The 104,944-nt window shown below is 37.7% G+C and overlaps 8 protein-coding genes across 15 annotated transcripts; 4 read left to right on the forward strand and 4 right to left on the reverse strand.

Moving 5' to 3' along the window:
* Window positions 1–9,824: 9,824 nt before the first annotated feature.
* Window positions 9,825–31,441, reverse strand: drd3 (dopamine receptor D3). Of its 2 annotated transcripts, XM_079601326.1 has the most exons (9): window positions 31,219–31,432; window positions 28,373–28,673; window positions 24,229–24,341; window positions 23,077–23,213; window positions 19,621–19,811; window positions 18,291–18,362; window positions 14,773–15,130; window positions 12,733–12,777; window positions 10,365–10,663 (listed from the first exon to the last, which is right to left on the reverse strand). In XM_079601326.1, the coding sequence occupies exons 2-9, from the start codon at window positions 28,658–28,660 to the stop codon at window positions 10,467–10,469; spliced, it is 1,401 nt and encodes a 466-aa protein (XP_079457452.1). In that variant the 5' UTR covers window positions 28,661–28,673; window positions 31,219–31,432; the 3' UTR covers window positions 10,365–10,466. The 2 variants fall into 2 exon arrangements, with proteins under 2 accessions (XP_079457453.1, XP_079457452.1); XM_079601327.1 differs by lacking the exon at window positions 12,733–12,777 and having other exon boundaries at window positions 9,825–10,663; window positions 31,219–31,441.
* A 130-nt stretch (window positions 31,442–31,571) lies between these two features.
* LOC306992445 (thiosulfate:glutathione sulfurtransferase) lies at window positions 31,572–33,597 on the reverse strand. The gene is made up of 4 exons (XM_079601330.1): window positions 33,418–33,597; window positions 32,593–32,715; window positions 32,344–32,506; window positions 31,572–32,164 (listed from the first exon to the last, which is right to left on the reverse strand). The coding sequence occupies exons 1-4, from the start codon at window positions 33,545–33,547 to the stop codon at window positions 32,110–32,112; spliced, it is 471 nt and encodes a 156-aa protein (XP_079457456.1). The 5' UTR covers window positions 33,548–33,597; the 3' UTR covers window positions 31,572–32,109.
* A 7,972-nt stretch (window positions 33,598–41,569) lies between these two features.
* Window positions 41,570–51,769, forward strand: kpna1 (karyopherin alpha 1 (importin alpha 5)). Of its 2 annotated transcripts, none has more exons than XM_079601324.1 (14): window positions 41,570–41,713; window positions 43,138–43,274; window positions 44,453–44,566; window positions 44,659–44,758; window positions 44,850–44,944; window positions 46,916–47,047; window positions 47,151–47,239; window positions 47,316–47,415; window positions 47,946–48,109; window positions 48,628–48,706; window positions 50,145–50,270; window positions 50,362–50,489; window positions 50,605–50,780; window positions 51,113–51,769. In XM_079601324.1, exons 2-14 carry the CDS (start codon window positions 43,149–43,151, stop codon window positions 51,298–51,300), a joined length of 1,617 nt encoding a protein of 538 aa, XP_079457450.1. In that variant the 5' UTR covers window positions 41,570–41,713; window positions 43,138–43,148; the 3' UTR covers window positions 51,301–51,769. The 2 variants fall into 2 exon arrangements, with proteins under 2 accessions (XP_079457450.1, XP_079457451.1); XM_079601325.1 differs by having other exon boundaries at window positions 41,617–41,712; window positions 43,141–43,274.
* Window positions 51,770–53,537: 1,768 nt separating this feature from the next.
* fam162a (family with sequence similarity 162 member A) lies at window positions 53,538–57,014 on the reverse strand. The gene is made up of 5 exons (XM_079601329.1): window positions 56,873–57,014; window positions 55,589–55,684; window positions 55,158–55,269; window positions 53,940–54,048; window positions 53,538–53,852 (listed from the first exon to the last, which is right to left on the reverse strand). The coding sequence occupies exons 1-5, from the start codon at window positions 56,922–56,924 to the stop codon at window positions 53,745–53,747; spliced, it is 477 nt and encodes a 158-aa protein (XP_079457455.1). The 5' UTR covers window positions 56,925–57,014; the 3' UTR covers window positions 53,538–53,744.
* A 70-nt stretch (window positions 57,015–57,084) lies between these two features.
* mix23 (mitochondrial matrix import factor 23) lies at window positions 57,085–59,768 on the forward strand. Its single transcript, XM_079601331.1, has 5 exons — window positions 57,085–57,482; window positions 58,329–58,454; window positions 58,607–58,753; window positions 59,350–59,409; window positions 59,493–59,768. The coding sequence occupies exons 1-5, from the start codon at window positions 57,432–57,434 to the stop codon at window positions 59,541–59,543; spliced, it is 435 nt and encodes a 144-aa protein (XP_079457457.1). The 5' UTR covers window positions 57,085–57,431; the 3' UTR covers window positions 59,544–59,768.
* Window positions 59,769–60,430: 662 nt separating this feature from the next.
* LOC306992767 (cystatin-B-like) lies at window positions 60,431–61,705 on the reverse strand. The gene is made up of 3 exons (XM_079601937.1): window positions 61,517–61,705; window positions 61,326–61,427; window positions 60,431–61,173 (listed from the first exon to the last, which is right to left on the reverse strand). The coding sequence occupies exons 1-3, from the start codon at window positions 61,586–61,588 to the stop codon at window positions 61,045–61,047; spliced, it is 303 nt and encodes a 100-aa protein (XP_079458063.1). The 5' UTR covers window positions 61,589–61,705; the 3' UTR covers window positions 60,431–61,044.
* A 245-nt stretch (window positions 61,706–61,950) lies between these two features.
* LOC306992765 (uncharacterized protein) lies at window positions 61,951–65,935 on the forward strand. Of its 2 annotated transcripts, none has more exons than XM_079601934.1 (8): window positions 61,951–62,090; window positions 63,146–63,254; window positions 63,359–63,503; window positions 63,604–63,717; window positions 64,607–64,751; window positions 64,845–64,993; window positions 65,076–65,215; window positions 65,320–65,935. In XM_079601934.1, the coding sequence occupies exons 2-8, from the start codon at window positions 63,155–63,157 to the stop codon at window positions 65,472–65,474; spliced, it is 948 nt and encodes a 315-aa protein (XP_079458060.1). In that variant the 5' UTR covers window positions 61,951–62,090; window positions 63,146–63,154; the 3' UTR covers window positions 65,475–65,935. The 2 variants fall into 2 exon arrangements, with proteins under 2 accessions (XP_079458060.1, XP_079458061.1); XM_079601935.1 differs by lacking the exon at window positions 61,951–62,090 and adding an exon at window positions 62,099–62,300.
* A 235-nt stretch (window positions 65,936–66,170) lies between these two features.
* Window positions 66,171–76,910, forward strand: LOC306993003 (uncharacterized protein). 5 transcript variants are annotated; one of them, XR_013796382.1, is made up of 19 exons: window positions 66,174–66,629; window positions 67,428–67,471; window positions 67,576–67,640; window positions 67,749–67,867; window positions 67,956–68,016; window positions 68,281–68,482; window positions 68,574–68,654; window positions 70,084–70,164; window positions 70,249–70,407; window positions 70,492–70,934; window positions 71,648–72,046; window positions 72,227–72,823; window positions 72,904–73,516; window positions 73,731–73,804; window positions 74,057–74,081; window positions 74,143–74,218; window positions 75,680–75,840; window positions 76,085–76,175; window positions 76,260–76,910. XR_013796382.1 is itself a non-coding variant. In XM_079602407.1 (18 exons), the coding sequence occupies exons 1-18, from the start codon at window positions 66,621–66,623 to the stop codon at window positions 76,352–76,354; spliced, it is 3,396 nt and encodes a 1,131-aa protein (XP_079458533.1). In that variant the 5' UTR covers window positions 66,171–66,620; the 3' UTR covers window positions 76,355–76,910. The 5 variants fall into 5 exon arrangements, 4 of the variants coding, with proteins under 4 accessions (XP_079458533.1, XP_079458534.1, XP_079458532.1 ...); XM_079602407.1 differs by having other exon boundaries at window positions 66,171–66,629; window positions 68,341–68,482; window positions 74,057–74,218; XM_079602408.1 differs by having other exon boundaries at window positions 67,409–67,471; window positions 74,057–74,218.
* The last annotated feature ends 28,034 nt before the right edge of the window (window positions 76,911–104,944 follow it).

Below are 104,944 nucleotides of genomic sequence, written 5' to 3' on the forward strand. Positions count from 1 at the left end.
CAATACTAATTAATTAATAAATGTAAAATGAATCACCTCCTTCCACTGCCCATTTGCTGAAGTACATTTATTGAATAGAAGCCCTGTTTTGTGACATATTCATGGCAATTGATTTTAAATATCCCAGGCTTGGGATATTTCAAGTCACTTGCCATGAATAGATTTCACATAGAAGAGTTCAAATGGTGAAGTTGAACACATTTCCTGTGAGACAGTGGGTAATGTTGTTACTGAAGCTTTGTGGGAAGCGCCCCACTTGTGTTTGCAAAAAAAATGGGACAGTACATCTTCTACTTTAAGTCCTCTACATTACTTTCTGCCAGTTGTGTGGCTTTTAACACCAAAGGACCAAAGGTTTAGTTAGGGAGAGGGATAGTTATTGGCTGGAGTTTGTGTGAATAGAAAAAGAGTTTGAAATAATCCCCTCATACTTTTATCTGGCAGAACAGGTGAATTTATGTTTTTCATAGGGGCTTAGACAGGAAAAGATTCACTCAAGTTTAAGAGGGTCAATAAGGGATTTAGGAACAAGCGAAAGATGAAAAACATGGTATTTGGCCGAACTAAAGCATGAAGGAAATTCTCTAGACGATGTTAGTAAATTGAAACCAGGACTGTAGACCCTGTTTTGAAATGGAATAGATTAGACATGGCATACTGCGTTAGTTTGCAGCATGCTACTGCAAGTTTTCCCATATGGATCAATAAAGTTACTTCAAAGCATTAATTCCTTTTATATTTTTAATTGCAGGGAGATGGGGATGATGCAGTGTGAAAATTAAAATAATGTAAATTATAAACAATTAATACATTTTATTGGAATGCGCAATATACTCGCAATATAAACCTGCAATTCTGATGAAAATGGCAGAATTGTGAGATATAAATATAATATATATATACGGTAACATTTTATTTTAATAGTCCACTTAGACATTCTACTAACTGTAAGTAACTTTGCAACTACATGTCAACTAACTGTCATTAGAGTATTAATAGACTGTCTGCTTAAAATCTGCTAACAATTTATTTTGTAGTTGCAAAGTTACTTAGTTAGTAGATTGTCTAAAGTGGACTATCGAGATAAAGTGGAACCAGATACTAAATTACTTGAGTCTATAATATTATAAATATATTCAAATAAATGAATGTCCCTTATCTCATTCATACCATATAAAGTAAACATTGTTTTGCAAAACCTCAAGTAAAGTGTGGCGTGTCTGTGTCAACAGTTTAATCTGCCAGTTGATGAATGTCTCCCTGGTCGTTGGAAGGCTGAACATTTTCCTCATTCATCTTAGAATGAGTGAACTTGAAGTGAGGGATGTAGGACTACAGTATGGGGTTACTTAGCAGGTCAGACTATTGGTTCTGTTTTGGAGTCGGCCTGATAGACAGACTTAAACCCTCTATTGCCTGCAGCCTGATGCTCACCTCATTACTTTAATCTTATGAGGACAGGCATGAACTGAATCTGAAATGAAATGCCGCAGGTGAATGTTTGGTTGTGAATTGAAAACATATTGGAAAAATTGTGCATTGTATGTTGTTTGACTTGTTGCATTATAGCGGTATGCCATCTTTTTGTGTGTGTTTCTGCTGCTTTCATCTTCATTCCAAAATAATTATTTGGCTGAATATAATTGAGTTGTGCACAGCGGTTCCTCACAGTGTCATTTTCATTTGTGTCAAATTAAATAAGCTGTGTTGACGTGACACTTTCTGTTAGTGTCATCATAAACAGACCTTTATGATCTCTCTTTTGAGCATTTCTTTTCTAAATGCCTGCAATATCTTCTCGCGCTCCAGTAATTTCATCCTTAGAATGCTTCACATTCTGACCTCTATATCTTTAGAATAAAGATTAATGTAAATTTCCTTTACTGGCCTGGAATTGTAAGATTCCATTACCTGGACAGAAGAGGAGAGCATCATTAACCCTCTCGAACACATCTAGAGCGACAGAGACTTATTGACTACAGGGAGCAGTGAAAATTAGAACGTGTGTGTGTGTGTGTGTGTGTGTGTGTGTGTGTGTGTGTGTGTGTGTGTGTGTGTGTGTGTGTGTGTGTGTGTGTGTGTGTGTGTGTGTGTGTGTGTGTGTGTGTGTGTGTGTGTGTGTGTGTGTGTGTGTGTGTGTGTGTGTGTGTGTGTGTGTGTGTGTGTGTGTGTGTGTGTGTGTGTGTGTGTGCGTGTGTGTGTGCGTGCGTGCGTGCGTGCGTGCGTGCGTGCGTGCGTGCGTGCGTGTGCGTGTGTGATAAACCCTAAGTTATGAGGACAAAATGTCTCTATAAAGAGGGCAATATTCAATATCCTTGTTCATGTGGGGACATTTTTGGTAAAAAATAAAATGTTTTCTGTTATGTTTAGGTTAGTATTTATAGCTGAAAATAAAAAACAATATAGACGTATCCAAAAGAAAATGTCTGGAGGGGATTTTTTTATTTATTTTTATTCTACAAGTTCAATTAATATGTTCAAAATATGAAGAAAAAAAATAAATATAATAAATGTGAAGGGAAAAGAAAGCACTAAACTTTATCTAACACACTTGGCAAAAAAAAGGTAAAGGGTTTTAATGTACATAATAATTTATTAATATTTTGTTGGTTCTCTCTTGTTTTTGTTTTTTCATCATTTCTCGACAGCCTGGCAAAGAATTATGTCCTCACAATTTGGCATGCTTCATTACGTCATCACAAATAAAACAATTAACACCAAGCACAACTAATAAAATAAAAAGTTTTCTATAGGAATATAACACATAATTGTTGTTTTATTTGTGATAACGTATAAAACGTTTAATACGTTTTATACGTTGAAAGCCTGGCTTACATCACTTTTGTCCACTACTGTACCATAGCATAAATAATATTACATTTATATATTACATAATATTACACAATATTGCATAACTCACATTTTAAAATGATATTAGTCTTATTTAATCACAATATCCCATTTTTTCGGAAAAATCATTCATTCATTCTTCATGCATCCTCAATATCACTTGCCAAACCTTTTCGTCACTCAGGAAGTGATACAATTTTTGATGAGAAAATAATTAAAATTATGAATTGGTTTTAGTTTAGTACTTGTTATTAGTGTGTCTGCCTCAATTTTAAACAATCAATCCTATCTGATAAAATAATTACATAAGGAATATCAAATTGACATAACTATATGGCTAACTTTCGCTCTTTATTTCCATCCTGTTTAATTAATTCGAGCTCCAATTAATTAAGTGCCTGAGTCTGGTGTATTTCTGAAATACCCTTTTAAGAAAATAATTCCTTAAATTAGGAATGACCCAAAATTGGGTGCATTGAAATGGCACTGGCCTATTAAAATATTGCGGATGAAGTGAGATCAGAGCTGCTGATCAGTTGATTTACTTCCAGACCCTGATTGTCTTTATCTACAGCTTCCATTAACACGCATTCAGAGAGAGAGAGAGAGAGAGAGAGAGAGAGAGAGAGAGAGAGAGGGAGGGGGGGGGTGCTTTATCACTCTCTGTTGATTTTCTTCCAGATTTCATCAATCACACCTCCATCTAAAACTCACTTTGTATTTGTACAATGCCGGTTCTCCATAAACCAGCAGGGCCCTGTGGACAACAGGGAGGATAGACTTAGATAAACTGTTACATTGTAAAAGATGGGTCCAGATTCAGTATGGTCTGTCTAAGCTTTTTTACAGTTGGCTTTGAAAGAATAGGTTGAATTTAAATTAGTTTTTTTTTTTATATTGTAATTTAAAAATGCAATATGCTGACGTGGAAATAAATGCAATTTCAATATGGATAGTATGAAGAAACTAAAACACCTTTGACCTCCTCAAATAACCTGCAACTGCTGATTCAGAGCTGTGATATATATATATACGTTTTAAATTAAACTTTTATTATAGATTGTTAGTGTGTTTAAGCTTTTGTATGGTAGATTCTCATGACTCATGTAAAATACGCTTAATAACTTCCTGTCAGAGCAATGACAGGCTCATCATGACGAGTGATGAACGTGGGAGTAATTAACACAGCATTATGAAAACTTTGAATATGATTGCATGGTAATCAATCACAAATCAGTGCATGCTCTTGTTCACTGTAAAGAATGATTGGTTGACTTGACTTAGGTGAGAAAATGAAAGTGCCTGGACCTCGTCAGAACTGCTTAAAGATGCATTTGCTTCTACATTCATATGCAAACACACGTTTCTTTCCTTTTTTCCCCCTTTGATTCTTCCATGTTCACATGGAAGACAGAGGTGACCTACATTCAGAAGGTGAGATGTATTGACAGAATGAGGGTTAGCATAGGAAATGAGGACCAAGGGTGAAGAACGTGCTACTCTATTAACAGAGCATGTATAAATATTACAACATTTTTGACAGTTTCACAGGCAAGGCATAAGCCTAGTCCCAGACTAAAATGCATGTTACAACATATCTTGAAATATGTCAGTCCTATTTATACAAGCTACTTAAATTTCCTATTTGAACGAAGGCCTAATCCTGGTTTAATCTACAGTAAACCCTGTCTGTGAAACCAAGCCTTAAAAATAAAAGGTTGAAAAGATGGTTTTGTAATATAACTCCTCCAGAAAGACTTATGTTTAAAATAAATGTTAGTCTTTTGCCATGCATGGAAAGGAAAAAAAAAAAAAAAAAAAAAACAGAACAATGTTGCTATACTTGCTACAACAGACATTGTAAATGATTCCAGAAAAATCTGGCCATACACTAGTGACTAGACTTTTAAATTACTCCGAACACAGCAAACTCATGCAGAAACATGCGCGTGTTGCTAGGAAACACATGAAGAAAAAAAACAATGTGTTATAAAATCATCTCAAAATATCAAACATGAACCATAGTCTGAATATAAAAACATCTCTGAGTCTGTCTCCAGACTCCTCCTTGCCAAAAGTTATAGTGTATTTCAGAGTTTAATGGCATGCGATCACATTGCGTAACATATACCTATTTTCCGGACTATAAGTCGCACTTTTTTTTCATAGTTTGGCTGGTCCTGCGACTTATAGTCAGGTGCGACTTATATATCAAAATTCATTCATACTGACTGAGATGAACCAAGAGAAAACATTACCGTCTACAGCTTGCGAGAGGGCGCTTGGTGAACTTGTTTGGTGTTGTGCCGAATTTCGACCCCCTGCCAAACTATTACCCCCCTCGTTGAAGTCAGTACCTGATTTCCTAATCCTAACCCCACCCCTAATCCTCCTAACCCCTCCCCCACAACTAATCCTAAACCTACCAATGCTTTGGCGGGGGTCGAAATTCGGCACAACACCTGTAACTTGTTGGACTCGCTGGCTTATGTTAATTTGGCCTATTCAGCCTCCCATTATGTTCTTTATGCTATTGTGTAGCTGAATAACTGTTAATGTGTTACGTTAACATACCAGACACCTATTCAGCCTGTTGTTCTGCTATTGTGTAATTGAATAACTTGCCTTTCCAGATTAAATGTCTGTTCTTGGTGTTGGATTTTGTGAAATAAATTTCTAAATTCCAGTGCAACTTATATGTTTTTTTTCTCTCTTCTTGGCGCATTTTTTGACTGATGCGACTTATACTACGGAGCGACTTATTGTCCGGAAAATACGGTAACTAGTTTACATAATCAATCTGTGTTGGGACTACATGAATAATCCGTCCAGACAAGGAATTACCAGTCCCCAGCATGCTTTGCAATGTTACACTGCATGGGCTAATGTTGAAATTACCGTTAATTTACCATATACTGCCACTGTACTTTTTTGCAGTGCTAAAGCCTGCTGTTTTTCTGCACTTCCTCTATAGCTGACTGATGATTTCCCTCCCATAGTCTTAGGGCATTAGTCCTGGAGTTTAATTACTTGAGCCAATTCTAACGCAGATCTATTTGCTGCGGTAGCAACGCTTAAACGGGTCTGCAAAGGAGGTTGATTGAGAACTGCAGTGCGAGGAAAAGAGCCTGTGGGGCTGTTAGTTTGCAGCTGAACTGTGTTTGACAGGATCTCATTTCATTCCCTTTTGTCAGCACAACATACATTGTCATGTACAAATGATGCTTTCTAGCTATGCCAAATAATAACCAGCGTAATGGCCAATATAAAATGCACTATGGCGACGATTTGAACATGATCATTATGCCGGTAGTAAATCCAAGGGCGTATGTTCACCAGTACCTGCAGTCGGTGTGGTTTGTCAGAGAAGACCTTGAGGCAGAGATAAATGGGCCCTTAAATTCTCCCCTCCACTCGGCTACCAATGAATCACTTTAAATGCATTGTTTTAGGAGCTTCATATGTTAGTCACGGAAGGAAAGTATAGTTCCAACTCTCTACACTTTTTATCGCACAAGATACAGGATAAAGCGGGACAGATAATGGGACGGGTGGTGTGGTCGTGAAGGTGCATCTCTCGGGTTAACAAGGGCATCAAACTGAGTTTATTTATAGGCATTCACAGTTTTCCGGGGGATTGGCAGAGATTTGCATAATTATCAGAATTCACACAACACTGCCGCTGCAGATAACGGTAACGAACGACCAGAGTCCCGTCTCCCAACTGGGCAGATTTACAGTGTAAACGCACCACGGGACACTTTATAAAGAAGCGACTCTAATGAAGCAGCACAACAAAACATGGTCTCAAAAGTAACCAGCACATATAGGATACTTGAAATGCAAGCTCATGCATGTTTAAATGTGTGTGCAAGTGTTTTAATGCGAGAGAGCCAGGATTCCAGCTGTGCTATTGTCCTCCTGTAATTGGGCGACTTATCTTAGTTCCCTCTGGTTGTCTTCTCCAGCACATCAGGCATATGCTAAATCCAATAGTCATTTAACTGCCATCCTCTGTGTGTGTCTGTTTTAATGTTAAACCAAACTACACAGTATAATGAAGACATGTATGTTGTATTGTCTTTATTTAGAGGCTGAATTCCTTTACGGGCAAAATGTCAAGTGCTTTTTTGACATGTTGTTCTTTTATTATATTTCTCATGGAGGGATAGGGATTTAAATTTTAGATACACAATTATTTCTACCTATTGGTAATCGGTCGATATCCAAGATTTTTTTAAATTTTATTTATTTATCAGTTTCAGTTGATTTGATTATTTAATTATTTAATTAATTTCTATATATTTTAAATTAAGATTACATATGTTTTTATCGAATCTTTAAAAACACTAATAAATGAATTCCACTATTAAATGTAATCTTTAGCAAATTTCAAAATAAATATAAATTTTTCAGATGGTAAATTATGATGTTTTGATGCATTTTAGTTTGATTTTAGTTTTTAGTGTTTTATTTTTAGTTTATTTAGACAGAGTTGTTTGCAATTTTAATATCAGCATTTATCAATGATGATAAGTATTGGCTTATTGTATCTGCCAGAATTGTTATATTGTTGCATCATGCACTAATTCAATTATAAATATGAAGTAAAATTTTCTTTATTATTCTACACATGCAAAAAGTTTTCTGTTAGGGTTAGGATGTGAAACTGTGAATTAGTATGGAAGCCTTTTTCCACCATATGAGAAAAAAAAGTAAATCATAATAATGATATAGAAGGTCATAATTATGACGTAAAACGTCGAAATGATTAGATACTAAATAAGAATTGGGAGATAAAGTCAAAATTAGATTTCAATTTTAAATGATCATAAAAAATCTAAATGTTGAGATAAAAAAAATCATACAAAATCAAATTTATAAGGTAAAAGTCACAGTTAGAACTTTTCATGTTGTCATTTCGACTGGTCATACTTTTGATCTCATTATTATGATTATAATTATTAATGCCACAATTATGATTTACCAAAGTTTTTTTTTTTTCTTATGTGATGGAAATTGAAAAGTTTTGGTTCCCATGCATGGGGAAAACAGCTTATAGATCATTCAATCAAGTGATGTTTTTATTTTATTTTTATAAAAATGCAGAAAGTTTTCTGTGATGGGTAGGATTAGGGTTAAGTTAGAATGTACAGTTTGTACAGTATAAAAATCTTTTTGTCTATGGAATTTATGTTATGTGTGTGTGCAACCCTGTTTTCCAGGTGAGTTTGAGTTAGCCTACTCTTTTGATTGATGGGCTGGTGGGTGGACAGAGGCGTACTGTGAAAGTTAGAAGCTTATAACATTTCACACGTCTTTCCAACAGCCCACCTTCATTTTGAGCCGTTATTGAATGTAGCTTATAGCTACTAGCTTGGAACGAATACCAGCAGGGTTCAGCCACAAAAACATGTATACGCACACTCTCTCATAAAGAAACAATTTGCAAACTGACAGGACCCCTTTGTGCGCACTATGCAGCCGGATCAGGATCTGCAGCAGCAAGTGAGTGTGTTCGACAGATACGAAGGGGTCCAGAACAGAAGGAACAAAGGAGGGCTGGATTTTGTGAGAGGAACGCCAATTTGAATTCATTAGCTGTCACTCGCTCTGACAGCAAGTTAGAGCCATGATTCTGAGTGCATGCGAATCACAACCGTTAAAGCCGGAGCTCAGGAGAGGCCTGGACTCTTGCCAGTGTTTAGTAATTAGTGAGAAGAGGCCATCACTCACATTGTTATTCTATTGAACCAGCTCTCACTAACACTCATTAGGGTACACACGCATGTGTGTCTTGAAAAGCAACAATTTTGGTAAAAAGCCACACTAGCATGACACTTTTTTTTCTCTCACTCACAATTTTTCTCCAAGTAATCATCTGGATTCCAGCTGAGCTTTCCATCAATGCTGCTTTAAAATTGAAAGTGTCTTTATTTCCTTGTCTGTTTAAAGCTTTGTCATTTAAGCTCTCACCCAATCAAATTGCTTGTTTTAACTCACTCACTCACTCACTCACTTCCTTCAAATCAACAAACTGACTTTCTGCTTACACACACACACATCTCTTTGGGTTATGTTCTTCGTATTTCTCCTTCAACCTCCTCACTCTTTTGTCTTTTCAATCCAGTATTTGTTCACATAAAGGCGCCATGCATCAATTGTAGTCCTGGCACATTTCTTTTCTTAGGCATGAATAAGACATGAGGGTAGATGAAAAATCACTTTTAAATTACTTCTATACTATGTAGGATATATAGTGCAAGATTATTTTTTTCTAGTAGTACAGGTTTTGTTGAACGACACTGGTTTCACATTATGATCTAAAAATCAAAACAAAACTGTTAAATTTGACAGTCAGTAAACATTTTTGTTGTTGTTGTTGTATGGTAAAGACGTATGAGATTTTAATAACTGCATATACAAATACACAGTTATGCATATTATAGTTACCTTATTCAACAAGGATGCATTAAATGAATCAAAAGGGACAGTAAAGACTTTAATTGTTACAAAAATAAATAAATATGCATCATGGTTTCCACATATGAAATGCATATGCAACGCAACAAAGCAATGCAACAAAATTAATAATATTTTTTTTTCTTGAGCAGGAAATCATATTAGAATAATTTCTGAAAGATCATGTGACACTGAACACTGATGCTGAAAATTCTGAACATTTTAAAATATATTAAAATAGAAACGTTATTTTAAATTACAATTATTTAATAGTTTTAGATTTTTTAATTAATTATTTAATCATAATAGTTTTTACGGTATTTTTGATCCAATAAGTGCAGCCTTAGTAAGCATAAGAGAATTTATAAAACATTATAAAAGTCTTACCGACCCCATACATATGAAACATTAGTGTAGGCTATGTGTATTTGTATCTATGTATAGTTATATTATTTTTCATCGCAAAATGGGCATAATGCTTCTGTGTATATATTTCAGATGACACCAGGGCTCATGGAGATTCAATGTAGCTTTAATTCACAGAACAAAATATTTCATCCACAGCAATCATGACCATCTCTTCTTTTTTCTCTCCTGATATGCAGTTGGATCACGACGCCGGCCGGCCTTAGAGGGGAGAAACCATTAAAAGGCACAACACAGTCTTCGATCTTTTACCTACTTCACGATCCTTTGGTCCACCTGCTTTATGTTCCCTTTGACAAATCACTAGCCTTTGTTGCCACATAAATTGTTTTCTGTTTTACAACTGAAGAGTTTCAGGCAAAACTCAACTCAGCTTAATTCAATCATGCAATCGCATGATGACCTCAGAAGTCGCCTGCATGCGAGAAGGTGTTGAGATGGAGATTAAGGTCTAGAATATATTCTAGGCTTTTTTTGTTTGAGGTGAAGCCGCAGTTGGAACTCCAGATTAGTCCATCCTCTAAAAGTGAACTAGAATTTGGATGAATGCTAATCCACCATTGCAAGTGTAATGTACTTTGTAGTGAAAGTAAAATAACCTTGAACACATTCAGATTATTCAAGGCCTTTATTCATATCCTCTGCATATGGCACTGTGCATCCAAAACTGGAATCCATAATGTCTGGAAGCTGCATTGAGCATTATAATGGGAGTAGAGCCAATGGTTTTAGCAGCTCAGGATTTTAATAAAGGCTCTGCGGAACTCAGTGTTGAACGTGGTGTAGATGACTGGATTGAGAGCGCTGTTGACGTAGCCGAGCCAAGTGAAGGCGCTGTAGACCTCAGGAGGGATATGGCAAGCTCTGCAGTGAGTGTTTAGGATGTGGGTCACAAAGAAGGGAAGCCAGCAAATAAGAAAAACCCCTGCGAGACAAAAAAGAAAAGAAAAACATTAACTTTTGCTCAGTAAGCGTATCACATTCTTCAGTGGAATACAAAAGGAGGGTGCTGGTCGATCTTTTCCATGCACCATAAGTGTCATAAATGTGTCTATCACTCTATTCCTAAGTCTTTTGAAACCAGTGCAAAGCTTTTGTGAAAAACATACAGAGCCCCTAAAGGGACATGGTGAATGGAAAATATTTGAGGAGGAGGAAACAAAAATTGTCAATGCTTTTGAGAGCTTTTCAATGCTCTCCCAAATGTTTTGCGTTCCCCAGAGAAATGTTGCATTCGCTGGTAAACCTTATGAGCTCTTGTTGAGAGCGAACGCAAAGTTTCTCGGGGAACGCAACATTTCTCAGGGAACGCAAAATTTCTTGGGGGAACGCAAGACATTTGCGAGGGAAAGCAAAAGCATTGACTTTTGGAAGAATTTTTCTTCCACCTCCATGTCCCTTTAGGGGCTCCGTAAAAACAGACCACTTTTAGGTATATTAAGAGTTCATGAAATAGGCAGTGATTCACTTTTGTTATCGTTAACTAAAACTATTAAACATCCTTTACGGTATTTAAAATAAATCTGAAATAGATTATAAATATTAGATGAAAAACTTAAAGGAAAATTTTAAATGTTGCTTTGACAATTTAAATAAATAAAATAAAATTAAAATAAATAAAATGAAGCCAAACAGACCTAAAAAAAATAATACAGAACAAAATGACTAAAACTTAAATTCAATTGAAACCTGAAAATATAAAATAAAAGCTAATTCATTTATTTAATGATAATTATAATAGTGTATATAAATAATTCTAAAATAACACTGATTAATTTGTTAATGAATTGTTCTTTTGAGTCAGATCTTTTCAATGAATCAGCACAAAAGTAGTTTGAATGGCTTTCTACGAAATTGCATATATATGCGAAAAACAGTGTGTGAAAAGAGTAGTAGCAAAAAGTACTAGATGACCTACTAATTCTGCCGAGAGAGATTCTGAAGTGTGCAAACAATGGACACTTTACTATCCCATGAGGCAACGGGAGATGATTTGTGAATGGCATGGGTAGTCATGAGAATGACAACATGGCGAATGTAGTACGTCCGTATTCATTAATACTAAACACATTTATACTATATAAACAAACCTTTTTAGTGGTCGCGAAGTACTCTACATATTCAAAAGTATTACCTCAGTGAGTATTTGATTTCAGACGCAGCCAATTATTAAGACTCAGACTGAATCAGGGTTTGAGTTCTTTTTTTGGCCGGTTTAAAAATAGCGAACAGTACAGTTTTTTATTTTATTTCACCTTTTGTGATGCACAGAAGAAATAAAGCCTTTTTGGGTGAACTACTCATAAAACCTCTAATTGTAAAGTCTTTTTACATGTAGGAATTTTTGCAAATGACAAATAGCTTTGTTAAATTGGCCACAGGCAAAATGGTCATGTGACAACCCTGACCAATTGAGGCAGCTGTGCCATTCACTCGATCTAAGACATCTGTCTCCATGAGTGTGATTTAATTTCCTCCTCAATTAAGCAGACATCTCAGATTACCATCACTGTCATTTATCACTTTACAGAACACTGACTCATGGGTCATCCCTTGACACTAATAGAGCCTAATAGGTTGTCTGGTACTTGATGTTTTATAATGTGGGAGACTGACTGTACTCTGTAGGTGTTGTATAAAGCTACTGGCATTCAGAGTCCTCACTATTCCCCAGGTGGCCCCTTGATGGCAATCTGACAAACTGTTGCACATGCCAGGCACAGACTGACCGAGCTCCATGGAGCGACTCAGCAACCCACTTTCAAAATGTCAAATGAAAAACTAAGTGAATCATTGATTGAAAAAAATAGTACGGTGGCATGTGCTCGGGTTGAGGGGGAGGGTTGGAGGAGTTGTCAGGACACCCAATATGAAAGAAAAACCATTTTGAAATAGTGAAGATAAAAAAAAAATCACGAAATCAATTTGTTGTAAGCAATCAGCAACAAGGTGAATTTCATAAATGACGTGTCCATCCCCACCACTTCCTCTCACTTCTGCTGTCTGTCTGTCTCAATGTCCAAGAAAAAGTCTCCTCATCTAGACGTGAGAGAGGGATTGATATCAGTGTTGATACTGACGTACGACAGAGGTCGAGTTAATCATTGAAATTACAAAATAAACTGCAACCAAATGTACCCCTGCTACCTTCACCTGGGATTCAATCACTGGATAAAATGTTCTTTCTATTCATCAAAGAATCCAGATTTATATATTAAGCAGCACAACTGTTTTTAACATTGACGATAATAAGAGATGTTTCTTGAGCATCAAATCAACATATTAAACTGATATCTGAAGGATCACATGACACTGAAGACTGGAGTAATGATACTGAAAATTCTAATTTGCCAACATGGGAATTAATTACATTTTTAAATATATGAAAGTATAAAACTTATTTTAAATTGTAGTAATATTTTACAATGTTACTGTTTTTACTGTATTTCTTATCAAATAAATGCAGCCTTGGTGACCATGAGACTAAAAAAAAAAACCTGTTGAAAAACCTTACTAACCCCAACATATTTAATGTTATTTAAGTGAGCTTATCATGTGTATCTTTGACCTTTAATTTTAAGTGATAATTCATTGTAATGTATTATATAATGCATATATGATCTTGCCAAGGCCACCAAGGGAAACCAGATGTGTTTAACCTTCCAAATGAGGCACACAAATGGCTTTGGGCCAAAACAAGATGTAACAAGATGAATGTAAAGTGAGACAGTTTTCAAATTCTGCATAAATTAAATGTTGCATCACTGAGTCACTGTTGTTATGATGCTCGGGGCCACAAATGGAAGTAAAAAAAAACAATGACATTTTATTATGCAAATAACTGCAAGATGGAAAACCAAACACTGTGGAGAATCCAAATATTACAGTGATGTCATCACTGTTGATTAGCAAACATTCTAACAATGTTAGCCAATGGGATTTTCAAAAGTTAATCTTAAACGTCATCTAATCAAATCTTACAAAAAAAACACAATATACAAACATTTTCTGAGAAAACAGTTTAAAAAAAAGACTCTCAAATAGTTTGAGCTGAAAAGGGTAGTGATTTGATGGATGGATGAATGGATGGATAGATAGATGATAAAGGATAGTGATATGATGGATGGATGAAAAGGATAGTGATATGATGGATAGATGGATGGATGTATAAAAAGGATATTGATATGATGGATAGATAGATGATAAAGGATAGTGATATGATGGATGGATGAAAAGGATAGTGATATGATGGATAGATGGATGGATGTATAAAAAGGATATTGATATGATGGATGGATGAATGGAAAAGGATAACGATATAATGGATGGATGGATGGATGGAAAAGGATAACGATATAATGGATGGATGGATGGAAAAGGATAACGATATAATGGATGGATGGATGGATGGAAAAGGATAACGATATAATGGATGAATGGATGGATGGATGGATGGAAAAGGATAGCGATAAAATGGATGGATGGATGGATGGAAAAGGATAGCTACATAATGGATAGAAAAGGATAGTGATATGATGGATGGAAAAGGATAACGATATAATGGATGGATGGATGGAGGGATGGATGGAAAAGGATAGCGATAAAATGGATGGATGGATGGAGGGATGGATGGAAAAGGATAGCGACATAATGGATGGATGGATAGAAAAGGATAGTGATATGATGGATGGAAAAGGATAACGATATAATGGATGGATGGATGGATGGAAAAGGATAGCGACATAATGGATGGATGGATAGAAAAGATAGTGATATGATGGATGGAAAAGGGTAGCGATAAAATGGTTGGATGGACGGAAAAGGATAGTGATATGATGGATGGATGGATGGATGGATGGATGGATGAAAAAAGATAGTGATAATAGTTGGATGGATGAATCGCTTCACTTTAAAGAAGTATGTAATTTCTGTGCCACCCTCCACAAGAGAATTGCAAAAATAACGTTTTCACATTTTTTTTCTCCCAAACCAATCTAATAATGAGTCTGGATTTGTACATGCATCACATCTCACCCAGAACGATGGCCAGCATCTGTGTGGCTTTCTTTTCCTTGGAGTGCATACTTCTACACCGGACCTGACTGGGACACACCATGACACTACCGGGCGGACGCAGTGTGGTGTGTGTTCGTCCGTTTGACAACTTCTTCACCTCACAACTCCTAACTGTCACCTGCTCCTCGTCCCCACCTTCCTCTTCCGCTTGGTTTCCATCTTGCTCAGTGCGAGCAAAGGACGCCTGGCTGATACTGCAGTAGTTGAGCGTGATCACAGGGGGCAGCAGTGAGTTTTCGGCAGGGGCGGTTTGAGGCCTCTTACGCCGCAGGCAGCTGGAGAGGAGCCGCGGACGCATCACTTGCTCCGTGCTTTCCTGAACACATAGGGAGATTAAATGTGAGCATGCAAACTTCAAGGTATGCAGAACATCTCTATTCCTGCTAGCATGTCTCTTCTATAATTAATTAGCACAAGGAGGTATGCTGTCCTCATTTCCTCGAATAGAATGATATCGTCTCAAGGACTACTGACTATTTTTGTAGCAATGCCAAGTTGTTTTCACACCGCCTTACACATTGCACTAGTTTTGGATTACTTTTAATTTTGACTTTGCAATTCCTTAAGAAAGGGCAATGAACCCCTTCAGGCTACTGACTGAACATTTGTTGTTTTTACAGCCATATCTTATTAAATTCTCTCATGTACTTTCCTATAACACAGCATTGGCATTAAATATAAAGCAGTATTGAGTAATAGCTACACTTCTTTTTTTATTAGACTTTTTAAATGTTTAAAGGGCTTTTTGAGTTTCAATCAGTGGATAGAAAGTCTTTCGGCTGATTTGTGTTATGGACAATTATATTAACTGGACTTGAAAAACATAAAAAAAATTGGTTGAAGAACAAATCTTTATCCTTAAATATCTTTGTGGCCATTTGTCTTTCTCAAAGCAACAAAACACATCAAAATATGTTTCTTAATCAGTATTTTCTCTTGTTTTCTAGTAAAAATAATAAAACCTCTGACTTGAGATATCTCTTACATTTTTCCTAATTAATTAGGTTTATTTAATTTTTCTCATACTAATGGTAAATAGTTTTACGCATAAGGCCTACATGTAACAAATGTAGTCACTTTTATGCATTTTTTTCTGAATATCTTATTAAACTTTTTCTAAAGTAAATTTATATTATTTATTATTTATTTATAAATTATATTATTCTATTATAGGGCTGTCAAGCGATTCTTAAAAAAGAAATCGAATTAATTACACAATGTGCCAATGAATTAATCATATCTTATTCATTCATCAAATTATCCCCAAAAGATAATTTAAAGTCATTGTTGGGAAAGCATCAAATAGACATTACAAAAAGTATTTTTGGAAATAAATTATTTATTTGATTTAACATAGTTTATAACTGTCATAATTATGGACTTTCAGTTTGTTTAATTAGTCATTTTGTTCACCTGTTGTCATTTAATTAGTTAATCTTAAACTTGTCCAGCTGTTCCTTTTTAGTTCCCTGTTTTTTCCTTGTGTATAAATACTTCCTGTTTGGTTCAGTTTGAGGTTGGTCATTCTATGTTAGTCGTGTTTAAGTTATCCATTTTCTTCCTGAGCATTTGAGTTTTTAGGCTACAACGGCCATGTTTTTATGGCTACAACGGCCATGTTTTTATGGCTACAACGGCCATGTTTTTATGGCTACAACGGCCATGTTTTTAGGCTACAACGGCCATGTTTTTATGGCTACAACGGCCATGTTTTTATGGCTACAACGGCCATGTTTTTATGGCTACAACGGCCATGTTTTTATGGCTACAACGGCCATGTTTTTATGGCTACAACGGCCATGTTTTTATGGCTACAACGTCCATGTTTTTATGGCTACAACGTCCATGTTTTTATGGCTACAACGGCCATGTTTTTATGGCTACAACGGCCATGTTTTTATGGCTACAACGGCCATGTTTTTAGGCTACAACGGCCATGTTTTTAGGCTACAACGGCCATGTTTTTTTGCATCTGAAATGGAATGTAGATTTATCAACCCGATCTCACAGCATATCGTATGTATTTTACGAGGTGGGTAATTCGTACGAATTCAAATGACCTCACTCGTAAGAATTTGTACGATTTTTGCTAAATCGTACATAGTTTACGAGGTGCCCAGTTCGTATGAATTCGTACGAATGACCTACCCCTGACCCCGTCCCTAAACCTATATCACTGACATCACTGAGGTTTAGACAAATCTAACGAATTCATACAAGTGAGGTGAATTCGTACAATCGTACTCACTCGTACGAATTGGTCGTGAGATAGCATAGACCAAAACTGTTTGGACTGTTAAACATTCTTTAAAATATCATCTTTTCTGTTCCACAAAAGAAAAGGCATGCAATTTGGAAACATCATAAGGGTGAGAATAAACTGAATTTTTGGACAAACTATGGTATTATTTTTCATGAAATGACTCTAAATAAGAAACTAAAACTGCCAGTAGGTGGTGATAAATGTTTAAATGAGTAGGGCTAAGTCATTGAGTCATTACTTCGATTCGTTCAAACAGATTCATTCAGGAATGAAGTAGGCTAAATGGTTCTCTTTGGGTGCTTCTCAATTCTTATTTGTGCATCCTCGTTTCCTTTCCTCTCGTCTCAGCTCCACCCCCTGTAGGATACGAGGGAAGGCTGCAAGGAAAGAAAATGAGGACGGAGGAATCGAATGAAAGCTTTTTTTATACATTGGAATACTTGATCACAGCGTTCCTCAGGAAGCCTCCTCGATCATTTCCTCCTCGCGGTGCAATTAGAGAATTGAGATGTCTTTCAAGATGGCTGAGCTCGATCGGTTTCTGGGTCATAGGATGGAGGGGCGAGGAGACGAGGAGGGATATTGAGAAGCACCCTTTATGAATGGGCCATTGAATCGTTGGTTCACCCGATTGATTCGATCAGAAAACGAATACATTCAGAAACAAAACACTGCTGTGTTGCTTGGAGACAACAGTTCTGGCAAAATTGAGCAAAATTTGATGTGTCTAAAACATAACACAATATTTTCTCTTTATTTATTGAACTATTAAAATCAATATCACATTTGCACTTGTGCTATTCGGAACAAAAGCACCCAAGCTGACAGCTGCATTAAACGCATTTCCTATGGTTCTCTACTAAAGCTTGTTACTCCCTAACTTTGAAGTGACTCTTGTGGATACAGTTTCAACAAACAGAAGTGTGACAGTGAAGGGAGTAAATCACCAGCCTGAACAACTCGGGGGCCATACGTCAGAGCCACAAATTTCCAGTTCATAGCTTACAGCCAGCAGGGATAAGTCTGTGGAGGCACGTCGACAGAAACGCACCCGCTATGCTAAAACAGGAAAGAGAATGCTGCCAGCAATCTCAAAATACCTTGTAGGATTTCTTCACAGAGTCTGTTGCTCTAAGAAGGCTCATTTCATGCAAGATTAGAGTTGACACACACATTTCTTTACACACATGCAGGCACACAATGGTATACGCACATTTATCACATTGATCCTGATGGGGGAAAGGTCTCTTTTCTCTTTGTGAGTGCCATCGTGTAAACACGTCTCCTGTGGAGAGATGTTAAAGAGTCAGCGGGTGGAAAACAAAGGCAATGCAAAAGCATGCAAAACAAATTTGGGAAGCAGCTTTATAAATGTAAAAAGACAGGAAAAGATGCCTGAAGCAAGGCAGGGAAAATGAAGTAGGGCGCTATGGGAAAAGAATCAGAAAAATCTGATTTTCACTGGATTCCAATAGTAGGCTGTGATGCTTCACTGAAGCTCATCATATGACTGGAATTGATCATCTATTTTATATATCATCCATATTTCAGTTACTGACAACAATTTTAATTAATTTTAGTTAACAATAACAACCGCGACCTCAAATCTATTTGAACATTGGTACTGTAAGTGTAAAGTTATGCCTATAAATTTCAAGAACCTTTCGTATTTTCATTTTTTTACATAACCTTGGACCCCATTAACATTTTTCATATGAAAAAAGAGAGACATTTTTCAAGTTTGCCCAGTGTTTGTCTTCCAAACAATATTATTTTATGTCCCACAGAAGAAAGAAAGCCATACACGTTTGGAACTGCTGTAGCCTATACATCAGGGTGAGTAAATTACAGAATTTTCATTTTTGAGAGAATTATTTCTTTAATAATAATAAATAAAAAAAAACTGAAAGCTGATTGTTTAATTAAAAATCTGAATTGTGCTAAATCAATCAAGTTTTATTTATAGCTCAAATACTTTGTAAGTCTATGCTCGGACGTAATTTTCTTTATTAAAATTAGATAGGACGGGGGGGAAAAGATTCTAACAGTCTTTTTAACAGGAAGAAAAATATTCAGGGCAGCCTACAAAGCCCTTTTCTCCATATCAAATTTTGCTCCAGTTAGCTGGAACTAAATCTTGCAATAAAATTCCTAGGGCGCGTAACAGAATGGCTTTGCTGAAACTTTTCCAAAGACCTGATGTGCATCTCACTTTCACATGAAGCCAATGATGCAAAGGTCCTATCCGCTGATCTGGAATGTTGTTTCACTGAATAAAACAACCCAGTAATGTTTCCTAACAAAGACAGACTGGATTCCAAGCTTCTTTGAATTTAAGTGAAATGTAATGCAGTGTTTCGATCCAAGATAGCCTGAGTTGGAGCTTAAATGCATTTCCAATCTATACTTACCACCGGTAACAGATACTTCTAGTCATTATGCACTGTTATTGGTGGATTATGTGTGTTTTAAGTAGAGTGGAGTATCCAAAACAGTTTGAGGAGATTATATGTGATGTGAAATGTGAGAAAATCTACTCTTACCGCTGATGGTGGCGCGGATGCTGGCTGAACTTTGCCACCTTGACGGAAGGTGATTCTCTTCCGTCTCCGTCTGAGAAAGATGTAGATGCGGACGTAGACCAGAAGGGTCACCACGAACGGCAAGTAAAACGACACCACGGAGGAGTAGATCACAAAATCGGGATTTGAAATCGAGCACACTGCAGGGTCATCTGCAAGAAACACACATGCAACATATCATTACTGCAAAATGCGACTGTCACGAGTATGTTCTGTTTAGTTGTTCCTGTCGTGTCTGTATGAGTTCTCGTTAGTTTCTATTACTGATTAGTTAATATTTGACCGGTTCCTGTTTAGTTCCTTCATTTATATATTCTCCCTGTTCTGGTCAGCCCTTGGTCGGTTATTGTTTGTGTGAATGTGAATGTGAATCTGTATTTCATCATAGCCTTTGTTGTGTGCTTTCTGCAGCCACCATTCTGTGACAGAATAACCGACCACTTAAAAATGAGTAAAAATAAAAAATGATGGAATCAACTGCGTCTCCTCCTCCTCCCCGACAATCAGAATATGTTGGGGTATTTTAGCTGGATGCTCCGACACGGCGGCCTCTCCCTCACAGCCTGAGAACCCAATGCAGCCACAGAGGTCGTCCCAGAACCAGAGCTGGATAACATAAGAGCCCCAGAGTCTGTGCATGCCGATCAGTCCATCTCAGAGCCAGGAGTGGACCTAAACCTTATAGATCTGTGGTCGTCTTCTTCGCCGTTCCCGTCCAGAGATAATCTTCTTTCGCCGATGTTCGCATCTGATTTCCTGGTCCCATCTCCTCCGCTGGTTACGGCCAGTCCCCTGGATCCGTCGGCACCACTGCTGTCATCTAGCTCCTCGGCTCTGCCCCAGCCGCTAGCTCCTTGCGGTTCGTCAGCTTTGCCTCGGGCTTCTCCTCCACCAGCTCGGCATGAGGCCGAGTCCCCGTCTCCACCTTGGCCTGTCAGCCCATCGGCTGCGTCCCGGCTCTGCGTTCCTCATCTCCACCATGATCCGTCTTCCCTAGGACTCCACTGGGCTCCTCATCCATCTGGATCAGCCTTGGTCAGTCGGCGCTCCGCTTCCGCCATGGACTTCCAGGTCTCTGGCTGTGCCTCGACCCTCCATCCCTTCGGGTCCACCAGGCTTCTCCTTCCCTCTGGCTTCTCCTTCCCTCTGGCTTCTCCATCCCTCTGGCTTCTCCATCGTACTCGATCGCTCCACTGGTCTGCCGAGTCACCGTCTCCGCGGGCCAGAAGCTTCACCTTGGGCTTCTGAGCCGTGGATGTTGCCCTGGTCCTTCAGCCTCTCTGCTTCGCCACCCAGCCCTGCAGCCAAAGTTTCACCCTGGCTCCTCCCACTGGCTCCTCCCACTGGTGTTTGTCTCTGACTCGCCCCTGTCCATCACCAGCTCCACGCCCACCTCCAAAGCCATCTCCCTCCTCTGTTGGACATTATAAGTTGCAAGGACGCACCTTTCCGAGGGAGGTGTAATGTCACGATTATGTTCTTTTTAGTTGTTCTTGTCATGTCTGTATGCGTTCTCGTTAATTTCTATGGTTACTGATTAGTTCATCTTCGTCCAGCTGTTCCTGTTTAGTTTCCTCATTTATTACGTGTATATATTCTTCCTGTTCTGTTCAGCCCTTGTTATTGTTTGTGTTGGATGTGAATGTTCCACCATTCCGTGATAGCGACGCAACAGTAGATACATTTTGAATTTCCATTGTATAACATTGTAATTAAGATTGATTATCGCAGATACGAAGTAATAAATAGTGTGGATGTATGCAATGATGCCAGCTGTGTCAGTATAATCAATACTCTTATCAGCAGTAATCAGCGACGTATAAAATTGTTTCTGCGGCAACATAATTAGACCCTCAAAGTCCTTCCCTCCCATCTGCAGTACATGCAGCCCAAGCAGAACCAATCGCATGCATATCTAGGAGGCTTGCGTGTGTGTGAGAGATGACATTCATTATATCTCACCGTGAAACTAATTAACTGATTACTCTAATTAAATGGATGATTAATTCCTTCGCAAACGAATTTATTGACATCTGATTGAAGCTCACTAAAAGCTAGCTATAAAATGATTCACCACTTTAGTGCTTTATTGTATTTTGAAATCATATGTTGTTGCAGTCAAGCTACCCTTTTGAAAAATAGATACACTACAAACTATTAAAGACAAGATACAAACAACTAAAAACAACATGAACTTAAAATTTGAGTAGAAGTTGGTTTGAGTTCATGGAAATGACACTACCGGTCAAAAGTTGTATGATTTTTTTAATGCATTTAAACACCTATGGCCACCAATTAAGGCAGCATTTGATACAGTGAAAAAAAAGGAATATTATGAAGTTGAAAATATATGTATATTTAAAATATAAATTGGAATGATTCTGAAGGATCATGTGACACTGAAGATTGGAGTAATGGCTACTGAAAATTCAGCTTTGGCATAAATTACATTTTAATATATGTTTAAATAGAGAACTGCTGTTTTAATTTGTGATAATGTTTCCCAATATTACTGCTTTTACTGTAATTTTGATCAAATAAATGCAGCCTTTGTGAGCATAAGTTTCTTTTTTTTTTTACTTTGAAAAAAGTTGAACTAAACCGGTCGTGTAGCTTTGAATCTAATATAGTGAACTACTAAAAGTTGTCAAAATTAACATTTTGCAGACAAAGCTTGCGCATTTCAGATGCATAGTCTCTTATTTTCTCAGATAATGGACAAAAATGCTCATGATGACTCATGCGCTAAACAGATTTTCGTCCAATCAAATGCTCACGAGTATACTAACAAGTAAATCAAGTCCATGGCTGAGGTAACTATTGGCTATTACAGAACACATCCCTTCATTATGTTGTCTTCCGTCCTTCCTTCCTGTCTCAATAGTAAATACATAAGGATAAAAGTGCATTTGTCAAGCAATACCGTATATATAGCATAAAAATTATCTACAATATTGAGGCAGCAAACTTCACTGTAAAAAAATACATGATTAATAAGTTATGACAAATGTTTATAATTTCTTTAACTCATCAATATAAGTTAAGCAATTTTTTTTACTTTTTTTATAAGTTAGGCTATACAATATTTAAAAAAAAAATAGTTGAATGTAATTTAAGTTGAAATGATTTAAACATTAATTTAAGGCAGCAACTTATAGCTGTATATAACCAAACCCATTTGCTATGAATTAGGCCTGTACAAGATTTCACAATATTGGACAAGCAATGATTTTTCACACTATTGGACACGTGCAGTGGTTCTCAACTGGTTTTGCTTCAGGAAGCAGATTGTATTGGGCAAGCTAACTATGCATGATAATATGGCAATTTGCATGAGTTTGCATTTTATTTAGCATTATTTATTTATTTCACCAATGACCCTTGAGTCACAGCCCACCATGTTGAGCTGGAGCTCACCTGTAGTGTTGAATCCAAACAGTAGAGGGCAGGAGACCGCAAAGGCGAGGACCCAAACTGTAGCAATCATGACTGAAACCCTTTTGCGGGAGCTGTGAGTGGTGTTGTATAGCACGGGCATCACCACAGCCGTATACCTTTACAGAAGGAAGAATTAATCTCAGAGAAGTCTTGGGAATACTGATCAGGAAAAGGTCACACTCACTGAAGCACGAAAGTGTGAGTTATGAGATTAAATGAAAACTTTTAAATGACCCCACAAAGTAATTTTTGAATATACATCCGTTCTGATATGAAAGAAAAGATTAAAGTCAATTTCAGATAAGCTTTCACTGCAATGCTTTTTTTCTGGATCTGCCACGAAGCGTTAAAAAGAAAATATGGGATTAAAAATTAATAAATCAGGACACCGAAAGAGAACGTGCAACATCTTTGCATCGAAGAGAGATTAATTATGCTCGACCCCTATCAGCAGGATGATATGCAATTGTATTAGCTTTTCGTGATAGTTTTTTTTATATATCTGCGCTTTTACAAGTAGAATACCAGAGGAAAGAGGGGGGAGAACCAGGCCAGTCTGAAAAGCATAATCAACCTAAATATATGCCTTTCTCTCCCCCCGGCTGAATACATTCCCCTGCACTCTGTAATATCATCTTTTTGTCTTTTCTATTGAATCGCTTTCTCACAGCCTTTCCATTTCATCCTTTTTGATCAGCCCATTACCCCCCCCCCAAACTAATTAAACTTCTTTTTGTTTTCACACCCATGCCATCCAGTCAAAATTAAAACATAGGCCCCATACCTGCTCTATCTATGAAGGTGTTAATGACAGACCTGTCACTACAGGGATTTGCTGATACCATATTAAAGTAATGAGTTTCAACTAATTTCTCCTTTCCTTAAAAAAAATGTAGAGGAGTGGTCACATTTACCATTGTTTGGCGGATTGTTGCTGGCAAAAAATTCCATTTTTTGAAAAAAAATTCAAATTTGCTTTTTTAAGAACAGAAGGGACGTTACTTTTTGTGGTAATCAACATTATGCCGCAAATGGTGTTGATTGAACTTAATTTGTACTTAACCTGGAATATTCTTTTAATAAAAAGGAACCACAAAAAAATGAAGTACACATTTATCATTATCCCCCTACCTGTCGATGCTGATGGCACACAGGTTGAGAATGCTTGCAGTGCACATCATCACATCCAGGGTTACAAAGACATTGCAATACAAGCGACTGAAGAGCCAATCTCCGCCAACCACCTGCACAGGTACAACAGGGTCATATTAAGGGACTAAATGCACACAAAAATTGAAAGGAAAAGGATATGAAATATGTCTAACTAAGCGACTTCTAGCCACACTGCCTCACTGATTCTCCAATGAAAAGTAAGGAGAGAACTCTTTTTGAGAGTCTCAGCTTTTTTATCCCAAACTCACTTTACAAATAATGAGTGCTCCACAGTCAAACAGACTCTTGGTCCATCTCTCAGAGGGCCTACGACGATAGCGCCCATCTGGGTGGCAAGGGAGATAATAAAGCTCCGGCAGAGATGAATGGGCTCCTGAATCTGACTGCTAGTATACGTGTAGAACGTCACGACAGGAAGAATCGTCTTTTCTCCCTTACTGGCACTAATCAAGAGCGGCACAATGCCTCCTACTGCAGCCATTCACAAGATGTGCTGCCAAATTTAATCGAGTAAATGCAGTCTCTGAATGAATGTTTTTAACTGTAACCACCAAACCCAGGGAAGAGTGAAGGGAATTTGATATTACACTGTGAAAATTATAGTGTAGTTGCTGTAACTGTAAAATTTTATCAGGTTGATTTAGTCATGTAAAATAATATTTTAACAAAAGGTGTAACGTTTGGCAATTTCATTTTGGGCCCAAAAAATTTACATTTTTTCATAATTTACTCACCCTCAAGTTGTTCCAAACCTGTATGATTTCTTTCTTCTGCTGAACACAAAAGAAGATATTTTAAAGAACATGGGTAACCAGACAGTTGACTTCCTAGGAAAAAAATACTATAGAAAGTCAACGGCTATCGTCAACTGTCTGGTTCCCAACATTCTTCAAAATATCTTATTTTGTGTTCAACAGAACAACTTTAAAACAACTTGAGGGTGAGTAAATGATGACAGAATTTTCATTTTTGAAATTTAATATTTAACCTTTAATTTAACATTTAATGTTCAAATATTTTAGGCTAATTAACAAAACTTTTTTACTGTGTTGATCAAATGCTTAATGAATTGTAGTTCTGAAAATAAAACTGCTAATGTTTATTAAATAATTTAACCCTTTACCAAAGCAAAGGGTAATTAATTATTGATGACTTGAGGACATACTGAATGAAGTATGACTTGACAAATATGAGAACCATTATCGTCTGCTCTCCAGTCTATAAGCTTTCAGATAATATAGATTTTTTTTCTGGTTATTTAAACAATAGATATATTGATTTAGGTCTCGTTTCTTGTGTCAATGTCAAGTTAACTGCTCTGTGTCCCTTGAGACATGGAGAAAGTGGGAATAAATTAGCAGATTTTATCCAATAATTTTTTCTGGTTTAATTATTTTACATTGTTTGGCGAATTTTCATGGACAAAATGCAGTCATTTCAACTGGAATCCCCACAATCGGGAATTTTTGGAGATTTCACAAATGTGACGGCACCATAACATGGCTTTGTCCATACAATCATATGTGTATTGCACAAAGTGATGAAAAAAGTTTTTTACAGTACTGTTTTTTAAGTACTGTTCCAGTATAGAATTTTCCATTTTCAGTGGTTCTCAATCACTACACATGTATTTTTAATGTCTGAGCTGAGTGAATGAATCTGTTCATCCTAAACAGCCCTCTGTCTCATAATGCAAAAACTTGGGAAGTCAGATTCATTCTAGTGAATCAGTGGTTCATGTAAAAGAATAGATTAAAATCATTATTAATAGATTTGAGTGCCTGAATATGTGTTTAACTCACTGTAATAGCTACCTGTTCAAGATTGACCCTGTCATTGTTCACTCGATCAAAAAACTGCTTAAATTAATTTCCACAAACAATGCCAATAAGAAATACATTCCCCAAACAATATGTCTATTTCCTTGTACATGTCATTAAGTTACCAGGCAATAAAAACACCTTATAGAATTTCCAAGGATCAACATTCTCCACTAAATGTGATCGGGCAGACCAAACCGTAAGTCGTAGAGACTTAAAAATTTTGAGATGTGGTAGTACCCACCCAATTTACAACGTCACTGAGGTTCGTCCCAAATCAGCCTGATGGTGGCGCCAGAGAGATCAAAGGTAATGGCTCATAATAACTGAATGGCCTAAACCATTCGACGCAGACTCAAATGTCTTATATCGTGAAATCAGCAACATTTTTGGGCAGGCTATTTTGGATTAGCCCGGTCGGAATCAAACCAGTGAAGAACGATTCTATGGAGTCTGATAATAATTAAAAAGTCAATAATTATTAAAAAAAAATATCAAAATGTCGATTCACATCCGCAACGGGACGCCAACACATTCAAAGTGGGTTTGGCCACTTTTACTAAAAAGGCTATACCTCTTGAACAGAATGAGATAATTTAACCAAAGGCTACAACTATGGGCTCTGTCTGTAGTCGCGTGAAAAAGGGCATTGCGACTGGCCACTTGGTGGCGCTATAAAAATAAAAAATACGAAGACGGTTATAGCTACGCAACAGTCAGTCCGATTGACTTGAAAACTGGCAAGCGGTGTCTTTGCCCAAGGTGACACGATTGTCTACGAGGACATTTGGCTAATGAAGTTCAAGCGGCCAATGAAGTTCAAGCGGCTGTTAGGCAAGGTTAAAGGATTAGTTCACTTTCAAAAAAATGTTTCCTGAGAATTTACTCACCCCCATGTCATCCAAGATATCCATGTCTTTCTTTCTTCAGTCGAAAAGAAATTAAGGTTTTTGAGGAAAACATTTCAGGATTTTTCTCCATTTAATGGACTTCAATGGCGACCAAATATTCCAATGTTCAAAGAAGGTTCATACGTCCGTCTCAATGCAGCTTTAAATGCTCGTATAAAGGTCTCATCTAGCAAAATGATTGGTTATTTTCACACACAAAAAATCAATTATATACTTTTTAACCACAAATGCCCGTCGTGTACCAACTCTGAGATGTGCCACGCATTGCGTCATCACGTTGGAAAGGTCACGCGTCACGTCATCTATCTAAGTTATTTGTCTGTGTACTCCGGTTCAAAGGGGAAGGGTGAAAAACTTCATCTCATTTTCTCCTCCAACTTCAAAATCGTCCGACATTTTTTTAAATACATTTTTTAAATTTCGTGACCTTTCCAATGTGATGACGTAATACGTGGCGCATCTCAGAGATGGTACAAGACGGGCATTTGTGGTTAAAAAGTAGGCCTATGCCTATATAGATTTGTTTTTTAGAAAATGACTGATAGTTTCGCTAGATAAGACCCTTATTTCTCGACTGGGATCGTGTAGAGACTATAAAGCTGCATTGAGACGGACATTTGAAACCTCTTTGAACATTGGGATAGATGGTTGCCATTGAAGTCCATTCTGTGTAGAAAAAGCCTGGAATGTTTTCCTCAAAAACCTTAATTTCTTTTCGACTGAAGAAAGAAAGACATGGATATCTTGGATGACATCGGGGTGAGTAAATTATCAGCAGCATTTTTTTTTTAAAGTGAACTAATCCTTTAACGAAGGCTGATCGGAGCGAAACTCACTGGGCCTGTTTGACTCACGGCCCTAGAGGTCAGGGAGAAATTCAAAAGAAATCGGCCACCGGAGGCACTATTTTTCACGTACGTAAAGGTTTGTATATCACGTGATTTTTTTGCACATGCCCACGACATTCATGGTAGAACTGAGCAACTTTGCCTAAAGGACCACTGCTGTCTATAGAATCGTTCGTTAAATATAGGAGATTATTTTTAAAAAACTACTTTCGCGATCTAGTCCTAGGTTTTTGGCGCAACCTCGATAACTGTTAAAAAAGCTTTAAAAAAATTATTTCCTAGGTAAATTGCCTGTTTTGGCTGTAAATGGTCTTTTCCATCTATGATCTTGAAGTGGTTACATGCTTGCTAAATAAAATAGACTATGCTATCTTTTTATGAATGTGCTTTAAAGGCCTTAAAGCACTTGGACCCTGAAATATAGCTCGCATCAGCCATATTTACATATAGGCTAATTGTTATTGTTAATGTCAATAACAAACAACACCCTAACGTAGGCTACAGCAGGTTCTGGTGTACTCACTTCCAAATAGACGGCCCATGGCATAACCAGTGAAGCAACCAAGAGATCAGCAACTGCCAGACTGACCACCAGGTAGTTGGTGGTGGTCTGGAGAGCCTTCTCGCGAACCACAGCAATACAAACTAGAACATTCCCAAACACAATAGCCAGGATAAGTAAGGAATAGAGCATAGCATAGTAATTTCTCTTCCCATCTTCAATGCCTGATACCAGGCTGTAGTTTCCTCCAGAAGTGAGATAATGTTCTGACTCATTCCACCGCCATTCACTGCTGCTAAACATTGCCATGAGTGTGGAAGATCTGGGGAGAGAGAACAGTTCTTCACTTTTGGGAATCAAAAACATAGACATCAATGACAACATGTATTGTAGCATCTCTAGGGTGTAGTCTTGACGCTGTTTGAAACCTTGTGTTTATATGCTGACATGCTGACATCCATGAATGTTATATTCTGCAAAGAGACTTGGTAACACTTCACTGCTTGAGATATGACAGGCTACTTGGTGACTTCACAGTGCAGCTTCTATATCTTTGAAATTTCTATTTATTGATTGCAGCAATAAAACAAACAAACAATGTTAATATATATATATATATATATATTGTGAAGGCTCATTTGGAGAGCCATATTTTATTGCCACAATACACCTGCTATATAACTGTCTCATCCAGCCCATGTTATGCAACCCTTTACATTTGGAATTCAGTAATAAATTACGGCTAATAATAAAAACATTGATTCAAGTAAAAAATAATTAGTCTGGATCAATCTTAAATCTTAAGAAGGTCAGAGAAATATAGTAAACATAAATTATTATTTATTAATCTAGAAATGTAACTAAATCTTTAACATGGATGATAAGTGATGTTCCAAAAAAACCTAAATCTAAACACACAAAAAAATCTAAAGGTTGCAATGTTGGTTCATAAAGGCACACTCATTGACCCCAAGGGACAAAACTATGGTGATCATCAGCAGAAATGCGCTGTATAATCCAGTGTGAAAGCATGCATTTAATGAGTTTGTTCTGGATCCATTTATGAGCTGCATTCCAGAGGCATATTACACAATTTACAATGTGTCTACCTGTTAAGCATCTCCAGCGAAGAACCGAAACAGAACCACCTCTGAATGCACTTTCATTGAGATTAAAGTTATCCGTCCAGTCGCTCTTCGCGCGAGCCGTTGATGCTGAGGAAGGGACTCCATCCTTAACGCGCACCGGGCGAGCACAATATGTGAAACTTATTAAACCACAGCTCCAACAATACTTCCACTCGTTGCTTTTGTGCAGCCTGCACTTAAATGGTTTCGCACAGAGCTTGATTCGCCAGGATGGTTGGTTACAGCCGAGGGACGAGCTTCATTCCATCTCCAAGAGGTATTTTACGCACGAAGCATCTGCTTTCATTAGTTCAGTTATTGATAGTAGATAACATATATTTTTTAGTAAATCCAGGTAGGTGAAAGAATAAAACAACATCTCAAAAATCCCAATTGTAAGTCATGGCATAGCTCTAACGGTATTCGCGTCCCGTTGACGATTACGAAGGATGCCGCCTACACGGTTCCCTCTCAGGCTGTGATCATAACGACTGTCTGAAAATAGCTGTTACCTGTGACAGACTCAGCAAACGGTTAACAGCACAAGAGCCACACCGAGCTCACCTGATAAAAGCACGTTAAAATTGATTTCTTACTGAGAAAATAATTGCGTAATTATATTGCGTAATTTTAGGATTTTGGAGAGACTAGTGGTCGCACTTTTTACTATTGAATATTTTCAAGGTTGGTTTATTATTGAAAGTAAATTATAGGCATTGTCTTGAGTCTTGGAAAAAAGCTATTAAATATTTTCACCGTTATTGCCCAGAGGGGAAAAAACACACTGTTCATTAAACACAATGTGCTCCAAATAGGCATTTTGTCAATGGGGTAATTTGTCATTAACCTGTAAATTATTAGGTCAGAGAAATACCTAAAAGCTATAACTAACATTATATAAATTATAGTTTATTAATCTCAAAATAAAGAAATTTGTCACAATGGAACCTGCCAATGAACCCTTAACAAAACACAAAATAATAGCCTGCATAAAAAAGCTGTGGAGAAACACAACAAATAAACAACAAAAAATAAAAAGGGTTACCTAAAATATCAAACTATTGTTTTGGTCAACGATTATTGTAATTAATTATTAATTTGTACAAATGTATAACATTTAAAACACATAACTTCATTCAAATGTGACAACTTGCCCCTACCAAATATTTCTGAAAAATACCCTTCTCCTGATAACACAGTTCAACACTTCAGTTAAAATTCTTACAGCTGACCCTTCAAAAACATATTTTAAAATCTAATTTTAAAAGGTTTTTACCTTGGTGTTTAAAACCAGCATACAAAAAACACATTTGTGAAATTGTATTTCTGACTCAAAACCTTTTATAGAATGCGTTGTGACAACTTGCCCCACTGTCATTCTCTTCACTTATTCTGATGTGATACAGGGGAGGTTTTTTAGCAAGCAAAGAGGTCAGAAAATCAGGAACAAGAGCAAAGGAGGGAAAATAAAATGAAATCGAGATTTGAAATATGAGAAAACATGAAAGCAAATAAACCCCAGGCATATTTAGGTCCCCTGTGGCAAACAAAGAAATTAGTTTTAGATTCTTTATTTTACAAACCGGCTCAGCCCATTACGGCTGGGGTGAAAGTGGCACGGCCACATTTATCATAGTCTGTTCTCATCATTCAGGGAAGAACAAGGCTCAGATAACGTGTGCCAAATCCAATACCTGGACAGCTATTGCTTACATCTGATGAACTACCAATTACGGTTACCTGTAACTCCTCAATAACAGTGCTCTATGAATTGACACTCAAATAATTCTCTCCAGGATGGATGAAGGAAGGTGTTGATTTGATTGCACTGCAGTCCAATGAAAAATGTGCCAGCCTTGATCTGTGTTCAGTCTCAGTCTGACAGCTATTTACTAAGACGCAGCCGACCACATCCAAACATCCACCAGTGAAATGAGCACCAGCACCTGTGACTGTGAAACCCTGCTTGCTGGCCATTAAACACTCCCTTATTATTTTGCCTAATTGCATTACTGCCACCAAGTGGTAACAAGCACAGAATGCAGAAGGGCAAACTAAAACCATATGATCAGTAAGCCATGGCATTTTTTTTTAAAATAGTTTTATTTATTCGAGACCCAAGTCAGTTTAATATAATTCAATTTGAAATTACTTGTACAACCAAGTTGATTATACATAAAAATTAAGGCAGCAAGTTTATAAGTTGAAACAATTGGATTTTTTTTACAGTGAGACGTATATTAAGAAATGTCCAAGGTCTTTTTAAAAATATTTGAATGAAGCAGATTTGTAAATATATATTCACACTGGTTTTTACAGTCCAATGCCTTTAAAATTCTTCTAATTCAGTCTGAAGCAGCAATTATTTAAAGTATTTTGCTCCATCACTTTTATATTCGGCTTTATTAAGTTTGATTAATAATAACAATAGATGAACCATTACAAATATATGAATGACACTAATATTAAGTAATTCAAATGCCAATCAAAATATGCTGTCAGTTTTATCAGTTTCAAATGTCAATAATTAATAATCTAGAATAATCTTCTATTTCCAGATTAATGGTCCAGATATGAATATTACAGTAATATGAAGTTAATTTGATGAAAAATGCTGCCCAGTTAGTTCTGTTACTTTTTCTCATGCTCTTCCCAATCAATGTATCCGCCTGCATAATGCCGTGCCCTGAAAAAAAGAAAAAGAAAACATGTAGTACCTCTAACAACAAGGAATATTTAATTAATTGGATCATATACGTAGGCTTATAATGAGATCAGTGTGTGTGTGTGTGTGTGTGTGTGTGTGTGTGTGTGTGTGTGTGTGTGTGTGTGTGTGCGTGCGCGCGTCTGTTTTCAGTAGCCTACTTTAAGAATCCAAGACGATGAGCAATTTCGAGAGCAGACAAACTCCTTTTCCCACTTCGGCAATGGAAAACTATGTTATCATCTTCCTTTTTGGGGGCTTTCACCTTAAACTGCACTTGAAACTGTTGTGGTGGGAGCTTCAGGGACTCCTCAAGCTGTCCCACTAAGAGATACATTCAAAATGAGAGTTAGTGTGCCCACTGAAAAAAACACACACAAAAAACACTGATTCTATCAGTAAGGACTTACATGGAATGTTGATGGAATCAGGAATCCGACCAGCCTGGAATTCATCTGGATTTCTGACGTCAAACAGCTGTACGCTGTGATTGGCCAGCATAGCTTTGAGCTGTTCGTATGTCACAACTGACACTGAAATTGTGAAAATCAAAAAGTGGTACCAATGCAAGATCATATTTAATAGTTGCTATTCTATTATTGTCAATTAATATAATGTTCAGGTCAGTGAAAATCATGTAAGATAAAAACATTTTTTTACTAGAAAAATCTTGCTAATCATGGTTGTTATACACATAAAGGCTGCTTGTTTGGCTGATGGGATACAAAAGATGAGCCAAACAATAATTTTGCTGTAATCAGCAGAAACAAAAACAAAACAATGGCTAAGTCCGTACAATTAGCCACAATTTAAAGCATGAAGAAGTCATGTTTCTTCCTTTAAATTAGACATTTTCAAAATGATTATTATAACAATACAATGACATTATAACCAAGTGAAAACAGCTATTAGCAAAAATATTCGTCATCCCAATAAATGACAATAGATAAATATGCAGGCCTACACTTTTGAGTGTATGTGTAAAGATTGAATACTTTGATTTGTTTTCCTTAAATACCATTGCTTTTTATCAAGTAGATAATTGACAATGGACCAAAGTCCAAAGTTCTTATAATAAATGACATACCTGACATTGCAGATTAAATGAAATACAGCCTTTAAAGGTTATTATATCTTCCTAAGAAATGTAGAAAGTAACAGGAAAAAAAATATCTGCAAAAATAAATCCACCTATTTATTTAGCGAGGATATAAGCGCCTCTTTTGCAGCTCTACCTGGATCAGGTTGTCCGTGACTGTGATTGACGGTTGAAGTCTTCAGTCCACATGAGATCACTCTACCATGGCAAACCGGTTTAGTGACTCCAAACAGGCACAAATGACGTAAAACCTGAAACGATAACATCTCGAACTTGGGCACAGTCACAGTGACTGGTGCTGAAAATGAAATGTTGTTCTGTCTGTATAACCTGTGTTTGGGGGTCCGGGAAGACAAGACAGATTATCCGCTGCCCTCTAGCGTTAGGATCATGTCCAGGACAGGTAAAGGACACCTGGATGATATTTTCACGGATAATGAGACTATATTAGGGTGCTTCCGTTGTGCCTGGTCGTTAAATAGCACTATGATGTGATGTATACAATACAGCGTATAAGGGTTTTATGAGATAAAACAACAACAACAACAACAACAACAGTGTTGCGCATTGCATTATCTCATTGGTTGCCATCAGTCATTATAGCTAGGCCTAAATGATTTTCTAAAATGGTTAGATAAAATATCGATATCGATAATGTAGGCTAAGTAAACGTTACATTGTAAAATTCAATAGTGTGCTTATTATTTTATAAAGGCTTTATTAATATATATTATTAAATGGTTCCTTTCATTTTAGGCTAACTTACACTTAATTTAGGCTAACGTTATCTGTAGCTAGAGGCTATAGCCTACAACAACACGGAGATTTTAGTTAAACCATTATCTTCGAATAATATCCTTGTAGTGAAAAGAGAAACATTTAACATGATAGCCCACTACAGTGCAGCGAGAAAGAGAGAGAAAAAAAAACACGAAACCTCATTAACCAGTGTGTTGCCAGACCTTCCTGGAAAAACACACGCTCAAAAACCTATAGCCGTTGAAGCAGGTCAGGATATCTGACGGATGAAATATTCTGTTACCGGTGTTTGGCTACATGGTGTTCGGCCATACCGATTACATTACTTGCCCACCGGCCCAACCGTCGTTTTGCATTTTCATAGAAATAAAATCTATTTAGTTCATTTGGACAACGGAGCAGCGCTGGAGTCACGTGACGAGAGTGAGACGCGATGACTGAGCTCAAGAGAACTTTTGCATTTCTTCATTTAATATGAGTGAGTTTGTTTTACTGTTGTGTTTTCATCAGAATAATAATAAAATAATAATGAACCACAAATTTGGGAAAAAATCCAAAGACCTTTCATTTATTTGTTACAACTCGGTTAGGCTATATAATAGCCTACATAATCAGTCTGATTCATTTCGTTAAGAAAGTTCTGTTTAATATAAGCAATTTGTCATTGTACTATTTTATTGTTGTTGTGTTTTTTCATTAAGGGAAATGTTGAAATAGCATTTGTTTTGTGCTAAAAAACTGAAAGATCTAACTTTAAAAATCAATAGATCCTGCATCATTGACATTTTGTTTTTTTGTTTTTAATATGCGGTGTAATAATCATCCGGCACATCACAACTGTATTGCTTAGACGCGTAAAATGTGGATAAATAGACTAACTAGAATGCAAGACTAGTTGCTGCTGAGAAACAAACTCTTTTAGAGCTGCTTTACAGAAGAATTGACTTGACATTTGTAATCAGTAAAACTATTGTGATAGGCTATTAATTGGTCATAATTACCAAATCCAAATCCAACTGTTATTTGTAATAAAATGCACCCAGCTAGTGGCCATGTTTATAAGCGCCTTTATAAAGACCCAGGTTTCTCGTAAAAAGTGGACATGGCAACACCGTTCGTCACACAAAACGTACTCGGTTACTAACGTAGCCTCGGTTCTCTCTAGGAGAGGGAACGAGTACTGCGTCGAAGAACGCTACGGGAAAGATATTTCTTTGTCGAGATTGAAGCCAAAAATTAATCCTTAATTTTGTAATATTGTAAAACGCTTTTCTGAAGCATACAACCTAGGCGGAGCAATACAGCTCACCCATTGGCTGCTCTGCCAGAAAAGCACAGCCTATGCGAGGCCAGGACGCTGACCAATGAGGACGCTTCGCGCCCTTCTGCGTCACCTCCCGCCCAAACAGGCGTGGCCTAGGCCTATAAATACGAGCATAGCTGTCTAACACGCCGATTTTCGTCAATGAAGCGACGCAGCGTGGACACGCACGGCATGAGACGCAGTACTCGTTCCCTCTCCTAGAGAGAACCGAGGTTACGTTAGTAACCGAGTACGTTCTCTTACGTAGAGTTCTCTCGTACTGCGTCGAAGAACGCTACGGGAACCCTATGCAAACCGCCGTGCGTGTTCTTGGATCGACACAGACACCTAAGGGCGCGCGCGCCCTGGTATACAAGCGCCTACCCCAAGAAGTATAAGGAGAGCGGCTAAAATAGCATCATCCCTTATAGTAGTGCCTCTTAAGGCATAATAGCATATATATGTAAATATAGATATATATGAGGGGTAATAGCATGCTCATGGGACACATTGTCAGTGAGTGATGCTTAAACATTGAAGTGACCTGGGCCGCAGCGCGGGGCAGGAGCACTTATACATATTAGACATTGAAGTGACCTGGGCTGCAGCGCGGGGCAGGAGCACTTGTACATATTACCATTGAAGTGACCTGGGCCGCAGTGCGGGGCAGGAACACTTATACATAGTCTTCTAGACCGAGAGCAGTTTAGCCTGCAACGCAGGAACCTCTAGGTTATAGAACCTAATAAATGTAGACGGGGAGGCCCAGCCTGCCGCCATACAGATATCTTGTAACGAGATTCCGCTATACCAAGCCCATGAGGAGGCCATGCCTCTCGTGGAATGTGCTCTGATGCCCAAAGGGCATTCCAAGCCTCTAGATGCGTAGGCTAGCGCAATGGCGTCCACTACCCATCGAGACAGACTCTGTTTCGCTGCGGCTCGTCCCTTGGAGCGCCCGCTGAACGAAACGAAGAGCTGCTCCGTCTGTCGAAAAACAGCGGAGCGGGACACGTAAGCTCTTAATGCCCTGACCGGGCAAAGGGAGCTATTTCCGTCCTCTGAGGCCGGCAGGGCCGACAGGGAGATGACCTGAGCCCTGAACGGTGTGTTGAGGGACTTAGGCACGTACCCATGCTTCGGTTTCAATACGACTATAGAGTCGTTTGGCCCGAACTCCATACAAGAAGCTCTCACTGAGAGCGCTTGCAAGTCTCCCACACGCTTCACTGAAGCGAGAGCCAAAAGAAACACGGTCTTGAGAGACAGGTGTTTCATGTCAACTGAGTGAATAGGCTCGAAAGGGGCCCCTTTCATAGCGTTCAACACTGTAGAAAGGTCCCAAACGGGGACTGAAGGAGGTCTTGGAGGGTTTAACCTCCTGGCGCCTCTCAGGAAGCGGACCACCAGGTCGTTCCTGCCTAGTGAACGGCCAAGCGTTGGATTAACGAACGCTGATATGGCAGCCACATAGACTTTGAGCGTGGATGGGGTTCTTCCCTTATCCAATAGCTCTTGCAAGAAGGAGAGAATCTCCGGTTCTCCACACTGAAGTGGTGACAGACCTTGATCTGAACACCATCCAGAGAACACCGACCATTTGGAAGCGTAGAGCCGTCTAGTAGACGGAGCCCTAGCTTGTTCGATCGTGTCTAACACTCCTCTTGGGAGGTTAGCGGGTACCCGTTTATGGCCCATACGTGTAGGGACCAAAGCTCGGGGTGAGGATGCAGAATCGAGCCCTTGGCCTGTGAGAGGAGGTCTCTCCTCACTGGTATCGGCCACGGGGCAGTACTTTTCAGTCGCATCAAAGCTGGGAACCAGGTCTGATTCGTCCAGAATGGAGCAACTAGCAGTACTGAGCATCCGCTCTCCCTGATACGCTCCAGCACTTGAGGCAGGAGTGAGACAGGAGGAAAAGCATAGAGCGGGCGGCGGGGCCAGACTCTGGCCAGCGCGTTCGTGCTCTTCGAAAAGAATTCTGGGCAATGAGCGTTTTCCTGGTTTGCAAACAGGTCTATTTCCGCTCTGCCGAACGTTTTCCACAGCAGACGCACTGTCTGTGTGTGTAGGGACCACTCTCCCGTGGGAACGTTGTTCCGTGAGAGTCTGTCCGGGCCTACGTTCAAGTGGCCTGGCACGTGCATTGCTCTTAACGAGCGCAGGTTGTGCTGGGCCCACACCAGTATGCGTTCCGCTAACCTGAATAGGTTCCGGGATCTCACGCCACCCTGGCGGTTTATGTAGGCTACTACCGACATGTTGTCCGAGCGGACCAGGACGTGGTGTCCTTTTATCCGGGGACAGAAGCGCCTCAGCGCAAAGTCCACTGCCATCATTTCCAGGCAGTTTATGTGCGGTAGTTCGGCTCGCTCTGACCACTGGCCAAAGAGCGGACTGCCGTCGAGCAGTGCTCCCCAGCCTGAGGTGGACGCGTCCGTGGACACCACCTTCAGGCTCGAGGAAGTCCCCAGGCTTACACCTGACCGGTACCAGTCTGACGCTCTCCATGGTGTCAGGGCTGAAATGCATTCCTGAGTGACCTTGAGGCGATAGCGACCGTGTAGCCATGCTCGGCGCGGTACGCGCGCTCTCAACCAGAACTGTAGTGGGCGCATGCGCAGCAGGCCCAACTGCAGCACTGTTGAGGCTGAGGCCATGAGGCCCAGCATTTTCTGAAATCTCCTGAGTGGCACTATGTGGCCGCTGAGGAAGGATTTCGCCATTTGCAGGGTATTTCGCCATTTGCAGGGTATTTCGCCTGCGCTGTGATGACAGCTGTGCTGTCATAGACAGTGAGTTCAGATCCAGTCCTAAAAAGGAGATCCTTTGACTGGGAAACAGTGAACTTTTCTCCCAATTGACTCTCAGACCTAAGCACTCGAGGTGATCGAGTATTAGTGTCTTGTGGTGAGCGAGTTCTGACGGCGATTGAGCCAGAATTAGCCAATCGTCCAAATAGTTCAGAATTCGAACGCCCCGGAGTCTCAGGGGTGCCAGCGCCGCGTCCATGCACACTGTAAATGTACGAGGTGCTAGGGATAGGCCGAATGGCAGGACTGTGTACTGATATGCCCGGCCCTCGAAGGCGAATCTCAAAAATCGCCTGTGACGTGACGCAATTTGTATGTGAAAATACGCGTCTTTCAGATCTATTGCCATAATCCAGTCTCCTCGGCGAATTTGCGCGAGGATACTTCTGGTCGTGAGCATTCTGAACTTCCGTTTTGCAAGCGTTTTGTTCAGACGCCTTAGATCTAAAATGGGTCTGAGACCCCCGTCTTTCTTCGGTACCAGGAAATATCTGCTGTACAGGCCCCCTTCGCTCTGAGCTTGAGATAAAGGCTCTATGGCCCCTTTGCTCAATAGCTTCGCTATTTCGGCTCGAAGTAGATGTGCTACTTCTGTTTTTACTGTGGTTTCGACTTTTCCCGTGAAACGGGGAGGGCGTCGATAAAACTGTAGCGAATAGCCTCTTTTTATAGTCTCTAGCACCCATTCTGAAACCCCGGGTAGTCCTTCCCATGCATCTGCACGTGTGACTAGGGGTTGAATGTAATCTGGGCTCTGGTCGCGAAATGGCGGCGACACGAGAGCAACCATGTGCTGTGACATGGACGCCGTGGCGTCTGAGGCGGGGGACATGTTTAACACAGTATGCGTCCCGCGCGCGCTCGACTCTCTGAGTTGAGAGAGAGCACGCGGGGCGAGCCCTACGGGGCTCGTTATGTTTGTGAATAAACGTGGGCGCTTGGTGGCGGGCACATTTATAACACCGGGGACACTGTGTTTGTGTACTGACTGACCGTTCGTTAGTTTCGTTTTTACAGAAACCGCGGAACGTGCAGTGTGTAGTGGTTGTGGGCACTGGACAGTGGGCACGCTCACTACACGTAAAGCACAATCGGTGTGAGCCGATTTTATGTGTGCAAACCCTGTGTTGAACGGGGCTGTGCTTGTGTGAATGAATGGGCACTGGGTGGGCATTGCAGTTACACACATTACACCATCGGCCTTGGCCGGAACACCAGAAATTAAACTCTTTTTTAGATTTATCTGGGTCGCCGTGAAAACGGCGTTTGTGTGCAGGCAAACGGGCTTTACGGCCGGTTTGTTGGCTGCTGAGTACACTGGTACAAACACGGAACTTAGGGCTGTACAAGCGGGAATCTTTGGTGGAAGTCCGGCCGCAGCGGGACCCGAACACCGTCTTTTTCCTAGCAGGGCTAGGATGGCGCCGAGGCCTCGGGCTTGATTGAGATCTTGGGCCGAGGACCACGCGGTGGCGGGCGGCGTCCGGCGGAGCGAGACCGTGGTCTCTCTCGGGCCTGTTGCTGCTGGGCCGGCGCGGCGGGCGCGGGGCGCTGCTGAGTTCGGGCAGGCGGCTGTTTAGGGCGGCCTGTTGCGGAACTGGAGCGCTTTGGCAGGAAATGTCTCATGGCCTGCGAAGTTTTCTGTACCTCGGCGAATCGGTCCGCGAAGTCCTTCACGGAGGATCCGAAGAGGCCAGCCGGTGAAATGGGGGCGTCGAGAAACGCAGAGCGCTCGGATTCCGCCATTTCAGAGAGAGTCAGCCATAAATGTCTCTCAGAAACAGTAGCTGTGGCCATAATCCTGCCGATGGCGTGTGCGGCGGACTTTGTAGCGCGAAGAGCTAGGTCTGTGGCGCTACGCAAGTCCGGAACACTGATCGCGCCCGGGCCTTCCTCGTCTAGCTTGCAGAGGAGGTTGGCCTGGTGGATTTGAAGCACCGCCATGGTGTGCAGCGCCGATGCAGCTTGTCCGGCGGCGGAATACACGCGACCGTTCAGAGCTGAAGACGTGCGGCAAGCTTTGGATGGTAGGACTCCCTTAGCCCGCCGTCCCGCAGAGGGTGGGCAAAGGTGAGTCGCTACCGCCTCCTCGACCGGAGGGAGAGCGTGGTAGCCTCTGTCTCGAGCACCGTCCACTACGGAGAATGCTGGCGAGGCAGAAGTACGTACTCTGGCTGAAAATGGCGCCTTCCATGATTTCGCTACCTCTTCGTGAAGCTCAGGAAGAAACGGTGCGTGTCTGGAGGGGGGCGCAGCGCGGTCTCCAGAGAGGAAGCGTCCATCCAGCCGGTTGAGTGCAGGTTGTTCGGGCGTCGACCAATCGAGGCCGAGGCTCGACACGGCCTGTGTGAGCAGACGCATCAGTTCCGCCTCGATGCTGATCTTCCCTCCTCTGCGCTCTCGAACAGCGGGGGAGGGGAGGTCCACAGAGCTCGCCCAACCCTCGCTCTCCGAAGCGAGAAGCGAACAGCAATCATCATCTCCCTCTGATACAGCTTGCTGGTCGTCATCCATAACGGACAAAGCGGCGTGCTGCGGCTGTTGTCCGTCGGTGAGCGACTCGAGCGAGACGTTGAGAGGAGCTAGCGGCGGCGGCGGCGAGCTCCTCGTGGAGGGAGGTTCCGGGACCCGCTGAGCACGGCGCTTTTTACGGCGCGGCGCTACAGGGGGCGGTTGAGCAGCTTCGGCGAAAGATGCAAGGCGAGTCCGCAGAGTCGCGATTGGCATCATGTCGCAGTGATGACAGCCGCCATCACCGAGAGCGATAGCTGCATGTTCCTCGCCCAAGCAGGAAACACATAACTCGTGGTGGTCCCCGTCGATGAGCGCGGCTCGGCAGGAGCCGCAGGAAAAGCGAGACATCTTTATAAAGACGCTCGTGCTCTTTTGTGAGGAAAAAGCGTGTGACGCGGTAGGCGAACACACACACAAAACACACACAAAACTGAAAGGATATATCCACGCCGGAGAAGCGCAGCAGGGAACGGCGGCTGAAGGCGGCGAAGACCAGCGGCTTCAGGTAAGGGCTCGTCCTGCTGAGGTGCTTGTATCCAAACGGCTGTGGCGGCTCGAATCAATCCAGCGATGCGTGCAGCTTCGTTGAATTTAAGAAAATCGGCGTGTTAGACAGCTATGCTCGTATTTATAGGCCTAGGCCACGCCTGTTTGGGCGGGAGGTGACGCAGAAGGGCGCGAAGCGTCCTCATTGGTCAGCGTCCTGGCCTCGCTTAGGCTGTGCTTTTCTGGCAGAGCAGCCAATGGGTGAGCTGTATTGCTCCGCCTAGGTTGTATGCTTCAGAAAAGCGTTTTACAATATTACAAAATTAAGGATTAATTTTTGGCTTCAATCTCGACAAAGAAATATCTTTCCCGTAGCGTTCTTCGACGCAGTACGAGAGAACTCTACGTAAGAGAACTGGCAACACCGAGAACTAGACATGCGCTTCAGTTCGCACACGATGTCCTCTGGCAGTGCGCATGCGCAGTATCACTATACCGGCGGAGGCTGAACGGTAGCAGCTTAAACGACGCAGGGATAAACTAGACTTTTTTGACAGGTCAGTACGCCAATGTGGATTATTTGTGTGTGAACGGTTTTATTACACCTATATTATGTTAAATTCAATAGATATAAATGTTAAAACACAAATATAAAGCAGCTGTCGGATAACCTTATTGGGTGGGTTAGCAGGGGAGCTAACAGAGGCTGCTGCGCAGATCTGGGAGGGAGAGGCGAGCCTGGCGTTAAGACGATATTACCAACAAACCTGCTCTTCAATCGATGATCACTACCATATGATGACCTAAAATTACGTTTTATTTTCTTGACTCGACCGTCTTCGCTTCATTGGCGTTATGTACGGTTGGATTGGTGTGTTTGGCGGGGTGTTTTTTGGTGTAGATGGTTGGATCAGTCGCTACCCTTCACTGCGGGCTGAAGCGCCACTGCCCATGACCAGCTCGGTCCCAATCTGGCTGTTTCCTATCTTATTTTTAGTATTTTAGGGCAAAACAACACAGGTGAATGGGGTACAAATTTGAAATAACAGATATCACCAACCTTCCCCAGTTGATTAATCATTGTACATTAAGTAAATTGCTTTGTATATCTAAATTGTCTGAAATATGTTAAATATGCTAAATATAAATATTAAACGCCGTTAAGGCAGTATCCAATTAAATTTGCATACCTTTTTAGAACAGAAATCTGAACATTGGATTAAGCCATGTTCAAATGTTTTGTTTCATAATGTTAACATGCTACACTATGGTCAGAAAAACAACCAGGAAAAATAGGAATAAAATGTTACATAAATCAGGCAAATTATATATGAAGAAACCCCTCTTTAAAAAACATTAAGAGTATAAATAGGAATACAAACTGGAAAGTATGCAGGTGCTACTTAATTGGAGATTTCTGGCTCATTTTGAGAAAATAGCCTTTAAACATGTAATTGAAATCTACAGATGCAAATAAATAAAGTGTAAATAAATAATAATAAACCCTTAACAGTGCATTTTGCCTAGTTATGGAAGCAAAATAGCCCCAAAAAGATCTGTAGCTACTTCCATTTTATCACAACTTTAAGTGATGGTGTTTGGAGCCTTTATCTTCTTGATTTTATTTGCGATAGACTTTTTCATGCGACACAGATAATATCCAGTTTGTGGCTAAACAACATTATTGACACATCCTTGTTTGCTTGTTTAACCCATCATTGAAATGTATGAAAAATATGTTACAGCTAGAATATTCTGTATTTTTACTGCTGTCAATAATTTATGCCACAAACGGTGGAAATGAATGCTTATCTGGCATTGTGATTGGTGTACTTTGTCCACAACTGAGGAAACAAGTGACATTAAATGATCTTTTGAAGAGTTCTGTCAAAATCTGTCATCTAGCTGAGATTCAGCCACTATTTTAATGAGTCTTGGTGATTCCTATTGTGCTCATCTTGCTTTGATTGTGTCTTTCCAGCAGGCAACATCATGAGTCAGGGGAAGGACAATGCACGTCTCAAAAGCTATAAAAACAAATCACTCAACACAGATGAGATGAGGAGGAGGAGGGAGGAAGAAGGCCTGCAACTTCGCAAACAAAAGAAAGATGAACAAGTAAGAGAATTGGAGATATGAGAGTGGCTTCTGTTATTCTATTTCATTCTTCTCTAGGTGTTTTGTATAAAGGTAAATATGATACTAAACATGAGAGCATGGACTGAGGGAGATTTGGGAGAGTTGAAAGAACCGTCACTTGATGTCCTGCATTCATTAAATCTTACATTCATTGAAATTGTACATGTTTTTGTCTTTTAAAAATGTAAAAAAAAATGTTTTTCAAATGTTGTTGAAGATTGTGCTGATTTAAACAAAGGTGACACAATCTAGCTGCTTAACATACATGTGATCATGTGGATTTGTCAAAGTTGCAAGAAAAACTTTGTATCATCAGCTAGAATGGGTTGAAAATTATTAAAAAAGCATACTTTGCCATCATTTTCCAGCAAATGTTTATTTTTTTATTTTTACAACATTATATACACATTTTAAAGCTGTAAGTTAAAAACATAGTCATTTTTTGTAAAGGGAAATAAAAATGTAATGATAAATATAAATATTTTTCTACTATATAAAAAAATGTTTTATATTATGTTTTACACACACACACACACACACACACACACACACACAAGCTTTCATTTCTATCCTTGTGGGGACATTCCATAGGCGTAATGGTTTTTATACTGTACAAACTGTATATTCTATCCCCTTACACTGCCCCTATCCCTAAACCCAACCATCACAGGAGACATTCTGCATTTTTACATTTTCAAAAATATATAATTTAGTATGTTTATTAACCCATTCCCCTCATGGGGACCGCTGGCTGGTCCCCACAATGGAGGTGATCTCAGGTTTTACTATCCTTGTGGGGACATTCGGTTCCCACAATGCATAATAAACCAAGCCCACACACACACACACACACACACACACAGTCATTGAAAATGTTGGTAACTGTCTGACCTGAATTACCGGTACATCTGAAAAATCCAAGAGATTGCATACTTTGATGTTTTATCATTTGTACAATGTTGCTGTGTCAGACTGGTGAGGATGTTCAAACAGTGTAATGATTTAAAAGCTCCACAATATTTACACTTGTAGCAAATATGCCTACAAATGCCTTACTTCGAGTTGTAAAAAACCTCCCCTCTCCCAAAGAAATACATATGCGGCTCATGTTGGTATTTTTATTGAGCACAGTGATCTGAGACTTTGTGTTCTTACAGCTGTTCAAGCGCAGAAATGTGGCCACAGTGGAGGAGGATGGAGCACTGGAGGATGATGGGATGTCAGACAGTGGATACCTGGAATCACAGGCCAACAATATGGACCAAATCACGGTGAGAAAGTTAAAACAATAGTTAATCATAGTCTTTACTAACTGATGAAAAACATAAATTGATTTTTCCCTCTTGTCTTTTCTTCTTTATAGGGAAATGTTATTTCTGAGGACATGATACAGATGATCTTCTCTAGCTCCCCAGAACAACAGCTCATAGGAACACAGCGCTTCAGAAAACTCTTATCTAAAGGTGAAAGACCCCAAAGACTAAACTACTAGCATTTGCATAATCATATTTATGATAAAAGGATGCTAATTCCATCTTTGTAATTCTCCATTAGAGCCTAATCCCCCTATTGATGAGGTCATTGCCACCCCCGGTGTCGTGGAGCGATTTGTTGAGTTCCTGAAAAGAAGAGAGAACTGCACGCTACAGGTGACCTTAATAAGCTGTATCTGGGTCATATTAATACTAGGGATTTGCGAGACTATTCAACTAAACAATACTGCTGCTGTTAGTCGACATTGGAAATGCTAGTTGTTTTTAGTTTACACATTTAAAAAGGCTACATTCAAATTACTGTCATGTTAATTTACCTCAGACCTTGCATGTGTTGTATGGGAGTATTTTGACTTGGAAGAAAACAGAAAAGTATTGTGTAGGTTATGTCAAACTGTATAACAATTAAGCTTGCTTATAGTCTTGTTATACGACCGTTTATAAGGGACAATACTGGTATGAAATTTTATAGGGGAAACATGAATGAAACAGATCCTATTTCAGTTTCCTAGTGAATAGAATAAAGTGGAAAAGAAGCAGTCAGTCAGGTTCACATTATTTAGTAAATGGATTTCCATTGTAATCAAAAATGATATTACAAACATAATAAATGTAGCCATTTAAAAGAAAAAAAGATTGGTAACACTTTAGTTTATGGTCCAATTCTCACTATTAACTAGTTTCTTATTAGCATGCATATTAGTAGGATATTGACTCTTTATAAGTACTTAAGCACATATTATGCCTTATTCTCCATAACCATATTATACATCCTCAATCCTACCCAATACCTACAGTATACTTAACAACTACCTTACTAACTTTTAAGAAGTAGTAATTAGGAGTTTGAGGCAAAAGTTGTAATTAATAGTGAGAATTGGACCCTAAACTAAAGTGTGACCAAAATATGTTTTTAAATAGCTTTTGTAGCAAGGGTGCTGCCATCTTGCAGTTCTACAACCAGTGACATCACAGGGTTGGTTGGCTCCATTGGATTAATGAAGATTTTTTAGTTTCGATTCTGGTCTTTGATTTTTCTGCTTAGTTGAAGAAACAGTTAACTCAGGTATTCTGTTAATAATATTGAGTTTGTAATTATTGCTTCCGCACTGCCAATTGATTGTTGAGTTTAATAAATATGTCTATATTGGCTAACGTTGATTAAAGGTAATTTTTGTTATACTGGTTGAAACTCTTCACATCCTGATCCTGAGCAATCAATAATATAAGTGGTCAAAATATTAAAGGTGCAATAGGTGATCTGGGAAATGCTAACTTTAGCCTGCTAGCATTGAAAGCATGCAATCCCACGCTCCCTGCAAATCGCTGTCCAGAGCCACGCCTCCTTCAAAACACATGAACGTGCACAGACCAGAAGCGAGACGACCAGAGACAATGTTATTGGATTACATCATGTGTCATTTACCGGTGAGAAAACTTTACAGTACAGGTATGATGTGTTGAGCTGCCATTTACAGTACCTCCTGAACCAAAACAATGAGCTTATGCTGCGTTCATGCTATGTCATAATCGTAATTACGAGATGGCAACCCGTGAAGTTCTACCTGGAGCTGTTCTTTGGAGGGCTCTGAAGGGAGGGTGGGATCTCATGCTTTCAAAGCTAACTTGCTATTGCTAGCCTCTCTGAAATTACATACCATACCTTTAACTTAACGCTGTATCATAATGCAAGACAAGCTCAGCATATGACCTATTTTTCAGCAGCATTCAGTACAGGATTTGACTGGTTGATTTTTAGATCAAGTAGCCCATTTCAAACGCATTGCTTAGTTTTACACACTGTTTTTTGACAGTCTTCTGGGGGTTTCTTAGACTAGAGTCTGGGCGACCAGTCGTTTACAACATTTCTGGATATTAGTCGTGGTGCACGTCCCTAATTAAAATGAGCTATGCGGTCTAGTGCCAGAAGAACCACTTCAGTCTTGGGCCCTAAGTCACAGCAGTGAGACAGTGAGTCATCCGGCATGAGTCTCTCCCAGCACACGCTCGCACTATTGGAATGTGTATATTTTGCAAGTCTCATAGGTATCTTTATTTAATCCTCTTTGAATGGTGCATTAGTGAATGCTTTTCTGCAGTATGGTGACAAATACTCTGTCTCTGCAGTTTGAAGCAGCGTGGGTTCTGACTAACATCGCATCAGGAACATCCCACCAGACACGTGTGGTCATCCAGGCTGGGGCAGTGCCCATTTTCATTGAGATGCTCAGCTCTGATTTCGAGGATGTACAAGAACAGGTTAGCATCTGTACACATTTGCATTGAAGGGGCACAAATAAGACCCAGTTAGGTATAATAAAATAGGACTTAATTTGATGTGATTTGTCTTTTTTCACTCCAGGCGGTGTGGGCTTTAGGCAATATCGCAGGGGACAGCACTGAGTGCAGAGATTATGTTCTGGACTGCACTATTCTACCCTCTCTAGTACAGTAAGTCACGCACGCATTCATTTAAAACAACCATACTGTTGAATGGTTGTTCTAATGATGTAGGTTCTCATTGCAGGTTATTGGCTAAACAAAATCGCCTGACTATGATGAGGAATGCCGTGTGGGCTCTGTCTAACCTGTGCAGAGGGAAAAACCCACCCCCAGATTTTGCCAAGGTAAAATCTCCTATTTCCTCACAATTAAAAACAATTCATTTCTATAGTGCTTTAAAAAATATTATATTATTTGCAGCATTATTTAATTGAGCCAAGCTCATCTTTACATTTTGATAATTTTTACCATCATCTAACATTAATTTTGAAAACACTAATAATGCACACTGTTAAAATATAGTCTAATTTTATTCTGTACATTATAATGTGGAATGTCCAGGTTCACTTGAAATATTTAAAGTGATTAACTTTAGTCTTTATCATGTGAGTGTGTCATCATGGTCATGTTTGCTTAAACTAGAACATGTTATTAATAATTATGCTTAATTAAATATCTTGATTAAGTTAATGTTGATTTTATAAAAAATTTCATTTGTTTTATTTTATAATATATTGACGTGGATTAGCATATTCAAATATAATCAATATTAACTTAATAATTGAGTAATTTATTTAAACATAATTAAGTCACATGAGTATACACGCCTTTAAACTTAAGGTGAGGTCTAAGTTGTATTTGTCTTTTGATGCAGGTGTCACCGTGTCTCAGCGTTCTGTCCTGGCTGCTCTTTGTGAATGATACTGACATTCTGGCTGATGCATGCTGGGCTCTTTCTTATTTGTCCGACGGTCCCAATGAAAAGATCCAGGCTGTTATTGACTCAGGAGTCTGTCGCAGACTAGTGGAGCTGCTGCTGTAAGACATGAAACACAGATAGGAAGAATAATAAATGGCTTAGGTCAGTGGTTCTCAGCCTTTGTGATTTAAAGGCCCTCCATTCTCGACTTGACTTTTACAGTCATTTGTGATTTACTGGATACGAATTAGAGAGATTATTTTCTTACTCAATTTCTACCGAATAATTATTTTCGAGCTGGGCATAACCAAAAATAAAAATGTATATTATGTATTTCATTAATTTTTTGAAAATTAGGCTACCTCATATACAGTATCCATGTTTTCCAAGACTATGGGGTCTTTACAGAAAAAATAAAATAAGAAATATCTTGGTTTTTGCTGATTTGAATGATGATTCATATTATTTTAATTAATTTAGATTAATTCATCTTGAGGTCCCCTGGAAGTTTGCATTAGGCCCCAGTCCCTTCTGGTTGAGAACCACTGGCTTAGGCTTTTCTAATGGGGCTTCTCTTCTTTGTATTTTTTTTGGCGATACTTGAAAACAGTTTTCTGAGGTTGTTTTCATGTTGCAGACATGCAGAATATAAGGTGGTGTCCCCTGCTCTAAGAGCCGTGGGGAACATTGTCACAGGAGATGACCTACAGACTCAGGTGAAATAATTTAGCTTTTTTCTTTCCTTTTTTATAGGTAACAAAATTACATCTCAATATTTTCCTGGATTTTGTTGATAACAATAATTAGACAATATTTTGCTGTGTTTTTTTTGTGCTGGTACCATGGCTGGTTTAGGCCTGTTGGTTTAAAAATATATATATTTCTAGGGGCAGTTTTACCTTTTATATGGGCAATTATTTCTAACTTTTTTAGGTGCATGCATCATGTGAAATTCTTACATTTAATCAATTTCAATTAGAGTTTTAAGACTAGGCTTTTACCAATCAAATCAGTATCAATAGCGCATGTGCTCCATCTAAACTTAAGCTTTTGAATATATTTACACTGCAGTTACAATTTCATAAATAATGCTATGAAATTAATTATGTTATGTCATTTATTTTGAATATTGAACTATGATATTTTTAAATGTAATATTTTAAATATGAAAATAAAATTAAGGTCATTGAGTAATTTATTCCTGATTCATTCAGGAACGAAGCAAGTGACCGCCTTTATGAATGGATCATTTAATCATTGATTCGCTCAAAAACGCTTATTCATTCAGGAGCTAAACTCCACTGTGTGTTGCTCTGAGACTCACAACAGATCCCCTGTGGCTTTGGAATTATTTACGTTGTCGCAAATTCGCAATAGAGCAAAACCACTTCTTGTTTATTGAGCTGTTGTGTAAAATCACTAGAAAGAAAAGTCTTGAGAGACTTGTTGAACTTCTTTTAACTTTACATGGCTTTCTAAACATGCGACTCTTGTGTGAGACGCGAGTGTAACAGTCAAAGATGCCCGTCTAGAGCATGTTTACCTTGAAAAGCAGTGCTGGAAAAAAATCCATTCTGTGTTGAATGGCTTGATTACAGGGTTGACGTAACCAAGGCTCTGTTTACACCTGGTATTAAGTGTTTTCATCAATCCGATCACAAGTGTATAATGCTAAATACAGATGTAAATGGGGTCCAAAATGTTTTGAACATGTCCAGTTTCCACCACGAAAATACATTCGCCCGGATTGATTTCCTAATGTAAACGATAATGTGGGGTTTGCCAGCATCTAACGCAAACCTAAAATTCGAATGCACCGTTTTTGCATTCGAATGTGGATTTTATTTTAAATTAGACTAATATTTTAGATTCAAATGAATTTGACAGCTCTAAAACAGCACGTTTGGTTGTGATATGGCTTAACTATATCAAATGGATATATAAAACAAAAACTCACACAGGGACACTGCGTTCAACTAGGCTACATCATGCAGTAAAAGCACTCTCAAGGTGTTAATGTCAGCTTCTACATCGTTAAAACAACAATTACAATATTATTGTAGCTGATACATACTGCAATCCCGGACCTCTGCTGTAATGTTGTAGCTAATACATACTTCGGATGTAACTTTTCATCTGTTTTCTTATGCACAGGTGATTCTTAACTGCTCTGCCCTGCAAAGTCTGCTTCACCTTCTGAGTAGCCCGAAAGAGTCCATTAAAAAAGAGGCATGTTGGACCATCTCCAATATCACAGCTGGGAATCGTGCACAAATACAGGTGCATGCATGTTTGAAGAGTTTAACACATAAACTTCAGTTTGAGTGTCGTTTTGTCTCACACTCTTTCTTTGGATCATTGTAACTTGTAGATGGTGATGGATGCAGATTTGCTCCCCCCGTTGATAAGTATTCTGCAAGTAGCGGAGTTCCGCACAAGAAAGGAAGCGGCGTGGGCCATCACAAACGCCACATCTGGCGGTTCTGCTGAGCAGATCAGGTGAGACCGATCACTTCTTAAGCCTGGTCTTAACGTGTCGTTTGTGATCGGATCACTTCCTGCAGCAGCAACCAAGATGGCTATATATATTATAACGTTTTGATCGTCTCCTTAGGCATCTTGTCGAACTTGGTTGCATCAAGCCTTTATGTGACCTCCTGACGCTGATGGATTCAAAGATCGTACAGGTGGCCCTAAATGGCTTGGAGAACATCCTACGACTGGGTGAGCTGGAAGCTAAACGAGGAGGAGGAATCAACCCCTACTGCGCGCTCATTGAGGAGGCGTATGGTATGTTAGCCGTCACACTTTGGATTTCCATATTTTTGTCCTTAACTGATCAAATGCCTGTAATTGGTTCTCTCGGGTCTTCAGATGCTTCATTAAATCCCAAACTTTCAACAATTAATCCTTTTTTATGTTAAGCAGTGTATTTCTTAATGTCATTAATGATGAAAACGGTATTTTAGGAGATCAGATTTTCACAAACAGTTTCATGTTTGTTTTAACTTTTTATTTTTTGCATCTCTTTGTGAAATTACTTTAAAAATAAATGACAAAAAAAAGATTTTCATAAGAAAAAGACAAACTATGATAATTTTTTTTATATTGCTTTCCATCAGGGTTGGACAAACTGGAGTTCCTACAGGGTCATGAGAACCAGGAGATCTACCAAAAGGCTTTTGACCTGATCGAACGCTACTTCAGCACAGATGATGAAGATCCGGCTCTGGCACCTGCCGTTGACCTCCAGCAGCAGCAGTTCCTTTTCCAGCAGTGTGAGGCTCCCATGGAGGGTTTCCAACTTTAACACTTCCACTCACTCCCTTATTCTCCAAGCAATCCACCCTGTAGGGTGAGAGACGCCCCACTGACCCAACAGAGCGAAGGATTTAACAAATGAACATTTCAATTAGAGTGTGATATACAAGAGCGTGTGTTGCCGGTCAACCCATTTCCCCCCTCTTGTCCTTCTTCCCTGATGTCATTGGCCCGATCCGGAACGATGGCGACATGCAGAAAACATGACCAGTAGACATTTACATATGACTTAAATAACCCACTTCCTTCATTAAACTTTCATTCAGCCCTTCAAAGCACGCGTATCCCATCAGTCCCGATTCAGGAAAACCGCATCCAGCGATGAGTTGATAGAAGCTGGAAAAGCACAGCTTGTGTGACGTGACTGCAATATTGACTTTTCATCTATTGTAAAACACTGGACTGACCATGTGACTGTGTTTGCATGTCTCCAAACCCCCCCCTCCCTCCCTCCCTCCCTCCAAAAAAAAGTGACGGCCAATGTACGCCGAAGGACATCTGCTGAAGGCAAGGCACTTTTACCTTCCCATTTGACCCAGACAACTCAACGACGGACTAAGGGGTCCGGGCTTTCTGACTGAAAATGCCAGTCAGACAGTCTTTTGCTTTTTGACACACATTGAACATTCCGACAATGACTGAACTGTACAGGCTCCGCCTCTCCTTTTAGGGTTACACATTTGCACCTTTGGAATTCTGGGAGTTGGAGTCTTCCTGCTCACTGAGACTGCTGGACAGACAAAAAGACAGGTCCTTTGCATTAAAACCATTTGATACTTCAAGGACAATTTCACATGAGCATCATCTTCATCAGCACTTTACGTTCAGAACAGACCCTTTTGTTTAGATTCGAACATCTGTAGTCAGTTTTAGTCCCTCGAAACGCTTCTCAGGATATCATGGTGAAGAGGAATGGTCCCGTATCTGCATTACGGGATTAATTTACAGTAAACACTAAGTATTTAAGAGTGCTGAGAAAACTACCCTTCAAAGCTTCCAACATATTTTAACAAGAGATGAAAGGCTTTAGCTTTCCGATGTTTGTGAGACAAACTTTAATATTGATGTTTAATCATGGTGAATGCGCACACACATTCAGACACAACATATGTGACTAGAACTATATAAGACAAAATACAGAGCAGAAAGTTGTTCAGTACTGTTTGGTTTTCTGTTTTATCTTTATGTATTTTTGTGAGGGTTAGAATCTCTTGATACCGAAGGTGCCATAATCCTCATTTTAAAAAATGGAGGTGGAAAATGACAAACAAATGGACTTTAAAGAAGACTAAAGACTTATCAACACATTTAAACTTAAAATTCAATGGGTATTAGCTGAAGATATGATTGTTTACTTTGTTATTCTTATTTCATTGTCAGATTCTTCCCAAGAGATGACCAGCTCTTTGTTCAATACTACTGTTGTATTGAGATTGTGTAACTGTTCTCTGTTACGCCATTTGCATAAATGCTGTTTCATGAAGCTCAGTGGTCAAGTGATTTTTGAAATCTGTTGCTACTTTAGTTGACTCATTTATTATTGCTTAATTCACAAAAGGGTGTGATTTTTCCCGTATATAAGAATTTCCTTGTTTTATGACCCACGTGAATCGCGTAAATCCGAGAAAAAAAATGGTTGGGTTGGGGCCTGATTACGGTATGATGATTGAAATCGCAAAATGACCTTAATTAATAAATAAACTGCAATATGTTACGCTTTCTAATACAGATATTTAATGCAAAAAAAGTCGTGCCATCTGCAGGACACCCCACATGTTAGCCAGGGTTTAAAACGCATATGCGAGTAAAAATGGCGTTACTCGCCAATTTCCTGGTAGGCTAACTTGTTGAATTTTAAAAGTGCATGGTTGTTAGAATGTGATATGGCTTAGTGTGATCATCAAATCACAACGGTTATGATGTACTTATAAAAATTTACTATACATAGTGCTGCATGGACTAAAAATTTGTCATAGTATGCTATACTAGGAATCACAACATGTAGAGTATGAAAAAAATATTAATTTTGTTTTTGCAAAGATTTAATTTTGTTATTAAATTATAATATTGTTACATTAATCTGAATAGAAAAATAGGAAATAATCGGATAATATCGGCTGATATATCTTTACCTTCACGTCATGTAATTCTTGCATTATTACTATTAAATATTAGCTAGAAAAGACATTCACAATGAGACTAAAGATAGGTGTAAAGCAAATAAACATCAGTGGACCAGTATTTTATTTTTTTCTGAATATATACAAAAATCACACAGAGGACATCTCACATCTTTATTTTATACACTACTCTAGAAGTCGTGGAGGAACATCTGTACCACCTCCACTAGAGTTCCCATGGGGTGTGGCATGTGATATTTGGAAAAAACTGGATGGTGAATGATGGGCTTTTGGGCGCTCGAATGAACGCGTATCACTGGGCTTTCTCTGTAATGGCGTCCTTCTCCTTCTGTGCTTCCTCTCTCAATCGAGCCTTCCTCTCCATGTTACGAGCCGTGAGATTGTCATGCCGACTTACCGCCTGTCATAGAAGACATTTATTAAAGGATTTGACAGCCATATATTACACAATCTAAGATGGCATTTCATTTATACACTGTTTTATTACCTGTTTCCCAGAGATAATCATACCGAGGCACGCCAGGATGGTCAGTGCCATCATGACATAGCAGGCCTTCACACGCATTCTGTTCCTGGCAACATCAATCATCTCAAAACTGAAAACAGCACAGTATTTTCATAAGTAAAGGCATTACACCCATAAAGATATGTTTAAACAAAGTCCTACTGTATAATGCTGTGATTTTACAAAGAAAAACATTGTAAGATTAGAGCAGGGCATATTTACAGAGGTTCTCATTTGATTCAAATGCTAATAGCCCAAAAATGTATATTTATATTTTAATTAATCATAAAAAAAAGAGGTCATTCATTTTGCTGACATTTGCGCTGTATGTTATTGATTCACTAAAAATAAGTTCAAGAGTCATTTCTTTTTGAATCGGGCTTCACTGATTTCGTTGTGTATGTTTTGATAGTATTTTTTTTCCTACTATGGAAGTCAATGGAGGACATCAACTTTCTGGTTACCGACATTCTTCAAAATATCTTCTTTTATGTTCAGCAGAAGAAAGAAATTCATACAGGTTTGAAACAATATGAGGGTGAGTAAATGACAGAATTTTCTTTGTTAAGCGAACTTTAACATTAACAATAACCACACAGAGGAACGATATTGTTAGAAAACATGACCTTTTTTCCCCAGCTGATGAACGATAAAACCTTGCCAGCCAATCATTTAAAGCGGCAGATGACATCACTGCAGCACACACTTATGAAAAACAGAGCACTATCGTCCATTGGTGTGTGGACGCTAATATAGTTACGGTATAAGTTATCTCTTTATAGTTATTGTTCTTGGTGTGTGAACAAGCCTTTACATATATACATTCTCTCATACCCTAAAAAAGATTGATTTGGGATTTTAAGAATCGGGATAAAAAGAAATATCACGATTAATCATTATATTCACCAATCCCTAGTGAAAAACAACTGTATGTATGGAAGGTCACAAAGGACGTGCCTGTTCTGTTTTACATCCAACCATCACAAACAGAGTCCACTCTGATCTCCCTCCAGATACCATGAATTACACTAATTACCTGTCATTACGCTGGGAGTAAATCTCGTTTAAACCTTACAGCAGACCGCTCTTGTGTTCGCCAATAAGCTGGAACACGACCTCATTAACCAACTACACGTACTGCAGTTTAGCATGCCTGAAACTGGGGGTTTCTTCAAATGTAAAGAAGAATAGCCCACTTACGACACAAACTCTGGAATCTGCTCTGCGGTTTTGAATCGCCCGGACCACACCATCATCTTCTTATCCCAGTCTGATGGGCGGTAGCCTGGCACTTTAAACCCAAGCCGTTGAACTAAAGGCAACACCGAGAGATGAGAAACAAGGTGTTAGTGAGGAGAGGTTGGTCTGTTGGGAAAAAGATAAAATTCCCTCTAGGATAATCTGATCCTTGTAGAACAGCCAGAACAGGAACTTATCTTGTTCTACAAGGATATTAAGCTGTTGCGTGCTACATGTATTATATTTTTTGCTTTGCAGGGACAAAACGTGCTGGAATGACGTATTTCATTAAGCACGTCAAAGTGCCGTGTCATTTTGAGTGCTGTGTCATGTCATATGCCACGCCTTCTAGTGCAGGCAGGTAGACGTGAATGGATATTTAGAGTACTGACCCGGTGCTGTGGTCGGTTGGGGTGTAGATGCCCCTTCTTGAGGCTTGATGCACAGTCTTCTGCTCCCTGTGTTCATCACGCCTCTCCGCCACTGCCCTGTGTGGGAAAGGGACAATTAAAGGGATAGGTCAGACTAAAATGTAAATTCTATCAACATTTCTTTCTTCAGTGGAACACAAAGACAATTTTAGCTGAACTGTCCCTTTAAGGCTGCCATTGTGATCAATTCTGGCTGTATGATGATGTTTATATAAAACTAATAAGTTATTTCCTGTTAAATTTGCAAAACCAGTCCAAAACATTTTTTTTTGTTCCCCCGAATGAGGACATGAAATTGAATTTCAGAATTTGATTTCTCATTTGAGCAGCTGTTTTAATCATTTGATTTATTATTGGATAATTTGAACATTTGATTTATCATTTTAAATTTGTTAGAAATAAACATACATAAAAACATCACCTTTGTAAGTGTTAAATGTACAAACTATACAAATTTTTTTTAGTATAGTTTATTTTAATATTTACTATATTTAAACTATATTCAGACTCACCATAGCAATTATAGTTTCTGCCAAAATATTACAGTTACAGTAAAACTGTTATTTATTGGGATCTTCTTCAAACAAGCTTTCACAATCATTTCATGACATTATCATATACTGTAACTAATATTTTGGAAGAAACGAATTGCTATAGCGAGTATGAACATAGTTTGAATATAGTACATTTAGAAAGAAACTCTCCTTTTTTAGTATAGTTAACATTAATATATTATATTGTTATAATAACAATTATTATATATTATCAATATAATATAAAACAATTACATACATATTAATAATACATGCTAATATATGAAAAAAGTTTGAACATTTATTGTTGTATATTTAATTTGTTTTTGTTAGAGACTAGATAGAGCTCCAATTCTTTCTTTCTTTTTGATGATGACATACAAAACGATGCCAAGTTACCACAGCTGTTACTAATAATTATTTACTATAGTAAAGAGATCAGATAGAGTTGTAAAATCGTCAGTTCACAAGAGCTGTGGCTCTTTTCACGTATTAGATCATCAAACATCAATTAAAAGTGATTAAATCCATGCAATAAACTCATGAATCATGCTAGTATCAAAAAGTGAAACTACGTCACAATCGTTTATAATCATGTGTTCAGTGCTTAGTGTTGTGCTAATAAGTGTGTCAAGAATGCCCACTGTCACTGTGCCCAGTGCCAAAGCTTATCACATGCTGCGCCCAAAACAAACTTATGGAAAATACTGACCTATTAAAGTGTCAAAGGCAGCGCGAGGCCTGCGGATCATGTTGAAGATCATGACTTCTGAAGAAAAATATAATTATAGAAAAAAGACAATTTTGAAAGCCTGTCTAAATGACAACGCCAGGTTTAGTTCCTCTACCTAAATGAATGTCAGTTCGAGTTCGTACAAGAGCGCTGGCGGAGCTCTTAAAACACTGAAGGACCCAGAGAAGTCTAAACAGCTCATAAGAGCGCCTGTTAAGGACATACGTATGTGTTCGTAACACGCATCTGGTTGTAAAAAGCATAGTTAAATAAGATAATATGCACAATATGTTATGTTCTTCATAATATTTCGCATAAAGCACCTGTGGATTTTACACGCTCGCGTTTAATCCTGCTTAGAGTGAGAAATAATTACATCACATAATCTCGGTTAAAATGGCAAACACTAGTATGAAAAATACCCAGTAATTATCTGTAACAGTATTTAGTTAGTGTCAAAGACGACAGTTTGTGTAGTAAGTATAATGTAGGCAGTATTTGGACACCCTTGGCGCGCAGGACCTCTTCAGAGTCCAGTATGGCGGCGCCCGGTGGAGTTCTGAACTGTGAGGACTTTTCAATGTTTCAGGTAAAACGAGCGAACTTGCCAATGGTTCGGATAAAAAATAGGCACTATTCTTAAGCGCACATTGATTTTTATGAGCACGGTGTTATGATGTTTACAGGAAATATGTACAAATGTCTGACCCTCTGGTGTCTGGTCTGATGCACGCAGTCGTGTGGTTCAAGAATGAGCAGCAGAGCAAACATGACACTGCTCATGACACTGCTTTTCTTTATAAATACAAATGTATGCATTAAATTACCTATAATGTATACACAAAACAATATACAGGAATTAAACGTTTTTTTTTTTTTAATTAAAGCTATTAAGTACATATTTATGTGTAAAATTTGGGTAGTTGACATGAACTCGTGAACTTTTTTCAGCATCAGTATTTTATTTGAAGGTGAAGTTAAATTTTAGGTGTTGTAACACTTTTCTCTTTTTTACTAATTTTTAATAACCTCTTATTTAATTTCAATTGCACGATTTATTTCAATTCAGTTTATGTCTGCAGTATGTGTCAGTTAATATGAGCTGCACATATAGGCTAATAATTATACAAGAACATAACATTTAAAAATGGGTTTAGATGAACTATAACATGTCACACTGCAGGACTCTGCTTGAAATGGTGTCAACTACACATGTGTAGTTATATTGTATTGTATACTTTATAAATGTAATATGTGATGAATACGGAAGTTTTACTTTAAGATAAATTAGTAATCAGCAATATTAATATTCCTTAAATGGAGAAAATGATTCTTCATTTTAAGGTTTTTAATTAAGGCATCGGAACAACAATGATTGCATTGCTTACAGTAAATGATTTTCTGCTGTTTTTCTATCTCTCCGTATGTCCTTTAGGAAGTAATTAAAGGGATGCGCACCATAGATGACAGAATTGTCCATTCCCTTAATACCACTGTGCCCACTGTGTCCTTTTCAGGCAAAGTGGATGCCACACAGACCTGCAAAGAACTTTATGAATCTGTATGTATCACCTTACAAAGTGCTGTTAAATAATCTAAAATGATTATTAGAGAGACCCTAATTCTGTGATTGATGATGACTTATTTTAGCGAACTATCACTAGTATGTGATGTTTAATTACAAGCTTTTCCCCTGTACTTTCTGTCTTTCAGCTCATGGAAGCCCATCTGTCCAGAGATAAGGCAATAAAATCATGTATTACAGAGACCTCTGCTGTCGTCGGACAGTTACGTGAAAAGAGGGCAAAAGATAGTGACAACTTGTCAATTATCAAGCAACTCAGGAAAGAACAAACTAAGGTAATACCACTGTGTGGCACCAGGGGACTCAGGAACTCTAGTGTTATGTAGTTGTATCTGTTGACTCATAACCAAAGCAATGTAAGACTAGAGGTTGCCCAACTTGCATATATAACACACAATGAGCGGAACCACGTGAATCTGAAGACTTGAAGAAGTGCTTCTCAATTCCGTGGTTGCTTTAAGTTTTGTTTACACTATTATATTGCACTATGAGTTAATGTTCCCTTTTTATATATTTTGAAAGAAGGGTTATTATCGTTAAGTGAAACTATTAAAAAGATTTCTGTAAAAAAAAAAAATGTGTTTAAAAAAAAGAAAGAAATATGTTTAAATTGAAGCACTTACATTAAGTGGAAATGAATAAAACTAAAATCAACTGAAATAAAAACATTGAGCCTAAATAGTAGTATTTAAAAAAACAAATGAAATGAAAAACGCACATAACAAAATTTCTAAAAATTAAACAAATTAATATAACTGAAACTATAAAAATAATGCTAATTCTATAATAAAACTAAAATAGCACTGTGTGGAAGTCTGTTCACAAATGTCTGAAATCGAAATCTTCTAAAATCTTCTGAATTTGCCTACAGTTAAAAATCATGCAGTCTGAGCTGAATGTTGAAGAGGTGGTCAATGACCGGAGTCTGAAGGTGAGGTTTTTGAGTGTCTTCTATTGATTCTATTGAACATGAGCTGTTCAGAAACATGTCCCTGATGGCACTTCCCACCCTAGGTTTTCAACGAAAGGTGCCGAATTCACTACACCCCTCCCAAGATCAAGTGAATGATAGTTCTGTTGTCAACATGAACCACACAGTGTTCTGAGGACAACACCTGGAGCTGAGCCGGGACATTGACCCAAACATCTCACAAACCCTCCTCCGCCAGTGTGCTCTGTCTGTGGCTTTGTGTTTCTACAGTGAAGGAACACTACCCTTGCCCTAGTCCTGTAAACCTTTTTGTATAAATACTGTACAAAAGATTTTATTAAAAATGAAATGTTTTCCAATTACTGAAATGTTATTTGCTTTGCAACACAGCAATGTTCAGTTGAAGAGGATACGTTTCTTGATCTGTTCTCAGACCTTGACATGCTCACTTGTGTCAAAGGTTAAAGCAGGGGTTTTCAGTTTCTCAGATGTCACGGACCCCCACACGATGACCCCCCATTCTAAAAATGTAAAAGACCCTATTTATTGTGAAAAATTATAAATTTGTCAAAATATTATTTGGAAAAGATTTAGCTTCTCTTCAGTTACATTACTACGTTTAGTCTATGTATTTATTTAGATTAAAATCATTTTATATATTTTTAATCGCTTATTTCAATCTAAATATTTAGTTTCAATTCAGTTACATTAAAAATTTATTAAATGTAGTCTATTTAGACTAAAATTACTTTTAAATTAATTATTTAAATTATATATATATTTTAAATCATTCTTAAATCTAATATCTACTCTATTTAACTTTTATTTATCTAAAACATTTTAGATTAAAATATTTAGTTTCAATTCAGTTACATTAACATTTAATTTTACATTACATCTTTTTTATTTATAATAATTTAATTTAAATAAGATTTACATTTTTATCATTATTTAAAATCTTTTAAATCAACATATTTTGTTTCCATTCAGTTACATTACTTTTAATATAAAAAAATATTTAGACTGACATGTTTATTTAAATAAAAAAATTTTTTATCAATTTTATTTCAATCCAAAATCTTCTAAAAAATGTAATCTAAATATTTTTATTTTTCCATGGACTCCCTAACACTAGCACTCCTAACTCCTAATCCATATGCCACAAAAGTCCACTGTGTGAAGACAAACAACAAAAACATTCACAACTTTCCATCTATGCATTTTATGTAAATACAATACATTATAGGCAGTCAAGTAAAAAAATACTACTGCATCAGTTTCACAAAGTACAAAGACCAAACTATTGGCATGGAAAACTAGATGTGAGTTAATTGATGTTTTGAGTGTAAAGGAGGGGAAACTAACTGTATTGTACAACTATGCCAAAAATGGAATGGAGATGTGTATTTAAAGGATTGCTTAATTCACAATGAGTTACACTGCAGATAGTGTTTACGGTTTATCCACTAGTCAATAAATGCATGTCAATTATTGATAAGATCATCATGTAATACATGGGTTAACATGTTTCATCTTCAGATGTTAATGTAACATTTACTGTGTAAAAATGGTAACTGGGATTCACGAGTATTTTGGGCAATATTCATGATGATTTGATCTTTCTGGAGGTTCACTTCAGAAGTATTCAATGGCATCATGATGAGCCTTGGATGTCTGAATGCTGTGCAGCTCCAGTTTTTCTCCAGCATGGGGCAGGGTTTTATAGACACGCAGATGAATATAGTCATCCTCACCTACATGCACCTAAAAACAGATCATTTAAAACAGTACATTCAAAAACCATTATAGTTTAGGACTGTAAGTGTTTTCTGAGGCTTGCTTTTACATATAAAATCAGTACATTAACAGGGTTGCCATATAGCTCATTCATAAAATCATACAAGGTTTTCTCTTACCTTAATAAAGTAATTTTTCCCCGCAACAACTTGCGTTTTGAAAGATTTGGCGGTGAAAGCGTCAAACTTGCGGCCAGCTTTATCCTCGGCATGGGACTTCACCTGAGGAAAAAACGGGAGTTGCCAGTGAATGTTGCTGTATGACACATCACTACACTATTTTTGTTTTTCTGCAACGTAAAGTTACTAACCTCATCGCATATTTTCTGCACCTCTTCATTGGCATCTTTCGCCTCGGTTGTTCCGCCACAAAGTAAAGGCATTTTTAAATACAGAAGGTTAATAAGAAAATACTCGGGAACGTCTGCTCACAACAACAAGATTTACTGACTGGAATGTTTACTTCCTGGATATCACGAGACATTAGAAGAGACCATTTTTGTGAGGGTTGTAGTGTATCAACAGAGAAAGACTTGGTAGATTCTCTGCTGTTGTGCTTAAATATATATATATATATATATAAACATTATAATTATTTAACTTTGAATATAAAATATTGATCTTCTTTATGTTATTGTATACTGTTCATGGTGCATCACCCCCGTAAAGTGGTTTGAACCTCGTATTACCGCACATTACTGGTTAGGGCGTGTATAGTTACACTGACATTTTTACAAAATTAAATATTATTTTAAATATAAATAATTATTTGAACATAGGTAAAATAACAATAAGGTAGTTGAAATAGTACATAAACTCTACAAACCCAGGTGAGTCCAGGTGACTACTGAAGCTTCTGCCACTGCTGAACACTACTGAATTCAGGTAAATTCACACAAAAAGACACAATTGCCTTTGAAATGGCTGGGGGGAAATGTCCTAGTTGGGTGAAGAACAAGTAAAAAAACTGAAACTTGATATGCAACGTGGTTGCCTTTTAAGATCTACCCGATTGTTAATTTGAATGAAACCAAACACACAAACCAGTTTTGCAAGATTCTCTAACGCTTTCACGTGGCTTTAACGAGCCATAAGGTAATTGCATTTTTTCAAGCTCAAACGAAAAATGTTTCATAACAGGTTGAGCGTGATAGTGAACATGTCTTGTTAAAATTTATAGAAATGACAACATCACTCGTTTAACTCATATTTTAACATTTCATTTCGTAATACAAATAGATATCCTTCAAATTTTGTCTGGAGAATTTGTTCTGCCCATTTTTGTCTATCCATCATTTATTCAACATCATGTGTCCATCCATGTGTCAGTCCATTCATCCCCTCCCAGTTCCCTTTACTGTTAAAGACATAACACTCATGGTTAATGACTAAGCCACAAGATGTTATCTAAAGAACATTTACTACATGTACTCTTTGATAAAAGTTTAGTTTTTACTTTAGAAACTAAAAAAAGAGCTTCTGAATATTTAATATAGCCTACTAATACTTTTTATAATACTAATATTTTAGTTTCTTCAGAGTGTGCAAAGTTAAGGTCACTTAGTTGTGTAAGGCTTTTTCGTAACCATCAGAAATTTATGTAATGAAAAAAATGGTTGCCTTGACAGCCAATGTGCGCATGTAATTTTGTGTCATACTCTGCACGTGTACTCATACAGTTACACAACCTGCACACTTATAAAACCGGTCCCACGGGAGTAGTACTGTATTTGTGTTCCTCAGTCCTCAGGGCGTTACGATAACTTCCTTCTCTTTTACTCTTGGTTTCAGACACTAGGAGTGTTTTCAGCTGTAGGTTAGATACGATTCTAGTGCATTTTTGTTTATAGTGAATAGGCTAGTAATAATTAACAGTGCTTCTGAGTCGAGTGCGCTTCTGTTAAATATTTTAAGATAGCATTACATTCTCTTTATTTCAGCTGCTCACAATGGGAGATCACAGCACTGCCCGTATAGCACTCATAGTCCTTTCTGTTGTCATGTATGTCATTTGCATCATATTCAACGCACTTGCTGGACCAGGAACAGGTACGTACAGCAGATAAACTGAATACTGTTTCTAAATAATTGATAGGTACAAAAGTACATTTTGGTCGAATATATTGCTACAATGTTGTTTTACTCATCCGCAGGTCCTTTTCGGAACACCACTAGTTCTATATCAAATAAGTACAATACCGAAATCACTCCCTCGGGATGGACCTTCTCAATCTGGGGTGTCATCTACACCTGGCTGTCCCTCATGCATGTTTACATCCTCTCCACTACCTGCAGAAGGTATGAACTCTGAGCTAGAATCAAATGATAATCCAAAAATAAAGTGGTATGTAATAATATGTTGATGTTCATGAGACATTTATTTATATTGTCATCACAGGACTGTTTATGGTCCAATGTACTGCAGTCCTGCTGTGTTGCCGTATGGATTCTTCATCACCTGGATTGCAAACATGCTGCTGAATATAGCCTGGCTCCTTCTGTGGGACAGAGAGTAAGAAGGAAAATTCTGATATGTTGAAATATAATATAATACATATATATATTTTGTTTTTTTTATGACCCCTACAAGTTTGATTAAACGATCAAAATATGAAGAATTAAAAAAAAATATAAGGGTAAAACAAAACACTAAACTAACGTATTTATCTGAAAAAAATATTTGGCAAAAAAGGCAAACTGCAGCTAAAGGTTTTATTTTACTATGCAACAAAAACCATAGAAAAACCAAAAGCTCACAGGGAAAAGCATAAATTGACTACTACATAATCAAAAAATAATGTCTGCACAATTTGGCTTGTTTCATTACGTTATCACAAATAAAACATTTGACTCAAATATCAACTACGCAATACAAGTACAAAATCTTTAACCTTTAATCTTTAATCTTATATATATATATATATATATATATATATATATATATATATATATATATATATATATATATATATATATTAGTTCTGTCAAATCGATTAATTGCTTCTAATATAAAAGTTTTTGTTTACATAATATATGTGCATGTGTATATATTATTATATTATATATGTGTGTGCGTGTGTGTGTTAGCGTGTCTGTGTATTTATACATATAAATATAATAATATATACACATATATATTATGTAAACAAGAACTTTCATGTTAGATGCGATTAGTCGATTTGTATAAATTTGGATATATATATATATTTACAATATATACTGTATATATATTATTTGTAATTGCACTTATTTTTACATTTTGTAAATACAATTTCTTTGCATGTATATTTAAAGAAAAAAATATGTATACATTATATACATATATATACAATTTATACATACATTTTTCTACTGTAAGAACATCTTTTGTAAAAACTCAATTTCTTTGCCTTTATTTAAAGGGTGATGATTGCTGGATTTATTTTCCTTGCCTTGATTGCCTTCACAAACTACTTGCTGATCATCTTCACCTGTAATGCCCTCAAACAATATGGATCCTGGTTAAACAAATATCACAAAGTAGACCTCTGGTGCATTCGGATATTGGTGAGATATCATTGAAATATTACTCAACAGCTTCTCAAACTTACATTTTAAAAACATTATGCAGTTTTTAATGTTGCATCTTCAACCTTGCAGGTTCAGAATGGCATTGCAACATACACAACATGGACAACTATTGCCACCTTGATCAACTTCACTGTTGTGCTGAGATATGACGCTGGAATGACCCAATCAGATGCAGCAACAGTCTCTCTCTCAATTCTTTTGGGTGAAGCTATCGCTTGGTAAGACCATACAACTCTAATAACTTATTTTAAATGAATGAAATATGTTAATCTTGAGATTAATGCGTAATGATTTTTACAGGTTTATTGTTGAGAACTTTGTGTTTGAAAAGCACCTGCGATACATTCTGACAGTCTACCCTGTTGTCATTGTGGCTTTGAGCGGAAACATGACAAAGAACTTTAACTCTGCGGATCCAAGTCGCAATGGCATTTACATAGGTGAGCCAGAACAAGCGCTGCATTGACATCATAATAGTTTTGCTGTTATGTTCTTAATCTGGAGTGTATTTCATGACAACCTTATTGTGTGTTGTATTCCACAGCTGTTCTACTGGGGTTGGCTTGTACACTATTTGCCATCAAAGTGTTGCTGGTTATATGGAGGCATATTAAATATCCTCTCTACAGAGACATGGATACAGACGAGGCCGTGTCACCGATGGAAATCGCTGAAAAGCAAAAAAAGATCTTCATTTGATCTGAACTGTTCATAAAATTGAATTGTATATTTTTGTAATCATCCTACAATATGCTTTTTTTATTAATGATATATACATATATATATTTTTTAAATGTGTACATTGTTTATATGTACTTTTGATAAAAAATCAAATAAAATACAAAGCTTGTGTAACTGAGTTACACGAAATGAATTGCTCTTATCAGGCCAGGTGGTGTACAGTGACCATGATCTGTGCACTGTTATGTACTTTTTTCTGCAGCAATAAAATCATAAAACTCACTAGAGAATCATAGTAAGATTTAGAGGAGAACCCAAGAGGCTTGCTGTGTGATTGAATACTATCATCACAATACTGTTATATCAAATGTCCATTAAATGAATGAAATGAGTATTGCTCTGTGTAAAACCAGTTTGTGTATTTACATGCGACACAACAAATATTGATATTGTTGATGATTAAAAATTATTATATTATAAAATTTCGGAAAATCTTATTTAATATTTTAAAATCTTATATTAAAGGTATAATCTTATATCTTTATACATTAAATGTATGTTTTTTTATTAAAAGGAGGCAAAAAGAAAGATAACTAATAACTTTAAGAAATGTCAAAATTATTTTAAAATGTAGTCTGAGATATGTGAGGATATATTTGATCCGAGTGACCATTTCAATTGTTAATTTATTTTAAACCATTCCCTTGATCGTTTATCGATACACTACTGCTGTATCATATGCTGCTGTAGCGTAGCTGTGAGGCACTCCATGGCAATAGGTGGCAGCATTTCATTGTGTGTCTTCCTCCCGCACAGGAAGAAAATTGAGCGGGAGAATTTGTGTTGTTGTTGTGGGCCAAATACAGTGACGGACTCTGAAAGATATTAATGCTTTTTGTGTGGTATTAACATTTTATGAATTCCTTTATCTGTTGTTTTGAACGTAAAACTATCGTAAATGTACCAGGAATACAAGACTTTCGAGACTTTCAAATTGTGTAAACAAAGAAGAGTGTAATGTAACGTTAATCGACGAATGGCGGCCAGCTAACGTTACCAGTAATGGGCATGTTGATAGTAAGACGAAGAACTGGACTATCTGCGGGTTTATGAGCTTCTCTGGCGGACACACAGTCTTTGTAACTGGGGGTGAACATTAACACGATGTCGCAGGTCAGTAACGTTAGTACTTAATGAACAAAATAATCGTTGTTTGTAGCTAGCAACCGTCTGTGGCAAAGAGTCTGTCAGTGGCTGCGGTTCAAAACCGAGTGAGCTCCCTACCTAGATATCATCTTAGGGCGTCATAGTTGCTCAAAATTCTCCCTGAGTAAGCAGTGCACTATAGGTTTTGAGACAAAGCCAATGTCTAGTACGAAACGAAAGTAACTTAGATGTGAAGTGACAGTTCAGACTGATATAAAATATCTGTCACGGTTTCCCCATAAATATATTAAGCAGCACAACTGTTTTCAACATTGACAATAAGAAATTTTTCTTCAGCACCAAACCAGCATAAATTATTTCTAAAGGATCATATGACACTGAGACTGCAGTAATGATGCTGAAAATTCAGCTTTGCCATCACAGGAATAAATTACGTTTTATTTTACAAAATATTATAGAAACTAGTTATTTTAAAATGTATTAATATTTCACAAATACAGCAAATATTTATCACAATATATTTATTTTTGATCAAATAAATGCAGCCTTGGTGACCATAAGAGGAGGCTTCTTTCAAAACCCCCACTCTTTTGAATGGTATTAGATAGATGGATAACGATAGATAGATAGATAGATAGATAGATAGATAGATAGATAGATAGATAGATAGATAGATAGATAGATAGATAGATTAGAGGTGTGTGAATTTTATGATAAATGTTAATGTGTTTTATATACATGTTATTTATTTATGTATTTTTTCCCCTTCATATGAACTTGTGAAGTTTGAATCAATTATTTCAGGTCAAAGCCAAAAAGAAACTGCATTATTTCCAAAAACAGGAAAGGTAAGTAATGTGCCGCTTTGAAAACAGCTGTATTGGATTAGGTTAATATCTTAACAAGCTCAAGTAAGAGGCACATTTCATTACATGTTGCTGCTGATTTTCAGAGCCCGTTCTAAACTCAAGGATGTCTTCACCTTGCCTGACATTGACACTCTCTTCGATGACATTGGTAATTATATTCTTACATTCACCTCATTTGCTAAAAATCTTCATCTCATTTTTTCGTGCCATTCATTCATTCATTGTGTGAAACCATATTCCATGTTGTTATTGGTAGATGACTCCGACTCTGAGCTGGGTTTGCCTCTGCTTCCTCCATTGCCCAAAAGCACTGGTGTAAATGGTCAGAAAAAAAGCTCATGTGATCCAAAAAAGATGAAGGCATCATCTAAGAAGGTACACATGGAGTGAATCATCAGAAATCAGTCTGTTCTCATTGCCACAATGTGATGTTGATTGTTAATCAGATGACTCTGATTGTCAGGTACACAAGGATTCTTTGATCCAAGAAAATGGCATTCAAGAGGATGAAATAATTGATAGAGGTAACCCTACATCCACACAAATCTCATATCAGTTGTATTATTGTGACTATAATTTCCTGCTATTTTTGCCAACCATCTTTAAAGAATGTTTAACATTTAAAAATAATAATAAATTAATTAATAATTTTGTTCATTTATATATTAAGATATATTAATAAAATTAACTATCTGGGCAAGCAGAAAACATCTTTACTTTGATAATAGAGCTAGTTTTTCAGTATATTTCATCATCTTCTTGTCATATTTCTTTTATTCCTTACAAAGAGAGTCCATTTAAAAAAATTGCTCCCATAAAGACGTCCAGCCCTATTGTTTTGGCAACAGAGGGGGATGAGTCTGGGGATGGAGTCAGACCTGTGGCTGATCCTCTTCTCTTTGGAGTTGAGGATGAGGAGCCCATTGGTGGAGACTTAAGCAAGGGTTCCTGCATTCAGCAGTCAGAACCACCGAAGGAATCCCTCTATGGGTAAGAATAAAAAGAGTTTGATAGCTGGTATTTTTTTGTTTTTGTTTTTTTCCATTACCTAACTGTTCCGTTATTTTTTCTGCTCTGAAAGGGATAGCGGGTCTCTGGCATCACCACCAGAAAGGCTTGAGTTTAGAAAAACAGCTAAATCAAATGCGGGTTCCTTTTTAAGGTCAGTTATTAATGTATAACAACTAGGGCTGGACCCGAATATTCGAATAATCGAATATTCGTTCGGTGGGTTGGTATTCGATTTGAAAATTTGACATTCGAATATTCGTTTTTTTTGTTGTTGTTTTTTGCACACCTGGGATCCCCCGCGAAACGGTTCTCATTCGCGCTTGAATAAGGCCGGCGACACACTGGCTGCGTGGCATGTCCACTACCAGAAAACGCGTGCATGCTAGAAAAAGAACCAACGCCTAAGATGTTTATATGTCATTTTGACACGAATACATATTAATAAATGTAATTTTGATGTTTGAAAGTGATAGGTTTTGACATAAATGCAAATATAAACTATAAATATTTAAAATATTATCGATTATACTGGCCAGACCGATCCACTGCGCATGCGAGTAGAGCGGACCTCAGCAGAAAGTAGCCTATAAATACAAGTAGTCTGCGTCCGAGCTGTGCGCAGCTGTCGTGTACGCGTCCAAACTGGAGTATAACAGAGGCTCAAGTGTTCCAGCAACGGGAGTGTTCTAGAGCAGAACAGCGGAGTGTGTGTGGACAGAAGTGCATGAGAACAGCGGAGTGTGTGTGGAAGTGCATGATGAGCTTGTGTTTTGGGTTAAGCTGCTGCGTTGTTTTGACATTGTGGAAAATAATAGAAAGAAAATGTATTAGACTTTTTACCCGTTATTATCAATCTAAATTAATCTCGTTTTTAATTTAACTTAATTTTGTTTTTCTTTATTTAAATTTCGTTTTTTCTTTATTTAAATTTCGTTTTTCTTTATGTAAATTTATTTTTTTCTTTATGTAAATTTCGTTTTTTCTTTATTTAAATTTCGTTTTTTCTTTATTTAAATTTTGTTTTTTCTTTATTTAAATTTCGTTTTTCTTTATTTAAATCTACCCTTTACTCTGTCAGTAATTTGTTAGTCAGAAAAATATTAGACTACCTTAAAAGTATTGCTTAATTTAACAGACCTGTGTGTGTGTTTTATATCACTATAGTGCAGTGTCCGCGTTCTCGGAGCATAAGCCCAGCCCGCGTTGAGGCGCGCCGCTTCCCGCTCGCGCTGTTCTGTCGTTTATTAAAAGTTTATTAATTCTGAACGTGTCGCGTCTCACGTGTCTATCTATATTGCACCAAATCGACACTGCACTCCCTTGTGAAGTCGATTGGATGAACGGTTCTCGAAATAATCAAAATGCAAACAGACATACAGACACATAGAGATTCCTGCTTTTATTAGAGAGAAGATTGTTCAGCACCCTCTCTCCGAAGCTTCGAATAATCGATGTTCATTACTACCGAAGCTTCGAAGCTCAAAAAATGGTATTCGGACCAGCCCTAATAACAACAGTATTGTACATCTGCATATTTTATTTTTTTAATAAGAAATGTAACCTTAAATTGTATTTGTTAGTATGAAGCTTGCAAAAACCACTAAAACGTCAATGCAAGCCACCCAGTCTACACCTCCAGAAAAGAGGGAAGACATAACAATGTAAGTTAACTTAAATTTTGTAATGTTAAAACTGAATTGTTCCTGCAGATTTCTTAATGAATCGTCTTCTTTTTTATTATTAAGGGATCAAGATCCTGGTCAGCTTTCTCCTGTTTTGGTTCGGAATAGTGAACAAAAACTTCGGGTGGCAGAGCAATGCAGAAATCAAGTGATGGAGGATCCAGGCAAAGGATTGTCTTTCCAGCAGAAGCTTAAAAAAGCCATGATGCCTAAATCCCCATGGTGAGTTTAAATGTGACGTTCTGAACATAAACCACATGCGCCGTTGTTACTTTCTTGTAACACATTTCTTATTCCATTAATAAGTTCCAGGAAACGAGCAGCAGTTCCAGCTCCTCCACCTGTAGATTTAGAGGAGGACTTCATGATCCTGGACGATGAGGCCCCTGTTCTTTTCATCATTCCTCGCAAGGCAGAGGTCAGCAGGAACAAAAGACCTGTCCCAGCAGACACTGCAAAGGAGAACGTTCTTACAGAGCCGCACTCCACAGATCAGCTCCCGCAGAGTGAAGCGGAGACGAAAAATCACCATGGGACGGATGCTAAAGGAAACAAAGCACAAATCGAGTCTGGTAAACAAAAACCGAAAGGAAAACATGGAAAAGCTTCAAAAAAGAGTGGTAAAGACTTTGTGACTCATGATGGTGTAGAGGATGGAGCAGACCCTGTAACCGAAGCGCAGGAGGACAGGGTTTGTGATGATCAGACCTCTTCTCAAACTGTACAGGGACACAAAGAAGTACAAGCAGGTAAATCACACTTTTACCAAATCTTTATAATATTATAATCTTAGATTTATGATGTATAAAAAGGCAGTAGCCTATACTTGATCAATGCAGCCAGTGCACATGCAGTGTAGTGTTAATTTTATTTAGTCTTAGTCCTGTGTCAAATTTAGTTTTTATAATATTTATTCAACCTTGTCCTGTTTTTATTGTAAAATTTTAGTCGACTAAACATCTGGGCATTTTAGTCTAGTTTTAGTCAATGAAAACTAAGTCACATTTTCTTCATGCTTCATAATGGTTAAGATGATAATAATGATTATTTTGCTTAAAGTCGTAATCACAATTCACAATGATTGTGGTCTTTTGAGACATTTATTTTTTACGTTTCATCAGAATTGTTGCACTTTCACCTATAAACACAAACTCGTACGTACTCATGCTTTATTTCACCTTATCTAGTTTCCTGATTTATTATTGACTTTTTATCATATAAATTAAAATGAACAATTATGTGATCTACATTATGAAAACTTTTCAAATACAAAACGTGCACAAATTCATTTTGTGGGGATACTGTATTAGTGCATATACTTTATCACTACATTTATATTTACATTCATAAAACATTGATGGAGAAGTATTTATATTATTTATAAAATATTGATGGGAATGGAAGATTGTGATTGAAAAAAGTTTACACGTCGTTATATTTGAAATATTGCTTTGTGTGATAGTTACAGGAAAGAAACGGGCAAACAGGAAAGCACCTGAGCCTGCTAAACTTTCTGACAAAGATGAAACTGATGCAGCGGATGCAGGTGGCAACCAAGAAATTCCAGTTCCTGTGTCTAGAACCACAAAGAAATCCTCAAAATCATCTAAACAGGAGAGGTCAGGGTCAAATGCGAAGAAGGAATCCAGTAAAGTCACTGCTGCAGCAGCTCTTCACTCCACAAACTCTGTGAAATCCAATAAAAATAGAAAGAACAGCAAAAAGGAGGAAACTGTCTCTAAGACGAGGAAACGAACTTCTAAACAACAAATAGAGTTGGAACAGATAGATCCTTCCTGTGATGAGCAAGACCATGAACCTCCACCTGCCCTCAATGATCAAGAGGAGGAACAAAGAACAGGTCAGTTCCTCTGGCTTTTCCTTAATTATGCTGTGCATCGATAATTATGAAGCAGAATTATCTCATTTTGGTTAGACGGGCATCTAACACTCCAGACTCACAGATTATGCATCCCTGACAACCACCAGTCCTGTGTTGCGGAAAACATACAATCTTTTCTGTTTTATTTTTACATTGTAGCTGTGCATAAACAATCTTCCACCAAGGAAGATGCCGTGGATCCAGCCAAAAAACAGAAGAAAAAAGAAACGCAAAAGCGTCGGGAACCAAAACCAAAGGATCCACCAACAACTGCATCTAACATTTCATCAGACAGTCCTCTGTTTGCCAAGAGGAATAGGAAACCTCCAGGAGCATGGTGGCTCTCTAGCCCAAATGAAAGTAGCCCAGAGCTTCAGCCAACGCAGGTGTTGGATACGGCACAAGGGCTGAAAGCCAGTACAAAAATGTCAACGAAGCAAGGAGCTGCTGTTGATTCTGAAGAAACACAGTCTCTCAGGCCTGCCCAGGGGAATCAGAAGAAACCAAAAACTCACAATGTGTTGAACGATGTGAAAAAGTTGATTGCAGGTGGCGATGGACATGATACTGGAGCTGAGCAGAAGACCGCTAAGAAGACAGGTGGTCGAAGGAAGCCAAAATCTGCAGCCACTCAACCTCAAGTGGCATCACCAGCTCATGTGGCAGGAGAGGAAGTGGGAGCTTGTCCGAATGAGAATGCTGTGGAGATTAGTCCAGAATTATGTAGTACTCACAGACTGCACAATGTCCTACAAGGTAAACTCATTCCCAAACAGCTTTTACTTCGTATGATTGAAGTTTTTGAACTAACCCTTTTCTTCTGATAAATAAAACAGGTGAGAAGAGAGTGTTTGACCGGGTTTACTCAAGAGAAAATGGCTCTCCACAGAAACCACCTTCCTCTTCTCTTAGAAGACCAGAGAGTTCTGCATCAGACAACTTTCAACAGAAAAGACAAAGAAAAGCTCCGTCCAATTGGTGGGAGGCGCCGCAGTCTCAGGAACCAGCTGATGGTCTTCCACCAGCTCGCAGTCCCCCTCCACAAAAGTCCAAACTATCTAAAACTCCTCTTCGTGGTGCATGTAATAAGGAGGGAAATTCAATAAAATTGCAAAAAACTAAAAATCGCATAAAAAGAAACATAATCAACACACCAAAGTCAATTAAACGATCTTTGGCCTCAATGAATGCAATTTTAGCTTCTGAAAAACCTGAAAATTTGGTAAAAAGTGGACAAAGGGGCAGAAAACAGGGACGCAGAAACCTTCTTCACTCTCTTGAGGACCAGTCAGATCACTCAAGTGAGAATGTGGCCCAAAGTGATGATCAGCTGCAGGGAAACAGACGCGCCTCCTTTGGCTTCACCAGTGGGGTTACAGTGGAGCCGCCAGGGACCAGAAACAGAATGAGTGTCCGAGTATCCAGTGGACCCAACACTTTATCTGATGTGTAAGTTGATTTATAAAATGCAGATGAATGTCTGGCCTAAACAAATCCTATTTGCACCCGAGTGTTAATAATAAAGATGCAGATCTGCAGTATATATATATAATTTCCCTTGTCTAACCCCTGCATCAGACCATTGGGATAAAAATAACTGTTGTGTGGTCAGTGCAAAAAGTCACCGTTTAAAATTTTGTGTTTTTGCTTTTTTTGTGTGTAGTGACGTTGCTTTCAGAAGTGGGCCGTCATCAATGCTTGAGCTTCAGCAACATGATGAAGGGGATGATGATATTGGTGAGAATTCATGTGCAATGTATTTTTAATCTGCAGAGTGTGTCATTTCTGTGTCACTAAAGGGAATTGCAAAATAGTGTTCCATACACTCCCAAGCGTTCAAACTCGTACGACCTGTTGAGCCAATGTTACTCTGTTGTGCCTCTAAAACACACAATAATTTGAAAGTTCCACAGAACCAAGCGTTTTAAACTTCTCAATTTAAGAGCTTTAACAGCACGATTTGTAACTAACTCCTTTTTTTTTTTTCAGGTTTGCCATCGTCTAGGGTGACACCCCATGTGCGACAGGCTGCACGGGTGTTGGCGCACTGTGATCTCTGTGGGCCTCCGTTGCAGCCTGTTGTCCTGGAAAATGAGGACTGGAACAACCTACATGTGTGGTTCTCTCACTTGTGGCCCCCAGCCTCGAAAAGTAATGACATTACAATCACAAATAAATCAAAACGCAAGACTATTTTACATATCAGGTGTACCCACGTTACAGGGTTGTATGTGTTGAATGACATATTCATGGGCACGATACTGACAGGAGTTCCCCCTTATTTGGGCCTGAACCTGGAAACTTTTTGGTTGGCTGATTACATAATTACAATCATTATTTAACATAATTGCTTTTTGTTTAACAGTTATTTTTTTGATTGTCTAAACATTAGAAGCCTTTTGAAATCCATACAGATTTTTACTTCCAAGTGCTGAAGTACAAAATGCTGGAAACTAACTTAAATTACAGCTTGTTTATGTGGGACTTTTACCCATGAGTGGACCTCTTCACTGAGTCTGGGGAATGTTCTTCCATGGAAATATGTTTCCTACCACTTAACATATTGTTTTCTTTTCATCAAAATGGTTAATGATTTAAATCTTTTATTGGAATATATAATGGTCAGCAGGGTTTTTTTCATACAGGAAGCATTAAAACAGAATAGATAAAGAAAAGTGATAGCTTGGTCCACAATTCATTGGACTCCAGACTTCTGTTTACTTTCTTTATGAATATTTACAACATGTCTTCCATACTCTAAAGTCATCATGAAACGGAAGATGCAATAGTCTTTTCTTCCCTATTGTGACATATATATCCAAGTGAATCGAATTTATTGGATGGTTCTGGTTTGCTATTGCTGTGATCTCATGTAAAGAGAAGAGATGTTGCTAGTGGGAGGGGAGGGATAATTATTTTGAATAAAGATTAAGAGGGCACATCATTTTTTTCCATTTATAATGAATACTGCAGTGTTCTATAACAAAAAAAGAATGGTCAATTTTGATTTCATGATGACTTTTGAAGTAGCATGACCAATACCATAGATCAGTCCATTGATGGTGGCTTACTACCATTGTTCGGTCAATGTAACTGGTTTTAACAGTATTCAGCTATAGTATTTCTAAAACGCATTTAGAAACTATAACTACAACCAAAGTATTCTTCCCGAATCGAATTCCTACGGTTGGTGTTATCATAGTAAAACCATGATAAATTGAGTTTACACGTGACCTTTTTTCTTCTCTTTTTCTTGTCATTGCTGTTCATGATGCTGTGGCTGTCCTGCTGCTTGATATGTTTGACTTCCTCCACAGCGCATTAAAGTAGAAAATTCTTAGTAGGATTCAAATGCGTCATGCAGTGCACCACACAGATAATTGGTCCTCGCTCGCTGTGAGGTTTGGTGCGAAGCACATTTAATGCTTATCACATAAAACATAAAAGCCCAGGATGTGAGACGAAGACACAATCATATTGGCGGCAGTTGTTTGTATTGAATATAATTACATATGCATTTTGCAGCATGAATTTTTGCTTATTTTCAATGAAAAAAATGTTTCCTCCTTGTGACTTGTTTTATATAGCTCGTTCATTTTTTTTTCTTTCTAGACGGACGAGTTATTAGTCCTGATGACTTCCACTGGCACTCCCATGGAGGCCGAGCGATAGGTCACGCGGTTGACCTCCAGAGCCGCTCGTTCTCACACGGAAAGATTCTGCTGGGGTCGTTCATGAAGAAACCCTCACAGGTGGATCATGATATGGTTTCTGTGAGTAGAAAGTGTCTTTTTTTTATCTCAGTTATTTGCTTAACCGGAATAGTGTCTTGTAGCTGTTTGAGATCTAATTGTAAAAATAAGTTCATGAGAAGGTTACATGACATGTTTAAAACCCCTTTCTGCCCATTTGACTTTTATCACCATCCCAAGCTGCCCAGTTTGATCAATAATTCTCTGCAAGTAATTTGTTTACATTATATACAATTTTAACCTTACTGTGTTTCTTTTTAATAAGGTATTCAGCATCATCTCAAGTTGTGTGCGTGTTGATATTGATGGTGTAAAGTCAGTCTACAATTGTGGAGAAGTGTTTATGATACTCTCTGGTGAGTGAAAACTTTTGACTAAATACTAATTACTTGTACATGTGTTCTTGATTTCCTCAATCTTATTTTATTTTTGTGTTACAGGACAAGCGTATAGCATCCACAACCTGTGTCAGGAACCTGCCGTGCTGATTTACCACAGGACACTGTCGATTGATACGCCGAGCGGATTGACATGATGTGGCTTCCTTTGAAATATGCAGCTGCATAATTTGTTTTTAAGATAACATTGTAGATTTTCTTTCAAAAAGTCGTACACATATAGTTGTCTGGCAAAGCTCATAAATGCTAGTTGTTTTTTGGTGTAAATATCTTAAAGAAAATGTCGACATTGAAGAGACAGTCAAACATGATTTTATGATGCTATATAAAAAGCTTTTCAAAACCGTGGTCTTATTAACATACGTGCACATTTCCATGTTTCCTCTTGGAATGCAACTAGGTTTTTTTTAAACAAATTTGTTGGGTGGTCAGCAGGTGTCAGCAGATCCTTTACTATATTATATTGCTGTTGCATGTCCAACTCGTTTTTATACTCAGAAGTAGTGCTGTTTATTTGAAAAAAGTGACATTTGTCCAATTTATTAGTAATCGCCTCACAGTTTTGATCAGTGTTATATCGTGTGTGTGATTTCACTGCATTCATTTTTGTAATATTGATATGAACTCATCCTCAGCCCAATTTGGGAATGTATTTATGTATAGACCTGTAAGAAACATGTTTGTTTGAATGTTGCTGTGTTTAAAGCTTGTCATTTCTTTGATGTTCCATCAATTCTGAAAGAGCAATGAGGCGTAGATGCTGCCATATCACTCGAAATATGCTGCTTCTTTTTTTTTTACAAAGTATACATTTATTTGAAAGAAGCAAAATGGTTACCCACAGTTAACAGATGTTTCAGTTTTTATTGAAATTGTGTTTATAGATGCTTGAGACTTTCATTCTCATTTTTGTCTAAGATTAACTTTGGCACACCATTTTTCCCCTGGTCACTCACTCTAAACCCATTTTGTTAAGACCTGGGGACCTTTTGTCGTTTAATTATGCAACATGCTTTTAACCTCAGACATGCAGTAAGAACAACATGAAAAATATTAGATGAAATACCTTAAAACAGCTTTTCATAGCAAATCATGACACAAGTTTATCCCTTGGCCATAAGACACCACTTAGAATATTTTACACAAGTCTGATACTGATAACACAAAGACTTTTTATGTTTATAAAGATAATACATTATTTTTTGCTTTTAACAACCATATGGTTCTAGTTAAGATGCCCCAATCCTTCTCCGGAGATTTTCAAACCAATGTACACAAAGCCTCTTTCATTGTGTGCCTAAAAAGAGAAATGGTTTGTTTACAACGAATTCCAGTAAATTCAGGTTTACTTTGTCCAATCAAATCTTTAGACTAGTGAAGGTTGGAAAAGTTTCAGTTAACCACTAAACCAGTCTTGTTACAGTTTAATCACATTGAATCCCTAATCAGAAGAAAGGTGAAAAGTCGACAATATACGTCTCACTTGGGATCATTCTGAAATAACAGCTACATGCATCAATAATTTATCGTGCAAGTCCACCTGTGGATCCAGTCATTCTGCTTTAAGGGAATCATTTTTCCCAGAGGAATGAGCATATACCTGGAAAAATCAGTGAGCTTATTGATGTCAAGAGCAAAAATGTCAAACCAATGCCCTCTTAAATGATTAGCAGTATTAAATGGAATGACTTTCCATATTTCTAATTGACATTTGCGTCTGGCTAACTGGAAAATGGCAAGTGTTTGTATCCTGCTGTTGATGCATACATCTGTTGTTACGCCTGTGTCATTGTAAAGGTCATGCCTAGAGACCCACAAGGGTAGCTCAAAGAAAAAGTTTAGGTGCGGAACTTCAATGTGCAAAATATTGATTAAAGTTATAATCTGGACTGAGGGTGTTCATGAAGAGCCTCTTGGTTTGGTCTTTTCTCCATTTATTCACAGTCTAGATGTAATTAAGGTCCTGAGGAACTCTAAAATTCAATCAAAGACAACTAGCCATGGGCTGGAAGGGGAAAACAACTCAAAGCTGGTGAGTTTTCAGTAGTTTCATCATAAGCTTTTGGAGGCACTCTAAGCTTAATGCATTAAAACGCTGCAACCCTTTCCCTCGCTTGGTAACATTGATTACTGTGCTCTCACATTTGTGGTGCTAAGTGAATCTGAGTGCAGATGGATGAAGGATGTGGTTCAGGGTAGAGAGAAGCTCTAAAAGGGTACCAGACGCAGGGCGACCGTGAGTTGTAAACTCTGGGGGTGAATTATAAATGTGGAGGAGGACAAATCACTGCTCCCCAAAGAACATTTCTGAAAAAGTAGAACTTTGGCGGGGTAAGATCCTGATAAATATGAATAAAGAGGTCAGTAGATGATAGTTTAGGAACCTTTTCTTTTTAAGAGTGTATGCTATGCAAAAAAAAAGGGGGGGATGGGGGTTAATATGTCACTAGCAAGTCATGCAACTTTGTTAACCTTTAATTAGACAAGTTAATGGTTTAAAATTATGCATGCCTTTTTCTGTATGTCAATGCCAATCAGAGCTGAATCTACGAAGGCGCTAATCGCAGCTTGATGAACAGCAAAATCCTGGCACCGAAAGTAGGATATTCAGAGTATAATGTAACTTCCTTCCATTGTTGAAAAATTTTCACTTGGTGCTGCACACATTAAAATCAAATCAGCTAAACAATGCGGCTCTTTTACTAAAGCGGTCGCTTAGAACTCGACGGCAGACTTGGCAGCATTGAACAAATCAAGGAAATTCCCAATGTCAGACACTTAGCAAGACTGATCTGTTACCCAGATGAATGCTGATTCTTTCTGCTCTTTGTGTTGCAGCTGATTTCTTTTAAGGAAAAAGTCTAATTTGTACCAACATTTTTTATTTTGCTGAATTGTACTTTTGCTGCTTTTTTGGATGTAGTTCTTTTTACAGTTGTGTGATATATAATAACTGGCAGAGCAATGCATCAAAAATCAGTGAATATGAGGTTCAAGAGGAAGTGTGTGTTTAAATATACCTGTATGTAGGGTTCAGGATTGTAGCAGATTCAATGTCAAATTTGTCTCTCATGTTCTATTGTTTATTTGTGTGTGTGTTTTTTTTAGCTTTAGGACACAAAACCACAGCAACATTTTGATCTGACTGAGACTCTTGCTGTGTAACAGAACAATGTTCATGTTTCGAACATGGTCAGCCTTCATAATAGTTTTGCATTTGCAGGAAACAACCTTGAGTTCTGCAAATCACATTCTTTTACATCCAAATAATCAATTCACAAAGGATTGTTGTCACTGACAAAAAAATGGTGTCGTATTGAAATAAATTGTCAGGGTTTCTTATTTTATTTTAATTTATTTTTAAGTCTTTGAGGGGGCTATTACAATTTTATCCTGGAGGACGATAAAATTGTTGAAAAATCCCACATATCACATGGATTTTTGTGATAGTCTCTGTGAGTGTAAACAGTAAAATATAGGACTTTTTTGTATTTTTGTTTGTATTTTGTATTTTTATTAGCAATGAATAAATACAACATATCATCATAACACAACTGTAGAAAGTTTCACATACCTTACATAACAACAATAAATAAATAAATAAATATATAAATAGCCTATTGTTTTTAGATTTTGAAATTACATCGATACACATTTTACCCTCTTCTCAAACACCGAAAGAGGCTTGTATTTGTGAATATGAAATTTAAATAAAAATAAAATAACATTTAAACCATAATCTTTAGATTTTAATAGCCAATCAGAATTCTTTGGACGCGCTTTCTCCCTGTCAAATCAATTCTGTGAATTCACAACATGCCATCCAAATCATAGACATGTATAAAGCCTTTATACATGTCTATGATCCAAATAAGGGAAGCCGGAAACTGAGTGAGAGCGTGATAAATGTGAACGTTTTCATGTTTCGGAGGAAGTTAAATGTTTATGAATGATTTCTCATTTTTAAAAAACGGCTGCATCCGAAATCGCATACTTCTATATAGTAAGCGAAAAACAGTATCCTATGTGACAAAAGAAGTAGGTTATGTCCGAATTTACAGTAGCCTACAAAGAGTAGGCAAAATATACTGTCTAACTATGGCAATAAGTAGGCTACCCGTATGACTTCTTCCGCAGAGATTCTGAAGTGTGCATATGATGGGCACTTTACTATCCCATGAGGCCACTGGAGAGGATTTATGAGTGGCAGTGTAGCGACGTAACTGATGCTGGTAGGTCACATGATAATGACAACATGCTTAAATCCGTTTATATACTGTCTATGCTTAAATCAGGCAGAGCTTGCTTTGCTGATTAACAATTAAAGATACCATTTTCGCGCCAAATAGTTATTTTGCTGGTCTAGCATCACAGCGGTGAGTTTTATATGGAATTTTGTAGTAGCCTATTAAAGTATTTTTTTGTTAAAATGACAATCTATCTAATTATAACATTTCTGGTAGATGATGCCATTGATGATATTATATTTCTGCAGTGCAAAGCAAACAGTTAAATAAGGATTAATTAGTGTGCGTAGGCCTACTGTGCATTGTCTGGCAAGGTTCTCTAAAAAAATATAGAATGTTCATTCAAAGTTATCTGGTCTTTGATAATGTTCTCAAAACGTTAGCACAAAAACATTATTTATAGATTATTCAAGGATTTTTTTTTTCTAAAAAAAATTATTCTATCATTTTTCAAAATGCTACTTGTTTCAGAATGTTCAAAAGTATCTCATAATATTTGCAAAATTATCAAATGGAATGTTTCCTTAAAGGCCCACGAAGTTCCTTGAAACATGCAGCATTATGTGTTGAAGTAATTTCCACTGAAACAGGAAGACAGGCCAGGACATATCAAACAGCTCCTCCCCTTTTAAAAGTAACCAATAGCATTTAGTTTACATCACAACTCGGCGGCCAGAGCCATTGAGCTCAGTAAAGCCACAGTTTCCTCCCAATCTCCTCTATATCGTTTTAAAATGTAGCATTCTTCGCAGAATTCAAATGGATCCGATATGCTTCTGGTATGTGCCGACTTGCGCATAAGATCCGGTCTGTGCTGCCGTGTCTCTGGATCGGAGCAGACTGTGTGCGCGCTGCGGCAGTTCATGACATTAATGTGAAATCAGACTTTATTCACCCCAATGGAAAGCATATTTACACTATCTGAATCGTTCTTTTTCTCCTTTATAGTGCACTATGCGCCATTTACCATGTATAAAAGAGTAAATGTGATCAAATCAGCCAGCTTCAGCATCTATTTATATTGTAGGGGGCGGGGCGCTTTAGATTCTAGAGAGCATTTGATTGGACAGAAATTCTGATGAGAAGCTGAAGTACAGAGTGAAGTCATCAAAATCGTTGATTCATATTGGCGGAAGTAAGGAAGTTATAGGTAAAAGTAAGGATAACATATTCATGCTAAAAGCCAAAAAACTTCAATTTTGATTTCATGGGGACTTTAACGTACGCTCGCATAACCAAGAAAAAAAAGGTTTTAAAACATAAAAAAAAAACTGGATGCTTTGAACGTTCAGAGAACATTCAGAAATAAAGAACATTAGCAAAATGAGCTAAAACACATTTTTGTAAGCTAGTCCCTTCACATTTATGACAGACTTTTGTAGCCTAGCTTAATCTAAGTATCAGCAACAGTTTCTCCTTCTCATTTACTCATTAACTCCAAGAGCGTTCCAAGATCCAAGATCCGTTCCAGATCATTGCCCCGTCAATTTGAAAACTGCACCATAAATGTTATGTATTCTTGTCAGTCAAGGATTTGAGATCATTTAGCGGCTCATATATTTATTCACAAACTTTCATTTTTCATTCTGTTTGATATTTGAGGCCACTGGATACTTCGCTCTCTGAATGGATAATTGCTGACTTTGTATTGTAGGATGACAATTGATTTTCTATTGCTGTTAGGTGCAATTGGACCAAAGTGGACATGAGCCTTGTCCTTGTCGATACAATTGTTGCACCCTATGGTGATGCACAAACTACACCCCTCAATTTCAACCTATCTGAAAGGACCCTCCAAGGTTGTATGCAAAATGTTTTTGTTTTTTATCCTGTAGACATGAAAAAATATTTAAATTCATTTAATAACCTCGTCCAGCCAGCAAGATACAGCCTACCCACCTCTTATCGGAAACAAAGTCAATTACTGAGCTACATCCACACATGTATAATTCACTGCATATCATGATTGTGCACAGCACCATTCAACTAGACACCCGGAGAATGAGAAACGTGTTCACAGTCAATAATACAGACATCAAACTGTGCAGATTACAAAAGCTCCAATAATGATTCTCTCTTCACCAAACAGAGGTGGTTATCTAAACTGCCTGAGCTGAAGCTAAACCTTAAAATAAGGTTAATAAGGTCCCTTAAAAATAAGTGGAAAAAAGGAAAATAAATTTAATTAAATAAAAGATCCACTAGCCTTTGGTCCTTTCTTCAATCAATTGATTTCAACATTAAACTATTTATAAAAAATGAGCCTATTTAGTTTAAAATGCATATTGCTGGTTTTATAAAAGAAGATATTTTGAATGTTTTAACTGTTTTTGTATGTATGAAAGTCAGTGTGGTCCAAAACAACATTAAAGCCCACATTGTATGAACATTTTTCATGAGATGAAAATATCTTCTTTTGTATTCCGCAGATGAAAGTCAGTCATACAATTTTTGGAATGACATTAATGCGTAATGTTGACAGACTTTGTCTGAACTATCCCTTTAAGAAAAGCTCTTTTGATTAGCTTGAACAATATAATGTGCTATTTTTTTTTTTTTTTTCAAACATAGAGGAAGAAAGGGGGATATAGGAATCTTGCATGATAGGCTACACTAACGTTCAAAAGTTTGGGCTCATTAATTTTTAAACAGAATACATACTTTTATTCAGCTAGGAAGAATATATATATTTTTGTTACAAAAATGAACTCTTACCCTGATTCACTACCGTAAGGCTATTATAAGTTTTTGTATTTTAGACCTGACGGGGTGGTTTTCGTGGGAAATTGCGTACATAGGCCTACGTCACATGCGTGTCTTGCCATATCTATAAATATAGAAAAGTTGCTCCGCCTACTTTGGCGCGTGTATGGTGGGAGGTGTAGGTTTGTTGTCACAACGAGCGAGAAAGGGTGACATAGTATGGCAAGCCGTTTTAACATTTAATCATTTAAACCGTCTCTATTTTCATTAATTTTAAAGATAGGGGAGAACCGGGACGAAAGTAACAACGCGATTTTCCCAGAGCCCTGACTACCGTATATTAGCATTTCAAGCTATGACAGCACGTTCAGTATGCAACCCTTGACGGAGCTGCCGAATATCACGTGATTTCGTCATCGTTTCCCCGCGGTTAGGTCCGGAAAGCTGTTTTCGAGTATGATAAGTAAACTGAAGCTGTACTTTTTTTTCTAATTACAAGTTGTGTTTTTCGTTTCATGTGTCACACAGTAATGATCAATCTACAGGTTATTTAGTGCTGTATTAGTGTTGTAATTAGGCCGCATTACCGTGCATTATTTTTTAAATAATTCAACATCCTCAATTATTCCTTGCTTATTTATTGTAAAGTAATAGTTATCGTAGCTAATAGTAATAGTTATAGTTGTTTTAGCACTAATCCGCTTGAGATCCTTTTTTAAACTGGTTCATCTCTTACGCTTTTTATGAGCAGCAGGCTATGATAATAAACATATTCATCCGCACAGTCACACAGAGCCAAAGCTCAACCAAAACAATGTTCTACCATAATAAAACATGCAGTTTTGTCTTTAAAGCTGATAGAGGGCCAAAAGTTACATATTGTATACCTTTAAATTGATCAGAAGCGACAGTAAATGCATTTATAAAGAAATTATTTACTACAATTTCTATTTAAAATAAATGCTATTGTTTTGAAATTTCTGTTCATCAAAGAATACTGAAAAAACTTATAACGTTTTCCACAAAAATATATTACATCGAATTATTTTCAACATTGATAATAATAAGAATTCAGATTAGAACGATTTCTGAAGGATCAAGTGAAACATAAAACTGGACTGAAGACTGTCAGGTCAGCAGGAATAAAAAAAATATTACAAAAGTTTTAGTTTATTGTAATAATATGTAATATTGCGGATCAAATAAATGTAGCCTTGGTGAGCACAAGATACTTTTTTTTTTACGCAAACAATTGTAGTTAAAACAAACAAAATTGTTAATGTTAGCCAAACTGCTAATTGCTATAAGATTGGGGAACCCTAGCTATTCCTCAAACTTGCCTGCATTGCATAAGTTTATCCTCTCTATCCTCAGACCCTACCTTGTTTCACAAGCTTTGTAAAAAGCCACACTGTTGCTAACATCCTCCCTTCACTTGAATTGTTTTCTGCCTGCTTTTTCTGCCCTAGATATGCACTTGCGTCAGTGCTATAATCACGCTTACAGCTTCCGTGACTGACAGTGAATTTAAATTCTTATATGTGATATCTCTTTGGTCCCAATTGAGGGTTGGAATATGTTCACTCATACTCTGGTTTTGCATCCTCAGGCTGAGATGCTGAGAAAACGGATGACAGACTAAACAGCCACTTTCCTGCTTCAATGGCTCTGTCACACACGTGATCGGCACTGATGTACAACCACCCGCAGGGTGAATGACAGAAGGTGTGATCCCGCACCACATATGGGGTGAGGCTGTCGAGAAGCTGAGAATTACACATATGTCGGCTTTGTTTGCATGCATTTGGTCCTTAGATTTACTTTTTGATAAGCGTGGTGGCTAATATTGAAAACTGTTTATGCTACGTTTATTTGTCTGTGTTTGCTAGAAATTGTTCTCATGTACTTAAGCCTAGTCAGCAGGTACAGCTAATCCCCTTCTGCGTGGCAGCATGGGAATGAAGTGGGCAGGTGGCAGTAACGTAGACATGCATAAATGCCATCACATCTTTCACTGTTCTTCAGCAATCTGACCTTTCCTGTCTGAAAGCCTGGGGTTTACTACATAATATATATATTATGAAGTATAAACACACACACACACACACACACACACACACACACACACACACACACACACACACACACAGTTTTCTGGCCAATAGTGTTGGAGGTTTCACGCCTACGTATTTTCCGGAATATAAGTCGCTCCGGAGTATAAGTCGCATCAGTCAAAAAATGTGTCATGAAGAGGAAAAAAACATATATAAGTCGCACTGGACTATAAGTCGCATTTATTTAGAAATTTATTTCACAAAATCCAAGACCAAGAACAGACATTTAATCTGGAAAGGCAAGTTATTCAGATACACAATAGCAGAACAACAGGCTGAATAGGTGTCCGGTATGTTAACGTAACACATTAACAGTTATTCAGCTTCACAATAGTATAAAGAAAATATACCTGGGAGGCTGAATAGGCTAAACTAAGCCAGCGAGTCCAACAAGTTACCGGTAAGCAAGTTCACCAAGCTCCCGCGATCTTATTCCACAACACTGAATCCAATGAATTCTTCCTCTGTGTCGCTTCTGAACAACTCCGTTAACTCTATGAAAAAAAAGTGCGACTTATAGTCCGGAAAATACGGTATATATGCGTGGCCTGGTAGCCAATCTTTACTGATTTTACATTCCATCATTAAGAGCAGAGTGTGAAGGTTGAATTAGCAGAGCAACAGCATCGCTGTACATATAATCTTGCAATCCACACAACATAATAGGAGACATCAGATTTCAAGGACAAATTGTTGATGTCTTTGTGGTGTATCGAGAGCTATGGTATCCAGGGTAATGTCGGCACACCACCACTTAGGACGTAGTTTCTGAAAGAGGAAGCTGTCTTAAAGGGATGTCCAGTAACCTGGATTGTATCCAAAAACACATTAAACCACATCTGCCCAACTCACTGCAGAATTAAATGCTCTCCTGTTTCCACCAAAACTGTTTTTATGAGCTCTACAGAGTCCATTATTCTTTAGAAATCATTCTAATATGCTAATTTTCTTTATTTTTTATAACATTATAAATGTCTTTACTGTCACTTTTTGATGAATTTAGCGCATCCTAGGATTTCTAGCTGATTGAAAGTATAATTTTTAATATATATAATGTTTAATAAATAACGGTAATTTTTCAGAAATGCTTTTTAATATTCTACTGCAACCTGTTTATCATTATTTTCATATTAACACCCGAGCAGCACATTTCCAGATGCTAGAAGGTTCTTTGTTCTGAGAAAGGCTTCTGTCGTCTGAGGTTGCATTGCTGCTTTTGGCCGACAGTCTGAGGCGTTAATTAACAGAGGATTTTTGCATTATTAATAGTGAACAGTCCGTGAAACGACTTTCATTTCCCTTGTGTGCGATATTGCTACAGGGAAGTTTGTTATTACAGAGATCACTAGACGTATGATTCATCCGATCGCAAACTGCTCTGTGTGCTGAGATATTTCCAGTTCCTGCACATTTATATTAACACTAGCGTCTTGTTTACAAAAACCCTTCTTGTAAAAAAAAAATCACCATTTAAGGTGCTTTGAAAAATAAATAACATGTAGCGTGAGCGTCACTATCATGGGTTATTGCAGCCCTATTTAATTAACAAGTTGCCCAAGGCCTCTGAAAAGTTCAGCCAAGGATATTATTATGAACATGGCTTAAAAGGAATTCATACTGACAGAACACATACTGTATTCTGTGACAGAACACAAACTATGACATTTAAACCATGCAGTCAGCCTTTAAATACAATTTAGGTATTGATGGCCTTGGTTGCTTTTCCCTTAAAGTATTGTTCATTCAGATATTTGCAACTTAATGAAAATAACTGATTTAACCCTCAGTTTGGGAAAATAATTGGAAACAGAGGCACAGTAATTCATGCCATGGTGAGCTAAAAAATGCTTGGCATCCATGTAAGGAAGATGTATGGAGCAACATTCGATACTCTCGTATTCTTATTTCTGCATTTAGCATTTTGGCAATTTTCATTATTCTGATTATTTGCTAAGAATTGTGGTTATTTTTACCGCTATTATGCAAAGCACAAATGATAAACTCACATACAGTAGATGTGTTTTCTTTTAAAGGTAGGGTAGGCAATTTTTCATAAACCCTTTTTGTTATTCTGCAACTTTTCTAACATCCTGATAGCTATCAATACTATAAGTGTATGGTCTAAATATGAAAACATGTACATAACTTCTGTGGAAGTCTCAGGACCAAAAAAGTTTGTTCAATCATTGCATTTGGTCCGATGTCCTTTCTGCCTGTCAACATATGTATTTCCATACCTCCGCACACCTGCTCTCGCAGACATCACATGTCATCGGCACGTTCTGTAAGGCTATGCAGAGTTGTAGACAGACAGTCACCGAGCGCCGAAACCCCCCAAAAAACCAGCAGCTGCCATTTACAGTTCCTCCTGATCCAAAACAATGAGCTTCTGCTGCGTCCACGCCACGCCATAACCGCAATTACGACGTGACGTTCATGTCCTTAGATACTTTATACTTTATTAATGTCGCGCAACGTTGTCAAACTCTTCAGCACCCTAAAAATGCGATGCCTTCTTTACTTCTATGTTTACGAATTTGTGCATGGTGTCACAAGCACATGCACACCTTGGTCAGAGTTGAATAGATGTGATTAAAGTGTTTACATCCGTAAAAGAACATAAAGTGTTTACGTGCCTGTTTATCGCCATACAAGTCTGCATATGCCACATATTTGATGGTTACTATCATGATTATGAGCTTAATTGCATCAATTTGATTTAAGTATTGTGTTAACATGATGTAAAGTTTAATCGCAATATTGTCCATTTACGACCAATTTACAATTTACTTTTTACGTCTTATTACGTTGTTTAATCGCAACTACATAGGTTGTCTCATGAAATGATTTAAGTGTGCTAGTGAGGAACTAGTTGTACTCTGCTGGGAAGACACTCATCTTCTTGATAAATGGAAACTCCTATCCACATTGACAACAGTGTAGTCTTCATTAGCAAAGTGTTTAAAGTCTAACTTTTTAAAAAGTACATTTAGTTAATTTTTTATTCTAAAGTGTTTTTTTAAAACTCACTTATAGTGCAAAGCCGTTGAATTTCTTTCAATGCTGCTTAACTGTGCTTCTTGGCCGAGTGCCCTGGTTTAATGCAATGTTCGATCTGGGAGCTTTCCAGACTTCTGGACAGAATGTCCATTGCCCCCCCCCCCCCTCTCTCACTGCTGTCGTAAACTACCCAATTAATGTAAAAGCTTCAGGGATATCATCAATAACACGGCGACATTTTTAACCAGTGTGTGGCACAGGGACGGTTTTAGTGTTGAACAAGAGACACGAGGCTTTAAAACAGAATCTCTGAAAGTGATAAAAGTAACTGTCTATTACGTAAGGCTTTCAGGCTTCAGATGGCTATTTACTACTGCTGTTTTGTGTGGCCTGAGGTCTTGCATGTGTGTGCATGCACATTGTGACCGTTAGAGTCTACGTGCTACCAATTGTATGCAAAATATCAACACAAAGCGTGCTTGTATATTCAATTTTTTGATATTTACAATAACAAGGCTGGTGCTTTGAACTGGAAAAAACTAGAAGTCAGCATTCTGCATGAGGTACTGGAACCCAGGCTCTATTTTGGCTTAATAAGGCCAAAGAGATAAACCATGTCCCAATATGGCACACATGACGCAGGTAGTCCATAATGCCCCAGAGCTACATTAATATGAATTACACATCCTCAGAACCCACAGTGCCTATTGTGCAAGTTGCTATTTTATCACCTTTGAGAGTTTTGCACATTTGTTCATCAGGAGAAGCTGCTTACTGGAGGAGGCTGAATCTATAAATACAACAGGGGAACCATTTGATGGTTTAGAGAGTAATTTTAGCTGCTGCAGACGTTATCTAGTAAACAGTCAGTGATATCAACAGACCTCCCTTTCAGAAAGGTGCTTGTATGGCATCTGGGTTTGTGATATGAAGACATGTCTCTAATGCCATCTGTGATGTGAAGAGATTTCAAAGGCGAGGAGAGGCAAAAGAGAGATAAGCATAAATAGCAGACACGCTTCATGGAAATGAAAATGTTTTCCCAGATATATTCGTTTTTATCTTTTTACTCCAATCCTGCCACGAGTTTACTCTGCATGAGCTTTTATTGATCAGGAACAGAGCTCAGATTTAGAATAACAAAAACATTTGGATGTACTTTTTCTTAAAGACAAAAATACATGATGAATAATTCAAATTTACTGTCGCTGTTTCTCATCTGTTTGCATGTAAGGACAAATAATTTGTTGATTCATCCTCATGTCGGTCACCCGTATGACTTTCTTTCTTACGTAAAACTTAAAAGGAAATGTTAGATGGAATCTTTACACTCTTTTCACAATTAAAATTAATGGTGACCAGGGGCTTAAGGCTCAAGGTCAAAAAGGCTATGTGAAGTGACATATCAGACTGGTGTGCTATAATAATTTTATTTTAAGATATTTTAATTCCGTATTCTGCTATTTTTTTTATTTGCAATTCGATTATGCATTTGTTAATTGATATATATTCAGTTGAACCGATTGAGTTTAGTTACAAAACACAGTAACATTTGACATTTTTTACCTTAAACCTATTGTGACATGACTCGAAACATTCTGTTTGAATATAAGCAAATGTAATGGAAGATTTGAGGGATATGGTGGTGCTCAGTTCAGTTTGATATCACTCCATATGTAACATGCTCTGGGCCTTTATCAGGTGCAGTCAGCCTGGACAGAAGATACAGATTCATATCTCTCTTCATCTTTTAATCGCTTTGACAGCTAACTTGAGTGATTGATTGCTCAAGGGACTGTGCTCTTTGAAACATGTAAGTCCTATTTTTCCTCCAGCCATTTATAGCTGTTTGGTCCATGACCCCCCCCCCCCTATTAGCTCAAAGACTTTTGTAGCCTATATGTGTTGCTGCTGTCATATATCTCTCGCTCTCTCTCTCTCTCTCTCTCTCTCTCTCTCTGTGTGTGTGCGCGCGTGTGTGTGTGTACAGTATATATACACAAACACTTGCACACAGAAACACAGACACACATAAACATAGAGAGAGAGAGAGAGAGAGAGAGAGAGAGAGAGAGAGAGAGAGAGAGAGAGAGAGAGAGAATGAGAGTCTCCTTCTGCTTTATTATTAATTATTAAACCCAGAAATGTTTATGGGTTGATGCTTCTCCAGAGAATGCTCTGTACTCAAGCCCTTTTAATGAACTTTTTCTGCATTGTTTGCACACTTCTGTACATAGCAGAGTTGCCAACCATCCCGTGTACAGAATCGTCCTGTAATACAGAATCAAACTTTAAAGGAAAATAATTTCATTCTGTATTATTAAATCAATATAAGATTTGTCCTATATTTAGATGAGGCAACTGCATTTAAATGAGTTTCATTAGCTGTTTTACATACAACTATCAATGTTAAAAAATTACATATGATATTAGAATGTAGACAAGTTGCGAAATACATGTGGAACTCAAGAATCCTTTTAAGCCATTTGAATTTCACTAACATTGGCGGTCACTATATATTAACACACATGCTGCACACTTGTTTTTGGCTGTATTTTTGGAAATGGTGAAATACAAAGACTTTCAATTGCTTGAGCATTTCATTGGTTCACATTTTTCACTAAATTTGTTCATATGTTAATTCAAATATCTAAAATACTAAGAATTTCACACTAAGTCTTTTCTTCCATGAAATATTTATACTGTCATTCCCCATTGTTATAATTTGCCTAAGCAGAAGATAAATTGACATGCGTGTAATGGTCTGTGACACTTAAATATGACATTAGTATTTTTTATTTATTTTTTTACAGCAGATGCAATGGAGTCATACATAAGCAAGTGATGGGATTTAAAATGCCTTTGAGCACATCATAGCTGCAGGCTCACTGTGTAGCATTTTATTTCTGTTTACATTGTGGTAAATTATCACCTGACATAATTGCTTTGTTTTGATTCTCAGATGGAATATGTCATTAAAAAGCTGAGAGTGTCCGTTCATTTTCCTCTGCTGTAGAGTGATGTAAGTCTTTCATTTGTTTCATCATTTATTTGTATTACTATATGTAAATTTAACATGGAATGCATTGAAAGACTGATCAGCACTTAGACACATGCCAATGGTGGAAGAGCACAACAGACATTTAAGACTCTCTGCCAAGGACCACAATCAAATGGAGGCCAAGGAACGTAGACGGTGCTGTTTAATAAACACAAGTGCTGGATACATGTGACCTTCAAACAGCTGATTCACGTGCGCACATTCTCGTGATTTGGCGGAAATCGCAGGTTTTTTTATGTGCTTTCCTGCAGGGGATGTTAGACAGCTTGAAGAGAGCACATAAAGACCACCTCTGTTTATGGGGCTTGCGCTGTCCCTGCAATAACCTGAGATATACTGGCTTAAATAGTCTGTTGAAACACTGGAAAACATTCTTACACAATGTCGAACATACCGAGGATGTCATTGCCTGTAGATTAATCCATTTGTAAATACTGTAATAAATCAGGTCCCCCAACATGAAAACTGATTTTGAGACCCTCCACCCCATTTTAAGGTCTATATCAGCCAGAAATGAATATTCTGTCCCTCATGCATGTCCTGTATAAATTTCTTCTGTGGAACCCAAAAGAAGACATGTTGAAAAATGTCCATAGAATGATATCCAATGTTGTTTTAGACCCTATTGACTTTAATTGTAAAGACAGTCTTTAGTAGAGTAATAGTAGAGTATACTGTAAAAAAAGGTTGCTGCCTTAAAGGGATAGTTCACTTTAAAATTAAAATTCTGTAATCATTTACTCACCCTCAAGTTGTTTCAAACCTGTATTAATTTATTTCTTCTGTTGAACACAAAGAAAGATATTTTGAAGAATGTCGGTAACCAAACAGTAGACAGTACCCATTGACTTCCATAGTATTTTTTTTTCCTACTATGGAAGTCAATGGGTACTGTCTACTGTTTGGTTACCGACATTCTTCAAAATATCTTCCTTTTTGTTCAGCAGAAGAAATAAATTAATACAGGTTTGAAACAACTCGAGGGTGAGTAAATGATGACAGAATTTTAATTTTAAAGTGAACTATCCCTTTAAATTTTTAAGTACAATCAACTTGGATGTTTAAAGTCCCCCTGTAGTCAATTTTATCCCTTAAAACTCATCTTTGATCACCAAAATTATATATTTAAACGTTTTTCCTTGAAAAACAATTCTTCATGCCTTAAAATAGCTTGAATGTAACTCTTCACCCTTTCCTCATTCAGTAAGTGGTTCTATGAAAATGCAAATTAGCCCCGCTCACCCCCAGCTCAGAGATCCACTCGTAGACGATCACACGTTGACCTGATTGGTTACAAGGTAGTTTGTGACGTCAGAAACACCAGCGATTTCAAACCGCATTTTTGAGACTGTCTTTGGTTCACTGGAGTTTTAAGGAAATAAATACTCAGCAATGGTGTAGGGCAGGCAAAAAAAACCCAACGATTTTTCGATTAATCGATTTTTAAAATGTGGTCGATTCAAAATCGATTCTCAAAGGCCAAAAAAAATCTATTTTTCCATATTTATTTATCTATAACCCAAAAGCCAGTATTAGTTTTCCTACAGTTCATAGGCTTGCAGCCTCCATGTTACAGCAAATGCTGTGAGATTTTATGTTAGTTTTCTTTTAAACATAAAATAACCTGATCCTGTTTGATCAAGGCATGCGACTGTTCTGACTTGTCCAATTTTCAGCATAAATTTTTAATCTTGCATCAAAATCCTGTCTATTCATTGTATGCATTTGAAGTTGGGTTTTAATGTACCTAAAATAAAAAGAGTTTAATATACAGGTTTGTGGGTCTTAATTTTGTTTTATTAATTAACCACTTGTAAACTTATGTTCACCGTTTTAAAAATAAATAAATATAGGATTTGCATTAAATCTATATTCATTGAGTTGAATCGGGAATCGAAATCAAATATAGAATCGAAATTGAATTGAGAATTGAAATCGAATCGAATTGGAATCGATACCCAGCCCTACAATGGTGCTGACTTATGCACATGGCTTGTCTTAAAGCATATTATAAACACCACATAGACATAAACAACATTACTAGTTGGATTTTCACCACAGGGGGACTTTACAGTAAGTAATTTCAACTTAAATTGCATTACTTAAATTATTCTACTAACCCAAACCTCTTATTCTACTAACCCTACCTCTAACAGTCTACTAATACTCAACTAATTCTGTAATGATAGTTAGTTGACATGTACACTGTAGGTACAACATTATAGTCAACAGAATGTCTAAAGGGGACCATCAAAATAAAGTGTAACCTAAAAGAGTTTCATAAACATTCTTCAAAATATCTTCTTTTGTGTGCTGCAATAATGACTAAACTATCTTGTTTAATACTTAAAGCCATAGAGAGTGTGCTTTTAGTGCAAGCGATGACTGACCCTGGCATGAATCATCCTTTATAGGCTTTGCAAAAATACTAAGTGACTAGTAAATTTCTGAGGCTATACTATAATTGACTCTCATGGGGTCCCTGTGGAGTCGAGCAGTGAAAGAACGCAGTGGTGGGTGCAGTGACTCTTTCATGTTGGCAGTGTAAGAGCTTGGCACAATCTCTGATAATACTGAGCAAAGGCAGACACAAGGACACTTCAAATGCTGTTTTATTTATTCCTGAGAGTAAGATTAAAGTGTCCTGGCAAATATCAGGAAGCTAATTTGGATTGTCGTGTGCATATTGTGTCAGATTGTATCAATAAATCCAGAGTCTGTTTGACCTAATAAAAGGGTTTAATACAACTGGAGAAACTCCTGACGGCTTGATGGAATTCACTCTTCTCTAAAAATCTCTAATCTCTTTAAAAGCTTCTCCTGGCCAAAGATATTAGTATGAGTCATATTTAATGTAAATTTCCCAGCAGCAACAAAACTCAGGGGGTAAACGGGTCAAATACGAGAGAGTAGAAAATATTTTTAGGCTTCCAAACTCAAAAGGTAACACGTGACAGAATCAGGTGCTTATTTCATGGAAGTTATAATGCATGCATGTTGTTGATGTTCAACCTTTTGATCCCACAGACGTTTTGGTCTTTCATTTATATGCTGATTTCTGTCCCGAGTGAAATTGAAATTGTATTTAAATAACTCTCCAGGTCTGCAGCAAGAGATAAAAAGTGATTGATTGGTTATGAGCAACGACAAATTAAATGTATTTATTTAGTCCATAGTGTAACGTAAACATGGATAATTCTTATTTGAGCTTTTACCATTTTGTCATATCACCGTTTTCTTTTATTTACATTTATATGAGTTGTGGAAGTTGCCTGTTTTAATTAATGAATAGTATTATGCCAAATTGTGCTTCTTTTCTCATGTCTAAACTGAGTAAACTGCATTTCATTGCATAGGAAATGAAAATTAAATTTTTATTATCAGTCCAGGTAGCAAATGATGGGATTTTCATTGTCTTCATCCCAATGAAGTCAAACACAGCCTCAAAAGCTGCCAAATATGTCCAAATGTATAGTTAGAAAAATAAATACTTAAAGGGTAACTGTTGCCAAGATTGAACCTAGGCTCTTTTTGTTTATCTACCTGAGTTAAACTTCCGTGTTAAAGCATAATTAGAATGGAAACGCCACTTTTAAGATTGACTGTATTTTCCTTTTAGGTCAAAATGCCTTTTGAATGGGAGTCACTTCTATGATAGCATCAAAATCACTGTTTTTAAAACACTAAGGAGGCTCGACACAACATAAAACTGTGCTCGAAGTATCACCAGGGGCTCTACACATGAACTTGAGCATTGAATTCATTGTTTGTGTACACAAAGTTTACTAAAAAGAAAGGTTTTGTACGACTCACTTTATCAGTTAGTGTTTCAGGTGGCTGGAATTTTGTCAGTCAAAAGTAGTCAATCTCCGAATGCAACGTAACAGGGAGGAAAGTAAAGATGGAAAGCTCCTAAAGCTTAGTTCCATATAAATTCACGGATAATTTGTTGTTTTGTCGTTAGTGAAAATCAATATCAGTGATACAGATCGACTATTTTTGACTGACAAAATGCCGGCGGCCGGGAAGAACAACAGCTACAGTGAGTTGTTCAAAACCTTTCTTTTTAGTAAACTTTATGTACACAAACAATGTAGTCAATGCTCAAGTTCATGTGTAGAGCCCCTGGTGATACTTCAAGCACAGTTTTATGTTGTGTCGAGCCTCCTTAGTGTTTTAAAAATAGCGATTTTGATGCTATCATAGAAGTGCCCCATGCACTCCTATTCAAAAGGCATTTTGACCTAAAACGGAAATACGGTCAATCTTAAAAGTGGCGTTTCCTTTCTAATTATGCTTTTACACGAAAGCTTAACTCGGGTAGATAAACAAAAAGAGACTAGGTTCAATTTTGGCAAAAGTTACCCTTTAAACCTAAAGGGATAGTTCACCCGAAAATTGGGCTCAATGTTGTTTGTTTACACAAAGAGTCAGTGGGGTCCAATCAATGTTTTTTTGGATCCCATTGACTCTTTGTGTAAACAAACAACATTGAGCCCAATTTTCGGGTGAACTATCCCTTTAGGTTTAAAGGGTAACTTTTGCCAAAATTGAACCTAGTCTCTTTTTGTTTATCTACCCGAGTTAAGCTTTCGTGTAAAAGCATAATTAGAAAGGAAACGCCACTTTTAAGATTGACCGTATTTCCGTTTGGGATTGATTGGGGTCCAATCAATGTTTTTTTGGATCCCATTGACTTTCACTGTATGAAAAATGTATTTTGTCATACGGGTGACACGCATGACACGAGGGTGAGTAAATGATGACAGAATTGTCCTTTCTGGCCGAACTACCCCTTTAACAAAACTTGTTTTTACGATGCAAAAACTGCCTTTTGCACTCAGAAATATGCATTTGTTTGGAAGTTATAAATAATCACCAAACGCTGAATGATTTTGTATTCCTTTGAGAATAAGCTCCTACGGAGTTTACAAAGCCAAAGGCCTAATGTCAAAAGGCGTGTGAAATCTTTCCTCTTGTCAAGTCTCTTGATCCCTTAGACAGCAGTGATTTCATTTTAGTGTAGCAAATGACTGAATAGTGTGCAGGCACAGGCACACTGACTTTATTTAGCCTGGAGGGGCTAACTGTTCATAGTCAGAGCTGGAATGGGTATAAAGCCATTGTATGCTTCAATCAAATAGGGCTTTTAGTAGAAATTCATTTTACTGAACAAGCTGAATCCTTTCATTGTTCTTTTATCCACTTGTCTTAATCCATTTTCTGCACACTCCTGTGGAAACATCCTTTTATTGGATGTAATAGAAAAATAACATTTTGTTTAGAGAAACTGAGTGTTCTAAGGTTAAATTGAGTTTAGTTTGACTCAAAGTGAGACCCATGTAAAAAAAATTAAAGAACGAAATATGCGCCATACATCTCACAGTGTGTTAACCCTCTCAGTTGTGTTCGAACAAGAATATTCACATGAGGCACAGGCCTTCTAATCAGCACAGAAATAATTCTGGTTTTGTTTCTCCCTTTTATATCTTTTCTAGAGATTTTCCTAGAAATTGTTGTGTGGGGTTGTGATCACAGAGGAACTGACAAATGAGGGAGTTGTTCAATGGGAGGCTCTGACCTCATTCTACATGATAATTCAGATTAATGAACATCATCTTCAGCATTTCTTGGTATAAAATTGTGAAATGTAGACTTTTTTTCACTACTCATGGTAAGAGCATCTTTTTTGTGCTTGAGTCTGGGTGTTATCATGAACAGGAAAGCATGCATTTATTTTCAACAGCATCTATTAACAATAGCAGTGCTGAACAGTTCAAAATGCTTCTCATTGGAATTGTCAATTTTGCTTCAGACTCATGAAGAAAAGTTTGCCGAAAAATCCAACACAAACACAAAGTAAAAAGTCTCTTATTTTATGCCTTGTTTGTGAAACCGAGGGCTAAAGGTGGTTAATCCACAGCCTGACCTCTAGAATTATATCCAGATATATGTTGTACCGCAAGTGTGTGATCCCATGCCAGTAAAGCTGTTTAAAGAGCACTGACATTTAGAATTAAGAACCCAGCATGTTATCAAAATCAAAATTCCTCAAAAACTACTGCCTGTCATCTTGAAGTAGTCCCTCAGTCGATTGCAGACCTTTCAGGATTGAAGCCTTTTAAGATTTATTGGGTCTTAGTAAATCTTTTAAGTCTTGCTGCCAGTATCGCAGCATTACACTGTCACTTTGTCAGTTCTCAGAGTCATGAATGCGGCTCCAAGGGCACTGGCTTTCTGGTCAGCAAGACAGTATAGTTTTTATTATTATTATTATGAAAGTGGCCTATTAGATTTACAGCACTCTGTGTGCTAATCTTAGCTTTGCTAGTTAGATTCAATGGATTTTTGAAGTCAATAGTTGCGAAACGCTGTGAACACTGAGGTGTATTTTTAGGTTATGGAAGTACTGAAATATTGAGTCAACAAGTAACCCACTGCAGTCGAGTTTCATGTTGGCAAACAATTTGTTTTACCTGCAACCTGTCAAGTTTAGCCTACACTTTAGGAATAGAAAAGAATGATTTCAAAACTTGTACATTTGGCCAAGAACAAGAGGGAGCCGTATCATGTGCCCTGGGATCCCAACACATTAATAGTTAGTCCTGACAGATGTTTTAACCCTTAACATGGTTACGCACAGAGAAGAGAAATAAAGGTTCTGTCTGCTTCAGGGCTTCGTAGTTTAATTAGCCTCATATAAATAGACTGTTTAGGAGTGTGGTCTGTGACCATGCTGTCCCCGTACCCTTGAAAAACTCAACATGCTGCAGTACGCCAGCCAGCTATGGGGTCCTGCTCTCATGCAGGCAGGATAATGACCTCTGGGAGGATCTGTCGCTTTCTTTGAAAGTCAAAAACAGACGTCACTTTTGTTTCCGAAGTGATGCTGAGAAGAGAATAGATGGATGGTAAATGACTGCAATCCACAATGCATGATTTAACAGTAACTTCAAAGACATGTTGCCAAATAATAGCATGGAGATCTTTTATGATTTTTATTTTATTTTTTGTCTATAGAAATAAAATAGATGCATCCATGGCACCTGAACTTATTTACTAGTCATTTCTTGGGAAAGGTGCAGGAGATTGTTTGTTACGGTCTCAACGTGGAATAAAATCATTCTCACTTCTGACCTCATCCATCACTTCAAAAAAGGACTGATGTGTTACCGGATGACCTCAAACCAGGATGAGATACATTCTGAATCCCGATCCTTGCATGAGATATAACCCATGCATCTGCTTTGGATTGCTATCAAATAACAAGATTCACAGGTGTGTTGGCACACCTGGTTAATATTCATGTTTATTATCAACAAACAAAAGGTTTCATGCAGGTTAAGAATAACCAAAACACTATTCCCACAATACATTGCCATTTGCAAGAACTTTCTGCAAAAATAGCAAGTATATGGCTTATCTGACTCAGAAACAACTGACAACACCTTTTTCTCAGTGGGAAAAAGTCCAATCCTGCCCTATATATTTATCTAATTGAAAACATTGTTTGTAACTATATACAGAATTAAATTGGACTGCAAATGCCATTTCATGTTGACTTTAAAGTGTAAAATCTTTGGAATGTTATTGGAATATTGCAGTAGGCCTATTTATTAAAAACGATTTATCCATGTACATCTTTCTTTTCTTTTTTTTCAGGTGCCCTCAATTTTTTTTTATCAATATAACTTCCCGGGGACGGGACAATCTATCACTCACGTGAGATCACAGCAATAGCAAACCGAAGCAAACACTCGGCGATACATCACATAGGGAAGAAAAGGCTATTGCAACTTCTGTTTCTAGCGACTTGCATAATGTGTTACTTATTTAAAATTTGAGACAGGGTTAATGAGTGTTGCACATTTCTCCAAAAGTAGAACTATATATTACGAAATGTCTCAAACATTCACAGTCTTAATATTCCAGCTATGCAACATTTTCTTCTAAAGACAAACTGTGCTGAGTAATGTTTGTGCTCTCTTGGGTTCTAAAAGTATATATTCACCCCTGAATGTCCATTATGCCGTCAAGGCTATTAAGTACCGTGCTGTAAAGTGCGAGGTTGTCGTGTTTTTCAAAGCACGCTGTTTCGGATAGTTTACTTCATAGTGTCTCCTGTGGCTCCTCATTCCTCAACCCCATTATGTAAACAAGCACATATTATTATGGTTACTTGATTGCCCACTAAGCTCTAATTGTGTGCTTACTACAAATAAAATCATTCTATAAATAGACAGGCTGAAAGTTCTGCTATAGTGGCAGTTCTGTGGTATTTTGGGCCTTTGCGTTGGTTTCTCTGTGTAACCAGTCTAATTTTGTATAAAGGTGTGAGTTGTGTGTGATGGAAGCTTTATGGTCATTATTTGACAAATGTCACTGCTTGCAACTTCTCTCACATCCCTGTGACATAAGAGAGAAAGAAAACAGAAAAAAATGACATTTGATGGTGCTGAAGTTTAAAACAATAATAATAAAAAAGATGTGTTATTGCATGCATGCAGTATTGTTCCACATCAATGTGTTCTCGTTACATACAGGGTTAGTGATATGACATTTGAAAAGACCAACAGCACAATGATATTGCTTTTATGCTTTTTGTGTTCAAACTGTAATTAATATTCAGTAACTGAAGACACAGTATTGTCAGTTGCTTTGTCTATTTTTGCTCCATCAACGAAAAGAGTTCCAGACAAAGCCACTAGAATGAACAACATTAACACACAGTGGTGGAGTTCCTGAATCGATCAATGTTTTCTGATGAATCGGATAGGTGAACGATTCAATTATGACACACTCATAAACCTAAAACAAAAGACACTTGTTTCATTTGCAGTAAACCAATCAGAGTCTCATCTCCCATTCCCTTTAAACTTGCGCACAAACAGACCATCTACAAGACAAAGTGTACGCGTTGTGGACCCGACTATAGGGGCATATTACTAACGCATATTACGCGCCAACAATGCGCCTGATCACACCTCATTCTCAGACCATCACACCCATGGGCGCACAAATGGGTGCAAATGCATTTGCTATTTAAACAATGTGGCGCAGGACGTGAAAATGATAACTGCGTCGGGCTGAAACTAGCAAAAAACACTTGCGTTGCTCCTGGTGCTGCATTGCTCCGGGTATATGATATGGCATATAAAGTCAGTTGCTTGTTGCCACCTACTGGCTTAATGATGTAACTTTCAAAAAGATTAGAAACTGTTTGTCATATATACATATTTACAATAAAATACATATTTATATACCTAAGTATGAATAAGTTTAACTGTTTTGTATCATACAAATCCATATAAATTCCCCAAAAAGGTCCCCATGTGGTGAAAATCTAGCTTTTAATGTTGTTTATTGTATACGTATGTCTATGTAATGTTTTAATATGCTTTAAGACAAACCATGTGCAAATGCATAAGTCAACACCATTGCTGAGTATTTTCTCCTTAAAACTGCATTGAACCAAAGACAGTGTCAAAACCGCAGTTTGAAATCGCTGGTGTTTCTGACATCACAAACTACCTTGTAACCAATCAGGTCAAGGTATGATCATCCATGAGTGGATCTCTGAGCTGGTGCAAGTTTGTGGAGGCGGGGCTAATTTACATATATATAGAACCGCGTATACTAAATGAGCAAGGGTGTAAAGTTACATTCAAGCTATTTTACGGCATGAAGAAATACATTTTCATAGAAAAAACGTTTAAATGTCATTTTGGTGATTAAACATGAGTTTTAAGGGATACAATTATTAACTACAGGGGGACTTTAATAATTTTTTAACAATTAACATTTCGTTTTTTTCCCCCCTCTTCAGTCTCTGTAGCTTATGACCATACTTATTAACTTGTCTAATGTTTGTCAGCTAATAATCGAGGGAACAAGACTGATATGTTCCCGGTAATAGAAATTGATTTTAGTATGTTGTTTTTATACACTTTGCAATTGATTTTAGGGTTAGATGCAATACAAATAATTTATTACACATTACGTTACATTAACCCTGTCAAGGACTCTTCTTAATCATTTGCACACCTCACTCTATAAACAATCTCTCATCTGTTTTTATTTATTTATTTATTTATTTTAACCAATTTTCTATTTTTATTTGGTGCATAATAATGTAGCTACTGTGAAATTACAAATATTACAGTACACAAAATGCAATCCACTATGCTTTTGTCTAAAGAAATAGCCTACATGACTACATACAATACATAGACTATAAAAGACCATGTGAAAAATATTTCCCTGCTTTCTATCAGATAGTTTACACCGCTGCATGGTGAAAGAGTTTTTGTTCATTATTACTCATTACCGCACCCAGGATCGTAGAGTTGACGCCTAATAATCTTTAACAATTAAGTGATTGTTAAAACCAAGCAGCGTGTTGAAGCTTACAGCAAAATTACAAGCCATTTACAAGTCTCAGTGAGTGATTTTACACAGCAATGAGTAATGATGTTCTGCCAGCACACAACAAACTTTGTTAATTACGGAATGGCATATTTTCTTCCCCACATACGCCCAATAGAAACATGTGAAAGCTTGAGTAACAAGCCTGCTACTTTTGACTGAATCCTTGAAATATTCTCACGAATGACGTATCCACGAGGATTTAAACAGATCTTTTATAGAGTCAGTTCTGTGTAATTTTGACTCACTCTCCAAGGAAACAGACGTTTCAGTAAATAACAGAGATGCAGAAAAAAATGTCTTGCACCTCAAAATCCCCACTCTTTCCTCAGCCTCAAAGGAACTTTATCCGAACAGGTTTTATTGATTGCTTGTGAAATGTGGCAAACAGGAAATTTGCCAGAAAGTAATTTTGTTCCCCCATTTTGGTCATAATCTAGCCTGGGAAAACCCAGACCACTCTCAGTTGTTACTGAGTTAGGGTCTGGCAAAGCTCCATAGACAATTCATTTCCACAGGGGCGTCACCAACGGACGTCGGATAGATCTAAAACCAATCAGAGCGATGAATGACATGACGTATGCAGAGCGACGGAGAAACATCTGAGACTCTCAGCAATTCTCTGTTTGTGTTAACGAAAATGACAATTTTAAATCGCTTGAAACAGACGCGATAGCTGATTCGAACGAGTGATGTTGTGATGTTCCACGGCGGCATCCATCTTTGTAATGTACAAAATCTGCGTCACCGTCTCTGCTCTGTCGTCATCGTGTAAAGCCCGCCCCAACGTTTCTGATTGGTGCCGCGATTTCGACGGATTGGAAATGGGTTTCAATGGGCTCTTTGCCAGATCCACTTGCAGAGCAAATCTAAATTTGCCGGAAGTGGTCTGGGTTTTCCCAGGCTAGTCATAATCGTGAAAGGGCATGTCAATTAAAATGCAAAGTCTTTCCCTTCTCATATTTGAACTTCCAAGACCCTATACTGAGTGACATACGCATCTTTTTTTAGGCTTCATGGGCTATTAAGTTTGAGGTGCTCTTCATGGAAAACTTATGCAAGGGAATAGAAGCCAGACTCATCTATCTTTAGCATGAGCCCTGTGAGTTATACAAGTGAAACTCGAAAAATTCGAATATCGTGCAAAAGTTAATTTATTTCAGTAATTCAACTTAAAAGGTGAACCTAATATATTATATAGACTCATAACATGCAAAGTGAGATATTTAAAGCCTTTATTTGTTATAATTTTGATGAAATAGGAGGAGGACAGTATATGCTAGTATGCTGTTCCGAATTCAGCCTGTGTCACATCATTTGTATTTAGCCTTCTATTTGTTACTATGGTTGTATTGTAAGAGGTAAAATCAGACATTTGTTACTTTGTGCAATGCCTCAGTGAAAACAAAATCTACCATATTAGCAAAATTTGAAGTTCTAATCTAAAACAGCTCTTTCCCAGACAGCAACACAGTGTCGGCCCAGATCCGGGCCACATCTGGTATGTGAATTTCCACAACACTGTTGTTGTCTTGGTTTGTGTGCCACTCGGAAGTGTGTGTTTGTAAATAGCTATTCATTCTTAACAACAAGAAAAATGAACAGCCATGATAGCAGTGCCAGGACCAATATGTGCATTTACTGAAATAGCGAACGTCAAGGGTTTCCAATAGAAAGGGAAGATTATGGCCTAAAAATAATTTTCTATTTGAAGTCAGATCTGAATAAGTACAATGTAATCCAAAGGTAAAAATCTGCATAAGAATACACCTGCCCTCACTGCCCCAACTCTTGAATGGTTATGCAATTAAGATTCTCATTTGCTTCTCTTTTTCAAGTGACCTTAACATCTTCAAAACCCTAGAGTGATGTATCTTGCATATAAACTTAGGTCAGACCTTAAAATGTACCATTTCCATATATTTTCCATTAAATTGCTTGGAAAAAGTTATATATTATTGCATCGTGCAACAGTAACTTGTCATTAACTTCAGTACAACAAAGGAATTGTGATGGCTGTTTTCTGCAGAAAGCTGATCTCTAATGATGTGTCTAATTTTTTATCGATCATTTGTTGGTAAAGGGTGAGAGACCTGGCAAGTCACATGACTTTTGTCAATGAGCAGTAGGTTCCCGACCCACTGTTATAGATCCACAAATTCTGTTTGATGAGATGTCACACATGCATAACATGCTTCAGTGTAAATGTTGCATGCACAGAATGACAGTTTCTCATTATTTGCATGGGTGAGAAAGCATATCAATCAATGAACATTCAAAAGTGGGGCGGCTGAACCTCAGCAGTGTCAACACAGATATTACAGTGAGTATTTTTTACTAAATGTGATTTAGTTCGTTTAAATGGAAAATGATTACAATGAGCTTTGCTCTGAGACACAGACATGAGCTTATTTATCACAAGACATGCTGCATCCAGCCTCACAGATGAAAGATATTCTTGTCTCTAATTTTAGCTTAATTTCATTGAGGAACACTTGACCACAGATGTAAATAATAAACATTAACAACCTATCCAATGATTTTGCTGGCAATATAACATCAAACAACATTGTGAATATCATGTTATGACAGGAGAATTCTTGTGAATTTAGGTTGATTGTATGTGTTGAAAAGCTCGCTTGCATTAATTGCAGTAATTTCTGATTTGAAAGTGGCTGTTTACATCAGCTTTGTGATGGATCACTGTGTAAAATGGAATTACAGCATATTAATCACTGCACTTACAGACTTGTATTCATAATTAATTCTATCAGTGTTTTAATTAAATTATTTTGTCTCCAAATATTCCTCAGACGACATGCCCAATCAACATGCCTTGAGCATGCCACTTACAGTAACATCAAGTTGCTTCAGCACTTAGGCTATTTATAAACAATAAATACATTTTATTAATAAAGTAAGGCTACTTGGGATGTGTCTGCTAATGACAAAGAAAGCAAGTGTGTGTTCAATTTGCATAATTTGCAGTTCAAATTGGATTGCTCCAGATAAATATTTTAGATAGGCTAGTGTTTGATTTCAGAAATCGAAGAACAACATCTCAGGACATCATATTTAAACATGGACAAAACACAGTAAACCGTACATAAGATAACAGCTAATTTTGGAATTGTCTCCTTCCCCTTATTGTAAATGATTAGGCCTATAGGCAATTTA

The sequence above is a fragment of the Phoxinus phoxinus genome (genome assembly GCF_949152265.1).
Source record: "Phoxinus phoxinus genome assembly, chromosome: 24".
NCBI lineage: Eukaryota > Metazoa > Chordata > Actinopteri > Cypriniformes > Leuciscidae > Phoxinus > Phoxinus phoxinus.

What these genes read in the sequence shown, in the direction of transcription:
- drd3 (XM_079601326.1), bottom strand. Translation starts at nt 28,660, where the DNA reads ATGGCAATGTTTAGCAGCAGTGAATGGCGGTGGAATGAGTCAGAACAT. An exon ending in CATCCGCGCCACCATCAGCG is followed by an intron (nt 18,363 to 19,620) that starts GTAAGAGTAGAT and finishes ATCTCTCCACAG; the next exon opens with GAGACGTGTTTACACGATGG. An exon ending in GATGCTGGCCATCGTTCTGG is followed by an intron (nt 12,778 to 14,772) that starts GTGAGATGTGAT and finishes TCTCACGTCTAG; the next exon opens with ATGAGGAGACTTTTTCTTGG.
- LOC306992445 (XM_079601330.1), bottom strand. Translation starts at nt 33,547, where the DNA reads ATGTTATCGTTTCAGGTTTTACGTCATTTGTGCCTGTTTGGAGTCACT. An exon ending in TCACGGACAACCTGATCCAG is followed by an intron (nt 32,716 to 33,417) that starts GTAGAGCTGCAA and finishes TCACAATTTCAG; the next exon opens with TGTCAGTTGTGACATACGAA. An exon ending in CATCGTCTTGGATTCTTAAA is followed by an intron (nt 32,165 to 32,343) that starts GTAGGCTACTGA and finishes TCTTTTTTTCAG; the next exon opens with GGCACGGCATTATGCAGGCG.
- kpna1 (XM_079601324.1), top strand. Translation starts at nt 43,149, where the DNA reads ATGAGTCAGGGGAAGGACAATGCACGTCTCAAAAGCTATAAAAACAAA. An exon ending in GGAATCGTGCACAAATACAG is followed by an intron (nt 50,271 to 50,361) that starts GTGCATGCATGT and finishes TGTAACTTGTAG; the next exon opens with ATGGTGATGGATGCAGATTT. An exon ending in GGTTCTGCTGAGCAGATCAG is followed by an intron (nt 50,490 to 50,604) that starts GTGAGACCGATC and finishes TCGTCTCCTTAG; the next exon opens with GCATCTTGTCGAACTTGGTT.
- fam162a (XM_079601329.1), bottom strand. Translation starts at nt 56,924, where the DNA reads ATGATCTTCAACATGATCCGCAGGCCTCGCGCTGCCTTTGACACTTTA. An exon ending in CCAACCGACCACAGCACCGG is followed by an intron (nt 55,270 to 55,588) that starts GTCAGTACTCTA and finishes TGTTGCCTTTAG; the next exon opens with TTCAACGGCTTGGGTTTAAA. An exon ending in CAGATTCCAGAGTTTGTGTC is followed by an intron (nt 54,049 to 55,157) that starts GTAAGTGGGCTA and finishes TGCTGTTTTCAG; the next exon opens with TTTTGAGATGATTGATGTTG.
- mix23 (XM_079601331.1), top strand. Translation starts at nt 57,432, where the DNA reads ATGGCGGCGCCCGGTGGAGTTCTGAACTGTGAGGACTTTTCAATGTTT. An exon ending in AGGACTTTTCAATGTTTCAG is followed by an intron (nt 57,483 to 58,328) that starts GTAAAACGAGCG and finishes TATGTCCTTTAG; the next exon opens with GAAGTAATTAAAGGGATGCG. An exon ending in TCAATGACCGGAGTCTGAAG is followed by an intron (nt 59,410 to 59,492) that starts GTGAGGTTTTTG and finishes TTCCCACCCTAG; the next exon opens with GTTTTCAACGAAAGGTGCCG.
- LOC306992767 (XM_079601937.1), bottom strand. Translation starts at nt 61,588, where the DNA reads ATGCCTTTACTTTGTGGCGGAACAACCGAGGCGAAAGATGCCAATGAA. An exon ending in TGCAGAAAATATGCGATGAG is followed by an intron (nt 61,428 to 61,516) that starts GTTAGTAACTTT and finishes TTTTTTCCTCAG; the next exon opens with GTGAAGTCCCATGCCGAGGA. An exon ending in GGAAAAATTACTTTATTAAG is followed by an intron (nt 61,174 to 61,325) that starts GTAAGAGAAAAC and finishes ATCTGTTTTTAG; the next exon opens with GTGCATGTAGGTGAGGATGA.
- LOC306992765 (XM_079601934.1), top strand. Translation starts at nt 63,155, where the DNA reads ATGGGAGATCACAGCACTGCCCGTATAGCACTCATAGTCCTTTCTGTT. An exon ending in CTCCTTCTGTGGGACAGAGA is followed by an intron (nt 63,718 to 64,606) that starts GTAAGAAGGAAA and finishes CTTTATTTAAAG; the next exon opens with GGTGATGATTGCTGGATTTA. An exon ending in TCTGGTGCATTCGGATATTG is followed by an intron (nt 64,752 to 64,844) that starts GTGAGATATCAT and finishes TCAACCTTGCAG; the next exon opens with GTTCAGAATGGCATTGCAAC.
- LOC306993003 (XM_079602406.1), top strand. An exon ending in TGAAGGGGATGATGATATTG is followed by an intron (nt 73,805 to 74,056) that starts GTGAGAATTCAT and finishes TTTTTTTTTCAG; the next exon opens with GTTTGCCATCGTCTAGGGTG. An exon ending in AGTGTTTATGATACTCTCTG is followed by an intron (nt 76,176 to 76,259) that starts GTGAGTGAAAAC and finishes TTTGTGTTACAG; the next exon opens with GACAAGCGTATAGCATCCAC.